Source organism: Hemicordylus capensis, chromosome 4 (genome assembly GCF_027244095.1).
Source record: "Hemicordylus capensis ecotype Gifberg chromosome 4, rHemCap1.1.pri, whole genome shotgun sequence".
Classification (NCBI taxonomy): domain Eukaryota; kingdom Metazoa; phylum Chordata; class Lepidosauria; order Squamata; family Cordylidae; genus Hemicordylus; species Hemicordylus capensis.
The window spans coordinates 8,973,177-9,093,627 of NC_069660.1; the positions used below are offsets into that span (position 1 = coordinate 8,973,177).

Genomic DNA, 120,451 nt, shown 5'->3' on the forward strand with positions numbered 1-120,451 from the left:
CAGATCTGGGCCCTGGAACATAGGAAGTTGCCTTCTACCGAGTCAGGCCCTTGGTCCATCTAGCTCACTGTTGTCTGCACTGACCAGCAGTGGCTCTCTTAAGGCTGCAGGCAGGAGTCTCTCCCAGCCCTATCTGGAGATGCTGCCAGGGAGGGAACCTGGGCCCTTCTGCATGCAAGCAGGCAGATGCTCTTCCTCTGAGCTATGGCCACATCCTCTAAGGGGAAGATCTTGCAGCGTTTACATGGTGCCTCCCATCCAAATGCAAATCAAGGCCGTCCTTGCTTAGCAAAGGGGACAATTCATGCTTGCTGTCACAAGGCCAGTTCTCTTCCCTGCTCTGGTCTCTGCCACTGAAACAGACCTGGTTGGCAGGATCTGATTGATTAACTGGTTGATTGATTAATAAATCAATAGTGCCCCCCCTGCCTTTTGGAATGCCCTCCCAAAGTGTTTGATCAGTCTCCCCCTTTGATTAGTTTTTAAAAGAATTTGAAAACCCGCCTTTTAAAGGAAGCTTTTCAAAGCTGAGTTTAAGTGAGTTTGAGTCCTATTTTATCTTGCTGTGGCTTTTGTTTTGTTACCATTTATTGTGCTTTCTTGTGCGCCACCCCAAGCAGCAGTGTGCTGGAAGCCCAGGATGGAATACTGTGTTCGTTTTTAGACTGTGGGCCCCTTGGGGGCAGGGAACCCTCTTCTCCGCCCTTTCCTCATTCCTCTACCTATGTACGCCACTCTGTGATTTCCTTGTTGAAAATGGCTTGTGCTTGCAAGGCTACTCCCAGGAGCACCAGGGCAAGTGTGGTGATGCACTGCTTCGTAGCCATGGGATCTCCCCAAACAGCACAGCGCAGAGGGGTTTGGAACGGCTTTGGAAGCCACGAGCACTTTCCAAGATCGGCAGCTTGTTGCACAGTATGGGGAGGACCACTGTTAATAATAGCAATTCAGTGACAGGGCTTTACCCTGAAGCAGCAGCAGCCGCTCATCCTAATGAGCCGGGGGGGCCCAAATGAGCCCCAGCTAGCTGCCTTTGCTTCCTGGAAACTCAATTGTGCCTGTTTCTCCCATCCCTCCTGCCTCACCCCCTCCCAGCATTAACAAGAGCTGCTCTGCCGGCAGGCTGGCCATTTGTCAGGAAGAGCTGTCTGGGCGCGCGGCCTGCATGCTGGCTATTCATCAGGTAGAGCTGTGAGGGCCTGCTTCCTCCTGTCAGCTGGCCATTCTGGTAGAGCTGTATGGGTGCACCGGTCATTCATCAGGGAGAGCTGTGCAGCCCACATAGCTTTTCCTGATGAATGGCCAACCTGCAGGCACCACAGCTCTCGCTAACATGGGGGTGGGCCGGAAAGGAGAAGCAGGTGCAATTGGGCTGCCAAGAGCTAGAGCCCGTTGCGTCTCATTTGGCGCCCCCCCCCCCCCCGCTGATTAAGACGACCCACTGCTGCCCTGAGGTATGTGAAGTCATCCAAAAGAGAGCCTCCCAGCCCACGCAGCATGCATTTCCTTCATCTCCCCTCCCAAGTAACGGGACTGCTTTCTTTGACCCATTCTCAGGAGCTTTCGAAGTGGCGCAGCAGGGAAATGCTTGACTAACAAGCAGAAGGTTGCCGGTTCAAATCCCCGCTGGTACTATATCAGGCAGCAGTGATAGAGGAAGAGGCTGAAAGGCAACCGTCTCAGACCGCACAGGAGGAGGCGGCCATGGGAAACACCAGGAGTTGAAATCAACTTGATGGCACACTTTCAGGGGCGTAGCTATAATTGAGCGAAAGGGTGCAAAGAACATGGGCCCCCAGCTCCTGAGGGCCCTCTAGCTTCACCCCTTCCTATTTTCTTCATTATCTCCCTCACTCTGGGGGGCTGCCACAGAGAGGGATGAACACGGGCCCCCTCTCTCCTAGCTACGCCCCTGCACACTTTACACTTCCAGAGCAGTACAGCCAGAAGGAAACCCAGCTCCACGGATGACACATGCAATAAATAGCACCCCCAGTTTGGATTTAGAGGGGCAAAGCCTGCCAGGTTCAGAGCGTTTTGCTTCCAAGCAGGCTTGTATCCCAGAACTTCTCATTTTGGAAATAAATGGCTATTTCAAGGACAGAGAAAGGAAGTCCAAATATTCTTATCGGCAAAAGTGTCCAGCAGGAAGCTGGCCACCTCCTCCACGTGGGGTCAGGGCTAAAAGTCGCACTGAGTTGAACGGTTGCTGGTTGCAATCTTATTCATTAGGAGGAAGCAGAGAAGGGGTCTCAGCCTTGGGTCGCCAGCTGCTGTTGGACTACAACTCCTGTCATCCCCAGCCACAGTAGGCAAAGGGATGATGGGAATTGTAGTCCAACAACATCTGGGGACTTAAAGTTGAGAACTGGAGCAGGATGGCCATATGGTAACTGGAAGAAAGAAGCTTATGTATATGGAGAACCTGTTGCAAATGTTTTCTTGATTAAATTGTGGGACAAGCCAGTTCTCACCTCAGGAAAATGTTTAATAATCAGGGCTGTCACCTGGTTAACAAAAGCTCAGTCAGCTTTTGCATGTATACCTGGCAGCAGGTGTCACCTTAGAAGAGGCATTCTCACCTGTGTGAGATGAAAGGGGGAATATCTCACCTTAGAAGAAGCATTCCCTGCTATGTGATACTAGAGGGAGAATGCTTCACCTTAGAAGAGGTATCCCCTCTTGTTTGAGACTAGATGGAGAATACCTCACCTTAGAAGAGGCATTCCCTTCTATGTGAGATGAAAGGGGGGATACCTCAACTTAGAAGGAACATTCCCTGCTGTGTGATACTAGATGGAGAACACCTCACCTTAGAAGAGGCATTCCCTCCTGTGTGAGATGAAAGGGGGGATACCTCACCTTAGAAGAAGCATACCCTCCTGTATGATACTAGAGGGAGAATGCATAATCTTAGAAGAGGCATCCCCTCCTGTCTGGGACTAAAGGAGAATGCCTCATGTTAGAAGAGGAATTGCCTCTTGTGTGGGATTAAAGGGAGAATACCTCACCTTAGAAGATGCATTCCCTCTGTGTGATACTAGAGGGAAAATGCCTCACCTTAGAAGAGGCATTACTGCCTGTGTGAGATAGTGGGATAATGCCTTTTCTAAGATGATATCTGTCATCTGCAATTTTTATTAAAGAATGTATAACATTATATTTGCAAAAGCAAATGTGTTAGATGTGTTTTCGTGGGAAAAATACAGTCACATACAAAAGAGGGTGTTGCAACAGCAGCATATTAAAAAATAGTTTTTAAAAAAGTGATGCCCAATGAATCAGGATGCCTTTTGTGTGTGTGTTAATAAAAAGAACTATTACAGTTGATTAAAGATTGCAGCCCTAATAATCACAAAAGGAATGAGAACATGCATATGAGCATGTGCAGAGTGCTTTCCTCTCTTCACCAGGTCATGTGGGAGCTATCACCTGTCCAGTGCTGTCTCAGCTACCGTGTTTCCTTGTGATCTGGGTTGTTTGCATGCTGTGATTCCTCTGAAGTGCAGGATAGACACAGAATTCAGTTTCCTGAGAATCTCCGCTTTCTCAAAAAACAGCAGTTCACTAATCCAGGGGTTCTTAAGCTTGGGTCCCCAGATGTTGTTGGCCTGCAACTCTCATGATCCCTAAAGTAAAGGAAAAGTGTGCCGTCGAGTTGGTGTCGACTCCTGGTGACCCCAGAGCCCTGTGGTTGTCTTTGGTAGAATACAGGAGGGGTTGACCATTGCCTCCTCCCCGCACAGTGTGAGATGATGCATTTCAGCATCTTCCGATATCGCTGCTGCCCGATATAGATGTTTACCAGCAGGCATTCTAACCAGCTACCTCTTGCTCGCTAGGCACGTTACTTCCCCGCTGCGCCATTAGGTGGCCATCATTGCTAGCCACAATTTTTAAAAATGCAGATGCCCCCTTCCCCCAGACCTGAAGCACTCCTCACATGCTGCTGCTATTATTATTATTATTATTATTATTATTATTATTATTATTATTATTATTATTATTATTATTTCTTGTTTACACAGTCAGACAGGTGTTATTGACTGGTTTGTTTTATCCAGACATCGAGTCCTTCCCAAGGACCTGGGATGCCAGAATTTTATTGTCAATTGTTATAGATATCGTCGCAGAATATAGGCTGTTCCTAGTAAAGCTGCTTTTTGTAATTGGCTGATGGTGATTTCTGTGGCCCCTATGGTGTTGAGGTGCTCTTCAAGGTCTTTTGGAACTGCACCTAGGGTGCCAATTACCACTGGGAATATTTTGGTCTTTTTCTGCTACAGCCTTTCAATTTCAATTTGTAGATATTTGTATTTTATGATTTTTTCTATTTATTTTTCTTCTATTCTGCTATCCCCTGGTATTGATATGTTGATTATTTTAACTTGTTTTTCTTTCTTCTCGACTACAGTTATATCTGGTGTATTGTGTGGCAGATGTTTGTCTGTTTGTAGTCGGAAGTCCCATAATATTTTTACATCTTCATTTTCTTCAACTTTTTCAATTTTATGGTACCACCAATTTTTGGCTACAGGTAGCTAGTAATTTTTGCAGATGTTCTAGTGTATCATCCCTGCTACTTTGTCATGCCTTTGTTTGTAGTCAGTCTGTGCGATCTTTTTACAACAGCTGATTAGGTGGTCCACGGTTTCATCTGCTTCTTTAGAAAGGCGGCACTTACTGTTTGTGGTTGATTTTTCTACTTTTGCTCTTATTGCATTTGTTCTTAGTGCCTGTTCTTGTGCAGCCAGTATTAAACCCTCTGTTTCTTTCTTCAAGTTGCCATTCTTAAGCCATTGCCAGGTCTTGGTGATGTCTGATTTTCCACTTATTTTGTGCAAATATTGACCATGCAGTGGCTTATTTTTCCATTTTTCTGCTCGGTTCTTGACTTGTTCTTTCTTGTAGGCCTGCTTTGTTTCATTGGTGTTGAATAGTTTCACATTATTGACCATTTGAAGTGCATCTTCTTCACTGTCCTTGATATATTCTTCAAGGCCTCTTTTCTCCTCCTCTACTGTTTGATGGACTTAGGAACATAGGACATAGGAAGCTGCCATATACTGAGTCAGACCATTGGTCTATCTAGCTCAGTATTGTCTTCACAGACTGGCAGCGGCTTCTCCAAGGTTGCAGGCAGGAATATCTCTCAGCCCTATCTTGGAGAAGCCAGAGAGGTAACTTGAAACCTTCTGCTCTTCCCAGAGCGGCTTCATCCCCTGAGGGGAATATCTTGCTGTGCTCACACATCAAGTCTTCCATTCATATGCAACCAGGGCAGACCCTGCTTAGCTATGGGGACAAGTCATGCTTGCTACCACAAGACCAGCTCTCATTCCTCTTCCACCTGAGCTGCGCGGGAGGTAGAGCCTATCTACATCACTGCAGGGGTGAAGAGCATGATTGATGGTCATGATTTTCCTGGTCTTACGATCTAGCGTCTCTAGCTCTGCCTGGGTCCAGTCTATTATTCCTGCAGTGTATCTGATAACAGGTATAGCCCAGGTGTTTATGGCTTGTATGGTGTTCCCGCCATTGAGTTTGGACTTGAGGATTTTTCTAACTCTCTTGATGTATTCGCTTCCAGTTTTTCTTTTAACTTTAGTGTGTGCGATGTTATCAGCCTGGAGAATGCCCAAGGATTTGTAATGTTCTTTCTCTTCCAGGTTCTTGATGTTGCTTCCATTGGGCAGTTCTATTCCTTCTGTTTTTGTCATTTTCCCTCTGTCCATTATTAATGCAGCACACTTGTCTAGTCCAAACTCCATTGCTATATTATTATTATTATTATTATTATTACATTTATATCCCGCTCTTCCTCCAAGGAGCCCAGAGCGGTGTACTACATACTTAAGTTTCTCGTTCACAACAACCCTGTGAAGTAGGCTAGGCTGAGAGAGAAGTTCCACCTCCCAGTCCCACCCCCGCATGCCTTCCCACATGAAGGGCTCTATTTCTCTTTAAGGGGGTTGTCTTTAAGATAAGCACTGGGGATAGTTGCCTCCAGAGAGTGCCAGGGGGATTATTTGGCTGGGGATATTCGTAGCCGAATATTTGCACAGTCTTAACCAAAGGGGTGGCTGTTGGCTTGGATGGCTTCATCTATCTATCTACCTACCTACCTACCTACCTACCTACCTACCTACCTACCTACCTACCTATCTATCTATCTATCTATCTACCTATCCATCTATCTATCATATTTTTATACCGCCTTTATACATGGCTTGCAGGTTTGGTTCCCCAAGGCAACTGGCAGGTCACAGTTCAAAACAGGATGCTGGACTAGACAGACGTTTGATCTAATCCAGCAGGGCTCCAAAGGCTGCATACTTCAGACTGCTTGCTCCGGGGATGCCGTTCAAATAAACAGACCGACTCAACAGAAGTAGTAGCATAAATGTATCCGCGGACTGTGAGAAGTTGCCTTCACAATCAAATACCGGCTTGCCCTGCAGTGTCTAAGGCAGTGGTGGTCTTCACTGTTTTCCAAGCGGGGGCCACTTTAGCAAAAAACCTTCCAGGTGAGAGTCCAGGACATTTCCCACTGTGCTGACCTTCGCACGCAGTACTATGCTTTTCTCAGTGTTGTATTGGGAGTGCCCTTTAAGAGAGATGGAGTCCTCTCAAGAGCTCTGGCAGGGAAGAGCTCTGGCTGGTACCCTTCCCAGCATTCCGTGCACACCTTCCAAGATGGTGCAGGGTCCCCAGAGGGCTCCGTTTCCCTTAAAGGGAGCCATCATTGCACAGTGGGAATGGCCATGCTTCCCAGCACGAAGCACAACAGTGCCAGGGGTCTGAGCAGAGTATTGAGCTCTGGCCGAAATGTCACACAGGGCTCCTCACATGGACGGGGATGATGGGTGCTGTAGTCCAACAACATCTGGGGACCCATGGTTGAAAACCTTTGATCTCAGGGGAACTTAAGGTCCATTCACGTTATGTTCAACACTCATACAATGAGTGTACAAGGTACACGGGTACAGCCATTCACATGTTAGGTTGAACACAGGTACAACAGTTGACTTCCTATCCGTGCCATGCATTTAAAGGGCCTGTATCCAGGTTAACTTTTAAAATGAACACAGGTACAGTCATTTACACAGACGTGTATGAGTGTACAGGCATCTGTACACTAGTGTCTGAATTGGTTTATTATGTTTGAGGAAACCTTTCAGGGTTGGGGATTTAGTGGTTCTTAGGAACATAGGAAGCTGCCATATACTGAGTCAGACCATTGGTCTATCTAGCTCAGTATTGTCTTCACAGACTGGCAGCAGCTTCTCCAAGGTTACAGGCAGGAATCTTTCTCAGCCCTATCTTGGAGATGCTGCCAGGGAGGGAGCTTGGAACCTTCTGCTCTTCCCAGAGCGACTCCATCCCCTGAGGGGAATATCTTGTAGTGCTCACACTTCTAGTCTCCCATTCATATCCAACCAGGGCAGACCCTGCTTAGCTAAGGGGACAAGTCATGCTTGCTACCACAGGACCAGCTCTCCTCTTGCTGTGGTGCATCTCTAGACTGACAAGGAGCTGGTTAAATTTGTATCGTCTTGGAGTTCCCCGGCTGAGAGCTCGCCAAGAGATGCAGTCCACAGACAAAGGTTCTCCACTTCCTTTCCCCTTCGATTCCTTCCAAGTCCCCTGATGTCTGCAAATGCACCCCAGACCCCAACATGAAATCTGAAACATTGCATTGGCTGGAATGGGGGCACAGGGTTGTGCAAGAGGCTGTCGGCAGGAGATTGCACGCTATGGTTTGGGTGTATGTGTGTGTCTCTTATATGTCTGGAACTGATTTGGAAAACACGATCTGTATTTAACCCTAAACAAAACAACAGTCCTCTCCCTCCAGTTTACTCTCCAGCCTCCAGACAAAAACAATTGAGGCTGCAAGCTGCATTTTCTTGCCAGTGAAGATATGCAAAAATCCCTCAAGTTTGGGATTTCCAAACACAACTTGCGGCACATAGCGCTACCATGCTCTCTTCCTCCAAATAATTCTTCAGCTGCCTCCCATTTCTCTGGGGAGGTCCTTGAGCTCAGAGGTAGCATTCACTGCAGTTACAGAAGGCTCTAGGTTCAATCCCTGACATGGCCAGTGATAAGGATCTCAGGCCATAGGGCTCAGCGGTGGCCCAAGACGACCTTGCAATGCTGCACCTCCCTTTTTTCAAGCAGTGGCAATAGCCGCTGCTTGATTTCATGGGCGCATTTGTGCATGTGCATGCAACTCATCTCTGCCAACCCCTCCGCCATATGCATGAAATTGCCTTCTTCTGTAGAGTGTCTCCAACACACTAATACCCTTTCCTCATTTCCTCTTCTACTGTACCCTTTTCATTATCAGGCCAGCAGCAAACAAGGGAGGAGACAGTGGCAGTACGTTAGAGCAGAAGGAAGTGGTGGTGAAGAGCTGTTCAGCTTGCAAGGGATACAGGGGGGTGGAGAAGTGGCAGTGGGTATCTTGCTGCCCTGTTGATGCCCCAATAATTCTCCACCTGAGGCAACCGCCTCGCCTCAGGGAAGGGCAGGAAACGACTCCTGCCACAGAGCTTGGAGAGCTGTGGCCAGCCAGAAGAGACTATAGACTGAGATGGGCAGAAGGGAGATCAGGATTTACTGATGGATCTCTGAGTGATCTGCAGGAGAATAAGCAAGGGGCTCTTATTTCCATTTGCTTAACTATAGCAACAACAAAAATGGTTTTGTTTTTCTAAATTAGGCTGCTGAAACCAAGAAAGCTTGGAGGAAAACCAGGAGTGGATTTCCTGTGTGAAAAGCCTGTGAGCTCAGGTCTGATATGGAAAACAAACTCCCAGGCTGAGCATCTGCTCAGTGGCACCCTGATCTTTACAGCTAAGTGTTTGCTGTCCCCTGAGGCACAGTTTTGCACCTGGCTCTGGTTGGTGGACCTTGAATTCTAGTGGAAAACACATTAGGTCATGCAAACCTGCTGATTCGGGGGGGCGGGGGGGAAGAAGTATTATAAACAAATTATTTAATAATTTATTTATATAATTTATAAATTTATAATAATTTATTATAAATTATTTATTATTTAAATAAATTATATGATTTATTTATTTATAAATTAAATAAATTTATTTGAAAATTTATTTAAAAAATAAAAAATAAAAAAATATTTATTATAAATAAATAATACTTTATAAGTATTATAAATAAATAAATAAATAAAGTTGCATTTCTTATGTTTGCAGGGCATATTTATTTATTTATCTATCTATCTATCTATCTATCTATCTATCTATCTATCTAACTTATATACTGCCCAAACTTTCGTCTCTTGGCAGTTAACAATGACATAAAAACAATTAAAACAAATATAAAAGGTTAAAACAGTTTAACAATTTAAAAACAGCATAAAATTAAAACCTACAAATTTAAAAAGCTGAAAAAGCTTGGATGAAGAGATGGGTCTTCAGAGTTTTTTTAAAATAGTCAGAGATGGGGACGATCGTATCTCAGCAGCAGCTCAGAGATGGAAGTTTGGGGCAGGCTACAAATGTGATAAATAAATAATACAAATAAATAAATGTTAATATTTCCAAAATAGACTTGCACAGAAAGAAACATGTGCTCATTTTTTATGGTCGGCTCTAGAGACCAAAACATCCTGTTACCTGAGTATAGCCTTCTGGGTCAGGAGGCGAAGGTTTCCAAATGGTAATAAAGGGCAGGATTGAAATGCTTTCATTCATGCATGTTCCAGCACAATCTTGCTCACCATACAAACACTGCTACAGGCTTCCACACTCCTTCCTAGCATGATGTCATTTTCTGTACACTTCTCCATGAAGGGACCTCATGCAATTTTCATAGCACCACCTGCTGGTCAGCTCTTGCATTCCAAGAAGAACCCTTCCCTTTTCATTAATACTTTTGTGGTGACTGAGGGAAAGGGTGAGTTCTTCTCACAATGCAAGAACTGGCCAGCAGGTGGTGCTGTGAAGATTGTGCAAGGTTGCTGCTCAGCGTGCATACAGAGGGTAAGATTGTGCTAGGAAGGAGCTCAGGCGCCTGCAGCGGGGTATATACAAGGAGTAAGGTCAGACTTGGAACTTGTGAGAAAGCTGTGCAGATTCCTGCACTTGCTTGCTATCTGGAAACTCTCCATATGTGGTGACGGAGCTAAGGAGCACAGCCCTGTAACCTTTTGTAAGCCTGGAGAGGGCTCTGTGATTGGGGGACGGGTGTGCCTGCAGCAAAACCTAGAACATTAACCTAAGATGTGTGTACTGCCACAAGAGCACCATGGGTTGATCAACCATGCAGTTTTTTAAAAATTGTGAAGGCAGAAAATGTGCCCCTTGCTTTATTTAGCAACAAGAACCCTGAGCCAGGCCATTGTTTCCTGTTCAGCTGGCAGCCCTCTGTTTATTAGCAGATTAATGTCCTATCTTTCCAGTTCCATGAAATGAGCCTTGTAAGATTGCCAGCCCCCTAGGCCTGGCTTGGAGTCTCCAGCAATCAGCATCCATCTCCAGGTGAATCCTGAAAGCAAGCCCCGTTCTAATGACTCGATCCTGTGAAAAATATTGGAAAACAAAAATGGCCAGGAATAGCTTCAGCCAGAATTGGCTACCCTAAAGTGCTGTGTGCTCGCTCCACATCTGGCCCTTCTGCATCCCCCTCACACAAGGCCTGTTTCCAATGTCCATCAGCTGTGTGCAAGCAGGAAACAAAACTCAGTGGTGCTTCCTGTTACTCTGCAGCCAGGTAGCTCCAAAGCTGATCTTACTTACCCGGGCATGGCTAGGAGAGAAGGGCACCATGGGTGGGGACAGGCTGGGGGTGACAGCTGCTTGGTCGTTGTACAGCACTGCTGACCTGTACATTTGGAGGATCAGTACAGTTCCCAGTTATGATTCTCTCTCTCTCTCCCCCCCCGCCCCCACCTACACTGAAATTATTCTTGTGCAAAATACTACTACTACTATGCATATTTATATACTGCTTTTAAAACAAAGTTTTCAGAGCAGGTTACATAAAAAAGAAAATAACAAATAAATACATGGATGCAAAAATGCTGGTGCCTGGCTATGACCTGGACTGCTTGTGGGATGCTGGGCAGTGTTCCCTGTAACAGGGATTCCTAGATGTTGTTGACTGCAATTCCCAGAATCCTTGGCCAAAGGCTGAGGATTCTGGGAGCTGTAGTCAACAGCATCTGGAAATCCCTGGTGCTGGGAGCACTTCACTCCCACTTTAACCAATGTACACTGACTGCCTCTTGGTTTGGTTTCTAGGGCCAACTGGAGATGCAGGTTCTTACCTTTAAAGCCCTAGATGGGTTGGGACCCAGGTACTTGAAGGCCCACCGACTCCCACATATACCTCCCTCTCCTATCCCAGGGCTGCACAACTTTGACCCTGCATGTAGTTGCACTAATAATCCCCAGCCACAGTGGCCAGTAGTCAGGGATGATGGGAGCTGTAGTCCAAGCACAGTAGGCAAGCAGTGTTCCCTGTAACAGGGATTTCCAGATGTTGCTGACTACAACTCCTAGAACCCCCAGCCGCAATGGCCTTTGGCTGGGGATTCTGGGAATTGTAGTCTATCACGTGTGGGAATCCCTGTTATAGGGAACACTGTTGGCAAGCCAAATTTGCGCAGCCCTGCAATACATTCTCCCGTCATCATCTGAGGATCTCTTCTGGGTGCTTTACTGAGTAAGCATCCAGCAAGGAGCAGGCCTTTTTGGGAGGGGGGGAAGCCCTCTGGAATGTCCTCCCTGTAAGAATCAGGTAAATCCTATCACTCTCCACCTGGGATTCCCAAACTTGGGTCTCCAGCTGCTGTTGGATTACAACTCCCATCATCCTCAGCCACCCTTGTGGTTTTGGGAACCCCTGCTCTATGCCATTAGGTGGACAAAAGAGAGCTTTGAAAGTGGGCTGAATTGACTTGGTGTAACTTGTCCTGTTTTAATGTGTATTTTTTTAAAAAAAAAATCCAGTGCCTTGCCGTTGCTTCATTATGATGTGTGCTGTTATTTTGCATTCAATTGTAGCTGTTTAAAGCTGTTTATGATGCAGCTGTTTGTAGCTGTTTGTGATGTTCTTAGGTGCCAGTTGGGGAGAAACGGCTCACAAGACTTCCCAATGAAAAAAACAGAGCAAAATGGGAAAAAAGAGAAGAAAATTATCCATATAGGGAAGTGGCCAGAATTCAGGCTTTGGCGTAAGACTGCTAAGAAACCATACCTGTTAGTGAGTTCTGGTGCCTCTAGGTGGCATTTGCTCCCTGAAGAGACAAATTACATCCCAATCTCTGATCAGTTCATTACTTCCTTTCTTTCCCTGCCATGGAAATGGTTTTTGCTGACCAAAGGACAAAGTGGTATAAATATAGAAAGATGTATATTTGAGAGAAAACCCTTGCTGTCGGAGAAAGAGGGTATGCAAAGGCAGATCCCTGGGAATGTTTCTATCTGCCCTACTCTGCTAGTTTAATCACAGCCAAAGGGCTATGCAGATAAAAGCAGGATGTCTCTTGCAAGTTTCAGGAATGGGAAAGGAAAAGAACCCTGTTACTCACCTTGGGGGCAGGGGGGTGTCACTCCTTGATCATTGCGAGGTTATGCAATTGTACTGCTTCAGTAAAGAATGCAAATGAGCAATTGTACATTTCCCAGTGGGCCTCTACAAGCAATTAAAAACGACAATCTGTGATGAGGCAGGCAGGAAAATTGCACATCAAAAAGAGGAGGAAACTGGAGCATGCTGAAATAGAAAATGCCAGCTTGACTGGATTTAGCCTAGCACTGGATAAACTTCGAGTTCTCTTCCAGATGGACAGCAGCCTGACAAGAATGAAAAAGCACAAATGCACACAGTTATTGTTGACAGCCAAAATTCACCTTGTGATGACTTCCCTTTGTCATTCTCCCATAGTTCAGTTTTACAGTGGAGTTGCAACCACTTGGTCAAGCTCTCAATTTTCGGTTGTGTGGAAGCAAGGTAGGAGGAAAACCTGGGTCGCTTTTCCTCCTACCTTGCTTCCACGCAACCGAAAATTGGGAGTACACACAGTTCCCAAACCTGGGTAGAATGGTTTTTGATTGTGTGAATGACCTCAGTAGCTGAGTCAGAACATGCATAGTAGAACAAAACATGACCTCAGGTCTGGATATAGTACAATTGCAGCAGAATAAAGAGCAGAATGCCGAAGTGGTAGCATGGAAGGTACCATTCCAAAATTCAGGCTGGGCATATGACTTTTAAATTCTGCTCCATGGAAAAACTCCATGTCAGAAGAAAGTTAGTATAGCAGAGAGAAAGGCTGCAGACCACCCCTTTATCTGCTTGCTCGTTTTCTGCTTGTAGGAATGGAGTGTTGGTTTTTTGTTTTTTTTACAGGGGGCAACATTCAGAAATATTACCCCCACCCCACCCCCTGCAGTTTGAAATGGTGTCTTGCTTTATTTGTTTGTTTATATGCCCTATTTTGGCTCCAGGAAAACGGACCACCTAAGGCAGCTCACAGGAAAACAAAACCCATTATTTATAATGACAATAAAAAGGGCAGCAGCAGATGAAACACAACTTGCAGTATCAGACAGGGGACAGACACAATCAAACTGTAGATCAAAGGTCTACCAAAATAAAAAGGTCTCTGCTGAGCAGAGGGAGGGAGCTAAGCAGATCTCCAGAACAGGGAGGTCCAGAGAGTGGGTGTCACAACTGAGAAGGCTCTTTCTTGTGCCCCAACCAGCAGCACCTGGGATGCGGGCAGGATATGCAAGAGGATTCTGTCACTTCCTCCCCATCTGATTCAGCTGCATAGTGTAGACCAGGCCCAAGAGCTTCTGAGACGAGTAATGTCAATGCATGAGAAGTTCTTCTAGAGACTGAGTCGGGGGACTAGAGACGGGACCTTTCACTTGGTGGTGGTGGTGGGGGACTAGGGATGAGACCTTTTTGGTTGTGGCCCCTCAACTTTGGAATGCTCTCTTGGAGCAGCTTTGCCACACTCCCTCTCTTAGTGTTTTTAAAAAGTATTCAAGACCTCACTCTTTAGAGAGCTTTTTAGTATTTTTACCCACTGTGTATATCCAGCAGGTTTTAAAACTTGTTTTTATTTTATTTTATTTTTTATTTATTGTTCGATTTAGATACCACATTCCATTAAAATCATCTCAAAGCAGATTGCAACATATGGTTAATAACAATACACAATTAAAATACAAAAAGTAGAGCTATTAATGTGAATATAAAAATAATCTCTATTAAAAAAAAATTTAAAACCTCGATATAAGGTTTATCAAGCTTGGCTGGTAGCCACACGGGAAGGGCCTTCTCGGTTGCTGCCCCAAGACTGTGGAACGCGCTCCCTACTGAAATACGATCCTCCTCATCTCTCACAATTTTTAAAAAGCAATTGAAAACCCACCTCTTCACCCAAGCCTTTTCAGTTTTTTAAATTTTTAGGTTTTAATCTTTGGTTAATTGTTAAATTGTTAAATTGTTTTAAGTTTTTGTATATGCTTTATCCAATAAATGCTGGGGAAAGTTGAAGGAAAGAAAAGAAGAGGATGACCAGCAGCAAGGTGGATGGACTCGATGATGCCAGCAACGAATGCACCACTGAGAGACCTTAAAGGCCAAGCTGAAGACAGATCATCCTGGAGAGAATCTATCTATGTGGTTGCTAAGAGTCAACACCGACTTGACGGCACTCACTCACTCACTCACTCACTCAATATTTTTTAACTTGTTTTATGCGATTGTTAACTGCCCAGAGACTAAAGTTTGGGGCGGTGTACAAATTTGATAAATAAAAATAAATAAAACAATAATACATAAAACACAGAGCAGCAGCAGTAAAAACTAAACTCATTTAAAAGGCTGGGTGAAGAGCCACATCTTTACTTGTTTCCTATGAACTGCAGTGGAAGTTGAAGAGCGGATGCCAGCCCAGAGAGCATTCCAAAGCCTGGGGGCAATGACTGAGAAGGCCCTGTCCTGCGTGCTCAACAGCCCAGCCTCTTTCACCGTCAGCATGTGGAGCAGAGTCCCCCCCACCCCCCGCCGATGATCTTGTCCAAAGAGCAGAAACCTTTGGGAGCAGGCGGACCTTCAGGTCTCCAGTTGGGTTCCAGTTTTAAGCTAGTCTTATAGCAACTCCAAGTTCATACTGCTTTGCTGCCTGCCTGCTTTTATTTCCAACTTGTTTTACTTCTTACTACTATTATTTAGATACCACTTCTCAATGAAAATGTTCTCAAAGTGATTTACATAGAAACAGAAGATTGTTATTCTTTATTATGATCTGTTATGTCTGTGAGCCACCCCGCTTGGCATTGTGTTGGAGGGGCAGACTATAAATATTTTAAACACACAGCCACATTAAATAAGGAATAGGAAGCGTGGGTACCCCCGAGGTCTTTGGGGCTGGTGGACAGCACAGAGACCAGCAAAGGCTTCTAAGACTACAGAGCATGGAGGCATAAGAAGCTGAATGTGAGTCATGTCCTACACACTGAAGGTCACAGAGATGTGTCAGACTCTACCAAAATGTTATCTGACATAATCTGAATCCTTTAGAGTAGGGGTGACCAACCTGACACTCTCCGGCTCTTGTTGGAATACAGCAGTGCAGCCAGGGATGATGGAAGTTGTAGTCTAACAACCATTGGAGATCCTCCAGTTGTTCACCCTTGCAAATCCTTCACCATGTGAAGATGGGCATTTGCCATTGATTGGGAATATGATGTGCAGAAATGCAGATCTAAAGATACTTGCCCTTGTTTACTTGCCCTTACTTTGATCATGTGGGGCCAAAAAACCCTCTATCTTGTGGAGGGATTCCGCTGAATCCTGCTCCAACAGGGCTTTGGGTCAGATTCCCAGCTTCCGGTTACAGCTGACCTATTTCCAGACCAGATCTTGGGTTTGCCCATTTTTGGTGGGTTCCCAGTCTGATCCAGGAAGTGTCTGCATGATGATGCCTTGGGATGCATGTACTGAGATTTCCAGCATGGTGCAGATTTGACTATGGTCTCTAGTAAACCTTGGAGTGTGCAAGCTCCAAGTCGGTCAGCAAGAAGAGGAGGGCCGATTATCTTATTGACTCCTTGATGGTTCAGACCATTGCCGTTTGCACAATCCACTCTAGAATTTCAAACAGACTGAGACTCTTTTCTTCCATGGCTGGTTGATACGCTTGTTTGTGACATCTTGGCAGATCAAAAGATCTGCTTGGGTGGGCACCAGAGTTCCCTCTAAGGTGTGCCCATAGGTGTGCGCTCACACATTTTTTTGAAAAAAAATCTGAAAGACAGCATCGGAAATGTGAACAGGACCTTGCTGACAGTGCAGGGACTGTGATGTCGAAATGCAGGCAGTACGGAAGAAAACTTAACAGACAATAGTGACACCGTTGTGAGCATGTAATGGGGGAAAGCACCCTGCAGCAATAGTGCTTCTCCCAGACAAAAGCAGCCACCCAGCTGAACCAAGTCACCCCTAGGTCAATAGGCCACAGGTTGTTTAGAAAAGCAGGGCTGGCTACATGGGTAGTGTTGTAACTACTCGGACCCTCACGCTTCTGCAAGGCTAGCTTCCATCCCAGAGCAGATGGAGCCGCTCTAGGAAGAGCAGAAGGTTCCAAGTTCCCTCCCTGGCAGCATCTCCAAGATAGGGCTGAGAGAGACGCCTGCCTGCAAGCTTGGAGAAGCCGCTGCCAGTCTGTGTAGACAATGCTGAGCTAGAGAGACCAATGGTCCGACTCAGTATATGGCAGCTTCCTATGTTCTATGTTCATCCCCAAGGAGGGAAAGTGGTCCAAGCTGAGCGGATAGCAAGCTTGGGGTGTGACATAAACATGCGGCCCGTGGCCCTGGCTGAACAATAACCTCCACAGCCAGTCTTTTGACTTTCACTGGGGATGCACAAAGGGCTCGAGGCCCTTTTGCCTCGAGCCCCCTCTCTGCATAGCCACACATGCGCCTCCCCGCCCCAGGTGGCCTCTGGGACAAAGAGAAGCAAATAAACAAATCGGGACAGGCAGGCAGGTGGGTGAGCAGGCGAAAATGCAGCCAGGCAGCCAACGGGTGGGGTGGGGGCGGGAGCCTGGAAATGTGGGGATGGGGACGGGGGGGACGGGCTGCCTCTGACCTCCAGCTTCTCGCCCTTTGTATTTGCCTCGTCGCCGCACAGAGGGAGGAAATGTTGGATATTCCTGGGCAGAGATAAGATCGTGGTAAAAGCCATCTGGGTGACCTCTCCCATCACCCTCCTCAGCAGAGCTGGCGTCTGGCAAGCTGGACCGAGGCCCAGCAGCCAGCCCGGCCCTCCCTGCCTGAGAGACACATGTTCGATTGAAGCCTCGGGTCCCCCCCGCACCCCCGCTTCGCTTCCCCCACTGCGCGCGCGCACACGCCCAGTTTCTCTTTATAGACTCCTGTGTCTCCAAGTGGCAGGACCACACCTAGCCGAGAGGAAGTGCGGCTGCCGAGGAGGGAGACCCGGCGGCTTAGCACTCTTTGAAACAGAACATGCTGCAGGGGGTGGGGTGAGGGTGGGGTGGGGGGACCCCCTCTTGCTTGCCCTCGCCTCGGCTCCTTCCTCCTCCTCCTGCTGCTCCCCTGAGCTCCTGATAGTTTCTCAAAGCTGCTGACTTGGAGGGTGAAGGGAGCCCCCCTGCCATAATAAATAACAATAACCTTTATTTGTTAGCCGCCCCATAACACATTGTTCTCTGGGCGGCTCACAACCGAGGATTAAAACGTGCGATAAAAACACATGCCACATTAAATCATCGAGTCGTTAAATTAAATTAATAGCAGCCACATCATGAAATCACTAGCAGCACATCGGCCTGTTGCCCCAAAGGGGTGTCAGCTGAACAGGCCTAGAGTTGAGGGAGTGCAGCAGAGAAGAGGCTCCCTGAGAGCTCAGAAGAGTCGGCACCGCTTGGGAAAGGCCCAGCGCGGACTGGGACTAGAACCAACCTTTTCTCCAAAGAGAAATTTGAAAAAAAGAATCCAGGGAGAAATCATGGGCATTCGAGGAGGAATTTCAGGATTCCTTCTAAATGCAAAGAGGATGTTCGTGCTCCTCCCATGGAGAAGCACCAATTTACTCCGATGGTCCTTTGGACAAGAAGTTATAAGTAATTCTGCAATTGTTGTCCTTGGAAAAACAATCACAGAGCGTGGAAAGCGAGAGCAGATTGTTCCTGGTTTTTGTTTTTAATGCAAAGCAGCCATGAGTGGCTTCAGGTGGAGTGGAGTGGCAAGGAAAGGGTTAACAGTCACAGCCACCACACACACACACACACACAGACACACACCCAGCAGCCTTCTGCTCAACCTCATAGATATCCATGGCATTTTGCATTCTTAAAAAATTGATCCAAACAGGGATGGAACTGGACATAACTCGTAGGTGTCCAGCCACTGTGGCTGGGCGTCATGGGAGTTGTAGTCCAACAACATCTGGGGACCCAAAGTTGGGAATTCCTGCATTATCAGTCAGACATAAAGTTCCCAAATCCATGTGCGCCTCTTGACACTATTGTGGCAAGGAGGGAGAACTCGGCTCTATTCAGACATTACGTTGTACAAGGAAATAAATGCCTGTACACTCATGCATGTTTTTGGGTGCATGACTGTACCTGTGCTCATTCCAAATGTGAGCCTGGGTGCAGGCCCCCTGAAACGCAGGACGCAGACAACAGGAGCGACTCTATTTGTTGACTGCCTCATAACAATGGTTCTCTGGGCAGCTCACGAAGATAGGAAATGTACTGCTGTGCTGATGTTCAGCTTAGCATGAACAACTGTGCCTGTGTACAGATCTGTACCTGTGTGCACTGCACACACTCACTGGCAGTGTTCCCTCTAACAGGGATTCCCAGATGTTGTTGACTACAACTCCCAGAATCCCCGGCTTCAGTGGCTTTTGCTCAGGGATTGTGGGAGTTGTAGTCAACACCATCTGGGAATCCCTGTTGGAGGGATCACTGCTCACTGGATGAGTGTTTCACAAAAAACGTCCAAATTGCACTCTTGTGGCTGGAGAAAGAGTGCCGAGCCATTGTTCTGCCCATGATTTCTCCCCCACAATCCCACCCCCAGGCTGATTCTCATCATTTCCCCCCAAGCCGAGCTCCATGTCCCGAAACAGGCAGGCTGGAGGAAGCCGGTTGCGGGGGAGAACCAGTGGATAGGGAAAGGGATGCCCTCTCCTCCCAACCGCTGATTCTCCCTACAACTGGGGTTCTCAAACCGTTGGAGTTTGTAATTCTTGTTCAAAGCGCCAGCAAAGGACGTGACCCACTCCAGTTACAGAGTAGAGGGCAGAACTCTGTTGCTGCAGCTATCTAAAGAACACGCATGGAGATGGTTGTACAATCCCAACTAAATAGGTGTATTGGCAAAGTACATTTTGGACAGGAAAAACCTAGCCCTGTCTAAAGGCTACATAATGGATAGGTGGAGAGAGAGAGAGATATGCTTCCATCTACTCTCTAAGAGGAAAGGAAGAGGACCGACTCCCTACAGGAAGCCCTTGAGGAGTCATTGAGTAGAGGCAAGCAGGGACAGGTAAGGAGACCCTCACTACTACCTCCACCCCCAGTGCCCCTAGTGGTCATTAGGATAGCTGGTGCAAAAGGCCAATGCACTGGAACTCCAACTCCAACACAAACTTGGGACCCCAGATGTTGTTGGGCTACAACTCCCCTCAGCCCCAGATGCAATGGCCTTTGCCCATGTTGCTGTAGCCCAGCAACGTCTGGGGCCCCAAGTCTGAGGACCCCCTGCCCTACAAAGAGCCCGGCTCCGACATTCACACTGCCTTGGCAAACCCAGGCTTGGGACAAGGACCGTGGATTGCTCCACTTCCTGTGCAGCTTGAGGGAATGGCCGGCATCCCACGTGCTGCCCATTGGCCCACACTGGCTCTCTGGCAAAACAAACACACAAACAAGAAACAAACAAACGAGTAATCATCGCAGTCTCCGTCAGGATGCCTGAAACCCAGCCAGATCCAGCCTCAGGATGTTTCAGAAACAGGCCTGACAGTGCAAACAAGCAAATATGTTTTCGATCTGCTCTTTGTATGTTTTGGGTTTTTTAAAAAAGCACATTGTTGTGACCCATTGGAGGGTGTGCATTTTTGGAATAAACCATTATGTATTTCACATTATACTAGCTGGCCCAGCGCAGGACACCTGCATGCTTTCTCCCTGCCTCCCAACACCACCCCCCCGCTCATTTGCATCCTTGCGCCACCTCCCCCTGCCCCAGCCACCCCGTGCCCTTCAGGATGGCAGCGGAGGCAACAAAATCTCCTCCCTCCCCACCCAGCCGATTCGGCCCCCCTCCTTAAGCCGCCCCATGGCAGCAGGGAGGACGGGCCACTATGGGGCGCTGGTGAACCCACGTTCGGCTTTCGACAGGGCGACGGAAGGCCCCCTCACTCGACTCACGCCCCCCACCGGTTCGGCCTTCCTTCCTTTGCTCTCCTCCTGCTTGCCCATTGTTTCCCTTCCCTGCTCAGCCCCCCATCCCACCTCCCCTCGCCTTAAGCCGCTGGCCCGCAGCTTCTCCTCAGCCTGTCGGTGGCCGCTTCTCCTCAGCCGGGCCGGGCCACCTGTCCCTGTCACTAACTCCCGCCAGAGCTGCCACGCATGGGATTAGCGAAGGGTAAATTTACTACCATGTTTCCCCGAAAATAAGACAGTGTCTTATATTAATTTTAGCCCCAAAAAATGCACTAGGGCAATTAGCGGTACATCAGAAATTACTGCTAGGTCTTACTTTTGGGGTAGGTCTTATTTTCGGGGAAACAGGGTATATAGATAGATAGATAGATAGATAGATAGATAGATAGATAGATAGATAGATATTTTTAAATGAACAAACAATAAATGGGATGGAGACGCCTTGTCATTTAATGGGCACAATCAGGGCAAAGTTCTCCTGCATAAGTCCCACTGAAATAAATGGTCTTCATTTTTTGTCCTTGAAACCTTCATTTGTTGAGTCCTTCCTTTGTTGAAATCACATCCGCTTCAACAGTCCATTCCTTTCTGTTATTCCCTTTTCTTTTCTTTTCTTTTCCCATTGCTTTCAACGGGAGGCCTGGCTACTATTTTGCTGCCCCTAATTTCTATATTTGCAATCCCATTGGCACAATATTTTCAGGTCTTCTACTGCACCTCGAAAATATCATATCTGCCAAATTTCCAGATAGACAAACACACGGTGGGTGAGAAAGGACTCGAGGGAGAGAGGGGAGGAAGGCTGCTTGCCCTTACCTCCCCGCAGATGACCCCTCTTGGCTCCTTGGATGGGTGGATCGCTCCTCCGCACAATTGCCAGCAGCCGCCGGCAGCATGGAGGGTTGAGGGGGGGGGCTGGGACTCTTTGTCCCAGCATGAGTGCACAGTGCATTATGGGGATTCCCCTGATGCCAGCCAGCCGGGAGCCCTGCAGTCTTCCAGGCTGGCAGAGGATCAAAAAAATGGGGCTGCTTACTCCCTTAATCTCATTTTAAAGGCAGGCTGCAAAGGCAGGATGATCAGCTGAGACTGGGCTTGGCTTTCTTAGCCTGGTTTTGACTTATCGTCAGGACAGTCTCACTGCCTATCTCCACAGGATCGTGACTGACTGGAACTGTTTTTGCAAAGAACAGACCAACACAGAAATGGTAGCCACCATTTCGGCCCTCCACAATCCTCTCTCTGACCACGGCTCAGTCACAATGCAGTATTTTTTCATGGGGGCTTCTGGGAAAACAATCGCAGCCCCTACTGGTGGGCTGGCCTAGCATTACTTGGAATGGGGATGGCGGGGGAGAAATGGCAGCCACCAGCCAGGGAGAGGAGGACCCCTCCCAAAACATGCTGGAGATGAACTTCCAGTTCATCGACCTTTTGCACCAACTGTCCTAATGACCACTAGGGGCATTGGGAGTAGAGACAGTGAGTCAGGGTCTCCCTCTCTATGACCCCTGAACTGACTCTGCAGCACTTCCTGTGCTGCGTCACAATCCTTCCTTTCCTCCTAGAGAGCAGATGGAAACATCTCTCTCTCTCCTTACCTATCCACTATGTAGTCCTTTAGATTAGAGATAGGTCTTTCCTATCTAAGTGTATTTAACCAATAAATATTTAGTGTTTAGTCATACAAGGATCTCCATGTGTTTTCTCTAAACAGCTGCAATATCCAAACCATCCTCTGCTACCTACTCTGTAACTGGAGTGTGTGCTAATTCCTTAGAGCTCTGCTGTTTTACCTATTGTGGGTAAAAATCAACAACCTCTAACAAAACACACCAGAGTCACTGCCACCGGTGTGTTTTGCAACCCTCAAAAAAACCCTACTGATGTGCTCTTTTTTGCTTGCCCCCCCATGCAACCAGTGATTATCCCCCTTCTACTTCATAAATGACTAAAAGCCACCCCCCTCATTTTGGTATCTGTGGATGGGGCAGTACAAATAGGGGACCTTTTAGCCCCATTCACATGTTATGTTCAACACTTGTATAATGAGTGTACAGTATAGCCAGGTACAGATCTGTACACAGACACAGTTATTCACACATCATGTTGAACCCAGATAAAACAGTACACTTCCTGTTTGTACCATGCATTTGAGGTGCCTGTACCCAGTTTCACTTTCAGCATGAACACAGGTACAGTCATTCACACAAACACATGTACGAGTGTACAGACATCTGTCCACTTGTACAGCATTGTGTCTGAATTGGGCTTTTGACTTGGCATTATGGCTTCTGCTGCTTGGGGTGATTCTTGGTTGCCGTTCCAGCTGTTTTTATGGTTTTCGGTGAAATTTGATTGCATTTTGATTAAAGTTTGCATTTAAAGTTTGAATTTAAAGTCTCCGCCCCGGAGGTCCTGAAGTGAATGTATTGACAACAGAAAGGAAAGAATGGAGAGCTCTGTATGTGGGAGGTACAAGAAGGAGATGGACTGTATCTCTCTGGTTTTTGATCGGCCCATTTTGCTGGTGTTTATTACAGTCCTCGGGATTTACTGCAGCGACAACACATCATTTCCAGAGGAGAGTGTTACACTCCCGCCAACTATTTCCAGATGCCCAGAAGCGACTTTTTTTTGCTGTTGTTGTTGTTGGTTTCAGCATTAAGGAATTACCTCAACGCAATGCGGCGTGCGTGCCAAAGTCACGGACAGAACTTGTAGACTGGCCACGGAGAGGAAAACTGTTGGCTGCCATTCAATGGCAACCATCAGTACACAATTTATTTTCTCGACTGCAGCTCCAGAGGAAGAGCATTTCCTACACCTAGACAGGCAGCATCTGCTGAAGCTCAAGAGACGGGGATGGGATGGGGAAGGGCAGGCAGGCTGTCTGGCTGGAAGCGCCGCAGAGCTGGCAGGCCAGTGTTTGGCCCCACACAGCTGGGGCAGCCGAAAGCACTGTGGCACTTGAGACTAGGTATTCATCCAAACACCTTAAAAACCAAAATATAAAGAGAGCCTTATAATCAACTTCATGATGCATGAATATAGGATTAGTGGATAAGGCAGGAGTTCTCAAACTTGGGTCCCCAGTAGTAATTGGACTACAGCTCCCATCATCCCCTGCTGCAATGGCCAAAGGCACAGGGGATGGTGGGAGTTGCAGTCCATCAACCTCTGGGGACCCAAGCTTGGGAACCCCTGGGCAAGGTGAAGTCTCTTTGAAAATTCCAAAATGTGGTCACATTCTTATTGGTCTCGTAGATCCTTCGGTCTCGTATGAGAGGCCAAACATATTTTGACCTTTGGTCTTCATCAGTGGCTTCCTAACTGTTCATTCATATATGAAAAGAAGGATCCATTTATCCCTCTTGAGGAGAAGGTTTCTTTTAATAGAGATTCTTACTGCTCAGCTTATTGGATGGGAACTTCTTACCAACACCTCCTCACTACTCAACACCTCCTTAGCATTGTTGCTTAGAAATACATCACCTGCCAGTCTGGCAGCAATTACCTGAGGCCAGGTGCCAAATGCTGTTGTGCCGCACACCCTTGGTGGGGGCCAGCCCCCTTTCCAAACCAACCCTTGCAAGCTTCAAAAGTGGCCGGGAGGCTGGGGAGGACGGCAGGTTGCTGGCCTCCTCCTCTCCTCTCCCCATGCTTCTTGCAAGCTTTGTTAGGAGCGTAAGGAGAGGCACTCCTTGCAAACCTAGCAAGGGTCAGAGCAGTCCCAAAGAGTTGTTTCCCCTTAACTCCTGCTAATTGAAGCAACAGCACTATTTGATCAACAAAAGCGTTTGTCCATCAATTGTTGAGGCAGCTTCATATGTTGGATTTGAAAACTACAGTCCCTATGATTCGTTATTTGGGGAAATATAGTAGAAAAAACAAGTTCCCTCCCTTTCAAGAGGCGAGGTGAGGAGGTGGCCTCAGGCGGCCTGAGTACTGAGACACCAGCAAGGTGGCAAAATGCTTGCTGCCACCACCGTCACCAAAGCAACAACAACGTCACAAAAGTGACAAAAACAAAGAGGCACCTTTGAAACGTGGTGATTCTCTTTTTTGAGCAGGGGGAGAGCAACTGGCCCTATCCACCCCCAGCACAGCATCCCTCCAGTGACTGTTGCTGGTGTCTATCTTATGTTTCTTTTTAGATTGTGAGCCTTTTGGGGACAGGGAGCGATCCATCTTATTTGTGTATCTGTTTATTATTTCTCTGTGTAAACCGCTTTGGAAACTTTTGTTGAAAAGTGGTATATAAATTGTTGTTGTTGCTTTGGTGACGGTGGTGGCAGCAAGCATTTTGCCACCTTGCTGGTGTCTCAATAATCAGGCCGTCTGAGGCCACCTCCTCACCTCGCCTCTTGAAAGGCAGGGAACTTGTTTTTTCTACTATGTTTCCCCAAATAACGAATCATGGGGACCGTAGTTTTCAAATCCAACATATGAAGCTGCTTCAACAATTGATGGACAAACGCTTTTGTTGATCAAATAGTGCTGTTGCTTCTTAGCTACTGCTATGCAGATGCAGACTGCCTCACTGGATTCAGTAATGTCCCAGGGAAGGTGCTCAACGCCATGTTGCTTCCTTCCCAGGTGCATTGTGGGGCAACTGCCATTGGGAAATGGCCACATTTTAAATTGCCCCTGCTGTGGCTGCCCAGAAGGCAGTCAATTAGAAAAAAGAAGGGAGCCCACTACTGTGTTTTCGGTGAGCTTCCCCACACTGATGCTTCAAATTGAGCTGGTGTATTGCCTCAATTTGATGCGTAAAACTCTATGCAACATCAACACGATGCAAATTAATTGGTACTGGATTGGAACTGATACCGATAATTTGCTCAGTGCACAACTTCTTCTTCTTCTTCTTCTTCTTCTTCTTCTTCTTCTTCTTCTTCTTCTTCTTCTTCTTCTTCTTCTTCTTCTTCTTCTCCTTCTTCTTCTTCTTCTTCTTCTTATTAATAAAAACCCAAACAACCTAAAATTTAATAACCAACCTTAATTCTCACCCTTTCTGATTTAGGATAGCATTCACAGATTCAAATTGCCCCTCCCAACAATTAATCAACAAATGCTTCTTAGCAACCAGTTTTCAGGTGCATACTGCCTCTGAACCTGGAGGTAGCTAGGGATGTGCTCAAAGCACTTTTAGAGACATGTAAAAGGGACCTTTAACAAAAAGGAGAGAAGGTGCTTACATGCTCTCTGCTGTCCCTTCCAGCTTCTTGCTGGGGCAATGCATGTGTCCAAAAGCCCGCCACGGCATCAGCATGTACATGGCACCCACACATGCATGGATGCCATGTGTGTGCTGACACCATGCGGAGCTTTTTGGGATGTACACCACACTAGCAGGGAACTGGAAGGAGCAGCAGAGAGCAGGTAAGCACCTCCTCTGCTTTTTGTTGTTGTTAAAGGTCCCTTTTGCATTTCCCTAAAAGTGTTCGAACTATGCTTTGAACCATGATTCGGGCACATCCCTAGAGGCAGCATATTACCACTATCATTATCATTAAGAATATTTATATACCTCTTTCCAACAAAAGGGTTCTCCAAGCACCATGGAACAGCCATCATGACAAGGTCCCAACAAGGTGGGGCTAGACTAGAGCAAACTGTCTCTTGCCCAAACAGAAAACCCCTGATGCAAGGGCCAGATGGTTGCAGACTAGACATGAAGGGACCACCAACAAAAGGCAAAAGCCGGTTCATGGGCAGTTTTTGGTGGCGTCAGCATAAGCTTTGTCCTCCCCCGAATCGGTCCCCTGAACAGCCCTGCTCTCTTCCTGTGAGCAGCAGAGGGTCTCTCATGGCTGGTATTGTCCGAGGGTCATTCAGGAAATGTACACAATGTCAGGACGTTTTAACACTGACCTCACTCTTTTATGACTCGGCAAGCTTCCTCCACCAGAACGCCCGTCCTTCGAGATGAAACCCTTCAGCACATATGTTGCCAGGCGGTCTGGGAGTGCTTGACCTTGAGCAGTTGTAGCTGTGAAGGACCTGGCTGCTTTTGTAGGCCACAAAATGGAAATATCCCACAATGCACTTTTAATGCCCTCAAGATGATAGAGTAAAAGCACATGGATCGTGCAACAGTTCTATCCAACTGTCTGTTAGCAAGGTGAGGCAGTGGCCTCAGGTGGCAGATTATTGGGATGCCAGTTCGGCAGCAAAATGCCCCCTCCCATCTCTGCCATCAGAGCAGCTCTTTGGGACTGCCTGACACAGCGAACCGCGCAGGGATCACCTCTTCTCATGTTCCTTGCAAAGCTCGCAAGAAGCACAGGGAGAGAAAAGAAAGCTGCTGGCCACTTGCCCTCCACTCTGCCTCCTACCCCACTTTCAAAGCTTGCAAGGGGTGGTTTTGAAAGGAGGTCTGCCTCCACCAGGGGCATGAGGCAAGGCAGGATTTGGTGCTTCAACGCAGGAGCCACAGTGCTTTGGGCCACTCCTTTTTGGAAGGTTGGAAATACCAAGGGTTGTAAGAATGTGACAAATAACCACAGACATCGTGAGGATAATGAGGTTAGTCCAGAGTATATGGCCATGGCAGAAGAGTGCCCCTTCTATTAGTAAACATCTCAGTTCAAACCAGAGCTGATAAGAACTTTCCTGGAAGGCCATTCTGCTAACCTTTCGAGTACAACACATTTCCTCAGTGGCGTACCGGGGGGAAACGGCGCCCAGGGCAAGCTATGGCCCTGAAATGGCGCCCCCCACCCCCACATACCTGGCCCCGCACGGCGGCCAGCGATTCGGCGGTGGCGGGGTGGCGGCGATTCGGCGGCGGCAGGTCCCAAGCGGCGGGTCGCCCACCGAGTGTGGCGGTGGCTGGTGTGGTGGCTGGCGGCATCCCATGGCCTGTGTTGTAGCGGCGGCGCGGAGTGCAGGCAGCGATGCCGAGCCAAGCGGCCCGGCATCTCTGCCTGCATTCCGTGCCACTGCTACAACACAGGCCATGGGATGCCGCCAGCCACCACACCAGCCACCGCCACACTCAGCGGGCGAACCGCCGCCGAATTGCCGCTGCACGCCCGCTGCCACACTTGGTGGGTGATCCGGGGGGTGGCGGGAGGAAAGCCACTTTTTGGCACCCCCCACGTGACCCGCCGGGGTGGCGCCTGGGGCACGTGCCCCCCAGCCTCCCCTATAGTTATGCCACTGCATTTCCTGGATATGAAATTTGTGTTTTGGAATCAGTAATTCCAGTAATGCAAAACCTGCTGTCCTGGTCAGGAGGACCATGATGGGGTCACCTGAGCAGCGAGAGCTTGTTTTGCAGGCCAAGGGATTCCACCATCGTCCAGTGCCTCCACCTGCACCTGGACTCTCCCTTAAGGCAGAAGCAGGGGCATAGCTAGGGGAGAGGGGGCCTGTGTTTGCCCCTCTCCCTGGTGGCCCCTTGGAATGAGGGAGATAATGAAGAAAATAGGGAAGGGTGGAGCTGGGGGGGCCCAATGGAGCTGGGGCCCCCAGATTCTTTGAAGCCATCCAGTCAATTGTAGCTACACCCCTGGAACATAGGAACACAGACACATAGAAAGCTGCCCTATACTGAGTCAGACCATTGGTCTATCTAGCTCAGTATTGTCTTCACAGACTGGCAGCGGGTTTTCCAAGGTTGCAGGCAGGAATCTCTCTCAGCCCTATCTTGAAGATGCTGCCAGGGAGGGGACTTGGAACCTTCTGCTCTTCCCAGAGTGGCTCCATCCCCTGAGGGAATATCTTACAGGGCTCACACATCACATCTCCCATTCATATGCAACCAGGGTGGACCCTGCTTAGCCAAGGGAACAAGTCGTGCTTACTACCACAAGACCAGCTCTCCTCTCCCAAGATATCTTGGCAGAAGGGTGTCCCCAGGGAATGTTCCTTGGCCAGTTTGTGCATTTTATGACATAGTTATGATTATAACTGCACATTATGAGCAATATGGGACTACCATAGAAAATGGCACCCGTGAGTGGAGTCCTCCTTATCTGTAACATGTAGGGACATTCATGTGATGTCATCAGAGTGTGCATTTCCCTGCCATTGCCATCCAATGATCTGTACAAGGAAATGCCACATGGTTATGTCACGATCTAGCATAATGTTACGACGTTGCTGGAGAAGAGTCTATGTCATGGTCATAGCATTTTTGCTGGCAATTCCATGTTGCATGTAATTTGCAGTCCCAAAATATGCCAAGGTCCATCTTTCCCAAGCCCAACCAGCACCCACAATATTTAAAAGAAAATTTGAGCCAGCAACCTTAGTGCTGGCTTGAAATTTCTTTTAAATATTGTGGCTGCTGGTTGGGCTTGGGGGGGATGGACCTTGGAACATTTTATGGAGGGATCCACAGCCTTTTTGATAAATACCAGAGCAGCAGCAGCAGCAGCAGCAGCAGCAGTGTGTGTGTGTGTGTGTGTGTGTGTGTGTGTGTTTGCATTGGCTTAACAGCAAATGCCCAGCATTTTCTGTCCAAAAGAGGAAGTGCTCTAGGAAATGCTTTGTGTTGAACCAGTTTGCCTTGAACTGGGGCCAGTTCAATCACAGAATTCCCCTTCACAAGTGTACCACCCGAACTGGTTCAGCGGCAGAATTCCCCTTCACAAGTATAGCCCCCCGAATTGGTTCAGTCCGGTTCGGTGGTTGAACTGGACAGGATCCAGTTTGGGAAGACATGGAGCCGGATCATGCCGGGTCGGTTAGGGTTAGGGTTAGGTACCCTAACCCTAACCCTAACTGGTTCCGTGCACACCCCTAAAGTGCTGCATCACTCCAGTAAGCCACATCACCACCCTGAAATTTTAGCAACAATTGTGGGGTTCCCCCAGAAAAACTGATAAAAAATCTCCCCATTTTTTTCCACCTGCAAAAGAAGAAGCAGAAATGTGTGTGGCAGTGTGTGTGGCTGGGGTTGGAGCAGCACGAGGTCCCCCAACAGATCAGGAACAAGGAGGCATGCACATTGAACAGAAGTGCAAAACATATGCAACAACAACAAAACCACTGTACCTTTGATTTGCATTAATGAATGTGGAATGTGAGTTTTTGGGGGTCAACACACAACACCAATGATCCTCTCCATACCTCACACTGAGCTGGAGAAGCCGAAAGGCTGCTCGCCTGCCTGCCAGGAGTGCTGAATGAATGGGGAGGGGGGAGAGGAATGGGAGCCTTCTCCCCACCACTCAGATGTGTGTGATCCAATAATCTGGGATGTCTCCATCTGGGAAAGGTTTGGTGTTCCTCCCAACTGCTTGGGGTCCTTGATGTGTTATAACTTATAACAGACCATTACCTCACTGGCGTATTGCAGATGGCTTCAGTCTGGAAGCACATTAAGGAGTTCCCTTGCTCTCCTACGGCTGGGTCTTATAGCCCTTTCATCGGGCTCCTTGGGGGGTTTGTTGCCTGTCATGCCTTCCTCTCATCTCCAAGCTTTTGCCTGACTCGTAAACTGGTCTGGGATGGGATGGAAATACAGATCCTTGAACCATCTCATACAATAATAATCTTGCTTCCCTCCTTCAGAGGCAGTGGACTCCAGTAATAAGAAATCATGCAGTAGATTCCTATTCTGTGGCATTACTGCTTCTCCCGTTGGCTAATTTTAGTCAGAATCCGTTCAAAAGTGAAACGTCCTCCACATTTAGGGGAGAAGCAGTCTGCCAAAGCTGGAAAAATGTTTCAGAAGATTAGCCAAAGTCAAGTCCTACACACAGAGAGATGCACACACTCAAGTATAAGGGGATGGGTGCATGGGCTGATCCAGAGAGGGGGGTGAGGGGAGGCAAGCCAAGCCCTCCTGGCCACCCTCCATAGCTAGACCCCTGCAGTTACTTGAAGGAAAGGGACTTTTCACATATATGGAGCCACATCCATGACTTCCAAGCAGGGGTATAGCTATAACTGAGCAGATGGGTTCAAAGAACTCGGGCCACCCAGCTCCTGCGGGCCACCCCAGCTCCACCTACCCCTAGATTCTTCATTATCTCCCTCACTCCGAGGGGCCACCAGGGAGAGGGGTGAACATGGGCCCCCTCTCCCCTAGCTATGCCCAAACGTCAGTGTTTCTGCCCTGAGGGTTAGTTGTGTCTGGAGCCTGGAGGTCAGCATTGTGAAGAAGAGCTGATGAACATATGGAAGATGGGGCTGGGTTTGCTGCTGTGACCCCACTCTCCCACTTCACTTGTGATGGGGCAAGCTCCCTTAGTCAGTCTTGGAACTGGGCTCAGAGAAAGCCAAATGACTGCTGGACTGGATGGGCCTTGGGCCTGATCCAGCAAGGCTGTTCTTATGTTTCTTATGTTCTTATGCACCCCCAGACTCAGAAAAATACACTAGATCCCCATGCAACTACAGGGAAATCACTAAGAGCCACAACTGGATGCTTCTCCCACCCCAGGGAACTCTCCCTTTTCCCTCTCACCCATCTGCTTCTCTGCCTGCCTCCCTCCTTGTGGTGGTAGCATGCATGAATTGTCCCCTTTGCTGAGCAGGGTCTATCCTGGTTTGCATTTGAATGAGAGACTAGATGTGAGCACGGGAAGATGTTTCCCTTGGGGGATGATGCACTCGGAAGAGCACGTGCAGGCTTGCATGCAGAAGGTTCCAAGTTCCCTCCCTGGCATCTCCAGATAGGACTGAGAGAGACTCCTGCCTGTAATCTTGGAGCAGCCGCTGCCAGTCTGGGGAGACCATACTGAACTAGCTGGACCGATGGTCTGACTCAGTATAAGGCAGCTCCGTATGTTCCTAATCCCCCACCACTCACTTTCCTTCCTTGTGCTGGTGGCAGCATTGAGGGAAAACCTCACGTCTCTCTCTTCCCCTCCCTCCTCTAATGCCTGGATGCCAGCTGTAGTTACATGCCAGGCATCATTGAGGGGAGATGTACAACTCCCTCCTGCTAGTAGGGGTGTGCAATTCGGGTTTTTGGTGATTCGGTTCAGGACATGAACCGAATCACCCCTGTTCTGTGCCCGAATATGGGCTACCCAAATCACCCCTGATTTGGTTCGGATTAGGATTAAATCTGAATCTGAATTGATTCGGGTAAAAAAATGGGTCCCAGGGGCAAAATAGTGGGGTGGAGTGGTAGTGCCTAATGGGTGAAGGTTACCACCCCAATTTCAGGGGGATTGGGCAAAGAGCTGATTTTTGGTGAATTTCTGAAGTTTACGCGTCTTTAAGGTTTTCCCCCATGAAGGGTGTATTGCTTCACCTTGGGGGGAAAGGTGTGTCCTAGTGCCGGGTAGGGTTGGTGGTAGTGCCGGGTAGGGGCAAGGAATCTACCTGAATTTTTTCAAAGGATTTGGGCAGAGGGCTGATTTTTGGCGAATTGTTGTTCACGTGTCTTTAAGGTTTTTCCTCATGTTATAATGGAGCTTTCAGCAGCCCCATAAGTGCACTTGGGGGGTGCTGGGGTGGTCCAGAGAGAGTGGTGGTGTAGTGCACATAGGGTGCCAACCACCCCCATGGGTTTCTAACCCATGGGGTACTTGGTTCTGTTGTTTCAAAGGTTTTCTGAGTGTGGATTCTATGATAGCAAATTACAGTGGATTCATGGTGTCTCATTGAAAATCTCATTTGCTATCATAGAATCCACCCTCAGAATACCTCAGATACAACAGAACCCTGTACCCCATGGGTTAGAAACCCATGGGGGTGGTTGGAACCCTATGTGCACTACACCACCACTCGCTCTGGGCCACCCCCCTAGATGATCCTGCAAAAGACCTTAAGGGCTCTGGGGCTGACTCTTTACGGAGCAAAGAGTTGACAGAGTCCTGTAACTTTAGAGAGTCTGCATAGGCAGCTGTCTACATTTATACAAGTTGATGGTGCGGCAGCTCTAGGAATATGGTATATCGTTCTGTTCACCTCTTCTCAAAATAGAAGCTGTAGAGTTGCGGGAAAGTGCAGAAAAGTGCAACCAGCATGATAATTATCAGAGGGTTGGAGCAACTTCCTCATGAGCAAAGGCTAAAGCATTAGGGACCTTTTTATTTAGAAAAAAGATGACTAATGGGGAAAGGGATGATGGCGGTGTGTACAATTATGCATGGTGTGCAGAAAGTAGATAGAGTAAAGAAGATCTCTCCCCCCGCTCCCGCCGCCCTTTCATCATACTGGAGCATAGGAAACGGATTGGTTGGAAATTCAGGTGAGAGAAGTAATCACTTTGCAGGCCAGTTTGCCTGTGCATTTCCCAGCAAGCTTCATGCAGTATGCCGGCTTAAAGAACACGAGCTGGCACCACCACCACCACCACAACAACAACTGGATGCCACAAGTGATGCAATAGACCAGGAGTGGCCAATCTGAGCCTCTCCAGCATTTAATGGACTACAACTCCCATCAGGTCTTGCCACAATAAATTGTAATGGGGTGATGGGAGTTGTAGTCCAGCAACAGCTGATCAGCCTCAGGTTGGCCAGCCTGCTGTAGTATCTGAAGAGCTGTAATCCTCTTGGTTGTTTCTATAAGCTGCTTGATCTCCTCTTTATCTTGCCCTACTGATGAGGAGCAGGGCAGCGCTCAGGGCTGTCTCCAGTTTTTGTGGGGCCCCCGGTGAAAAACCTTCGCTGGCCTCCCCCATGATGAATCCGTTCCAGCCCTGCTGGACCTAGAAGAGTGTTGCTGTGTGGCAGTGTGGGGTCCCTGTGGTTATAGGGCTTGGGACAACTGCCTCCCCAGTCCCCCAACCCACCTTCAGACTGCTCTGGCAGGTCTACAACAACAACAACAACAAATATTTATATAACTCTCTTCAACCAAAGTTCTCAAAGCGGTTTACATAGAAAAATAAATAATACATAACATAAGATGGCCCCCCTGACCCCAAAGTCACCTTAAGTGGTGCAGTGGGGAAATGCTGGATTAACAAGCAGAAGGTTGCCAGTTCGAATCCCCGCTGGTATGTTTCCCAGACTATGGGAAACGCCTGTATCGGGCAGCAGTGATATAGGAAGACGCTGGAAGGCATCATCTCATACTGTGAGGGAGACGGCAATGGGAAACCCTGCCTCTATTCTACCAAAGACAACCGCAGGGTTCTGTGGGTGCCAAGAGTCGAAATCGACTTGATGGCACACTTTACCACAATCTACAAAGAAACTTAAGGTAGACCCCAGCAACAGCCACTGGAGGGATGCTGTGCTGGGGTTGGATACGGCCAGTTGCTCTCACCCTGCTAAAGATAAGAGAATCACCACGTTCCAAAAGCAGCTGCTCTGTTTTGGAGCGGGGAAGCTTGGTGGTGAGTCTGAAAGATGCCTCCTTTGCCCTCTATTCCCATAAGCAGGGGAGAGGAGAGGCCATGGGGTGGAGAGGGAGCTCGAGGTGGGGAGGGCAGCAATGGGTAAGGGAGCCCCCTTGCCTGCAGCCTGCAACGGCCCTGCCTGAGAAGCTGAGATTAGTCAGCACAGCTGGAGGGTGGACTGAGAGACAGGGAGGTCCCCGGGCCGGCTCCATCGCCTCTTTATAAATAACACTCCTCTGAGGGGCAGGATGTGTGTCAAGGTCATTTTGATCGAGCGTTTCTTTCCTGCTTAAAGAGAAACAAGGCTTTTCCCCCCGCCAGCCGAGATTACTTTGAACGAAGCCTCCTTTCTTTTATTTTTGGATCTTGGCAGAAGCCACCTTTGGAGAAAGGTTCAAGCAGAGAAACACTTTTCCTTTCCACAGAAGCCATGGCCTGGGTGTGGGAGTTGGCCCAGACACACACACACACACACACACACACACACACACACCCCTATGAGATAAAAGCCGAGCCATTTTCAACCCTGAATTCCCGCAGGACACTTTCACATCCCAGGTCAGTTCACACATGCATAGACACATCGTTTGGCTCCGCAAAACTTGACAGCTGGCACCGCCACGGTTGTGAACAGGTTCCAATGCAACGGAATCTCTTCATGGAATCAGTTGGGGGAGGGGTATCCATTCATATGTGGAGGTCATCTCTTCATACAGTGGTGGATGTGCATGTGTGAACTAGTTCGAGGTTATGACTAAGACTCTGTATATATGCTTATAATCATATATTACGACGTATTATGTAGCACACAAAGTAATTCTTCTCACAAATTACAGTTGTTCTCATGACCAGAGATTCCTGGGTAGGAGAGGGTTAACCCAGGGATTTGTGCTCACTGGGGCATGGGCAGTCCTCCCAACCCAACAGATCCGAGCCTGAATAGCCCAGATCCAATACCCACGCGAAAAGTGAGGTAGGAGGAAAACAGAGTCCATCCTACCTCTTCCTCCAATCATGTTTGGGCTAGGAGAGACTGTTTTTGGACTAGAAAGGAGAGCTGGTCTGGTGGGAGCCAGCATGACTTGTCTCCTTAGCTAAGCAGGGTCCAGCCTGGTTGCATATGAAAGGGAGACTTGATGTGTGAGCACTGGAAGAGATTCCCCTCAGGGGGTGGAGCCGCTCTGGGAAGAGCATCTAGGTCCCAAGTGCCCTCCCTGGCAGCATCTCCAAGATAGGGCTGCGAGAGCTTCCTGCCTGCAGCCTTGAAGAAGCCACTGCCAATCTGTGTAGACAATACGGAGCTAGACTCAGTATATGGCAGCTTCCTATGTTGTTCCTACCTGTGCCACCGCTGCTGCTTTTAAAGTGCTCCCGGGCGGCCAGCAGCCATATTTACCATAAAGTTCTGGGGCTTGTAAGGCCAGGGAGAGGAGAACCTTTTCTGTACTGCGGGCTGCCTATCTGCTGCTCATGTGGTGCATTGTGGGATAGTGGATGACCCAGATTGGTTTCCCCCTCCTGATCTCAGCTAAGGAGATTGCTGTTTGTGTAGGCACACGGGTGGCAGAGCCATGAGCAGGCTCTGGTCATCTGGGAGCAGGAAGGTAGGATCCTGCCTTCCCTCCAGCACCCCCCCCCCCTTTAGTCACGTGAACAAGCCCATTAGCTCATTAATCCTTATCATAGCCTACAGGCCTGCTCAACTTTGGCCCTCCAGCTGTTTTTGGACTACAACTCCCATCATCCCCAATCACAGTGGCCAATAGCCAAGGATTATGGGACTTGTAGGCCAACATCTGCAGGAGAGCCAAAGTTGAGCAACCCTGGGAGGGACAGGCCAGGATTCTTCTCACCCTTATCTCTGAGACCGAAGGGTGCAGGGACTGAGGGTGACTAGAGAAGGTAACTTGACAGAGGCACCCAATGTGTTCCCAGACTCACTGACTGATGCATTACGATCACTGAAGGTGTGGTGGTGCTCCTCACACCTCCTGGAAGGTGGAGTCTCCTTTCTGACCTGTAAATCCCGTTGCCTGACACTTCACACGGAAAGAAGAACCTGATCACTCTGTTCTGCGCTGGTGGGACCACTCTTGGAGCACTTGGCCAGCAAGACGTGCAGCTCTCTGACGATAGTAGGGACCCGCCAGGGCTGCTCCACAACTTGAAAGGTAGCCCCTACAGTGTTGTGGTGGGACAGCTGTGGAATGCCTTCAAACCACTTACGGTCTGTTTCCAGTGGGAAAGAGCGTGGCACGGCTGCATGTTACGACTGCATCCCTCTGCATGTTACTGATGCAGATGAGCACGTTGTGAAGACACTGCAAAAAGGCAAGCTCGAAGCAGTGGTGCCGATGAGAGTTTGGGGTGTTTAACCAACAGGCACATGCGTTGTGCACGAGCACAAAAATAAACGTATCAACAGAACTGAAGATTGCAGCAATCAACGCACAGTGGTCAGCTCTGGGTTGCTGGCAGCCACTGGCAGATGTGTTGGACTGGGAGGGCCCAGTAAAGGACCGGGAATGAGGGAACGGAGCAGGAACTGGAGGCAGGAAGCAAGCCAGGAGTCAACACTGAAACAAAGGGGCAGAAACCAGGATCAGGAGACAAGTCATGAGTCAGGATTGAAGAAGCCAAGCAGGCAGGGAGAGCTAAAGCCAGAGACCAAGCCCAGCCGGAGCCAGGAGCAAGACATGCAACCCAACAGGACCAAGGACAAGGGCTGAGCCCAGGCAGGATGCCATTACGCTCTTCCTTTCCTGCAAGAAGCGAATGAGCTGCCTGGCTGGATGGGATCAGTCCAGGCCCCCCAAACTCCATGCCTGGCTAGGCTGCTGTAGTTCAGCTGGTGGCCACACGGGGCAGCAGTATGCAGGTTCTCCGATCCTGGTCTTCAGTACAGGCAGCTCGGTATAAAATCCAGAAATCGGGGTGGGGGTGGGGGGAGCGAAACAAAGAGAAGATTCTTAATGTACCAGTTCTGCTCTGGGAAAGAACACATAATGCAACCGCTGAGGAGAAACCTAGATGAGAATTCTAGAAGCACCCTTAATTCCAGAAACATTCCTATCTCAACGTTTGGTCTCCCATCCCTATGCTGCATTCACTCTCGCAAGCTCTCTTTATTATCTCTCATGGCTACTCCACATCAATCAAAGCCTCAGCTGAATCTCCATAAGGAAATATGGCCAGTTGCTGGAGGGGATCGTGCTACCCCTCTTGACTGGGCCAGAGACACAACTCTTTACAAGAGTTCCCTCTGTGCGTCGGGGGGGGGGGGCAGGGGTTGTGCCCACTGGCCCTACCTCTCCCATCAGTGTGCCCCACTGGCCCTTCTCCAACCTCCGCATTTTCCACAGAACATTCAAAAGGGGCATGTGTGCAGTTATACACATACAGGGGGTCCTCCATCCATGTGACTGCAAACCCTGCATGTTTGGGGAGGAGCCCCCTCACATCTGGCTGGATAAATGATGTAGGGGCAGCTTAGGGTCCTGGCAAGGCAAGGCTGGGCAAGGCAATCAGAGTTGCAGCACCCTGGAGAGCTCCCAGGAAGCAACTTGCTCCAATCAAGGCCAGAGGTGGGAAGCAGTCTTTAAATACCTCCAGGGCTCAGGCTTTCCCTCCCAGGCTCCACCTCCCTGCCAGGAGAGCAGAGAGCAGAGAAAGAGGTAACTACTGGCCTGTTGCTGGCACTGGTGTGCAGGCTCGGGGAGAGTGTGAGCTCCTTTATGTGGAAGAGGCCGGCTCATCAGGTTCTCGGACTCAGGTTCTGGTGTCTCCCAGCTGGCAGGCTTAGGATCCAGTCTGGTGCTGGGGTTTAGGGGGCGAGGACTGAGTCTGGGCTGGGCTCTTCTGGCCTGACTTCTGCCTCCTCTTCCAGGTCAGACTCTGTGCGACTGCTCAGGATGGGGGCCATTCTAACACATGTATATATAGGTTCCCCCTTCAGAGCAGAGAGTAAGCTCTGGTCCCCAACCAGCACACCCTGCTCTGCAGCACCTGTGGCTGCCTACAGAAAGCACTTCCCTTTGATGCTGTTGGTTGAGACTGATTCTATATGGCATGCAGGCCCAGTTCCCCAGGCACCCCCTCCATTTATTCAACTGTTGAATACCTTCTTTTTTAAAAAAATCACAGCCATTGCCCTTTTAAGAACTTTGATGCACCATCTATACGCATGGTCGATTTCTGTCCTACAGTGGCACATTTGTATCCATCTATCAATGTTTTATTTATTCATGCCACGGAGAAGCAAACGAAAATTTATTTATTTATTTATTTATTTATTTATTTATTTATTTATTTATTTATTTATTTAACATATACCACCCAAACTTTTGTCTCTGGGTGGTTAACAGTGCTATAAAAACAATGAGAACAAATATAAAAGGTTAAAACAGTTTAACGATTGGGAAAACAGCATTAAAATTAAAACCTACAAATTTAAAAAGCTGAAAGCTGAATCTGTTTCCTCTGATCTTAAAGGACATGTAACATTTTAAACCTTTAAATGGTGAAATGGCTGGGTCACCGACCCCTAAAACCAGACCTGATGATTGGAGTTCATATTTCAACTGGTTTTATTTTCTTATGTCTGCAAAATTGTCACTTTTACTTCGTTCAGCTGCTTTTATCCTGCCAGCCATTTAAACTGTTGATCACTTGGGGACAGAAATATTTACATTTGAAGAATGAGATCACGGATAGATACCAAGTCAGTCTATTTTATTTATTTTTTTAAACATATTTTTATACCACCCAAAACGTATGTCTCTGGGTGGTTTACAACAAAATAAAAACTGAAAGTCAAACATTAGTTAAAAACACAAGACATTTAAAACACAACAATTTAATTTTTTTAAACACTGTTCTAAAACAACATTAAACAATTAAAACAATATTAATTAAAAGCTACCCACAGTCTCGTGGGGAGGAATATTACAAACCATCATGGGATGGACCATAGCTCAGGGGTAGAGCATCTGCCTTGAATGCAGAAGGTCCCAGTTTCAGTCCCTGGTGGTGTCTCCAGGTACGGCTGCAAGAGACTCCTGCCTGGAACCTTGGAGAGCTGCTGCTAGTCAGTGTTGACCGTACTAAGCTAGATGGACCAAGGCTCTGACTCAGTATAAAGCTGCTTTCTATGTTGCTAAACCAAAATCTTTGCTTTCCTCCATCAATGGGACCTTGTGGAAGGCAAGACGAGTCTTCTTGTCCTGATGCCAATTCTATGGTGTGACTGAATCAGACTCAAAACTCCCTAGCTTAGGTTAACCTCATAAAAAGACCAAGGGTCCATCACATCCAGCATCCAGCTTCCCTACAGTGGCCAAGCAGAAATTATTATTTAAAATATCTGCAGGCAAGGCAAAGCAAACAGAGTTTGTACGTAGTCCGGAAACTACAGTTGGTTCAGAATGCGGCAGCCAGGTTGGTCTCTGGATTGTCTAGGAGAGACCCCTGCTAACTTGTCTAAGAGGCACCTTTTAACGTGGTGATTCTCTTTATTTAGCAGGGGGAGAGTAACTAGCCCTATCCACCCCCCAGCACAGTACCTCCAGTGACTGTTGCTGGTGTCTGTCTTATGTTCCTTTTTAGATTGTGAGCCCTTTGGGGACAGGAAGCCATTTTATTTATTTGTTTGTTTATTCATTCATTCTCTGTGTAAACCGCCCTGAGCCATTTTTGGAAAGGCAATATAGAAATCTATCTATCTATCTATCTATCTATCTATCTATCTATCTATCTATCTATCTATCTATCAAACAAATAAATAAATATTACTCCTGTGTTGAAAGAACTACACTGGCTGCTGATATGTTTCCGGGCAAAATACAAGGTGCTGGTTATTACCCACAAAGCTATAAACAGCTTGGGCCCTGGGTAATTCAGAGAATATCTTATTCACCATGAGCCACACTGCCCTGTTAAGATCATCTGGAGAGGTTTGTCTGCGGTTGCTGCCAACTGATTTGGTGGCTACTCGGGGACGGGCCTTCTCTGTTGCTGCCCCTGGACTTTGGAATGTGCTCCCTGTTGAAATAAGAGCCTCCCCATCCGGGGCAACTTTTAAAAAGGGCTGAAGACACATTTATTCACCCAGGCTTTTAATTAGAGCGATGTTTTTAAATTCTAATCTTGGTTTTAAATGACTTTAATGTTTAAATGATTTTAATTGTTGAAATTTAGTTTTGATTTTAATTGTTTTGTTTTTGCTTTGCTGTAAACCACCCTGAGCCGTTTTGTTTATAAAGATAGATGGATAGATAGATAGATAGATAGATAGATAGATAGATTGATTGATTGATATCCTGCTTTCCAACAAAACAGATCTCAAAGATGCCTCTGGGAAGCCCACATTCAGTGCATGAGTAGCTTTTCCATTCAGTTGCTGCCCAGCAACTGGTATTCAGAAGTATACTGCCTCTTAACATGGAGGCTCCATTTAGCCATTCGCTGCATCTCAGGACAGCCAACACTGCAGAATCTGTAGTGCTGGCTAAAAGAGGAATGGAAGATGCAACAGAATCCACTCAGGCTCCCCCTGTCCTCTGACCTTGTGGCATGTTAGAGGTGAGGGAACCGAGTCCCGGGCGCTTATCTGATGGAGCGTGAACCTTGCCAAAGCTTCGTGCTATCAGCTGGAGACACATGTGCAATTGGCAAGGCTTCTGGGAAGGAACAATACAAACAGTCTTCATTGTGGAGTCAACAATGATGGGAGAAGGAGCCCGTGTGCCGTCGGCGGTCTGAGGGGCTCGCTGCAGGCAATCCCAAGCCAGGAAGATGCTGTCAGAGTCCAAAGCCAGGGGGAGGGCAGATTTCTGGAGCGTGGCTTTTCAAAAACAAACAGAAGAAAGCCTTCTTGGTTTGTTCCCAAAAGAAAATTCGTACTTGGGGAAGGATTTGGAGCCAACAATATAAAAGCAACAGGCTTTGTCGACATAGAAGAGTTATGGCTGCAGTCATCTGTGAGCTTAAAATAAGCAGCTGTTGCCAGCCAGCTGAGGCCAGGAGTTGGCTTTCCCAAGGTGCTAGTTCTCAGCCTGGCTGATGCCAGACTCATGGGGAGGGTCTGCTTCCCAAGAAGGGAGGAAAGAGTTTTTGCATGGCTCAGGAGTTACAGGTGAACTAGAATGGATGGAAAGCCACTGAATGTTCAGAGTATGTGTTCATCATCTCAGTGTTCAAACTGATCTTTGCAAAGTGCCCAAAGTGGTGCCCAAAATAAAAATGCAATGGCTGATCTCCAGGCTAATGCTGCATTAGGTGCAATGCACAAACATGCACACGTGCAAGATGTGTGTGTTGCTAGGCAGATGCCCAAAGGCTGCACAATCTCTTGTGGTCTCAGTCTGCTTGTGCAAGTGTCATGCTTGTGCAACAAGCATAGCAGATAAGCTTGCATCATTCTCTGCAACATACATGGCCTGAGGATGGAAGAGGTTTCACAGCAGGAGGTGTGCCACAGTTTGCACAAGCACACCTTGTTGCACCAGAGCAACACTAGTCTGGAACACAAGCTCCCATTTTAGCAGAACTAGCTAGCACAATGTCCTTGCACTAGTGCATGTTTGTACTAGTGCCACATTAGTCTCGCTATCAGCTAATGAAAACAAAACTGATTACAACAATGCACATACAGATCCATAGAGAGGAGACCAGACTAAAATCCCACAACTTCAAATGACTGGCAGAACAAGTATGTCTTCAGGAATCACCAGAACAATGGGAAGGATGGGGCAGTATGTACTGTAGCTCCTGAGGGAAGAAGCTTCAGAGTCTGGGTGCCGCCACTGAAAAGGCCCTGTCCCACATGCTCAACAGCTGAACCTCTGCAGGCAATGCATCTTTGAATCCTGATTCTTAAACAGGAAGGATCAACGTATGTGAGTGTCAGAAGTGATATCTGGAAGCAGAAGTTCAGGTCTTCCCAAATACACATGCAGAATTCAACACATGCTGAGATCTAGCCCAGAAAATGGAAATTCACTCCGAACGCTAATATTAAATATCAGCATGACACGTAGATGCCTATGAGTTTGCTGCAGCAGAGTTAGAGCTGATATATAGCAATAAGGTACAGGCTGCCCTATTGGGACCTCAGAGAGGAGGGGAACTGGATCAGCGGAGAACTGGATCTTTACATGTTGCACCTTGTAAACCAGAACCCTGGGCACCTAGTACTTCCTTGGACTGCCACGCTGTGATAGATTTCTAAAAACAGGGAGTATCTTTTTAGTGGAGGAGCATAGAAACCTGCAGTTCCTCCCCAACTTGCTAACTGAAGAAATGCAGTCTAAACAGAACTTCACCATGTACTTATTTTGAATGTACAGTATAGATTAGCTGTCTGCCGGGTAAAGCTGGAGCTCCTCCTAGTTAGCAAAAGAATGACACACTGTACTCTATCAGCACCCTTTTGGGCTGTATTATTGGATGCAAGAGAACAGCAGCACACAACAAACCTCTTCTAATAACGCAACTCTTTTTTTGCTAGCAACTCACTGGGAAAGCTCTGGTGCATAAACTTAGATTGTCAAAAAAGAGCAGCTACAGGACACACCACTTAGCTGCAGACTATCTCTAGCTTCTACTCCATCAGGCCCTACAACTGATTTGCATGTAACACAGAACCGTGGGTCCAATGGATTCCCTCTCCTCCTGCTCTCCCGTCCAAATCCAGACAGTCAGTGAGACTGCAGAGAGGTGGGGGAGTAGGCTGTGTGGGCATCCTTCTTGAGTGAAGGACAGCCCGCACAGCCAATCATGCCGGAGTTGAGGGAGGAGCTTCCTCCCTCAAATCTGGTTCCAGGGCCACCAACCAACCTGTGGTTCTGAATTTGGATGTACCACAAGAGGCCTTGAACCTCCAGTTGTAGCGATGAAACTCACTACAACCCAAGGGTTCCGACTGGAGTACACCGCATTCGGAAGTAGCATCCGCAGAACCACGGGCCTATTCAACTGCAGTTCTGCGTTACGTACGAATGCGGCCATAACATCTCTCATTCCGAGCCCTTCTGAGCTTGCCACTTAAAGAGGCAGGACACCACAAATATGAACCAAATATGAACCAAAACCAGACAAAGAAGCTGTTTTGAGATTGTGAGCCCATGGAGGAAATATTGAAATTGCTCTAAGCCCATAAGATAGAGCAGGATGTACGTCTGGGAGATAGCTAAAAAGCAGAAAAGAGTTTCCCCCCCATATAGGCAAATTACTAACAGAGGAATGTGCAACTTGGGAAGCATTCTTGTAGACCAGTAACTTGTATAGTCTTAATGCTGCTATATATTTTAGGGGGAAAGGGGAGATGCTAGTACTATGGAGGAATCTAAAGCAGTACAGAACTTTAACACATTCTTTACATTTGCTATCACCAGAACCCTCTGAAGTAGTAATTAATGTTCCCATCTTCCAGATGAGAAACTGGGGTCAGAGACGGCACCTTGCCCAAAGACACTGAAATGATTTATGTTGTCCACAGGGACATAAACCTCAATTTCCCAGAATCAAGGCAGACTTGCTAGCGCCTAGATCAATGTCCAAAGAAATGTAGTCAATTATAGGATATGAGTCAGAAGAAGTCAGAGGAGGTGGGTCTTCTGAGAAGAAGCGAATGAGAGGCTTTCTAATAGCAGGTGATTGACAGAACTATGGTTGGTAGTGACCCACCAAAAAGCTTATATATGGCTCCTAGCTGGTTGGAAAGATGGGCTGGCAACTGGCAACACATTCGATATGCAAGAGCCAATGTGGTGCAGAGGTGGGCTAGGATTTGGGGAGAACTGGAATCACATCCCTGTTCACTGGGATAGCATGAAATGCCACTGGCTGGCTTTGGGTCAATCACTTATTTCTCACCTGTTCTACCTGTTCACCTGTTGAAAATATAAACAGAATCATGTACCCTGCCCTGAGCTCCTTGGAGGAAGAACAGGATATGAGTGTAAAATATAAACAAACATCATTGTCGTCGTCATCATTGCTGGTCTTGTGGTAGCAAGCATGACTTGTCCCCATAACTAAGCAGGGTCTGCCCTGGTTGCATCTGAATGGGAGACTTGATGTGTGAGCACTGCAAGATATTCCCCTCGGGATGAAGCCGCTCTGGGAAGATCAGAAGGTTTCAAGTTCCCTCCCTGGCTTCTCCAAGATAGGGCTGAGAGAGATTCCTGCCTGCAACCCTGGAGAAGCCGCTGCCAGTCTGTGAACTGTGTACTGAGCAAGATAGACCAGTGGTCTGACTCAGTATATGGCAGTTTCCAATGTTCCTATATTCTTATGTTGTCGTCATCATCATCATCATCATCATCATCATCATGTGAGGCTGCCTTCTACTGAGTCAGATCATTGGTCCATCTAGGTCAGTATTGTCTTCTCTGATTGGTAGCAGCTCTTCAGGATCTCAGGCAAAGCCTCCTTCTTGGTCCTCTCTGAAGGGGTTGCCACCAGGGATTGAACTTGGGACCTTCTGAATGCAAAACAGGTGCTCAACCACTGAGCTGGCTTCAATCAGGATTTGAGAGAAAAGAAAAGAAAAACTAGGGAAGACATCTTCCCGCATGTTGGGCCTCCTGAGAAGTCTGAGACCGCTGCTTTTGCAGTTGGTTACAGGCCTCTGGACCCCTGAAGTCAGTCCCATTTCATCCGCCTCCCCACATGGTGCAACACTCCCCCTCCTTGTGGTAGCATGAACGATGAGGGTTAGGTGGGTGGGGCATGCTTCAGAAGGGAGCGCCAACAAGCCCCAAGAAAGTCCTGGACCTGAGCTCTTAAAGACATCAGGTGGGGGTGGGGGGTGAGGGGATGGGCACTCCTGTTCCACGGTACTCTGCTGTACCACTACTCCGCTCTAGCCAAAGACTGGACCCTACCTCGGAAGAGGAACATTTTCCCCAAACTCTAATGTTAAATGTCAAGGAGATGTGGACGGTTAGGTGCATTCCCTGCGTTAGAGCTGACATTCCAGATAATCATGTGGTGTGGCCCTGTTAGCACTGCAGGTGGGAAACTGCATCTTTCTCTGCTGCTCCTTGTAAAAACAACAACAACAACAACAAAGCAAAGCTGTACTTAGCACTTCCCCTGCATTTGCTGGCCTCCTTCTAGTGCGTCGACTTCCAGCAGACGGGGCAGACAGACAGCCTAGAAGGGCACTAGTGCAGTGACCAAGAAGGCCACATCGCTCAGTGGCTGCTCAAAGCTGCACAATCTTTTGCGGTCCCTCCTGGTCTGCTTGCGGAAGCGTCGCACCTGTGCAACGAGAACCGTGGACAGCTTTGCATCGTTCCCTGCAACACAAATGGTCTGCGGAAGATGTTTCACGGCAGGAGGCTGGCCGTAGCTTGTGCAAGCGCACCTTGTTGCACGGCTGAGTCCGGAACACAAGCAGCGGAATTAGCAGAACAAGCTAGTGCAACATCCTTGCACTAGTACAGGTGTTTGTTTGCACTAGTGCAGTGTGAGCCTGGATGTCAACCTGGGCGCCTTTATCTTAGTGGGAATGAAGGGGGAGCAAGCTGCCAGGTTCTCCAGAAAGCCTCCTAACAGCAATAGCCCCAGGCAGGTCATATGACACTTCTGGTCCCTATGGAAAACTGGGGTCAGGAAAGCCCTGCATCTGGCAACTCCTGGTTACAGCTGCTTGGGCCTCTCCTTTGCTTCGGTTTGGTGCACTCCCAAATGCCATTTTGGTCTGGCAGTTTCAGATATTAGGGGCATCTTATACCAGGGTTTCCCAAACGTGGGTGACCAGATGTTGTTGTTGGACTACAACCTCCATCATCCCCAGCCACAATGGCCAAGGGCAGTTTCCAGACACCCATGTTGCCAGAGACTACCCAGCTGTAGTCTCTCATCTGGAGACTACAACTCAGTGGCCAAAGGCAACTTCTGGAGACCCGTGTTTGAGAACCCCTGTCTAAACTTTGGTCATTGTGACTGGGGATGATGGGAGTTGTAGTCCAACAACATCTGGGGATCCAGGTTTGAGAACCCCTGGGATGGGTCTTTCTTACCCCCATTTTACAGATGGACATGCCTGTCACAGGTTCAATGCACAGGGGGCCACAAGCTTCACGTTCTCCAAACACACGCCTCTCTCCAGCCTCAACCGGCATTTGACTTCTGACTGTGAGAAATCCCAGAGGTGACCCCCTCCCAGGACCGTTGCAGGCTTCCTTTACCAGTAGCTGGAAGGGAGTATTCTTTTGCATTGGTGCCGACAGGCCGGCTGGCTGGCATGTGCCTCCCGAGGGAAGTGTTAGCAGGAGGCTGTGCGTTTCTGGGAATTGTGTGGGTCAAGGAAGGAGGCTGACATTGTTCAAGCAACAAGCTTGCACCAGCCTTCTAAGATCAATGCTTGGTTAGGAGCAGCCGCAGAGATGTATGGGTGAATGCTAGGCCAGCGATCACAGCAGCATCTTCTCCTGCAGCAGGAGTCCCACTTCACACTTGCCTTGCACACTTTGTGAGTCAAATCCTAGTTTACCCACCAATTTCCCCCGCACACCAGCTTCAGGTGCTTTTGCTTTTTTTTTTTTAAAACAGCACAGGTCAATTATCTGTTTGCATATTCAGTCTTTGCCTTAAAAAAAAAAAATGACTGCAAACTCTTAGAAAGTTTTGAAACTGCTCTGGCAGTTGCAGGAGAGGTGCATTGGCGGCATTCCAGCCACTAGCCAGCCCGCATTGCCCACAGCTAGCTTTTCTGCCTTCAGATGAAATCATTCTGAAAAGCTGTGCCATGATTCTTTAGAGCTCTGTCCCAAAGAGAAAGCAGGACATTTCGACACAGTGTGGGCACTTCCAGACCCTCCCGGAATCCCGATGCTTTATAAATGTTAAATTCGTGAAATATAACAATGTATTTTTAAAAGGCCCTTAAGATACACCTGTTTGCTGAGACTTTTTAAACTGTTTTTGCCCCGTGAAATCATTTTGTTTCCCTCTCTGAATTGTTTTTAATTGTTTTTATTCTGTCTTTTAATTATTTGTGTTTATTTGTATATTGTAATTTGGATTGTGTACACTACAATAGAGATGTATATATCAGGCTGTAGATAGATAGATAGATAGATAGATAGATAGATAGATAGATAGATAGATAGATAGATAGATAGAATGTGAGGAAATAAGGTTAGGTACAGTGACGAAACTGGGGGTTCAGATGTGGAAGTCCAATCTGAACCCTTGGGTTGTAGTGAGTTTTGTCACCACAACCAAAGGTTGGACACAAATATTCTCTGTTTACACCATCTCTTGATGTTTCCATTTTGGCTTTAAAAAAAAAAAAAAAGACTCCCAAGATTTTTAGCCCACAGATACTATTTCAGCAGAGGATCCAACATTTTCCTTGTACAAACATCTCCAGTAATGTTTGTTTGTTTTTAGGAGCTCATTTATGCTTGCTTGGGTCCCATCTCCAAGGCCGTTCATATGAACATATGAAGCTACCATGTACAAAGTCAGACCGGTGGCAGAAGTGGGCCAGTATTGTCTACTCTGATAGGTAGCAGCAATCCAAGGTTTCAGGCTATGGGGACCTTCTCAGCCCAGCCTGAAGATGCTGCCAGGGATTGAACCGAGGACCTTCTGCATGCAAGGCAGGTGCCCCTCGTCCGAGCTCTCCAGCATCCAAGAATCTTCTCCATTTGTATGTCATGTGGAGAGAGAGAGAAAGCACCACTGAGGGAAATAGGAGGTCAAATACAGCCCCACCCCCTGCCTGGTAGTTTGTAGTTTTTTCACATTTATATTTTATTTTAGAATATGTATGCATTCTTTGCAATGCACCCAGAAAATCTTAGAGTGTAAACCAAAAATAAAACAACAACAAATATACTTAAACAATCCATTGCTAAAATAGCTAGATTAAAAACTGCAAGCACAAGAATGCAACTTTCAACCTTACAGATATTTATAATACTACGCCACCCAGGCAGAGCTTGTGGCAGTTTCTTTCTAAGCAGTGGGTGTTTCAGACTTTGAACTGGTTCCTTTACAGCAGGAGTTCTTCTCAAACTTGGATCCTCAGATGCTGCTGGACTACAACTCCCACCATTCCTCTTGTCAGGAGTGTTTTGGTCCCCAGGACACCTGATGTTATGGCTTCAAGTACTAAGGTGATATTTTGCTTTAGCCCTTTGTTTAGTTTAATAGTTCGAGATGCTTCTTTAAGCATCTTGGCATGGATGCTTTTTAGTCATCCATGCTTGGGCAATGCTTCCATGCTTCCGCACAGCTCTACCTGGTGAACAGCCAGCCTGCAGGCAGTGCGGCTCTCGTTAAAATGATGAGGAACGGGTGGGATGAAAGAAACAGGCACAGTCGGGCTGCCAGGAACCAGAGGCAACTGCCCCTCATTTGCCCCCCCCCCGCCCGCTCATTAGGACAAGCCGCTGCTGCCTGAAGGGGGATAAGTCTACTGCTGGCTATTAGGGATGATGCCTATATCAAGGTTTTTTAACCTTGGGCCCACAGATGTTGTTGGACTACAACTCCCATCATACCAAGACATGACCTTTGTGGCTGAGGATGATGGGAGTTGTAGTCCAACAACATCTGGGGGCCTAAGGTTAAGAAACCCTGTTCTGTATTATTAATAATAATTTACTACAAACAAAGGCATGACAAGGTAGCAGGGATGATACACTGGAACATCTGCAAATAATACAAGCTACCTGTAGTCAAAAATTGGTGGGACCATAAAATTGAAAAAGTTGAAGAAAATGAAGATGTAAAAATATTATGGGACTTCCGACTACAAACAGACAAACATCTGCCACACAATACACCAGATATAACTGTAGTCGAGAAGAAAGAAAAACAAGTCAAAATAATCGACATAGGAATACCAGGGGATAGCAGAATAGAAGAAAAAGAAATAGAAAAAATCACAAAATACAAAGATCTACAGATTGAAATTGAAAGGCTGTAGCAGAAAAAGACCAAAATAATCCCAGTGGTAATTGGTGCCCTGGGTGCAGTTCCAAAAGACCTTGAAGAGCACCTCAACACCATAGGGGCCACAGAAATCACCATCAGCCAATTACAAAAAGCAGCTTTACTGGGATATTCTGCGACAATATCTACAACAGCAGCAACAACATTGACAATAAAATTCAGCCATCTCAGGTCCTTGGGAAGGACTTGATGTCTGGATAAAACAAACTAGTCAATAACACCTGTCTGACTGTGTAAACACGAAATAATAATTTGATTTCTATACCGCCCTTCCAAAAATGGCTCGGGACGGTTTACACAGAGAAATAATACATAAATAAAATGGCTCCCTGTCCCCAAAGGGCTCACAATCTAAAAACAAACATGAGATAGACACCAGCAACAGTCACTGGAGGTACTGTGCTGGGGGTGGATAGGGCCAGTTACTCTCCCCCTGCTCAATAAAGAGAATCACCACATTAGAAGGTGCCTCTTTGCCAAGTTAGCAGGGGTATATGAAACCTCCATGTTTAGAGGCAGTATACCTCTGAATACTAGTCGATGGGAGGCCAACAGAAACATTGAGTTAGCCACTGTGGGATACAGAATGCCAGAAGTGCATTCTGGTCTGATCCAGCAGGGCTCTGCACGTGGCGTTATGAACAGGTCCCTGCCTGCAAGCAGCTCACAATCTAAAAAATGTGAAAGCCTGGGAAGGGCCCCTCAAGGAATCTGAAGCGATACTGAGTGTGTGTCTTCCCATCACGCTGCTGCCACTTTCCTGATGACTCAGGGAAGTGTGCGCGTGCGCGATGGTTCTAGGAAGCGCTCGATGGGAAAGCCTTTTGTGAGAGTGCAGGAGCCCATGCCTTCCCACAGGCAGCGCTTCAGTGGCGCCGTGGAGAGGAGGGTTTTGCAGAAGCCAAAAGGGAAGTCGATGAAGCCGGACCTCTCCCGGTGAAGGACATCAAGTGGGCAGAGAGGAGAAAGGCTTCGGGGAGGGGAGGGGCACAGCTGGCCTGGAGCACAGAGCAACAGCATGTCTTGAGCTGCTCTGCAAAAGGAAGACGCCGGCTGTGTCTAAAATAGGGGGCCAATGCAAAAATTGACCTAGGAGTGCAATTATTTATTATTATTTTTTACATTTTATATCCCACTCTTCCTCCAAGGAGCCCAGAGCAGTGTACTACATACTTAAGTTTCTCCTCACAACAACCCTGTGAGTTAGGTCAGGCTGAGAGAGAAGTGACTGGCCCAGAGTCCCCCAGCAAGTCTCATGGCTGAATGGGGATTTGAACTCGGGTCTCCCCGGTCTTAGTGCAGCACTCTAACCACTACACCATGCTGACAATGAAGGAGGCACAGCAGCATGCCTTCATTCACACACACAACCCAGAAACACAAGAGGTCAGTCAGTTTCCTTTCACACAGAAACCCTGTTCAGACATTATGCTGGAATTGAAGCATAATGGAGAGGAGAGCTGGTCTGGTGGTAGCAAGCATGACTTGTCCCCATAGCTAAGCAGGGTCTGCCCTGGTTGCATATGAATGGGAGACTTGATGTGTGAGCACTGCAAGAGATTCCCCTCAGGGGATGGAGCCGCTCTGGGAAGAGCAGAAGGTTCCAAGTTCCCTCCCTGGTAGCATCTCCAAGATAGGGCTGAGAGAGACTCCTGCCTGCAACCTTGGAGAAGCCGCTGCCAGTCTGTGAGGACAATACTGAGCTAGATAGACCAATGGTCTGACTCAGTATATGGCAGTTTCCTATGTTCCTAACTGTGTTCACCATAATGTATGCTGTATGACTGGTATGTGTGTATATTTTTGTGTATGATTTTAAATGTGAGCTTGGGTGCAGGCCCCTGAAATGCAGGATACAGACAAGAAGTGCACTGCTGTGTTCAACATAATGTGTGAATCATGGTACCTGCGTGCACTGAGTATACCATACATTCGTTGTACAAGGGTTGAACGTAATGTGTGAACAGGTCTAGAGAGAAATGCAGTTTCAAAAATAAACAGGCTCCAAGGGTGGACAGAAAGATGACACACTTCCCCACACAGGATTCTTCACACAACATATTCCTAGATGAACACTGCTTGGCCAGACAAAGGGTGCACCTTCCTCAGTGCTCTATCTAACCCCATGTTTTGTAGCTGCTTCCCTCACAAACATAAAGTAATCTTATGGAGATTTAACGAAGAGTTTATTCAGAAACAGCTCCATTTTCTCCTTGGCGCTTTCCAGATTAAACTCTACAACAGGGGTAAAATGCTTCAGCTTGGCAAGATCATATTGAAAATGATCCCCAGAATCTCAAACTCCTACAATGGGAAAATACAGCTACTTTTTTTGCCATGCACAGGCAACGTTGTATAGCACTATATAGCAAAGATAAAGTCCGACTATGGACTACGGTGTCACGACACAGCAAGTACGGAAGCACGCATAGCAGATACGTAGTGACACTGTTGTTAGTGATGTGTTCGACGTCAAACCAGTTTGGTCAGACTGTTTGGGGTCGAATCACATGACCACCACCACCCCTGGGCGTTTGGGGGGGGTGTCGTGATTTTTTTTTAAAAAAAATCATCATCATCATCATCATCATCATTATTTATTGTTTACACAGTCAGACAGGTGTTATTGACTGGTTTGTTTTATCCAGACATCGAGTCCTTCCCAAGGACCTGGGATGCCAGAATTTTATTGTCAATGTTGTTGCTGCTGTTATAGATATTGTCGCAGAATATCCCAGTAAAGCTGCTTTTTGTAATTGGCTGATGGTGATTTCTGTGGCCCCTATGGTGTTGAGGTGCTCTTCAAGTTGTTTTGGAATTGCACCTAGGGTGCCAATTACTACTGGGATTATTTTGGTCTTTTTCTGCCACAGCCTTTCAATTTCAATTTGTAGATATTTGTATTTGGTGATTTTTTTCCCCATTTCTTTTTCTTCTATTCTGCTATCCCCTGGTATTGCTATGTCGATTATTTTCACTTGTTTTTCTTTCTTCTCGACTACAGTTATATCTGGTGTATTGTGTGGCAGATATTAGATGATGATGATGATGATGATGATGATGATGATGATGAAATTACCCCTTCTGGGGATCTTGCTCAAGGTGGTGCCAAAGAGCCAGCCGAATGGGCCGGTTTGGAAGGCGAGGAGGCCAGCAGTGGGGGGGGGGGACCCCCATCGCCACCTAGAGCAGGATGCTGAATCCATTCTAAAAGACACATGCGAGTGGCCACTGTGTGAAACAGGATGCTGGACTAGATGGGCCTCCCCGGGTCTGATCCAGCAGGGCTGTCCTCATGTTCCTTTGCCACCATCACAGCATCCTGAGCCAATGAATTCCATAAGTTAATTGTGGGTGGTAGGAAGAAACGCTTCATTTTCTTCACCCTGAATCTACCAGCCATCAATACAATCTGGTCTTGGAGTGTTCTCCAGTTGACAGTGGTCAGCTCTTTTCTTATTTTAGATTTGCTTTGTACTGTGTAACTCTGTGCTCTGCTTTGAGGATAATGATATATTATATAATTAGCTTAAGGGAAGAATGATGTGCTACAAGGAACAGGGGGCTGTCAGTAGTGGCTTTCCTTAACGAGCCGGCGGTCGGGGTGGGGGGAGGCACCAAATGAGGCGCAGCGCAGCTGCCTCTGGTTCCTGGGGGCTCCTGTCGCCCCTCTCTCCCCCATCCTGTGCTGCCCCGGCATTCACGAGAGCAGCACTGCCTGCAGGCCGGTCATTCATTAGGTAGAGCCCGCACCGTTCTACCTGATGAATGGCCAGCCTGCAGACAGCGCAGCTCTTGTTAAGGCTGGGGTGGGTGGGATGGGATAAACAGGCACAGTCAGGCTGCCAGGGACCAGAGGCAGCTGTGGCTTGTTTGGCGCCCCCTGGCTTGTTAAAGCAAGCGGCTAGTGGGGGCTGCTATGGAAAAAATGGCACTCGCGTCAAGCTCTCTTGCTGAGCTACATTGAGTGCTTCAGGGGTGGCCCCAGGTAGTTCGGTGCCTGGGCAAGGCAGCAAATGCCAGTGCCTTGCTCCCTGCAAGCTTTGGAAGTGGCAAAGGGGCAGGGAGGGAGGAGGGAGGGAGAGGGAGGGCTGCCAGTAGCCTTGGCTTCGCTGTTCCTTGCAAGCTTTGCAAGGGGTGTGAAGAGAGGCGCACCTTGCATAGCTTCGGATGGGCCCCAGAGGGCTGCTGCGATGGTGGCAACGGGAGGCATCTTGCCGCCCTGCTGACATCTCAGGAATCGGCAACATGAGGTGGCCGCCTCGGCTCACCTCAGGAAAAGAGTGCCTCTAGCTCGGATGGCTTTGCCAGGAGATTCGACAAATCCTTGGAAGAAGAGAGGTCTGTCCGTAGCTATTGGTCTGGCAGCTTTACGGAACCTCCATGTTCAGGGGCAGTCTACCCCTGGACACTAGTTGCTGGTGAGCAAGCAGTGGGAGGGGGCCTTTTGCCTGTATGCCTTGCATGTGGGATTCCTGGAGACATCTAGTAACTGTGGAAAGCCGGACGCTGGACTAGCATATTATTCTGACCCAGCAGTTCCTATGGTCAAATCCAGAAATGCAATTTTCACACACACACACACACACACACACACACACACACACACACACACACACAGAGCGCCTGCTGGCTTGGCGAGAAGGGAAAGGTCATGAATGGCCCTTCCTGTCAAATGAGCGGGAACCTCTCTCATTCTCTTCTCTCTGGGAATTCCTGCCACTGCCACAGGTCGGCTCCTAAAAAAGGTGGAGTTTCCTCCAGCTTTCCCTCCACCCAGAATTGCTGGCATGGGCTGCCGGTATTCAGGGGGTGGGGCAGGACGACGGGACCACGGCTACTTCGGCACTGAGGCCATCCGCATTCTGCCAAACGCTCCCCAGACAGTCCTAGATTAAGCTCTCTTTGGGGTGGGGCATATTTCTGTAAAGAACTGGACGACAGGACAAGCTCTTAAGGCCTGGACGACAGGGGCAGTCCTTCCACCCTTCATGGGTGTAGTGGCGTGCTGAAGAGCATGAGCTGTGGGCCAGGAATCCCTAGACCAGATCACACTTGAGCCCAGAAAGCACTTGGTTGGACTAGGACTGGGGAGACCCGAGTTCAAATCCCCGCCCAGCCATGAAACTCATTGGGCGACTCGGGGCCAGTCACTAATCTCTCCACCTAGCCTAGCCCACAGGGTTGTTGTGAGGATAAACATAACCATGTACACCGCTCCAGGCTCCTTGGAGGAGGAGCAGGATAGAAATATAGTAAGTAAGCGACGACTTCCCAACCCTCCATTTGTAATCTAGGGATAAGGCGACTGACCTGCCTTAATGGAGTTGTTGCAAAGATTAGTGGGAGAATACTTGGAGGCTTGTTCTCTGTTGCTCCTGGGGGCTGAAATTGCAAGGAACCCGGTTCAGGCTAGACACTAGGAAGAATTTCTTAATGGTGAGAGCTGTTGGACAGTGGAAGAGTCTGCCTCATGAAGTGGCAGGCTCCCCTTCGCTGGAGCTTCCAAACAGAGGGGGGATGGCCATCTGTTAGGGATGCTGACTGAGGCAGGGGTTGGACGAGAAGACCTCCAAGGCCCCTTCCACCTCTAAAATGCGATGATTCCACGAGAAATGCTTTGAAGACTAAAAAGAAAGAGCCAAGTATCAGTATCTGAGGTGGCTCTCAGTTCAGATTTTAGTTTTCAGAGCCAGAGTCCAGACCTCAAAGGCATGGCAAACTTGTCAAAAATGCAAGAACTTTGGCCTGCCACCCGCGAGCCACGTGATCTTAAACGAAGAGAATGGAACGGGGGCAGCGATCACTCCAGTTTTATCCTTTCCTGCTCCCCGTCCTCTGGTGTGGCACTACGTGTGTGTGTGTGTGTGTGTGTGTGTGTGTGTGTGTCAGGGCGGTTTACAAAGAGAAATAACAAATAAGATGGCTCCCTGTCCCCAAAGGGCTCACATTCTAAAAAGAAACAGAAGATAGACACCAGCAACAGTCACTGGAGATACTGTGCAGGGGATGGATAAGGCCAGTTACTCTCCCCCTGCTAAATAAAGAGAATCGCCATGTTCAAAAAGGTGCCTCTTTGCCAAGTTAGCATTGCCTGGATTGGCACGCTGATCTGAATTTGGGGCCAGCCCTTGGGAAACTGGCAGTTCCTGATGGAAGGAAACCACTCCCTCCTCATGGTGGAAAATGAGAAACAGGGTCTGGCCTGAACCAAGTAGCCTGCCTGGGCAGGTCATAGCTAGCATCAGGGATGCTCTCGAGAAACAGCAAGAAGCCATGAATAAATGGAAAGAGCCCCTGGTGGCGCAGTGGTAAAACTGCCGCCCTGTAACCAGAAGGTTACAAGTTCGATCCTGACCAGGGGCTCAAGGTTGACTCAGCCTTCCATCCTTCCGAGGTCGGTAAAATGAGTACCCAGAATGTTGGGGGCAATATGCTAAAATCATTGTAAACCGCTTAGAGAGCTCCGGCTATAAAGCGGTATATAAATGTAAGTGCTATTGCTATTGCTGAGAGTCTAAGCCATGGAATTAAGGGAGCTGCTGTCTGGGCGAAGTGCTGGCTCACAAATGAAGTCAAGTGGATGAAAGCGAATGTGGCTGAGGATCACTGTTCCCTCTCACAGGCTTCCCAGATGTTGTTCACTTCAGCTCCCAGCATCCCCAGCTGCAGTGGCCTTTGGCTAGGAATTATGGGAGTTGTAGTCAACAGCATCTGGGAATCCCTGTTAGAGGGAACACTGTAGAGAATGATGGGAGTTGCAGTCTCAACAACCTTCTGGAGCAGGGATTCTCAATGTTGAGTCCCCAAATGTTATTGGACTTCAACTCCCATAATGCCCCAACCCCAGTGTCCTTTGGTTGGGGATTATGGGATTATAAATCCAATAACATCTGGGGACCCAACGTTGAGAATCCCTGTTCTGGAGGGCTAAAAATCTTTGGCCCTGGAGATTGTACTGCTTAAAGGGAAGCAAGGTACTAGGAAGAAGCATGCCACAAAATTACGATGGACTCATGTTCCTGTACAAAGCTGAAGAAATGAAGCATTCCATCACCAAGCAGATAAGGGTGCCTGGAGACAGACGTGGAGCTTAGGAGGAGTGCCCAGACTGCTGACCTGCAACACAAGCAGCTGGACACACATACAGGAGACCATGCAAAAAGGATCACCACCATCCCTGGAACCATGTGCACCGTCTCTAACGTAGAAGCTGGAAAACTGTTCTAAACGGTCTGGAAAAACTGAAAACTAGCAAATTGAGTTCCACAAAGATCTTAAATGTGAAATTGCCGTCCTACTTGCTAAAATATAACTTATACCTGCAATAAGGCTCTGTACCGGAGGACTGGAAAGTAGAAAATGTAACACCGATTTTCAAAAAGGAATCCGGGGGCGATCTGGGAAATTACAGGCCGGTTAGGTTAACGTAGGTTCCAGGCAAATTGATGGAAAGCATCCTCAAGGATCAAATTGTAAAGCACATAGAAGAACAGGCCCTGCTGGGAGAGAACCAGCATGGCTTCTGCAAAGGGAAATCTTGACGCACAAACCTTTGGGAGTTGTTTGAGAGAGTCAACACGTGTGTGGATCAAGGTGATCTAGCTGACATAGTATACCTGGACTTCCAAAAAGCTTTCTATAAAGTTCCTCATCAAAGACTCCTGAGGAAACCTAGCAGTCATGGGATAAGGGAACAAGTACATGTGTGGATTGGTAGCTGGTTGAAGGACAGGAAACAGAGGGTAGGTATAAATAGAGAGTTTTCACAATGGAGGGAAGTAAAAAGTGGGATGTCCCAGGGATGTGTACTGGGTAAGCAAGAAGGTGTCCAAATTTGCAGATGATACCAAAATCTTTCGGGTAGTGAAATCCAAAACAGACTGTGAGCAGCTCCAAAAGGATCTCTCCAAACTGGGGGAGTGGGCGACAAAATGGCAAATGTGGTTCAATGTTGGCAAGTGTAAAGTGATGCACATTGGGACAAAATATCCCAACTTCAAGTATATGCTGATGGGATCTGAGCTGTCGGTGACTGACCAGGAGAGGGATCTTGGGGTTGTGGTGGACAGCTCATTGAAAGTGTCGACTCAATGTGCGGCAGCTGTGAAAAAGGCCAATTCCATGCTAGGGATCATTCGGAAGGGGATTTAAAACAAAACTGCTAATATTATAATGCCATTATAATATTATAATGATCGAGGTCTATAAAATCCTGCATGGAGTGGAGAAAGTGGATAGAGAGAAATTCTTCTCCCTCTCACATAACACTAGAACCAGGGGTCATCCCATGAAATTGTTTGCCAGGAAATCTCGGACCAACAAACGGAAGTACTTTTTCACACAGCGCATAATCAACTTGTGGAATTCTCTGCCACAAGAGATGGTGACAGCCAACAACCTGGATGGCTTTAAGAAGGGTTTGGATAACTTAATGAAGGAGAGGTCTATCTTTGGCTCCTAGTTGGAGGGCTATAGGCCACCTCCAGCCTCCAAGGCAGGATGCCTCTAAGTACCAGTTGCAGGGAAGTAACAGCAGGAAAGAGGGCATGCCCTCAACTGCTGCCTGTAGGCTTCCAGCGGCATTTGGTGGGCCATTGTGTTAAACAGGATGCTGGACTAGATGAGCCTTAGGCCTGATCCAGCAGGGCTGTTCTTATGTTCTTATGAAAACTGCCTTTGGCAGAGCAAAGCTGCTTGTGCAGACATCCATCAGGTGCTCCACAAAGAGCAGAAAGTTGTGGCCAAGTTGCAGATGGAACACAAGAGTTAGCTCATCCAGACAGGATACAGAAGAACACAAGAACAGCCCTGCTGGGTCAGGCCAAAAGTCCACCCAGTTCAGCATTCTGCCTCACACAGTGGCTAACCAGGTCCCTCTGCAAAGTCCACAGCAACAAGAGAAGAATCAGGAGCTGACCGAACTGAAGGACATCTCTGAGAATAGCAAAGAGCTCCATGAAGAGCTTCAAGTTGCCCAAAGAAAACTTGAGGATTCTTCAAGTTGCCAATGACCAGAAGAGCTGCTAAGTTCAGCCAGCATTTGCAGACCCATCCACCCCTTTAAGAACCCCTTTAAGAACAGCCCTGCTGGATCAGGCCCAAGGCCCATCAAGTCCAGCATCCTGCTTCACACAGTGGCCCACCAGATGCCCCTGGGGAGCTCACAGGCAAGAGCTGAGGGCATGCCTTCTCCCCTACTGTTACTCCTCTGCAACTGGTATTTAGAGGCAGCTTTCCTCTGAGGCTGGCCTATAGCCCTCAGACTAGAAGCCATTGTCCTCCCTGAATTTATCCAAACCCCTCTTAAAGCCATCCAGGCTGTTGGCTGTTACCACAGAGAATTGTGGTAACAAGAATTGTGGCAGAGAATTGCATAGATTGATTATACGCTGTGTGAGAAAGTAGTTCCTTTTAGTCCTAAATTTCTAGGCAATCAGTTTCATGGGATGACCTCTGGTTCTAGTGTTATGCGTGAGAGAGAGAAAATTCTCTCTATCAACTTTCTCCACACCACACATGGTTTTATAGACCTCTATTATGTCTCTCCTCAGTCATCTTTTTTCAGAACTAAATAGCCCCAGGTGTTGTAGCCTTGCCTCATAAGAAAGGTGCTCTAGGCCCCTGATCATCTTGGTTGCCTCAACCCTTTGGGGCTTAAAAACAAACAAACACCACCACCAAATGTTAATATGATAATATAAGTGCTTACACCTAAATAGATTCTCTCCAAGATGATCTGTCTTCAAGTTGGCCTTTAAGGTCTCTCAGTGGTGCATTCATTGCTGTCGTAATCACGTCCATCCACCTTACTGCTGGTTGTCCTCTTTTTCTCTTTTCTTCAACTTTCCCCAGAATTATGGACTATGCATGTGCACGGTCCAGACTGTTCCAGACCGGCACCGAGGGGGGGTGTCCCTTTAAGGGCGGGGGGGTAGAACTTACCCTTCCCGCCGCTCTTCCCCCTCTGGCGCTGTCGTATTTAGTGAAGATTTTGGGGTGGCAGTGTTCTTCGCTGCTGCCCCTGCCCCCGTCGTCGCCTTCAAGTCCTTCTAAGTGCTGCACGCATGCGCGTGCGGCAGCGCGCGCACCTGCCGCCTACATCACATGCACGCTGCGTGTGACGTAGGCGGCAGGCGCGTGTGCACCGCCGCACGCACGTGTGTGCAGCACTTAGAAGGACTTGAAGGCGACGACGGAGGCAGGGGCGGCAGTGAAGAACGCTGCCGCCCCAAAATCTTCACTAAATACGACAGCGCCGGAGGGGGAAGAGCGGCGGGAGGGGTAGGTTCTACCCCCCCCCGCCCTTAAAGGGACACACACCCCCGGTGCCGGACTGCTGGACCGGTTCGGTCCAGTCCTGCTCGGAACCAGTCCGGAGGCCTCCAACATGGCCTCCGGACCGGTTCAGGACACATAGGGTCCAAAAACAAATTCAGTGCCGGAGGGAGAAAAGCAGCGGGAGGGGTAAGTTCTACCCCCCCGCCCCTGAAGGGAGACCCCCCCTCGGTGCCGGTCCAGACCGTGCACATCCCTATGATGGACCCTGTTACTGGTCTATTATTCTTTATCTGCAACATAACTAAACTAAGAAGCACTAGCCTTTGCCCATCCAGCCAGTGCGTTGTAAAAGACTGTAAGTTTTAATTGTGCTTTTGTATTTTCCTACATACCTGTTCCTTGCAACTGGGTAACCACGATTTTTAAAATGTGCCGCCCCAACTTCATCTGGGGTGCTTTTTGAAGGTTTTTTGTGTAACCTACTGAGTATTTTTACCTGTAACTAAGAGCTGGGAAAGCCTCAGATGGAAGCAGTCTGTGGCATTTGAATAAAACTGTTTTTCCTTTTGTTCTTTTCTTTTACAAGGCTCATCCGAGTGGATTTTTAACTCGGGAGAAAGGTGCAGGGGCTGAAAGGGTGCTTTTTTCTGGTGCAAAACATGCCTCAGGAGCACAGGAGCTATTAGGTTTGCACATGGAGGATTTTTGTGTACTTTCCCAATAGTGAAATAAAGAGAGTTTTCCCTGGGTTTTCCACCCAAGCCTGGGGTGGGTGGGGCGGGGTCAAGCTCTGTCAATAAGCGGGTGGTGGCAGCAGACTTTAGAACCAGCCAGAAATAAAGAAGAGTTTTAGGAGTAGCCTTTGCCAGAAAACTCTGTAGGGACAAGTCAGCATTTCTTTCTCTCATGTGAGCTTTCACTGAGACAAAGGCTATACATCCACTACAGGTGTGGATCCTGAAGAAGAAGGCACTCTCTTAAATACCCCTGATGACCCTTCTCACTAGATTCTGGAATAAACAACTGAGCAACAAGTCTTGGTTCTTAAGCAGCAAGCTCAGATTTCACTCCAGGTAACTTGGAGACTGGCAAGAATCTGCGGCAGGTCATCAAGAAGTGGAGGGTGTGAGTTTTGCACAATACAAGTGGTTACAGCTCTGGCTGCACCCCTATTAAAAAGGACTTTGTGGGGGGCAGGCAAGAACATTAATTGGATGATTAAATCCTGTAGGCATGCAAACCTAGCCTACAAATTATCTTGATTTGATCATGTACAGATGTTTTGAATAAAGGCATCTAGCATTAAAATAAAATAAAATAAAATAAAATAAAATAAAATAAAATAAAATAAAGAATGCACCTTTGAAGATAAATCAAGCAGGGGCACCCTAAGTATTGCAGTGCCTTAGGCCCCCTTGTCCACGTTGCTAAGCAGGGTCCATCATGATTTGCATTTGAATGGGAGACTATATGTGAGTACTGTAAACCATTCCCCTTGGAGGATGGGGCCACTCTGGGAAGAGCACCTGAATGCTTGCATGCAGACAGTTCCAAGTTCCCTCCTTGGAATCTCCAAGATAGAGCTGAGAGAGACTCCTGTCTGTAATCTTGGAGAAGCTGCTGCCAGTCTGGGTAGACAATACTGAGCCAGATAGACCAAGAGTCTGACTTGGTATAAGGCAACTTCCCATGTTCTTAACCTTGCAAAAGCCAGGTTGTTCCCAAAGAGTTGCTCCAATAGCAGAGGGTGGTGGTGGATCTTGCTACTTTGCTGGCACCCCCTTCAGGAAAGGACCACCTCTGGAACTAAGTTCCAAACCCTCATTGAGTAACCACCTCCAAAGCCTGGGGTTGCAGCGGTCTATGCTCAGACTGCAACCACAAAACAGATGTTTGAGAAAGACATCCAGAAGTGGTGCATTCCAAACTACAGTGCCTTTTTTTATGATCTTGAGGGGAAGATGCTTTTTTCAGTATTAGCTCTTTTTTAATGTGCTTATGCCACTTTTTCACTTCATGCAAACTGCCCAAGGCAGCACACAATATTAAAAGCACAAAATGGACCGGGTCCCACAATCAGTGAGACCCGGTTCCTAGCGGTGAGCAGGAAGAGCGAGCCCGCTCTCCCCGCTCACGAGCGGGCAGGGAGCCCTGGGTGGCCGGATCGGCCACCCACACGATGGCCAGCTCTGAGACGGAGCCGGCGGGGGCTGGGGAGCTCGGGGGCCGCACGGCGCAGGGCATACTGGGGAGACCCCCAAGCCGGGAGGCTGCTTTTAAGGCTCCCGGCTGGGGGTCTACTCACAAGTAGCCGCGGCATGGCGCAGCGCGGCGGCGCGGCTACTCATAAGCAGATATCTTGGGTTTGCGGAGCACTCGCTCCACAAAACCGGGCTAAGGGGCGGGCTACAGGAGCGGGTTAACCACTCCAGAACCACCGGGCTCGGCTGCGAGCCCGGTGGTTCTGACGATCACAAAAATCGGGCTAGGATTTTCCTAGCCCAATTTTTGTGATCGTAAGAATAGCCCCATGTTTTATAACAAGTTGTTCTAGTAAGAACTAATCTGCCTACTTTCCTTTCACTATCCCTACAACTGGACTAAATTTGGTCCAAATTGGTTCCTACATGCTCCTCAAACATTCATGTGTCCACCATCTTGAATCAGGACGGATGACATCATTACAAACGACACCCTTGAGCCGCCTTTATGTGTCCCTACATCTGTAGCAAATATGGTTCAAATCGGTTAGGCAATTCACAAGTTAGATCAATTGTGCCTTATACGTACACGTCCACCTTCTTGAATTGGGGTGGATGACATCATCACAAACTATGCCATTGAGGTGTTCCTGTGTGTCCCTCACTACAGCCTTACCAAATTAGGTTCAAATCGTCAGTCCACAAGTTAGCCCACTTGTGCCTCAAACATTCACATGTCCGCCATCTTGAACTGGGGTGGATGAAATCATCACAAACTATGCTGTTGAGGTGTCCCTATGTGTCCCTACAACTGTACCCAGTTTGGTTCATATTGGTCCAGGTATTGAGAAGTTGATTGGGGCGCGCGCGCGCACACACACACGGGATGCCGGGATGCACGGGATGCTGGGTGCTCATAAGCCTACGGGACAGTAGGCTAAAAATTCTAAACACACAACAATCAAGTCATAAAGTAATTAACGTGGCTCAGAGCAAGCAAGCAGAGGGAAGCCGCAGCAGTAGACCCATGCCCCAGAATAGCCAAACGCTGGCAAGAATTAGTTGCAGAAGCCTAGATTTTAAGGAGCAGGATGTATTTGGGGGCCTTGACTCTCTGTCTGTAAAATGGGGATAAGAATGCCCCACCCCAGGTGTTCACAGACTTGGTTCCCCAGATGTTGTTGGACTACAACCCCCATCATCCCCAGCCACAATGGCCAAAATTATTGGCTGAGGTAGGGGTTCTCAAACCTGGGTCTCCAGATGTTGCCTTTGGCCATTGTGGCTGGGGATGATGGGAGTTGTAGTCCAACACCACCTGGGAACCCAGTTAGAGAACCCCTGACGTACCCTAATGGGGAGGGAACATAAGCCTGCAGTCCCCATCACTCTTGAAAGTGTTCTAAGCACTTCATAGACCTCTGTGACCCTAACCATACAGTGTTAGTGTCCATATATTGAAGATGGGGAGTATATGCGCTCAGTCAATCAATCAGCTTGTCCAAGATCACATCAGCAGCAGCTCGTCCTAACAAGCTGGGGAGGGGGCACTGCTTTTCTCATCCCTCGCCCATCCCTGCATTAACAAAAACTGTGCTGCCTGCAGGCTGAGTATTCATCAGGCTTAGCCTGCACAGCTGTACCTGATGAATGGCCGGCCAGCAGGACGTGGCTCTTGTTAATATGAGTGTGGTGTGGTGTGGTGTGGGAGAAACGGGTGCAACCGGGCTGCCTCTCTGCACCTCGTTTGGTGCCCCCCTGATGCTGCTGTGTCAGATAGTGAATTTGTGGCAGAGACGAGATTTGAAGTGGCAACGTACTAGTAGTTCACACTCACATTATGCGTGTTTACTCAGAAAGAAGTCCTGCTTCCCAGTTAAGTGTGCATAGGATTGCAGCTGTCAGCCTAGTCTAGATGTGGCCTTTCATACACATGAACATAGGAAGCTGCCATATACTGAGCCAGACCATTGGTCTATCTAGCTCAGTATTGTCTTCACAGACTGGCAGCAGCTTCTCCAAGGTTGCAGGCAGGAATCTCTCTCAGCCCTGTCTTGGAGATGCTGCCAGGAAGGGAACTTGGAACCTTCTGCTCTTCCCAGAGTGGATCCATCTCCTAAGGGGAATATCTTCCAGCAGAGGCATAACTAGGGAAAACGGCGCCCGGGGCAAGCATTGAAATGGCGCCCCCCCGCGCCCCCAACATACTGCATTATACTTAGGTTTTTCCTCACAAGCGCCTGCCGCCGCCGCCGCCAAGCCAGGCCACTGACTGGCCGCCAGGCACCAGCAAAGCAATGGGGGGGGCGCGGGCGGCGCGGAAGGGACCGCTCATGGGGGAGGGGGCGCCGACACGCTCCCTTGACTGCTGCAGCGCTGCTGCACTGAGCAGGAAACATTTGTATTAACAAAACATTTTTTAAAAAATTAAAAAAAAAATTTGTCATGGCGGCGCCCCCCATGTGACCAAAAAAGATGGCGCCCGGGGCACATGCCCCCCTGCCCCCCCTATAGTTACGCCTCTGTCTTCCAGTGCTCACACATCAAGTCTCCCACTCATATGCAACCAGGGTAGACCCTGCTTAGCTAAGGGGACCAGTCATGCTTGCTACCACAAGACCAGCTCTCTTGTGTGTTCTGAAGACATGTCTCTTCTGGACTTCTTCTGTGTACCTTAGAAGTGTCTCAGGAGGCTGCGAGTTCCAGCGGAGAAGGGGAGGAGGAGAAAGGGTCATCTATCTGCTAAAAATCCCACCCTTGCCACTGTTATATCTTAATCCAGTTATCATCTGCAGTTTGTTTGTTTAGACGTTTGTCGCAAGGGGGTCCTGTAGACAGAGAGTATGCGGGGAGGAGTCAGAGAGGAAAAGGAGGAGGAGGAAATGGAGTTGTTGCTGAAACTACCTTTGGTTAAATCCTCATAGGATTTCCTTGTGTGTATGAGGGAAGCAGCTATAAAAGAGCCAGCTCACTGATTTTCCACCCACAGAGGGAAAGATATGCAGCAATTCTGCTTTTTAATGACGACAAGTCCTTATTTCTAAAAGATGGAGTGAGAAGTGAGGGAGTTTCTCTTTCTAAAAGAGGGAGGGGGAGAGTGGGGAGGGGGAGACTTTCCCTTCCCTCCTCTGTCCACCCCATCTTGGAGTGACTGAGCACCCTGGAATCTGGGAAGCATCACGTGCCATTTCTGTGGTCGCATACCACATTGGAGTTGGGATGATCCAAACCACATTGACAAGGCCTGCAGCCGGACCCAGGCACGCTCTGTGCTGGTGAACGCTGCAGGGGGGTCGGGACGAGGTCTTGAACCCAGCCGCCCTGTCCGTGCCATTGACCTGCTCTTGCTTCAAGCAAGACCTTGAGGCCCTTGCTGACGATCATCCTTCAGGTTTTGAAGCCTGGCCTTCCATTGCCTAGATTTTGCCATGTGATGGACGGTTTCCAGGCACTGTACTGTTTCCAGATTCTGGTTTGGAAAGTTGCCTAATCCCTACTACACTGAGGCTCATTGTTCCGAGACCCCTGGAAGCATCTCCCCCACAACTCCCCGTAATGAGAATGCATGCAACGAAGGTTTCAATTTTTCAGCATTTTTTTTTTTTTTGTAATGGATGTATCTGGAAATCCACATGCTACGTGGTCTGAATTGCCAATAAAGCTGTTTCAGTTTTGCTATCCCATCTCATGGCTCTGGCTGTCACAGGGAAACATACACCCATGTGTACACCCAGCTACCATTTCCCCTTCCATGTCCAGGACTGGTGCTAGAGAGAGCATATTTGCTCTGAGAAGCCAGCAAGGGCTAGCCCCATCCTGCTGGGGGCAGCCAGTGCTTGGCTCTCCTATTGCTATATATCCCCCATATATATCCTATGGATGTACGTCCTGACATCCAGAGTGTTCCGAATCCTCAGCCAGTTGGACTGAGGAGGAGCAGAGTTTTACCCGGACTGGCTTCCAAGCTGAGCTCCCTGATTGGCCAAAGGCCCTATGCAAACTTCCTGTCTTGGAAAGGTCTGCAGTCCTGAACATCCCACCGGTGGCCTCCTGGCAGTGGCTGGGCATGTTTGTACTCTGCATCTCAGTACCTGCTCCCACCTGTCCTGCTCTTCTTGCCTGCCTCCTGCTTGGCTCCCATGGAGGGCTGCCTTGAGTGCAGAGCTGGCTCAGCTTTCATGGACCTTTAGGCCTGCCACGTTCCCTGCCAATGCAGCAAGCAGTGGGAGGCAGGGGTGGTCGTTCCATGAGGGGGAGGATAGGCAGTCGCCTCAGGCAGCAGGCTATTGGGATGCCAGGAGGGTGGCAAGATGCCCCCCTCACCCCACCCAGCAGAGCAGCTCTTTGGGACCAATCTGACCTTTGCAAGTGTTCTGTTGCATTTCTCCACACAATCCTTGCAAACTTTGCAGGAAGCACAAGAAGAGAAGAGGAGGCTACTGGTAACCTTAACTTAGGGACCTAGGAAGCTGCCTTCAACCGAGTCAGACCCTTGGTCCATCTAGCTCAGTATTGTCTACACTGACAGGCAGCAACTTCTCCAAGGTTGCACAGGCAGGAGTCTCTCTCAGTCCTATCTGGAGATGCTGCCAGGGAGGGAACTTGGAACCTTCTGTATGCAAACATCCAGATGCTCTTCCCAGAGTGGCCCTGTCCCCTGAAAGGAATATCTTACACTGCTCACACATATAGTCCCCCATTCAAATGCAAACCAGGCTGGACCCTGCTTATCAAAGGGGACAATTCATGCTTGCTACCACAAGGCAAGCTCTCCTCCTCATAGGAACATAAGAAGCTGCCTTCTACCGAGTCAGACCCTTGGTCCATCTAGCTCAGTATTGTCTACACTGACAGGCAGCAACTTCTCCAAGGTTGCACAGGCAGGAATCTCTCTCAGCCCTATCTTGGAGGTGCTGCCAGGGAGGGAATTTGGAACCTTTTGCATGCAAGCATGCAGGTGCTTTTCCCAGAGCAGCCCCACCCCTTAAGGGGAATATCTTACAGTGATCATACATGTAGTCTCCCATTCAAATGCAAACCAGGCTGGACCCTGCTTAGCAAAGGGGACAATTCATCCTTGCTGCTACAAGACCAGCAATCCTCCACTCCGCCCTCCTCTCTGCCGCGTCTACCATGGAAGGAGGCAATCCTATTCTCGGTGCGTAAGTGCTGTGCTTGTGCAAGCGGATCAAGGCTGCAAGAGACAGATTGGCTTTGAGCTGATCTCGCCGATTGATGACCTTCTTGCATGGGTGCCTCTCTGCTCACTCTCCTCTCCTCTCTGCTCACTGCACTAGCGCAGTGTTAGTCTGGATATCAGCCAGTGTGGCTCTCTGGAGTTTTGGAGGAGGCCTTTCCTAGCTTATACTGAAAATACCCAGGATTAAACCTGAGACCTTCTGCATGCCAAGTCAGCGTTCTAGCAGAACACAAAATGCTTGGTCCATCTGCCCCTATACCATCTACACCGATTGGGAATGGCGCTCTAGTATTACAAATGGAAGTCTTTCTCAGCCCTAGATACTTCGAATCTTCTGCACACAGGGGGACAAGCACCCACTCCGAAAAGTAGTTGCCTGCTCAGCTGCCCCCAATTTCTCTTCCAGAAAACTAACATGTGGGACACAGCTCGCCCGCCCAGAAATGCACTTTCCCCCTTTTGTACCCTCATTTTTTCTTCTGTGGTTGCCAACGAAAGCATGCCTTCTACTACTGAGCTACCGCCATTCACCTCATAGGAAACGTAGGAAACATAGGAAACTGCCATATACTGAGTCAGACCATTGGCCTATGTAGCTCAGTATTGTCTTCACAGACTGGCAGCAGCTTCTCCAAGGCTGCAGGCAGGAATCTCTCTCAGCCCTATCTTGGAGATGCTGCCAGGGAGGGAACCTGGAACCTTCTGCTCTTCCCAGAGTGGCTCCATCCTCTGAGGGGAATATCTTACAGTGCTCACACTTCTAGTCTCCCATTCATATGCAACCAGGGCAGACCCTGCTTAGCTAAGGGGACAAGTCATGCTGGCTACCATAAGACCAGCTCTCCTCAAATGGAGGTAGATTCAGGACAGAATGTGTTCCGACTTGGCTGACATTCTGAGACAGGAGGCATGTTGTGGCTACACACTGTTATACACGTGCAAGCATGTTTACGGCAGTGCAACACTAGTCTGGAACACAAGCTTCAAACTTTGTGCAAGTAGCTAGTGCAACAGCTTTGTTCTAGCGCAACCTCCTTCCATAGTTAGACCGGATGTCAGCCACTGCTTCTTCATACAATGCACAATTAGCCTATGGAATTCACTGCCACAAGATGTGGCGACAGCTGTTGGCTTAGATAGCTTTAAAATTGGACCCCTCAGAATTAGGCAAATATAGGCCTGTCTCCAACCTCCCATGGTTGGGCAAAGTGATTGAGAGGGTGGTGGTGTCTCAGTTCCAGGCACTCTGGGAAGGAGATTATCTGGACCCATTTCAAACTGGTTTTCGGATGGGCTATGGGGTGGAGACAGCCTTGGTTGGCCAGTTGTATGATCTCCAATTAGGAATCGATAGTAGGAGTGTGACACTGTTGATACTTTTGATACCATTAGCAATAGCAATAGCAATAGCACTTACATTTATATACCGCTCTATAGCCGAAGCTCTCTAAGCGGTTTACAATGATTTTAGCATATTGCCCCCAACTTTCTGGGTACTCATTTTACCGACCTCGGAAGGATGGAAGGCTGAGTCAACCTTGAGCCCCTGGTCAGGATCGAACTTGTAACCTTCTGGTTACAGGGCGGCAGTTTTACCACTGCGCCACCAGGGGCTCTTCGACCATAGTATCCTCCTGGAGTGACCATAGTATCCTGGATTGACCATAGTATCCTCCTGGAGTGCCTGAAGGGGTTGGGAGTGGGAGGTAGTGCTTTGCAGTGGTTCTGCTCCTATCTCTTGAGTATATTCCAGATGGTGTTGCTTGGCGAATGTTGCTCTGAAGAGTGAGAGCTATTGTATGGGGTCCTGCAGGGCTCCATTTCATCTCTAGTTCTTTTTAACATCTACATGGAATCACTAGGAGAGAACATCAGGGGATTTGGTGCAGGGTGTTACCAATATGCTGATGACACCCAAATCTATTTCTCCACTCCATGTCAACTTCCTCAGGAAATGGTCTAACTTCCCTAAATGCCTGCCTGGAGGTGGTAATGGGCTGGATGAGGGAGAACAAATTGAGGCTGAATCCAAGCAAGATGGAGGTACTCAGTGTGGGAGGTCAGAACTTAGGAAGTGAGTTGTCAGAACTTAGGTCTCCCTGTTTTGGATGGGGTAACAGTCTCCTGAAAGAACAGGTACGTTGTCTGGGAGTAGCTCGGGTCCTAAACCTCTCCCTGGTTTCTCAGGTTGAGGCAGTGGCTAGGAGGGCTTTCCATCACCTTCAGTTGATATGCCAGTGGTGTCAATTTATGGAGATAAACAGCCAGTGGTGCAAATGATGGTAACATACAGACTTGACTACTGCAATCCACGCTACGTTGGCCTGCCTTTGTATGTAGTCCAGAAACTGCAGCTGATACAGAATGCAGCAGCCACGTTGGTCTCCAGGGTTACCTGCAGAGATCATATTACAACCATTTTAAAATTAACTACACTCGCTGCCAATAAGTTTCTGGGCAAAATATAAAGTGCTGGCTATTACCTATAAAGCTCTGAATGGCTTGGTTCCAGGGTATTTAAGAGACTGCCTTCTTCTTCATGAACCGCGCCACTTATTAGGATCATCTGGGGAAGTCCAGTTGCAGTTGCTGGTGGCTCAGTTGGTGGCGACTTGAAAGCGGGCCTTTTCTAGGATTGCCCTGGGACTTCAGAAAACACTTCCTAACGAAATGAGAACTTCTCCTTCTCTGGGCCTTTTTAAGAAGAACTTGAAAACATACCTGTTTAGTCAGGCTTTTAGTTTATAGTTTTGAAGTTGTAAGAGCATGACCTGTCCCCTTAGCTAAGCAGGGTCCACCCTGGTTGCACATGAATGGGAGACTAGAAGTGTGAGCACTATAAGATACTCCCCTCAGGGGATGGAGCCGCTCTGGGAAGAGCAGAAGTTTTCACGTTCCCTCTCTGGCAGCATCCCAAGATAGGGCTGAGAGATTCCTGCCTGCAGCCTTGGAGAAGCCGCTGCCAGTCTGTGAAGACAATACTGAGCTAGATAGACCAATGGTCTGACTCAGTGTATGGCAGCTGCCTATGTTCCTATGTTTTAATAGTTGTTAGTATCTTTAGATTGTGAACCACCTAGGGACTTGTGTATGGGACAGTATTTTTTTAAAGTGCCAAATAAATAAATAAAAATAGAGGGGTGAATCAAACTCATGGAGGAGGAGAGGGCTACTGATGGCTATTGGCCGGGAGACCTCCAATCTTCAGAAGCAGTAGGCCATGGAGAGCAGTGGCTTGTCCGAATGGGCCAACAGGCACAAAACAAGGTCCAGCTGCCTCTGTTTCCAGCAGCCCGATCATACCTGTTTCTCCCATGCCACCCTGCCCTGGTGTTAACAAGCTCTCATTAATGCTGGGGCGTGGCAGGCAGCATGGCACAATTGGTCTGCCTCTCTGAGCCTCATTTCCCCCCACCCCCCCAACCCCGACTCGTTAGGAGGAGCTGCTGTCAGTCATGGAATAAATATTTCTGTGGGTTGCAGGAAGGGGTTGCTGATTATGGCTTTCCCAAGGCAATCTGGTTAGCAACTGGTGAAAACAGGATAGTGAATGAGGTCCGGGGTTCCCATCATTGGGTCCCCAGACATTGCTGGATAACACTTCAAGTGGCCCACTTTCTATTTCCAGTAAGAGCTGGGATACATATATAGCCAGAAGTTGTTATAAGAAAGGCAAACAGCTGAATGACTCACACTCCCAACCCTGCCAGGGCCAGGAGGCCATAGCTCTGGGTTCATCGGAAAGGGGTTTGTGGGAACTTTGCACAAAGGCTAAACTGCATTTGGAGGCACTTTGGTTGTGCAGAAATGTAATAAGCCTTCTTCTCTGGGACCAACGTGGTGACCCCACCTGCCGACTATACTCAGAGGAGTCTCACGTGGCTCAACAGTGCCATCCTCAGGCATCTTTCAATATTGATGTCCTCATAAAGTAAAAGTAAAATATGCTATCAAGCCGATGTCGACTCCTGGCACCCACAGAACCCTGGGGTTTTCTTTGGTAGAATACAGGAGGCGTTTCCCACTGCCTCCTCCTGTGCAGTCTGAGATAATGCCTTTCAGCATCTTCCTATATCGCTGCTGCCTGGTATACTACCAGTGGGGATTCGAACTGGCAACCTTCTGCTTGTTAGTCAAGCATTTCCCCAATGCGCCACTCAGGGTATGAGCTGGGAGCGGTGGGGGACATCACCATATGATCAGAAAAATGGATCCCAGGGATAGTGTGAGCCACAGGTAGGATTTACAGGCCCAACTGTGAATGGACAATTTAGGATGGGTCTGCAGATTGCAGAGAGAAGAACTATTACAAGAATAGGAAATAGTGCCCAGAAGGAATGGGTATTTCTACACCTCTGGCTATAAATACAAATCAGACAGTCAGAAACACGTCTGGCTGTAAGTACTAGTCAGATGGTCAGAAACAGGAGGAGGTTTTTAAAAAGGGGGCAACTGAAAGAGCTAAACTACATTAAAATGGGGGGACTAAATCTTCCAGTTTGCAGAACAGACTAGCCTTCCTGCAGTCCAGCTCACGCAGTACATAAGCTAGGGAAATAACAAAAACATGATGAAAATAATGTCAACACAGGGAGTACATCCCTGGCAATTAATGATGGCCCATTAGAATAAAAACAGCTAGATGTCAACTGGCTGATACTATTATCACCATAGGACTAACAACCAGAAAGTTACAAATAGATAGCTTTCAAATCCCACTCTTCTTTTGTCTAAATTAAACAAAAAAAGCAACAAAAGTGGGGTACATGGGAGCTAGGGCATAGAGAAGCCCCCGTAGACTGTCATTTAGAAACGTAAAATAATACTCTCAGAAATAAAAGTCCCCCCTGCCGCCATAACTCCTGACTCAGTCCTGAGATAGTGAGAGGGAGGAAGGCATATGAAAGGTTTGTACTGGACCAAAGATATGATGCTTGGACCCTTCACAAGCTATGCTTGTGTTATGAAAGTCTGCTCAGTCTTAATGCACACCACCTACTGTGCAGGAATTAGTTATATGACATGTTGATTTTTGCTTTTGTGAATAATCTGCAGGTTTCTAATCTCTTCCCTATTATATACAGGTGTAAAAACAACAACAGGTTGTTGCCTGCCTATAAACATCTATAGCTATTATCGGTGTATAAATGTCTACTAACTCCTAACAGTCACATATTACTTGGTAAAATCCTGCAGCACCTTGAAGATTAACAGATTTACTGCGGCATAAATTTCTTGGGCTAGAGCCCACTTTGCCAGATGCATTTCATTTCCATTCTTTATTATTCTTATTATTGCTGCCTCCTCTTCATACATTTAACCTCCCTAGCTCTCTTTGATGCTCATTTTACAGTATGTCCGTCCCTTCTCCAATCTAGAATTTCATGGTTATTCACTCATAAGAGCCCTGCTGGATCTGATCAAAGGTGCAACAGCCCTCAGCCAGACACCTTTGGATTTGGAGTCCAAGCGGTCCTCTCCAGTTCTACATCCCCAGCATTTGGTCCTGAGAGAGAACACAGAAATCCTGCTGGATTAGACCAGAGGGATGTCTGATTATCACAGTGGCCACCAAATGCTTCTGGGGAAGCCACAAGACATCTTTTTGGAAACTTTTGTTTAGCAAGACTTTGGCCCGACCTCTCCATGACTGTCTTTTCTCCTTCTGGCGCTTAAGTTAATTATTACATTCCTGTGTTTTTGTTAGCTGTGTTTGAAATCATTTATTGCAACTGTGTGGTTTTATTTTATGATGTAAGCTGCCTTGAGCACACCATTTTGGAGCAAAAGCCTCAGTAGAAATCTTAAGCAGCAGGGCTTGAATGCAGCAGCCCTCCCTCACTGTTACAGACATCTGGTATTCAGTGATAGACTGCCTCTTAACATGGAGGTTCCAATGAACTATTAGGGCTAAGGTATTGCTGGCCAAATTTATTGAGGAGCAGCTTAATCTACCTCCTATCCTACTAACTGGGCAGAGGCACCTTTTAAAAAGGCGTAGTAAGTGTAGAGCAAATTTATTTATTTATTTGATTTCTATACCGCTTTTCCAAAAATGGCTCAGGGCGGTTTACACAGAGAAATAATAAATAAATAAGATGGCTCCCTGTCCCCAAAGGGCTCACAATAAAAAAAAAGAAACATAAGATAGACACCAGCAACAGTCACTGGAGGTACTGTGCTGGGGGTGGATAGGGCCAGTTACTCCCCTGCTGCTAAATAAAGAGAATCATCACATTAAAAGGTGCCTCTTTGCCCAATTAGCAGGATAGGAGGTAGATTAAGCTGCTCAATAAATTTGGCCAGCAAATGTTCCTCATTCAACCCAAGCACTGAATCCCTCAGAGTCTCTGCCACATTTATTTTTAGACTGGTTTCCTGCCCTTGAGGGGCTCACTTTTTCTCATTCAGGTTTGATAACTTGTATTCTGAAAAGCAGTATATAAATATATTAAATAGTCAACCTCTTTTAAAGCTCTCAGAGGAACATAGGAAGCTGCCTTCTACCGAGTCATGGCATTGGTCCATCTAGCTCAGTATTGTCTACACGGACTGGCAGCAGCTCTCCAAGGTTTCAGGCAGGGGTCTTTCCCAGCCCTACCTGGAGATGCTGTCAGGAACTGAACCCAGGACCTCCTGCATGCATGCAAAGCAGACGCTTCACCACTGAGTTAGGACGAATCCTGTTATTCCTTTTCCCATTCTTGCCGACCCCACCCCCCCGCTTGCTCACTTGCTCGCTCGCTCCGCTTTCCAACTTGTGCCAACGGGTCTTGTAGTCCGCCCCCCGCAACAAAGCTCGGGAGCACCCCTGCGTCAAACTACACCTCCCAGCATGCCTTGCGGAAACGAACATTCCCGCGCGCCGCCCTCTGGGAACGAGAGTCCAGCCCTGTTGGGACGAGCCGAACCGCCCAAGGAGCTGAGGGGGCGCGACAGGACTACAACCCCCACCGTGCTCCGCGCTGGCGCATGCGCAGAGTAGCTGGCGCTGGGAGCTCGTCTGCTGCTTTTGCCGCGGCGGGCCGGACTGCGGCACGGCGTTCTCCGCCTGTATTGTCCCCCTGCCCACGCCCTCGCAGCGGGGCGAGCCGAGGAGCCAGCGCCATGGGCGGGGAGGAGGAGATCGTGCGCATAGCCAAGCGGCTTGACAAGATGGTGGCCAAGAAAACCGCAGTGAGTGACTCCTCCGCGAGCCTGACGGACAAAAAGGCTCCCTTCGCCTGGCTGCCCACCCCGCGGCTGACAGCCCCCTTCCCCGCCCGAAAGCCTCGCTGCTTCCTCCTAAGCGAGGGGTTTATCCCCACCGCGGAGGGAGCAGCTGCGGCGCTTCGCCTCAGCCTCCTAGCCCCGCCCACAGCCCCCCCGCGCGAATTTCAAACTGCCAACCCCGCCCACAACCGCCCTTCATGGTCAGCCCCGCCCCTACCCCTTGGCAGCGGTGTCTCCTCTTCAGAGAGACTCTCAGCCCCGCCCACCTGCCCTCGCCCCCTTTCGCAATTCGCTGCCATTAGCCCCGCCCCTGCTTTCTTAGGAAAGTAGCCCCGCCCACTTTACTCCTCACAACCTCCAGCAGTGAGCCTCATATAACATATTTTGCTTCCAGCCCTGCTAGGGATGTGCACATATTTGCATTCGGTCCCGAGCTTAGAACACAAATTCCCGGAACTTTCTGTTGAGCCAGTTGTTCTGGAATGTTCCAGGCGTCATTTTGGATAGCAAAATGGCACTTGGGGCTCTGTGGATGCACAGCAGGCTTTTCCATGATGGTGACCATGCAAATGGCTGATGCGCATGCACAGAGACCAGAAGAGTGCCATTTTGGGGTAAAAAATGGTGCTTGGAACATTGCTGCTTGAACCGGGGTTCTGTTCAGAGTTTGGAACAGGCACTTCGTTTGAAGGGCGTTCTGTGCCGAGCTTGGAACACTCGAAGAGGCCTGTTTTGGGTTGGAACATTCTGAGCTTGGAATGTTCTGCACATCCCTAAGTTACGCCCTCCCCACTCCCCTGCCTTTTGCTGCTCGTTTACAGGTCTTATGTTTTCTAATTATTCCTCTTGAAATTTGCAGGCTGGCATTCTATCCACAGGGTACACACGGTGGTTCAAAACAAAACAATTTTTAAAGAAAAAGATGTAAAATATAAATATTTTACAAACTAACCAGGCAGCAAATTTTTATATATTTTACATTTTTTTGTATTTTATATTTTTGTAAAATATTTATATTTTACATTGAATTAATGATATGTGTGTGCGCCCAACCCCCATAAGAACAGCCCTGCTGGATCAGGCTCAAGACCTATCAGTCCTGCATCCTGTTTCACACACTAAGCCCACCAGATGCTGCTGGGAAGCCCACAAGCAAGAGATGAGTGCATGCCCTTTCTCCTGCTGTTACTCCACTGCAACTGTTATTTAGAGGCATCTTTCTTCTGAGTCTGGAGGTGACTAGTAGCCATTGATAGACCTCAGACTAGTAGCCATTGATAGACCTGTTTTCCATGAATTTATCTAAACCCCCCTTAAAGCCATCCAGGTTGATGGCTGTCACCACATTTTGTGGCAGAGAATTCCACAAGTTGATTATACGTTGTGTGAAAAAGTACTTCCTTTTGCAGGTCCTAAATTTCTGAGCTGAGTTTCATGGGATGACCCCTGGTTCTAGTGTTATATGAGAGGAAGAAAAATTTCTCTCTATCCACTTTCTCCACTCCATGCGTGATTTTACAGAACTCTATCGTGTGTCCCCTCAGTCATCTTTTTACTAAGCTAAAAAGTCCCAGGTGTTGTAGCCTTGCCTCATAAAGAAGATGCTCTAGGCCCCTGATCGTCTTGGTTGCCCTCTTCTGCATCTTTCTAGTTGTATAATGTCCTTTCTGAGGTATGGTGAGGGAAGACAACCCTGCGAGGGAAGTCAGGCAGAGAGTGGCCTAGATCTCATTCTTAGCGACCACATAGATAGATTCTCTCCAGGATGATCTGTCTTCAACTTGGCCTTTAAGATCTCTCAGTGGTGCATTCACTGCTGTCATAATCGAGTCCATCCCCCTTTCTGCTGCTGGTCATCCTCTTCTCTTCTCTTCCCTTCAACTTTTCCCATCATTATGGACTTCTTAAAGGTGCTGGGTCTTTTGTGCCTCGAGTGAAATTCTGGATTGATTTGTTCTGTGATCCATTTGTTTGTTTTCCTGGCTGTCCATGGTATCCTCAAAAGTCTTCTCCAGCACCAAAGTTCAAAAGTGTCAATGCTTTTTCTATCTTGCTTCTTCACAGTCCAGCTTTCACATCCATAGAGTGTCATGGGGAAACCCATTGTCCAAACGATTCTAATCTTGGTAGGTGTAGACACGTCACGGCATCTAAATATCCTTTCCAAGGCCTTCATTGCAACCCTACCAAGTTCTAGTCTGCAGCATATCTCTTCACTGCTAGATCATTTACTGTTGACAGTCAATCCTAAAAGGAATAAACTATCCACCACTTCAGTGTCTTCATTGTCACTTCTGGTTGCTGTACCCGTTGTCATTAGTTTAGATTTCTTTATATTGGTCGTAGTCCCATTTTTTCACTGTTCTCCTTGACTTTAATTACTAGAGTTTGCAGATCATCCACATTCCTAGCTATCAGATGAGCAGAAATAGATGGGATACAGAAACCAATACCATCTTACGTTCTCAATCTAAACCATTATGCATAAACATTGTAAAAAAAGACCCACCCTATTAAACTACAATGCAAAACTGTAATACTAAACCAATATTAAACCAACAAGTTATCACTGATTAGTTTATGGCAACAGGTATAAGTAGCAGTGCAGAACTTAGCAACTTGTCTGTACGCTCTTGAATGGTGGGAGAAGGAGGTTCACATATAGAAAGCTGCTCTTTACTGAGTCAAGTCCTTAGTTCATCTCGCTCAGCTCTGGAGCTATTCTCACGACCAGCAGGAACTGGGCTAAGGAAGCCCAGCCTGGTTTCTGCTAGTCATGAGAACTGCTGGGAGCCACTCAGCAGCAAGCCCGCTTATGGAGCCACCACTTCGTTTTTTTGGTTGTGTGTCTGCCACGGCTGCTTGTGGGAAAGTGAACGGGCAGGCTAATGGCCGGCCAAGAAAGCGGGAAGGCGGGAAAGCGGCGGCTGTGAACAGGGAAGAGCTGAGGGGAAGGGCCGAGAATGAGGGAGTGGGGCTGAGAAGGGGGGGGGGAGCCAAGAGGGATGGGGGAGGGCCAAGATTGAGGGAGGAGGGGAGAGAACTAGAGGCGCAGATGCTCCGCTCCCGGGCCAGCTAGTATGTTTTAAATTTTGTGCACCACATAGAGATGTATATATCAGGTGGTATAAAAATATGATTGATTGATAAATAAATAAAGTGACTACTAAGATATCCTGGGTAAAGGCAATTGCTTTGGACATGCCATGTTTCAAAGAGGCCATGGAAATCTTTTCAGCAAAAGTAGGAATCTACCCACTCTAGGTTTTGTGTGGGACCTGACTTGAATGGACATACGGAGGTTATTCACATAATCGAAAACTGTATTCAATTTTCGGCTGTATGGAAGCAAGGTAGGAGGAAAACCTGAGTAGAAGTGCTTGTGTGGAAGCAAGGTAGGAAGAAAACCTGGGTAGCTTTTCTTCCTACCTTGTTTCCACACAATCACTTCTACCCAGGTTTTCCTCCTACCTTGCTTCCACACAACCGAAAATTGGGAGCACACACAGCTCCCAAACCCGGGTTGAACAGAGTTTTCGATTGTGTGAATGACTTCATAGTTTCTGACTTTTTACAAAGATGAAAAGGACTGAGCTTTCCTAAATGGCAAATCGGGCATTCTGGATATTGCTGTAACTCCTGGACCTTCTCACTTTGCCCAGAATGAACTTTCTACAGCCTCTGATTTTGCACTGCTGACTGAATTGCATTCAGAGATGAATCAGAAACAGAACCTCTTTACAGAGATCAAAAAACCAAACCTTCTGGCACTTTAGGCCTCTTCCTGCCTCTGCGGTTAGGCACCTGTAGGCTTATGTTCTGCAAAAGCCCAGAGTATTTACTGTTTGGATTGAGCTAGAAAGCTCCATCTGACGGGACGGGCTGCCAAAACTCCTTGACATTCCAGACTGACATGTGTCTGGTTAGCTCTGCAGAAAATTAGCCTCTGCACATTTCTTCTGTGTACATGTCAAGTTGGACAAAAGAGAAGAAACATCCACAAACGGGAAGAAACAAAAGGGAAGAAGGGAAAAGGGAAGAAACATCCACAGATGCCAGAGGAAACTCTGATTTAACTTATAAACCAATATCTTAAGATCTACAGACCTATTAAATAAATCTTTGGATTTTTAAGGATTTTTTTAAAAAGTTCATTCAATCTGCTTTATCTGGCACCCATGAACTGCGCTCTCTCTCTCTCTCTCTCTCTTTTTGGTGGGTGTAGACCTTCATTTCTGTATGCAAATAGCTATAAGTTGAATTTTCTGCACAACCAGACTTTGATGCAGAAAAACTTTGGTTTGGAAACTCCAGCTTGTTGTTGTTGCTTTTGGTGGGGTGGGGTGGGGGGTGCAGAGAGGGGGAGGGAATGTCCTCTGACTTAATTAGGTGTAGGTATCATGGTCAAAATAGTAAATGCCTATTTTTGGCACAATTTTCTCCTGTTATCCAAAGGCTGTGATGGCTGTCATTTGTGCTGTCATAGATCACAGGAACATGGCCATAGACCTGATATATGTCGAATTCTGAGCATTAGCAAGAGGCTGTGGTTATTTTGTTTTGCTCTTCCCTGGGTTGCCTCTTCACAATATACTGAAAAGATATGTCTGTGATAAGGCTGTGAAATAAGAGTTTCCAGGCATGATATGGTAGGGTACCAATGTGGATGATCAACCTCATTAACAGTGCAAGAAACCTGTACATGTTTACTCTGAAGTAAGTCCCACTGAGTTCAGTGGGACTTACTTCAGATATGTTTGTTTGCTACCAGGCAAAAACCACCTCTCTGGAAAAATGAAATACTGGCTTGAATTTGAGAACCATGACACAGTTTATAGCAATTGTCACTCAGAGCAAGAATTTCTGTTTTGACTGGTGGTGTTTTCTGTTCCAGAAACAATTTTGTGCCTCCGGGAATTTAGTTAGTATTTTGCTAGGCTTCATTTCAGATGATCTTTTAGAAGCCTTTCAGATTCATTTTAATTATAAGTATTTGTAGCTCATAGTATTCTTTTTCTTTTCAGGAAGGGGCAATGGATTTGTTGAAGGAGCTGAAAAGTATGCCAATAACCCTGAACTTGCTGCAGGTAAATCACGCTGCTGGATACCCCCTGTCTTCTACCCTGCTGCCAGCCCCTGAACTCTCCCTCTACACCTGCTGATCTGTCTAAAGTAGGTTGCAAGGCCACTTGGGAGGTCTGTGCAGAATCCTGCATACTCATAGTGTTACATATTATTACCAGTAGTGGCTAAAAGTATTGGAATAAGTGATGGCTGTGCACTGTGCCCCAAGTACTCCCAAGTTATGTCGCAAAGAAACCCCAAATGTATATGTCATAATTTAAAGTTAATTTGTATTGCCTGTACAACATATTGTGGTTTTAGCAGTTTTCACAAGATTTGGGATATTTTCGAAAGGATCAAGGTAGAGGGCAAGGTTGGCATGGACTTGGCGTCACGGGGATCTGTGGGAACCTGTACTTCTGTGCCTCACTGCTAGGGATGTGCAGGGAACCGGTTTGGCTGGTTCTGTATCCGCTTGAGTTGGGCTGAACCACTTTAGGGGATACACTTACAGGTGAAACTCGGAAAATTAGAATATCGTGCAAAAGTCCATTAATTTCAGTAATGCAAATTAAAAGGTGAAACTGATATATGAGACAGACGCATTACATGCAAAGCAAGATAAGTCAAGCCTTAATTTGTTATAATGGTGATGATCATGGCGTACAGCTCATGAAAACCCCAAATCCACAATCCCAGAAAATTAGAATATTACATGGAACCAAGAAGACAAGGATTGTAGAATAGAACAATATCGGACCTCTGAAAAGTATAAGCATGCATATGTATTCAGTACTTGGTTTGGGCCACTTTTGCAGCAATTACTGCCTCAATGAGGCGTGGCATGGATGCTATCAGCCTGTGGCACTGATGAGGTATTATGGAAGACCAGGATGCTTCATTAGCGGCCTTCAGCAAATCTGCATTGTTTGGTCTCATGTCTCTCATCCTTCTCTTGGCAATGCCCCGTAGATTCTCTATGGGGTCAGGTCGGGCGAGTTTGCTGGCCAATCAAGCACAGTACACTGTATACTTTTCAGAGGTCCGATATTGTTCTATTCTACAATCCTTGTCCTCTTGGTTCCATGTAATATTCTAATTTTCTGGGATTGTGGATTTGGGGTTTTCATGAGCTGTACGCCATGATCATCACCATTATAACAAATTAAGGCTTGACTTATCTCGCTTTGCATGTAATGCGTCTGTCTCATATATCAGTTTCACCTTTTAATTTGCATTACTGAAATTAATGGACTTTTGCACGATATTCTAATTTTCCGAGTTTCACCTGTATAAAGGGGAATCCTCACCGGAGTCCCCTTTACAAGTACAGTGGGTGACTAAATGGCCCCCACTTGCATGGAGACCAGAACTGAGCTGCTGCCAAGCTGGCGGCGTGGTAAAAGACGGGGGAGTGTGCTGCTTGGGACCACTGGGAGGGTGAGTAGTGGCGGCCGCCGCCATGGTGGCCAGGTCAGCAGCTTGCTTACTCACTTGCTGCCTTGCCTGGCCCCCTTATCATGCTGAACCAGTTCACCTGAACCAGGCCTGGTTTGCTTTGATCATGGACCGAACTGACAAACCGGCCCTGGTTTGGCACCAACCATTTGTGCTCACTCCTACTCCCTGCAAACGCCTTCCACAGCCCTGCTTTGTTTCTGAGCCTTCAACAGACAGGCTGACACCCTAATGTTGTGCACAGGCAGCTAGAAAATGGCAGATGCACAGTGCTTGCACACCACTTCATAAGCATAGGGGACCACTCACTAGGGTGGTCTTCACGGATCCCTCCTTTCCCTAGAAGTGTTCCATGAAATCCAGAAGTAGGTCTCTGATGGTCATGCAGCCCTCAGGGGCCTTCTTCTGGTGGAAGTGGGGGATCAAATACTTATGGCTTGGGCTCAGGGTATTTAAGAGAGCACCTTCTTCTTCAGGAACCCCACTGCCCATTAAGATCATTGGGGGAGGTCCGGTTGTGATTGCCACTGGCTCACTTGGTGGCAACCCAAAACAGGGCCTTCTCTAGGGTTGCCCCTGAGCTCTGGAACACTCCCAAATGAAATCGGAATCTCAACATTTTTGGTTGTTTTTAAATGGTATTTGAAAGGACACCTGTTTTATCAGGCTTTTAGTTTATGATGTTTTAAAATTTTAAAGTTTTTTAAGGGGTAATTTAAATCTACTTTATATGATTTTTAGGTTTTAGTTGCTGTTTGGTTAGATTGTAAACTGCCCTGACATTCTATACAGAGCGGTATATAAATATGACAAATAAATAAATCTGTGAACATCAGCCCCTGCACATGAGCAAACCCGGCTGATTTTTTCCTCAGCCTCTTGGACAGCGATCTTTCTAGCGGCCATTACAAAGTCCTGTGGCCATAAATTCCTCACTGAATTTATAAGTTGCATGAAGAAGTGCTTATTTTGTTCTTGCTGACCCTGCTGCCGATCAGTTTCATTGCAAGACTCCCTGTGTTTGGCGAGTCCCATGCAACGCAACATCCTATCTCTAGTTGTGAAAGACCTTGGATGTCCCAGAGGAGGAGAAAGGGCAAAACCAAGCCAAGCCAAGGTCTAGGCAGTACCCGGGAATATATTCTTGCTGGGCTCAATGAGGTAATGGCTCTAAAGCATCCACAACATTAGGACTGCTGCTGAATGTGATAGTGCCAGTGGAAACTGTCAAGTAACCTGAGGCCTGCTGACACTTTTGGCACTGTTAATTGTGCTGTGAGGACCTTTGTCTCGCTGGCCATGTGATGAACTAACTGGCTTCTTGCTTCGCAGTCGACCCGCATTGGAATGTCTGTGAATGCCCTCCGGAAGCAGAGCACAGATGAAGAAGTGATCACACTTGCCAAATCGCTTATCAAGGCCTGGAAAAAACTCCTAGGTGAGGGACTGAACATGTTTGGAGAGATTCATCCGAAGAGCCCAGCTGCTAGATCAGACCAAGGGTCCAGCTACTTCTTTTCCAGCAGTGGCTAACCAGATGTCAGGGAGAACTCGCATGCAGGGCACTGAAGGCAACGGCCTTCCCCTGTTCTTTGTTCCTTCTTATCTGGCATTCAGAGGTGCTGCCTCTGAACATGGAGGCTCTACTTAGAACATGAGAACAAAAAGCCCTACTGGATCAGGCCAAAGGCCCATCCAGTCCAGCCTTCTTCCTCCTGCAGTGACCAACCAGGTGTTATCTGGGAAGCCTGCAAGCAGGAAGCAGAGTGCAAGCGCCCCTCCCGATAGTGTTATCTGGTACCTGGTGTTCCGGGGCATGTGGCTTTTCTTTATTGTACCATCTGTCAAAGCCTGCATTCATAATAATAATAATAATAATAATAATAATAATAATAATAATAATAATAATTATTATTATTATTATTATTATTATTTTATTAATTCAATTTCTATTTAGCACAAATCACAACTGTTTAATTTGAAAAACTGACTGGCCTCTAAACCTGTGACACAGACTGTGCTCATAACCAGGGAGCATTACAGTCTTTTCGGTACCATGGGCAAATATTCCTGCATGAGGAGTGCCTGTAGGCAGTGCCTAGGGAAATGTCGCCTGTATTCTCTCTAACAGGGATTCCTAGATACTGGGGACTACATCTCCCATAATTCCCAGCCAAAGGCCATTGCAGCTGGAGATGCTGGGAGCTGTAGTGAATAACATCTGGAAATCCCTGTTAGAGGGAACAGTGCACCTGACCCTTTTCTGGGCAAACAGGCCTGAGCCTTTATTGCCAGAAAAGCTGCCCTGCCCGCCCCCGCCTGCACCGGCAACAGCTGCTCCCTAGCCAGAGGCTCATAGGATGCAGAATCCTGCCCCGCCCTCTGCTTGAGAAGTGTCATTTCCGTTGGGTCCACAGCAAGAGCCGAGAGACAGCTCTTCAAGAACTCTGATGCGAAGTGTGCCTTCCTTGAGAGTAGAGCCAGCAGTTCTGACAGCTGCTACGGTCAGCAGGGCCATGTGTCAGGGTTATCTGCTTTGAAGCAATGCAGCTGCCATAATGGGTTAGATCATTGGTCTGTCTAGCCCAGTATTGCCTGCTTTGCCTGGCAGCAGCTCTTCAGCACCCCAGGCAGACGTCTTTACCCACACCTGCTACCTGATCCTTTAACTGGGGATTGAACTCTGCCACTGAGTGATGGTCTCTTACATTGAACAGAGTAGCATTATTTTTCTTTTCTTATTTTGTGAACTTGTATACCACCCACTACCTCTTGTGAGCTGCTGCTTTGACGCTGCAGCTTACCGGGTCATTTAAGGACATTCAAGCGGCTGAACATCCTAAGTCATCTTAGGCTAGGATGGCAGAGAAAGGGTTGCAGTTTAGGCTTCCTGCTCACTCTCTTCGCCTCTTCTTTGCCATATTCAGATGCCTCAGAGGATAAGAGTGAAGAGAAGAAGAAGAATTCTTCCTTGCCAACTTCCTCTTCAAAGGAGAGCAGCGATTCAAGAGACCAAAGGTAATGCTTCCCTTAAGCCAGAGATGGAGTTCTGGTAACTGGTAGTGCCCTGCCCTGCCCTCAGTTCAGTAGCAGCTTGTCCTAATGAGCCAGAGGATGCCAAACGAGGCGCAGCTGCCTCGGGTTCCCGGCAGCCCGATCGCACCTGTCTCTCCCATCCCGCGTTGCCTGCAGGCTGGCCATTCATCAGGTAGAGCTGTGTGAAGCCCTCACAGCTCTGCCTGATGAATGGCCAGCCTGCAGGCACTATGACTCTTGTTAACACGAGGGCAGGGTGGGAAAAACAGGCGTGAGTGGCCTGCCGGGAACTAGAGGCAGCTGGGCCTAGTTTGTCCTGGCTCATAAAGTGAGGTGTTTTCCTTCCTGTGCTCGCATGTTTTCCTTCCTTTGTTGGAATGGGGAAGTTTCACCTCATATGGACACAATACATTTAAGGCTGCACAAAGGCAACGTTGAGGAATAGGAGGGGGGTGGCTATAAGCAGACCCATCAGGGTGGTCCCCCTCTCCCTTTTTTAAAGCTACGGTTGTAAATGGAACAATAAACGACTACAAAACACGGTGGCTTTTGTGAGTTTATTTTGATTACCCTTGTTTAGTATTTGCTTCATCTTCATTCTCTCTTAATTCTCTCCCACACTGGGCTTTTCTTTATTAATAAAAACATCAATTCTGGTTTTGTTGATTTACTTTGTGTTTCATTTTTTTCCTTTGTCATTAACCTGTTCTCTCCCTTCCCCTTGTAATCGAGGCAAACACACGTGCATACACACACACACACACCCCACACACTCTTTCCCCCCAAGGCAACCTAAAGCTTTGTCATCACAGGGTTTTAGTGCTTCACTTCAGCTGAAACAGGGGAGTGAGAGAGAGGGCAATGAGACCAGTGTACCAGTGTGCCCTGCCTCAGTCCTGTGACTTCTCAGCTCTGAGTTGTGGGGACACGACTTTTATCCCCAAACAGCAGTACAGACTGTTGCACACAAACGCCGGGGATAGTGCAGATCCCAGAAGTCTGTTATGCATCAGCCTTGTACAGATCTACACAGCCCAAACTGCCGCATGAGGTCCCAATTCTAGGAGGCCAGAATATTGACACTGATTTAGCCTCTGGCATTTTTGCCTTGATGTCTTAAAGGGATGCCTTAGGTGGACAGCGTGGCCACCTAATTGCATGGTGGTTCCTTTAAAACTGATCCAGTGGTGTGTCTAGCTGCACAGAGAGCTAGTTGGTTGCATCTTCAGCCATGCAGTGAATGGAACCTTTTTGCAAGTGCTCAGAAACATGAGGAAGCGGTTGCCATATTATTGCCTAGTTTGTTGTGTGGCCAGAAATTATAGTGACAAGGTGACCATTCGAACAACTGGAAACTGGGTAGGACAAGTGTCCTACCCAGGTTTGGGAGCTGTGTGCACGCCCGGTTTGTGGTTGTGTGGGAGCAAACAGCTAGGTAGGTGGAAGGAGAAGTGATTGTGTGGGAGGCAGGAGCTGGGTAGGACAGAGCCATCCTACCCAGCTTTCATTCCCAGCATTTGACCAAGGTAGGAGGACAAGCTGTCCTCCCCAGCTCCTGCCTCCCACACAATCACTTCTCCCTCCACCTATCCAGTTGTTTGTTCCCACACAATCAAAAATTGCTAGTGTGCACATCACCCATCACACTTGTCCTACCCAGTTTTTGGTTGTATGAATAGCCTCAAGGTTTCCCTGTGTGTAGAACCATCACAAGGTCTATTCTGAAGTGTCTTCCATGAAAGAAGCAGCTTTGTGTATTCACTCTGGGTCATGAGACCTGAAGACTGTGAACAAGGGATTGTGCTGTAGCCCAGGACCGCAAGAGCACATCCTCTGTATGCAGGAGGTCCCTGTGTCAATCCCTGGTGGCATTTCCGGGCAGGACTGGAGAACTCCTTCCCTGAAGCCCTAGAAAGCTGCTGCAAGTCAATGTGGAAAATACTGAGCTAGACTGAGCACTGGTCTGACTTGGTATATGGCATATACAAGACAGGGATCAGGCTTCCATTACATTCCTCTGGTTAATGTGGCTTCAGAATTTAGCATTTCTCCACAACCTAAAGGGTTAATGATTTTATTTCATGAAGAGCTGAGATTTCTGCTTCTTAGTTTATAAAGTTGGGAAGTGTAAATCCAACAGTCTATACAATGAAGCTTGGACGATGTGTGTAAAAAGGTATGAGGATAAAAGGTAGGCCAAGTTCACATGTGTAGGTAACATTTGAATGCACATAGGGCACTTCCTTATACTGAGTCAGACAATTGGTTCATCTAGCTCAGTATTGTCTACACAGACCGGTAGCCACTTAAGAACATAAGAACAGCCCTGCTGGATCAGGCCCAAGAAGGCCCATCTAGTCCAGCATCCTGTTTCACACAGTGGCCTACCAGATGCCGCTGGAAGGCACAGGCAGGAGTTGAGGGCATGCCCTCTCTCCTGCTGTTACTCCCCTGCAACTGGTACTCGGAGGCATCCTGCCTTTGAGGCTGGAGGTGGCCTTTAGCCCTCCAACACTTCTTCAAGGAGTCTCTCCCAGCCCTATCTTGGAGTTGCCAGGCAGGGAACTAGGAACCTTCTGTATGCAGGTGCTCTTTCCAGAGCAGCCCCATCCCCTAGGGAATATCCTACAGTGCTCACACATGTAGAGGGCATTCACACAACCAAAAAGTGTGTTCTACCCGGGTTTAGGAATTGTTTGTGCTCCCAATTTTCAGTTGTGTGGAAGCAAGGTAGGAGGGAAACCCTGGGAAGCTTTTCCTCTTACCTTGCTTCCACACAGTGAGGCTCTCCACACGAGCAGTGTGGTGAGCTGGATGGGGTTAGACGGGGAGAGCGGGCCAAGCCTGCTCTCCCTGCACACGAGCACCCGCAGAACCTTCACGGAGCCGGTAGGGCCTGTGGGAATCAGGGGCTACCTGGCTCCCGGAAGTCCCAGGGAAACCCCCTGAGACTGGGAGGCTCGCTTTAGTCTCCTGGTGCGGGTCTCGCAAATCGGTACAGAGCTGCTCCATGGCGACTTCCAATTGCCAAAATGGGGTTAGAGCGCTCACTCCGCTAACCTCATTTAAAGCAGGGGGAACTTAAGTGGGCTTTCTGCCGGGAGACGCATGGCTCCTTGTGGTTCCCACTACCGCAGGAAAGTGGGCTGGGCTCCCTTATTTCCCGCGGTTGTGAGAATAGCCTCAATCACTTCTACCCTGGTTTTCCTTTAACCTTGCATTCACACAATGGAAAATTGGGAGCACACACAGCTCTCAAACCTGGGTAGACACGGTTTTTGATTGTGTGAATGACCTTGTAGTCTCCCATGCAAATGCAAACCAGGGCAGACCCCCTTTAGCAAAGGGGACCATTCATGCTTGCTGCTACAAGACCAGTTCTCCTCTTTTCAGACTGAAGCTTTCCTCACATGGCTCCAGTGAGCTCAATACATCAGTGCAACCCCTCTATTTTTGGAGGGGGGGGAGTGGTTTGTGTTGGTGAGCTTGACGTTGCCAGACCGGACAGAGAGCCGCTCCACACAGCTTGCTGGCACCGTGCAGCTGCCTCTGTGCAGTTGTGCTTTGAGTAGCAGCAGCCCCACCGTTTCCTTGTCTCAGCTGAGTCTTCGCTTGATGAGAATAGTGAGGGATGTGCACGAACCTGTTCGGAGGCCCTTTTACGGGCCTCCAAACGGGTTTGAACACCAGGTGGTTCAAAAGGTTGGAAGGGGGAGGGTGCACTTACCCACCCACCCCATTCGTTTCCCCCACCGGCGCTCACTTGAAACTGGTCTGGTGGGCCAGCAGCGTACCTCCTGCCCACTCATCAGACCGGAAGTAGCCCGTGCACACGTCAGTGTGTGCGCATCTTGCGCACGTGCCTGACATGTGCACGTACAGAGGCTACTTCCGGTCCCTTCCGGTCCGAGGAGCAGACGGGGGCGCGCGCGCGCAGGGAGGTATGCTATTGGGGGGGGGGTAAATGCACCCTCCCCTGCCCTTAAAGTTATCCCCCCCCCGCCTTCGAACCAGCCCCCACCGGTTCCATGCACATCCCTCCAAGCTGTAAGGCTTCCTTCAGCCTGCTGCAGCTCCATGTGGGACAGTTCCCCCTTCCCAATGAGGTTCCTTAAAAGCAGCACCTACTCTGCGTCCCAGTGCACAGTGCCACCTTCTGGTGCTTTGAACTCCTGTTAGATGTTTGGGTAAACCAAGACAAATCTCCTTCAGCTGGCTGTGGTAGAGCCATCAGGTTGGAAGGTCGACCTGCTGCCTTTTGCAGGACCAGCCACCCATTACTCGGCTCTCGATTAGCCCTATGAGAGTAGGCCCTATGGCCCAAGGAGGAGCGAAGTGAGGACTTGTAGCTGTGTGTTCTCCCAATTTTTGATTGTGTGGAAGCAAGGTAGAAGGCAGGCCTGGGTAGAAGTGATTGTATTGAAGCCAGGTAGGAGGAAAAGCGACCCAGGTTTCCTTCCAACCTTGCTTCCACAAAACTGAAAATTGGAAGCACATACAGCCCCCAACCCCAGGTAGAACACAGTTTTTGCTTGTGTGAATGACCTCTGTGAGTATGAAGTCAACCCCATTGACTGCAAGGGCATTCACATGAGCAGCCTCACCCAGGCTAGGGCAGCCCAGCTTGGGTTGGGCTGCTCATTGGGAGCACCAGGATTGCTCCCAACCCCAGTGCTGCAGCCCCCACTAACCCAATTTTTTAACCTGCCGTTTAGCCAAAGTTAAACAGACCTGTGGTTCATTTAACCTTGGCAGGCGATTGTGAACGGCTGCAATGCAGGCAGATAAATGTTGCATCCTAGCCATCTCTGTCTCTCTCTGTTAAGAGACAGAGCTCTACCAACTGACTCTCTGTAGAGCTTCCCCAAACCACCTCCGATTTTCAGTACAGCAACTTCCTTTTGTCCTGTCCTCCCCCAGTTGGGTTGGACCTCCAGCTTAATCTGCTGCCTTTGGTATCAGAGTGGCAGGATGCTGCTTTCTCCCCGAGAGCTGGAATGTAGGTCCCACACTGATCTCTGTGACAACCTGACCCCCAAATTTTATGGGAACCATTCTCACTCAGCTTCCTTGAGCATGCCATTCTATGGACACTTAACAGCAGTACTGACTGGGTTGTCAGAAGATGATGTGACACTGTAATAAGCATTTATAATCTCAGCCAAAGCAGTGAGATTAATCCAGGGTAAGTAATGTGAATACTGCTGCTTGTGTAGCCATGATCAGGGCCTCTTTCTGCAACTGCATGGCAATCTTCTTTTGAAGCCTCTCATTGTGGTTTAGACACAACAGAAATTTCTCCACAAACATTGACGAATATTCTGATTAATGATGCGTTGCTGTTCCTGCTGGATTCGACTCACACTGCTGGCACTCCTGCATGGGCAGTGGCAATTTTGATATCCCCGCATCCCCCCAAGAGCACTTTGTGACACCCCAAAATATGTCCCCAAGGGCTGCCTGACTGCCAGGAACATGTTTTGGCGTTGGCACAGAGGGCTTCCTGGAGAAAATCAGCATTTGTTCCCCATGCCTGAGTGCCAGTGCTGCGTTAGTCAGATCCATCAGCTGCATCAACGCTTCTCACACAGTAAAGGCACTTTGTTAGTCGGGATGTTATCCATTATTATTGTTATTATTATTTACAGAGCAGCATCAGTGGGCACAAGAGGATAGATTTCTGTCTCAAAGATCCCTTCCCCAAAGGCTCTAAAATTCAACATGGGAGCCGGCAGAGGAAGTGAAGGAAAATGGAGACGGGTAAATAGAAAGAATATGCGTTCATTTCGGCTACACCAAAATACTAGGGTGGTTCACCTGATGATTGCTAGGGCTGGAGACCCTAGTTTGGGAGCTGTGCATAATATTTGATTGCCTGTGAGCGGGGCTCATTCCACACGTGTGATAAGCAGCAGCTGGGTCAGAGGACTCTCTCCTGCCCAACAGCTGTACCCAGCTGCTGAATGAGGTGGTGTGCACGGAACCGCACCTCTGCGGTCCAGAACTGGGGAGGGGGGCTCTTTAAGGGTGGGGGAGGGTGTACTCGCCCCTCCCGCCGCTTTTCCTCCTCCAGCGCTCCCATTTTTTAACGCATTTGGGGCGGCAGGGTACCTCCCTGTCTCCCCTTCCCCCCGTTCCTTTACAAAAGGCATCAAAAGCTGGACTGCACGTTGCGTGCGTCACGTCCGTGTGTGCGCATGTGCACACGTCTGACGTGCGCACATACACGATGCACGGACATGACGCACGTGCGCGTTGTATGCACGGGCAGTCAGGCCTTTGAAGCCTTTTGCCGAGGAACGGGGGAAGGAGCGGCAGGGAGGTACCCTGCTGCCCCAAATGCGTTAAAAATGGGAGTGCTGGAGGAGGAAAAGCGGCAGGAGGGGTAAGTACACCCCCCCTTCCCTTAAAGGTCCCCCCCCCCCCCGCTGCCAGCGTCAAACCGCTGAACTGGCCCCAGGTCCGGACCGGTCTGGAGGCCCTTAGAATAGGCTCTGGACTGGTCTGTGCACATCCCTAGAATGGATTAGGAGGGAAAGCCCTCTGGCCAGGGGCGTAGGGAGCTGGGCCACGGCCGGAGAACTAGAAACACTGGCTGGCTGGGCTCCCCACCCAAGCACAGTCAATGTTTCAGCAAAACCCTGGCTGGGGAGAAGAGAGGGGCCTTCGTGCTCCCAGTCAGCTAGTACCTTGGCTGAGAGTGAGGGGGAGCTTTGGCAGACCCTCCAGACCCTGGTGTCTGGGGGATGGTATCCCCCCCTTGCTCCATGTTCCCTATGCCCCTGCCTCTGACCCAGTTGCTGCTTACTTCATGACCGTGAAAGGAGCCCCTGTTTTCCCCTCCCAGATGATCAAATATTGGCAGCACGTGCAGCTCCTGAACTAGGGTGGGAAGCATCTCCTACCCCAAGAATCACAGAGGTCACTCAGACAATCTGTCTTTGATTGTGAGAATGACCTCCTTGCGTAACTGCCCTAATGTCCACAGTAAACAAGCCTTAAGTATGTGTGGCTGAAATAAAGCTTTGGGGGCTCAGGTTTGGACGCTTCCTATCCCCACGTGAGCCCATGGGTGCTCTTTTAAAGGCAGTGAAGCTCTTCCCACGATCAAGTGGGAAGGGCTACCTTCTTGCGCGGGGAGGAAGCCCGAAAGTGCTGACTTCCCTGCAGATGATCCTCCTTTGCGCTCGAGGCAAGTGGATCGCCTGCCCAGACAAGCGGTGGCTTGTCTCCGGCGCTTCCGGGCCTGGCCACAGCTCACCCGGCAGCTCCGGCGGTCGGGCGTAGGGAAGCGCGACCGTGTGGCACCCCGCCCCTCCAGAGCCCCAGTAATGCACCTCGTGAGTGTGCGTTGCACTTCCGGGATCCCCTTCCCCACACATGATCAATTGAATGAGATTAAAGGAGCACTTGCTCTGTTCAGATCGTTTAAGGGGGTGGCTACGTAGGCAGGCTTGGAGCCAACGGGCTCACCCTTGAGCCCGCTGGTTCTCATGAGCGAGCAAAACTGGGCTGGGCTCCCTTCGCCTGGTTTTGCTGGCTTGTGAGAAGAGCTTCAGTGTTAGAACTCACGGTGGGGTGTAGGGGACGGGGTTGTCTTCTAGGCCCCAGGCATTATAGGTCTGTCGGTAGACCTTGCCGAGGGCTCCTTGTGCCATGCCATCTCCAAATTATCTGGGCACCCTCTGTCCTCAGCGTCCCCTGGCGAGTGGCTGCCAAAGGGGATGGTGACCCTTCCGAAGTGGTGCCATTTCAAGGAGCTGAGTGAGAATGGTGGCGGAAGAACATAGTTTGCCTGGGAAAGATGCCACCACTTTGTGCCTGCATAGAAGTGCCGAGCAGGCTGTGCCCACTGATGGCATCTGTTAATGATGGCAGTGCAGGTTAGTACAGGCCTCTGTAGAGAGGCACAGCTTCGTAGGAAGCACTGGGTTGCCCAGCCTACCACCCTCCTCTGATGCTCCCATCATGGTAGTGGCTAGTAAGGGCAGGGACCTTGCCCTTGTCCTGGGCTGCTGCTCTGACATACCACATTTACCCAGAGGATGACTGAATTTAAGACGACCCCCTGAAAGCATGCAGGTTAAATACAGATTGTGTCTGCATTTACCCAAGAACACTGAAATTTAAGGTGACTCCACGATTTCTAACATCAAAGAACTTGGAGGGGAGCCGTGTCTTAGATTCAAGTAAATGCGGTTCATGCACTGCCCTAGAGACTGTTGTTGATCACGGGTGTGCTTTGTAGGTGTGCCGTGCTGTTTTAGGGTGAGAGAGGCAGGCTGTAAGTGAGCAAACAAATAGAATTAAAGACAGCTGACATGATGACACCCATCATTCTAGTCAGAATACTGTGCCCTGGGGCTGCAGACAACGTTTCCGTGGGTTTCCTCACTCTGGAAACTAGTAGGAATGCTGCTTCTGCACCCGCTGCTTCTAAACAGCCTCACAGCTTGCTTAGAAGTCTCTCGCAGCCCCAGGGCATTATGGCTCCCTTACACTGTGCATCATGTCAACCACTGATTCCTTATTATCTTGGCCATACAAGGAAATTTGAGAATCCTGATGTTAAGGCCTGCTGCTATCTCCCTGGGGAATGTGAAAGTGGGATGGATCCATAGTATTTTTTTGATAAGGGTGTGCATATACAAATAGGTTGTGCATATGTGAGATGTCAGTGTGGAGATGTCCACGCCACTGCTTTCCATGGGAACAAAACTACAAGAGTCACTGCATATCCAGAGTGGGTGAGGGAATCTCAGAGCACATCCGTACTGCAAAACTATATTGGTTTTGTAGCCGTTCAGTTGTCATGCCTTTCATCAAAGAACCCAGGGAGTTGGTTTGATGAGGGCACTGAGAACTCAGAAGTCTCATCCAATCTTTCTCCCAGAGGAGAAGGAATGATTATAAAACCAATTACAGATATAGAGAGAGTTGGAGGGACGAGATCTCTAGGAGGTTGCCATTTTAGCAGGATTCTATAAAGCTGAACACTCTTAATATGATCCTTAATATTCTCCTAAAAACCCTCCTGAGAATGATATTTCAAAATGTCTCTGGGAAACTTGTTCTGTGACTGCATACAGGCAAATGTGAACAAGCTTTTCCTCATTTTCGCCTAAATCTGCTCCCTGTGGAGTAGGAACCAATTCTCTGAGCTGCTGTTCAGAGGGCTATGAACACTAGGGAGCTTGTTCCCTTGAGAAGATGCCAGGACCCCTCACTCAAGTATGGCAGTGGTTGTCAGGGCTGTTGTGCCACTCTTGTTGTCTTTCCTCTGCATGGCACAGAGCAGGAGGTCAGCATAGAAGTGTGTCGTGGGCTCTCAACTGGCAAACTGGGGGCCTGGGAACCAAGATCAGCAAAGCTTCAACTCCATTTAGTTTCTGAATACACTCTTAGTGGTATCAGGCCCAACTGATCTCAGTTGCTCACCTTCTTCCCAGGTCTTCTAGTCAAATACCTGCTGGTCCCCTTATGTTTGCCGTGTGCATTTAGAGATGGGTAAATTCTCCAAAGCTTAGCTCAGATTACTTCAGAACAAATCTGATTTCTTTAAAACAAACAATAAAAAGGAAGACATCAGATCATTTCTCTGAGCCTTTTCAACAGGATGGAGTATAGGGAATCTTCCATACTAATGAGGCTTGCACAAGAGAACTTTCCAGCCAGTTTTGCCTGTGTGAAGTAAATGTTAATTGCTATATTTGACTATCTTCTGAAAATGCCATACTCTTTAATCTGAACAGAATTTGCTTTTATACCAAGGGGTCTGATAAAAGGGTATGAGCTACTTTCTTTGTTTATATCATTTGTATACTGCCCATCCAAAAGTGGCTCAGGACAGTTCACAATAATTTTTTTTAACAAATTTAAAAATATTAACATAAATAAAACTATTTAAAATTAACATATAACTCATTCAAAAGCCACTAAAACCACATAAATATTATTAAAAGCAGGCTGAAGAGGTGGGTCACAATGTCTATATGTAGACAATGAGGCGGGTCTCGTGATCAGTGAGACCTGCTTTGGGTTTGCAGAGAGAGCGGGCTAAGCCCGCTCTCCCCGCAGACTATCTGTGAGCCCTCCCTGGGCGGCTGCAGCGGCTGCCCACATGACTGCCAGCTCCGTGTGGCCCCTGGAAGCTCCAGTATGCCCTGCATGAACTGGCAGGGCATACTGGAGAGACCCCCGAGCCGGGAGTCTGCTTTTAAGCCTCCCGGCTGGGGGTCTACTCATGAGTAGCGCTGCGGCTACTCACGATTTTAAAAACCAGGTTTGTGGAGCAAAATACTTGAGCAGGTTACCCGCTCAGGAACCACCGGGCTCGCAGCCAAGCCCGGTGGTTCACACGGTTGTAGGGAATCGGGCTAGCGGAGGCTAGCCCGATTTTCTACAATCGTGTGAATAGCCTCAGTGTATTACAGAGACTTGGTTGGGAGAGGCTGGTGGCTCTGTCTGATCCCAGCTTTTCCATCCAAGGTACTCTGTTGAGGAGAAGGGGAGGGGACATGGGTGGGGAGGTGGAGTGGCTGTGGTCTATAAGAACAATATCTCCCTTGCCAGGATCCCTGTCAAAGTGTTTTACCATATTGAATGTACGTACTTAAGTTTGGGGACCAGGAATAGACTGGGACTTCTGTTGGTGTACCTGTCGCCCCACTGCCCAATGGAGTCCCTAACTGAGCTGATGGACTTGGTCTCGGGCTTGGCGTTGGAGTCTCCCAGGCTTGTGGTGCTGAGCGACTTCAATGCTCACTTTGTGACCAATTTGTCTGGAGCAGCTCAGGAGTTCATAGCGGCCATAACAACTATGGGCCTATCCCAAGTAGTCTCGGGACCAACACATATTGCTGGTCACACGCTTGATCTGGTCTTTCACTCTGATCAGAGTGGTGTTCCGTGGGTGGGAACTCCTGTGATTTCCCCATTGTCATGGATGGATCACCATCTGGTTAAGGTTGGACTCACGTTCCACCTCCGCAAGGGCAGGGGGCCCATTAGGATGGTCCACCCGAGAAGGTTATTGGATCCAATAGGATTCCGAGAAGCCTTGGAGGGATTTAGTGCTGGCTCTGCTGGTGATCCTGTCGATACTTTGGTGGAGAATTGAAATAATCAACTTAGCAGGGCAGTGGACACGATTGCTCCTAAGCGTCCTCTCCGACCTGCTTCGAAACTGACCCTTTGGTATATGGAAGAACTTCTGCGGCTGAAGTGGTGAGGTAGGCAACAAGAGCACAAGCAGAGAAAGACTCACTCAAATCCAACAGATTACTACATAGAGTGCATTTGAAGACTTATGCTCAGGCGATACATGCGGCAAAGAAGCAATTCTTTTCCTCCTGTATCGCATCCACAAGTTCATGTCCAGCGGAGTTGTTCAGGGGTTTGAAGGGGCTAATATGCAACCCTTCCCCCTTGAATCGGTACTTGGAACCAACAATTACTCACTCTGATGTTTTTAATGAGTTTTTTGTGGACAAAATCTCTCGTATTCAGGCTGACTTAGATACAAACTCCACAATTGTTGCAGAATCTGATGCCGAGGTGTCCAGTAGCTCCTCTTATGTGATGACCCTGGATCAATTTCAGTTTGTGACTCCTGAGGATGTGGACAAGTTGCTTGGAATGGTGCGGACCATCACCTGTCCTCTTTATCCTTGCCCGACGTGGCTTATATTATCTGGCAGGGAGGCTGTTGTAGAGGGCTTGGTAGAGTTAATAAATGAATCCCTGAAGGAGGGCAGGATGCCCCCTTGACTGAAGAAGACAATAATTAGACTGCTTCTGAAGAGGCCTGCCTTGGATCCCTTAGAGTTAAGCAACTACAGGCCTGTTTCAACCTTCCATCGCTGGGCAAGGTGATTGAGAAGGTGGTGGCCTCCCAGCTCTAGGCGGTCTTGGAGGAAACTGATGATCTAGATCCATTTCAAACTGGCTTTCGGGCGGGCTGTGAGGTGGAGACTGCCTTGGTCGGCCTGATGGATGATCTCCAATGGGGAATTGACAGAGGGAGTGTGACTCTGTTGGTCCTTTTGGATCTCTCAGCGGCTTTCAATACTATTGACCATAGTATTCTCCTGGAACGTCTGAGGGGATTTTGGGTGGGAGGAACTGCTTTGCAGTGGTTCCACTCCTACCTCACTGGCAGATTCTAGATGGTGTCTCTTGGAGACTGTTGCTCTTCCAAATCTGAACTTTCCTATGGTGTCCCTCAGGGCTTCATATTGTCTCTGATATTGTTTAACATCTACATGAAACCATAGGGAGAGACCATCAGGAGCTTTGGTGCAGGGTGTTATCAATATGCTGATGACACCCACATCTACTTCTCCATGTCAACCTCATTGGGAGGAGGCATAACCTCCCTAAATTAAGTGGCGCAGCAGGGAAATGCTTGACTAACAAGCAGAAGGCTGCCGGTTCAAATCTGGTACTATATTGGGCAGCAGTGATACAGGAAGATGATGAGGCAATGGTAAACCCCTCCTGTATTCTACCAAAGAAAACCACAGGGCTCTGTGGGCGCCAGGAGTCGAAATCAACTCTCAGCGGCACACTTTACCTTTAGAGGAGAGCTGGTTTTGTGGTAGCAAGCATGACTTGTCCCCTTAGCTAAGCAGGGTCTGCCCTGGTTGCATATGAATGGGAGACTTGATGTGTGAGCACTGGAAGATATTCCCCTTAGGAGATGGATCCACTCTGGGAAGAGCAGAAGATTCCAAGTTCCCTCCCTGGCAGCTTCTCCAAGATAGGACAAGATTTCTTTAAGGGAGGAGAGCTGGTCTTGTGGTAGCAAGCATGACTTGTCCTCTTAGCTAAGCAGGGTCCACCCTGGTTACATATGAATGGGAGACTTTATGTGTGAGCACTATAAGATATTCCCCTTCGGGGATGGAGCTGCTCTGGGAAGAGCATCTAGGCTCCAGGTTCCCTCCCTGGCATTTCCAAGATAGGGCTGAGAGAGATTCCTGCCTGCAATCCCAGCCAGCGCCAAAGTACTTTCAGGCACATCCCTAGTTCCTATGAAAGTTGCCTGCCAAGCTCTGGATTTCACACAGCTTATTTGAACTGATTACCTTGACCGGAGTTCCCCTGGTTCCATTCCCAAATTCCCATCAGGCCTCCTAACATGACTTCTTGCATATGCACAGAGACATTCTGACTAGCTTCGTGTTTTTTTTAGCCTTGCCAAAAGGCAGGACCCTCCGAAGACCCCCACCACCCCCAAAATCACCACCTTCCCACCGGTGCCTGTCACGTGTGACACTGTTCGCAACAAGTGCCGTGAAATGTTGACTTCTGCTCTACAGACAGACAGTAAGTAGCCGGGGAAGGGGCGAGGGTGGGCACTTCCTCAAGGGCTACTTTTCGTCTTGCAGCCCTGAGTCTCAAGCATGGCAAGAGAACTGCCGTTGGGAGCTGTTCATAATATTGGCTGCCAAACCCTGCAACTTGACATTTCCCCGCCACACCCCAAAAATGTGTGTTGAAAAGTGTTAGCGGGTGTACTGTGTTGTAATATGGGAATGGTCGGAGGGGTGGCTCTGCACGTTTGGTTTGATTTGGTCCCTTTCGTTCTGCCTACTTCTCTCAATTAAGTGGCAGCCTTAAATGGGACAGCCCTCTGGCTTGCAAGCTGGCAATCCTCCCGCACTCCAGCGGGTCCTGCCTCATCTGTCATCCAGCGCTGACGTGCAGATACCAGGAAGGGTAATGTTGGGTAGGGAGCAGGCCCCTTCAGGGACTTGGGTTCCAAGGGTGTTCTTAGGGGGGACTTAGGCTCTATGGGTGCTGTCTTGAGGGGCTCCATGCCTGGAGCTCTGTCAGGCTCTGGCCCGGGGTCAGGGCCTGGGGCTGGGGCTTTGCCTGGTGCCGGTCCTGCCTCTTACTCGGAGTCACCATTCAGGATTAGGATCATGACGTCAGCTTGAGGAGAGGCCGTGGAATATACTAGGCCAAGTGTAGTGCGTAGACATCAGCAATTCCTGCCTGTTCTCGCTGGCACCAGGGCAGCAGTACAGCGGCTGATACAAGTTGGGGTTGAGCTCCCAGTGGAGGGGGTCAGAGGAACCGGTTGGTGGCCCGCAGGGATCTATGCCCCCTGCCTCCATCATAGCTGCTGCCAACTTCCACCAACTTGTCGGGCGGCTACTCAGAAACAGGCCTTCTCCGTTGCTGCCCCTGGACTTTGGAATGCACTCCCTGTTGAAATAAGAGCCCCCCCATCTCTGGCAATTTTTAAAATGGCACTGAAGACACATTTATTCACCCAGGCTTTTAATTAGGTTTATAGTTTTAAATGATTTTCATTGTAAACCGCCCAGAAATGCAAGTTTTGGGCAGTATAGAAATATCTTAAATAAAAAAAATAAAAAGAGCTATGCCTCTGTTTGGCAGGTCATCAGTCCCTCTTGTCTCTCAGGGTTAATTGTGGACTGAAAAGAAATACTGAGCTCCTTTGGAGGGCGGGGAGCAAATGTAACAAATGAATAATGGACTTTAGCAAATTTGTGCCAACCGGTCTGGCATGAGGTGTACTCTGCATTGTGACTTTTGGCTAATTTATATGTCCTTTGATAAGTTCGGTGGGACACAACACTGAAGTGTGAAGGCGTTTGCATGTGGTTGTTCATTTGAAAGTTTAAAAGCGATGAGAAAGACCAGATCATTAAAAGTTGGAAATTGTATGCAGCCTTCTTTTATTGATGTACGTTAATGTGCCCAACATGTTTCAGCTATAAGCTTTCTTCAGGGGCATTTATCCAATAATCTTGTAAGAGATCTCTATTTAAAAAGAGGACTGCTTTAATGTATTATCAGTTATCAATATTGATTTACAATGTAATTTATGTCAATAAAGAAGCTCGCATACCATTTACATCATCTTAAGACTTGGTCTTTCTTGTTGCTTTTGCATTGGATGCTTTTTGGGGGTTTTGCTGTTTTCATTTGAAAGTTCAGCCATGATCCTGAGCAACTTGGGTATTGCTGTTTGCTTTAGTTTGGTGTTTTGTTTTTTTGTTTGTTTCTTGACAGATGACCATGTTGCCATTGGTGCTGACTGTGAACAGCTTGCTGCCCAGATTGAAGAATATATCCTTGCTTTCTATATGGCAACTGAAAGGGGTCTTTGGAGGTTTATGAGTAGCCACTGTTGCAGAATACAAGCTCCTAGCTGCTATATTCCAGGCTATCTCTACTTTGCTTCACAGTCACAGCAATTTAACTACCATAGCTTCTTTTGCAGAAACCTAGGAGAGGTAGTTTTGAGAGGGCATTGAAAATTCCTGGGTGGAGATCCCTACCCTTTTAACAGAAAGTTAGCTATAAATGTTAGCTATAAAGTACCACGGGAAGTTGAAGGTCAGCACCATGGTCAGCACACAAAGCCAAAGGCTGGCTTAACCAGCAGGACATCAGTCAGGAAGCCTGTCACTTGCTATGTTTCCCAAGGACTGGTCCTGCAGGGAGGTATGTGGCCCCCACCCCTTTCAGGGAGATCTGCTCTCAACCAAAGGGATACATTTGGTTATATAAAAACATAAGAACAGTCGCTCTGGATCAGGCCCAAGACCTGTCTAGTCCATCATCCTATTTCACACATTGGACCCACCAGATGCCTCTGGGAAGCCCACTGGCAAGAGCTGAGGGCATGCCCTCTCTCCTGCTGTTGCTCCCCTACAACTGGTATTTAGAGGTGGCCTATAGCTCTCAGACTAGTAGCCACTGATAGACTTGTCCTCTGTGACTGTATCAAAGCCCTTCTTAAAGCCATCCAGGCTGGCGACTGTCCCACATTTTGTGGCAGAGAATTCCATAGGTTTGTTTGTTTGTTTAACTAACATATTTTTATACCACCCAAAACTTATGTCTCTGAGAAGTTTGTGTGTTATGTGTAAATGTACTTTTGTTGGTCCTAAATTTCTAGGCAATCAGCTTCATGGGATGATCCCTGGTTCTAGTGTTATGTGAGAGGGAGAAAAATTTCTCTCTCTCCACACCATGTATAATTTTATAGACTCTCTCCTATCTCCCCTAAGTCATCTTTTTTATAAACTGAAAAGCCCCAGGTGTTGTAGCCATGCCTTGTAAGGAAAGTGCTCTAGGCCCCTGATCATCTTGGTTGTCCTCTTCTGCACCTTCTCCAGTTCTTTAATGTTCTTTCTGTTCCATGTCCTTTCTGAGGTATGGTGACCAGAACTGTACAAAGTACTCCAAATGTGGCTGCACCATAGATGTGTATAAGGACATTAAGATATTAGCAGTTTTATTTTCAGTCCCCTTCCTAATGATTACCAGCATGGAATTGGCCTTTTTCACAGGTGCCACACATTGTGTCAACACTTTTCAGTCTCTCTCCTGATCAGTCACTGACAGCTGAGACCCCATCAGTGTATATGTGAAGTTGTGGTTTTCTGCCCCAATATGCATCATTTTACACTTGCTAACATTGAACTGCATCTGCCATTTTGTCACTCACTTCCCCAGTTTGAAGAGATCTTTCTGGAGCTCCTCACAATCTGTTTTGGATTTCACTAGTTTGGTGCCATCTGCAAATTTGGCAACTTCGTTGCTTACAACAACTTCTAGATCATTTACGAATTAATTAAAAAGCACTGGTCCCAGTACAGATCCCTGGGGGATCCCACTTCTTACTTCCCTCCATTGTAAAAACTCTCCATTTATACCTACCCTCTGTTTCTTATCCTTCAACCAGTTACCAATCCATGCATGTACTTGTCCCATGACTGCTAAGTTTTCTCTCTCTCTCTTTTTAAATATTTATTTTATTGTTTTAAAAAAGATATAAACAAAGATAAATAAGAAACAGAAAAGAAAGAAGAAACAAGAAACAGAATAATCAAACTCAGCAATTACAAAGATTCTGAATATAGTCTTATGTACGTTGACCTAAATTCCTTCAGCCACCATATCTCTCCCCCTGCACCCTACACATTATTGAGTACAGAACTAAGTTTTCTCAAGAGTCTTTGCTGAGGAACTTTGTTGAAAGCTTTTTGAAAGTCCAAGTATACTATGTCATCACCTTGATCCACACACTTGTTGACACTCTCAAAGAACTCCAAAAGGTTGGTGAGGCAAGATTTACCTTTGCAGAAGCCATGCTGGCTCACTCCCAGCAGGGCCTGTTCTTCTAGGTGCTTTACAATTTTATCCTTGAGGATGCTTTCCATCAATTTGCCCGGAACGGACGTTAGGCTAACCGGCCTGTAATTTCCCGGATTGCCCCTGGGTCCCTTTTTGAAAATCAGTGTTACATTTGCTACTCTCCAGTCCTCTGGTACAGAGCCCAATTTCAGCAATAAGTTGTATATTTTAGCAAGGAGGTCGGCAATTTCACATTTGAGTTCCTTGAGGACTCTTGGATGGATGCCATCTGGCCCTGGTTATTTGTTAGTTTTAAGATTTTCCAGACAGTTTAGAACACCATCTCTTGTCACTGCTATCTGACTCGGTTCTTTAGCCTCCCTCCCTGAGCAGCTCGGTTCAGGCATAGGTATACACTCAGTATCCTCTTCTATGAAGACAGATGCAAAGAACCCATTTAGCTTCTCTGCAATCTCCATATTCTCCTTAATAATCCCTTTCACTCCATCATCATCTAACAGACCAACTGCCTCCCTGGCAGGTTTCCTGCATCTGATGTATTTAAAGAAGTTTTTGTTATTCCCCTTGATGCTTTTAGCTAAATGTTCCTCAAACTCTCTTTTCACCTCCCTTATTGTCACCTTGCATTTCTTCTGCCAGAGTCTGTGTTTGTAACAATTAAAGGGATGGGTGGGAATACAAAATCCCTCCCTAGCTGTGAGGAGTCTCGGGTAGGCTGCCACCATCCACTTTTTAATATAAGCAGATTCACCCTTCAAAGGGAATATTCTGGGAGACTAAAGTGGAAAACCCCTCCTTACAAGAAAGGCTTGAGCAGTCTTAAGCCTTTCAGGAGCATGCGACTAGGGCATGACCCAATAAGGAGTGACACTCTATAACAGGCATCCCCAAACGGCGGCCCTCCAGATGTTGCTGAACTACAACTTCCAGAATACCCAGCCACAAAAAATTGTGTCTAGGGATTCTGGGAGTTGTAGTTCAGCAACATCTGGAGGGCCGCAGTTTGGGGATGCCTGCTCTATAACAACAACAAGGATTTATTAATAATTGGATGATCTGGAAAACTATAGAGGCATCAGCAATCACTGCTTCCATTCAAATCAAACCCTTTCCAGGAACTATAAGAACCATGCTGTCAAAACCAATCACTTAAACAAAAACAAATTCCTGAAGTGTCTAGCTAAACTGGTCCCTATCTTTCCTGCTTACCTTCAGGTAAGGAGCTCCTGTTGATTCCCAGCCCAAGGCTGTTAGTTTCCCCTTTCCCTACAGTAGTTGCTGTTCAGACTCAGAGGCCTCCAGGGAAGAAATGAACTCTAGCACACCCCTCCCCTACTTGTCTATAGGCTGTTGTCCAGTAAATCCTGCCCCACTTTCTGGATTGGGCCACAGGGAGTTGATTCTCCCAGGCTTTCTTCCCTATTTGGAGAAACTCACATTCCAAGTATATCTATGTGGTCACTAAGAATCGACACTGACTTGACGGCACTTGAATCAATCACAATCAATTGAAGTCACCCATTATTACAGCTCTGTCTCTCTTTGATGCCTCCCTGATTTCCTTCTTCAACTCCCAATCACTGTCAGCGTTTTGATCAGGAGGGTGATAACATGTGCCTAGTAGCACATTTCCTTTCAGGCCTTGTATTGGCACCCACAGAGTTTCTGTGGAGGACTCTGGGCTTCCCTTGTTTTCTAGCTTGTTAGCTTCTATCCCTTCTTTCACATACAGTCCTACTCCACTCCAATTCGCCCCTTGCTGTCCTTTTATAGCGTTTATATCCAAGGATAACCATGTCCCACTGGTTCTCACTGTTCCACCATGTTTCTGTTATGTCCATTATATCTATTTCTGCGTTAGCAACCAAGCACTCCAGCTCACCCATCTTGGCTCGGAGGCTTCTGGCATTGGCATATAAGCACCTGTACGCTGAATCTCTTACCTGGTGTGTGCCATCTTTCTTTTGGCCATTTGATCTCGTTGACAGGCTAGTACATCGTTCTGTCTGCTCTTTATCTGGTTCTACTCCGTCCCCTTCTGGTTTATCTGAAGCATTTACACCCTCACACCATAAGGGACGACATTTGCCGAACCGGATACTGCCCAGCTCCTGTTGGCTATCCCCCAGGTGTCATTTTAAAAGCTGCTCTGCAACCTTTTTCATTTTAAGCACCAGCAGTCTCGTTCCATCTTGGCTCAAGTGGAGCCTGTGCCTTTTGTACAGGCTCGTCTTGTTCCAAAATGTATCCCAGTGCCTAACAAATCTAAACCCCTTCTCCTGGCACTACTGGCTCATCTATGCATTGAGACACCTGTGCTTCACCTGTCTCGCTGGCCCTGCTCGTGGAACAGGTGGCATTTCTGAGAATGCTACCTTGGGGATCCTGGACTTCAGTATGCTACCCAGCAGCCTAGACTTGGCTTCCAGGACCTCCTGACTGCATTTCCCAACATTGTTGCTGCTGACGTTCCTGAACTGTGTGCTCCAGTGGGCGGTGCTGTGTCCTGCTGTTGTAAGGGTTTCTGAAGGTGGGATTGCTAGAGCCGAGGTTGTTCCTTGGGAGGATGCATTTGGTGTTTCAGAAGATGGGCAAGGAAGGCCCCCTGGGCACAGGGGTTAAGAGCATTGTGGTTCCTTGGGATTCTTCCTTTTCCTCATCTGTGGAGATCTCTGTCTTGGTGACCACTTCCCAAGATTGTCAGGATCCCAGGACTCCTCTGCTAATGTACAAGGGTCTCAGTCCAGGTATGACACCCAGATGATCTTTGGACTCACGTGTCATTACGTTGGGGGCTGGAGCTAAGGGGGGCAAAAATGCCTTGCAGTGCTCCTTAATGACTTCTGAACTTATATACCAAGATGTCAAGAACACAGACTTAAAGTACAAAAACCGCGTCCGGAGCCGCATCTCCAATCTGAAAGACTCCAAGAATCCTGATCTCCGAAAGAATGTCCTGTGTGGAGTGATCACTGCAGAGCAAATTGCAGTGATGACCTCAGAGGTGAGATGGAGGGTTGAACAATCTGAAAACTCAATGGAATTAGTACCGGTTTACTAGTTAGCCTGATCTCAGAACCTCAAGAAATGGAGTCCTGCTCCCAAGATTCTCAGCACCTCCTAGTGCTAGGGAAGAATATCCTATGAAACAATGCAAAAGGCTGGTTCACGTGATCTTTCATTGGGTAGGAGAAGCCTCCTTCCCAAGTCGGGGAGCTGTGCACACTCTCGTTTCCTGATAATCTGCGAGTAAAAAGCACAGGTGTTGGGGGCGGAGGAAGTGATCATGCGCAAAGCAGCAGCTGGGTTGGAGGGCTCTCTCCTCCCCAGTAGCTGTATCCAGATCTTTATCTAGGTAGGGCGAAAAGCCCTCCGATGCAGCTGCTGCTTTGCAGAGAATCACTTCTTCCCTCTCTGACCTTGCATTTTATTCGCAGATTATCAGAAAACAGTAGCGTGCCCAGCTCCCGAATTTGGGTAGGAGGACTGTCCTACCCAGTTAAAGATGGTGTGAACACCCCTAAAGCGTAACAGAGACCGTCTTTCAGAAGGAAAAGGGTATTTCAGGAAGATGACATGGCTCAGATGAGAACACCAGATTTGACATGCAACATCATGGTTTGGAGGGTACTTAAGGTGTTGGACTGACAGTATAGATTATGTGTTATTCTTCTTGGGTATTGTGCCTGTTTTGTAGACAGTGGCTGACATTTTAACTAAATTTGCTAGAGGAAGTCCTGTTATTTTATTTATTTATTTATTTATCATATTTTTATACCGCCTGATATGTAAATCTCTAGATGGCATTGGAATTTGACTGTCCTTTAGAGTCACTCCTGAGTAGTACTATTGAGCAGCTTAGTCTGGATGTCAGCCAGTGTGAATATATCTAATCGCCATTGCTGTGGCTCCCTTGTTTTAGAGTTTAGGAATACATTTAGGAGTAAATGGGGAGTGTACATGCTGTAGGCATAGCTGCTGCCTCTACACCACAGAGGAAGGGAGGGCTTGCTCCTTGGTGGAAGCCGTGGACACCAGATTCATTCATTCATTCATTCATTCATTCATTCATTCATTCATTCATTCGATTTCTATACTGCCCTTCCAAAAATGGCTCAGGGCGGTTTACACAAAGAGATCATCTGGCTAGGCCTAGCATGGGGAAGAGGTCAAGGGCAGACTGCAGGCCTTCCTAGCCAGGAACTGAAGGTGGACACTGGCAACTGTATTGGGTAAAAGGAACCTCTTTCTGCTGACTGCAGGATCCTGTGGCTTAGATTAGACTGGAGATCTGGCCATTATGGCTGTGGTTAGTGGGAGCTGTAGTCCAACGACATTTGAGGAACAAAGGTTGTGAAATTCTGCCATAGCGGAAGTGCTTCTGGGTCTGCTCACATCTTGCTCATGTGCTCTGCCATTGCTTTATTTGGAGTGAGACAGTTGGCTGCACTATCTAATTTGGTGACATTGTGGGGCATTTAAGTCACTTTCATCAGCCATGTGGCTAACATTCTTATAATCATCTAAGCCTATAAAACAAACAGGTGATGCCTCTGGCTTCTTTGCCCAAAAGGAAATGGCCAGCAATGAGCTGAAAGAGATCCGGAAAGCTATGACCAAGGAATCCATCCGAGAGCATCAGATGGCGAAAACGGGAGGGACCCAGACTGACCTCTTCACCTGTGGGAAGTGCAAGAGAAAGAACTGCACCTATACCCAGGTGAGGCTCTGGACTTTGACTGTGCTGCCTGAGAGACCTGACAGTTTGCTCATCAGGACCCTGAGCATCCTCTCCTTCCATGGAATCCACTGAGAGGTGAGGGTGCTCGGCTTCTCCATGAAGGTGCTGACAGGATCTGGCCTTTTGGCTTCATGTTCATACCCAGATTTGCAGTGCATCAGTTGAGGGGAAGGACCATACAGTACAGTTAGTCAATCATTTATAACCCTGGAAGGCCAGGCCAGATAGGTTTTAAGGGCTCTCCTGAAGGGAGGCCAGTATTTTATTTGAAACAATGGGAGTAATGATTAGAGATGTTGCAAATCCCTAAGCAAGGCCTTACCAGTGATGGCCACAGTGAGGTTGTACCATGACCACAATTGTATGCATTTGTTCATGGAACAAGTGGAATCTGGGACCAACATAGGCCATTCATCCCAGTTCCATCTGTTCTGAAAGTGAAAAGGCCAGGGGAAGAAATGGGACAGATGGGCCCAAATTGGGGTATGTGGCTTTTAAAAAAAATTCTGGCGCTCCTGAAATGGAAACTGGGAGGAGAGCTGGTCTTGTGGTAGCAAGCATGACTTGTCCCCATAGCTAAGCAGGGTCTGCCCTGGTTGCATCTGAATGGGAGACTTGATGTGTGAGCACTGCAAGATATTCCCCTCAGGGGATGGAGCCGCTCTGGGAAGAGCAGAAGGTTCCAAGTTCCTTCCCTGGCAGCATCTCCAAGACAGGGCTGAGAGAGATTCCTGCCTGCAACCTTGGAGAAGCCACTGCCAGTCTGTGAAGACAATTCTGGGCTAGATAGACCAATGGTCTGACTCAGTATATGGCAGTTTCCTATGTTCCTATGAACCTGAAATGGATGGCTCTGGCCCTGAATGGGCCCAGGGACGAATCCTAAAAATGAAGAGGGCTCCCAAAGAGAAAATACTTTCTATGTACTCCCCTTAATGGAAACTAATTTCATTTTGGCAAGGTTTTCACCAGGGGTCAATAAGAAAATATTTGGGATGAGGAAATGTCACCAGAAGCTGTGATTTGTTAATCATTCCTCCACGATTCAGATTCTTCAGAAACTGGCCATGTGATAAAGACCTAATAACACCCTTAAAAAAAGAAACATCTTATCGCTTCTTGTCCAGACATGATCAATCCCCCCACATGGGGGCAGATTAATCAGAAATCTTAATCATGGAAGAATCACAGGGAGATGCCAATGTTTTAAGAATTAAATGGGCCCTTGGGTGGAGAAATCAGTACTAATTGGTGTGGTCTCATTTGGAGTACTGTGCACAGTTCTGGTTCTAATGTAGGAGGTAGTGATGACCAACTGCTTAGATGGCTTTAAAAATGTAGTCATCAAATTAAACAAGGGCAGGACTAGTGGCTAGAAGCCATGAAAGTCATATAGAACCTCTGTATTTAGAGGCAGTCTATCTCTGAGTAGCAGATGTTGGGGACAGATCAGAGGGGAGGGCCTTTGACTTCATGCCCTGCTTTGGGCTTCCAGAGCTGGCTACAGTTGGAAAGGGTGCTGGACCAGTAAGGGCTTTCGGTCCGATCGAGCAGGGTCCCCTTTCCCCTTTAGTGCAGGGATTTATCAAGCTTGGGTGTTATTGGACTACAACTCCCAGTGCCTTTGGCCGTTATGGCCGGGGATGATGGAGTTGGAGTCTAACATCTGGGGACCCAAGCCTGAGAAGCCCCGCCTCAGTGAGTCGTTTTCAAATCACATTTGAAATACTACCACATGAGAACAGTGACCTGATCTGGACGAAGGTCCTTCCATTTTGAAGCAGTCCATGTTTGCACCAAGTCAGGAAGTGTGGTAGGGATGTGCATGGATTGAGGTTCATGCAGTGTTTTGGCGCTGTGAGGTGGCAAGCAGTGAGCGGGGTCTTTTGAAAAAGAGAGCAGGTCCTTACCTGCTCTCCGCTGCCGCAAAACCAGTGCACGGACCCTTGGTTTGTGCTCATCGCTACAGTGTGGAAGGCTTGAGATCCAGCAATCCGGGGGATCAGTGACCTTTCTGCACTCATTCTCAGCATCCATGGCTTGTTTCATTCACCCAGGTGCAAACCCGCAGCTCAGACGAACCAATGACGACCTTTGTTGTGTGTAATGAATGTGGGAACCGCTGGAAGGTAAGCATGATAAACCACACAGTTCTTTGAGTCTTCTTTTCCCCATGAGTGGCACCGAGATTGTGCTGAGGATTGATGGCGGATGTGGGTTGATGGGGGGCGGGCTGCTACTTAATCCTTGGGCTGCTCAGAATTGTTTCCCCACCCTCCTATGACAAAACAGAAATGAAAGGACAGAAAAGCAGTTTGGCGAGGGCAATTTTGAGCAGGCAAAGGATGGAAGAACAAATCAGCCCCTCCACCTCATCCTTCCTCTGCTCAAACTTCCTCTGCCCACAGCTGCTTTTTACTTTGCATGTATGGAAAAATAATGAGAGAACTGCACATAACATGTGGTTATTTGAAACTCTGCATATTTGCAGAGAACAGTGTGCTGCCACATTTGCTAAAAGGCTTCACCTGTACACTCCGTGGCTGACATCCTGATTGATGATGGCTGCGTGCATGTTAAAAAAGTGTGTGTGTGTGTGGCTGTAGTCTCACTTGGAGGATGGGGCGCAAGGGAGGATGACTTTTGCCAATCTCCCCTTCCCCCAGAATTATTATTATTGTTGTTGTTACATTTTATATCCCGCTCTTCCTCCAAGGAGCCCAGAGCAGTGTACTACATACTTAAGTTTCTCCTCACAACAACCCTGTGAAGTAGGTTAGGCTGAGAGAGAAGTGACTGGCCCAGAGTCACCCAGCAAGTCTCATGGCTGAATGGGGATTTGAACTCGGGTCTCCCCGGTCCTAGTCCAGCACTCTAACCACTACACCATACTGGCTCCAGAAGCACTGTGTGCCACCCGAAATTACGTCACTGAGGGCTGCCTGACTTTCAGGGACATCATTTTGGCTGGCACGGAGCGCTTCCAGGGGAAGGAGAGGCCTTCAAAAAGCTCTCCTCCCACTCCAGTGATCATCCGCACTGCTGAAGTGGGCCTAGAGCTGCTGCACAACTCCTGCTCTTGCTTGTAGGCCTGCAACCTTCATCAGGATGTTGGCCACAGAGATTACAAACACACATTTGTTTTATATGAACCGTATTCTTATAGTGCCCAGCGAAGGATCCGGGGAACTGCAGCTGATGAGGGTGCTGGAAATGATCCTGCAGACCCCTCACGCATCTCACACTCCCCAGACGTGAATGACAGAGGAGGCCCCAACCCGTTACCTTTTGCAATGGCCAAGGAACACCGTGTGGCTAAAACTGGGGAGGGGAATCAGGGCTGTGGACTCTGTTAAAGGCTCCTCTGCCTTCCCCCCACCCCATAATCTGCGTGCTGCACCACGGCCACAAAGAAAAGTGGGGATTCCAGTCGCCAGGGTTGTGCCTTTCTTATGTTCACATGACTGCCTGCCCCTTCTCCCTGCCTTGCCAGACCTATTCCTCTTCTCTTTCATGAATTCCATCTCTTCCTAGTCAAAAACTGAACACAGACTCTAACGTTCTGCAAAGGAAACCCTCTCCACCGCTTCCGTGGGTCCTCAGCTCCCTGACCCACACGGGTAGAAGAGGCTTTGGGGGGATCGGTGGGCCTCTTCCTTGGCGTTCTAAATCCAAGTCTCTCCCCACCAACCTCTTGCAGTTCTGCTGAGATGTCTCAGGCGAGACCAGCGACAGCCAATCCTGGGCCGGCTCTCCGCCAAGCATTCCCCGGCACCGCCAGCAACTTTTGTACTGTTTTTGTCGCCCAGTTTGCTTTGTGCTCTGTGCATCACCCAGGTGAGGAAGGCCCCTCCATCTGCCCTCCCTCCCTCCGAAAATAGCAGCGGCTGGGAAGGGCGGCTGGGAGGGCACCAGCTGGCGTCTTCGCAAGTGGACCGGCCGCCTTTGGAGTTTCTCATCCGAAGCAGTCTTGTCAGGGTTTGGAGCAGTATTAAACTTGTGTGTGTTTTTTAATTTGGCCAGGCGTCTCGTCTTGAATCCCGCTGCGCCCTTCCCGAGCTGAAACCAGGGCGCCTCGAGTTCCGCAGGGCAAAAGCAGAGGCTGCCCCCAGGGGTGCGGCGGGCCAGTTGCAGGGCTGCTCTTGCCATGTCCCTGCCACGAAAGCTTCCGCTTCGCACCCCAGCCTGAACTGCATCTCAGACTTGCCTGGGAGTTCTTGGCCAAAAAGAGTTCCCGGACTTCTTGGCACTTTCACCAAGCTACCACTCGTAGGCTTCTCTTGGGGGAAGTTGGGACAGTGGAACTGGGATCAAACCAGTTTGAATGTGTGGTGTGCGTGTTCCTCTAGTAAGTCGCTATGGCTCATCTTAATGAGCTGGGGGAGATGTCAAATGAGTTCTCTGGTTCCCTGCAGTCCAACTGCACCTGTTTCTCCCATCCTGCCGTGCCCTGCCCCTGTGTTAGCAAGAGCTGTGCTGCCTGCAGGCTGGTCATTCATCAGATCGAGCTGTGCAGATGTGCTGCCTGCAGGCTGGCTAAGCCCGCACAGCTCGACCTGATGGGCAGCCTGCAGGCAGCACACTGGCCCAGCTCGACCTGATGAATGGCCAGCTTGCAGACAGCATGCCCTCAGCTTTACCTGATGAATGGTCCTCCTGCAGGCAGTGCAGCTGTCATTAATGCAGAGGCGGGGGTGGGCGGGATGGGAGCAAGAGGCACAACCAGGCTGCTGGGATCCAGAGGCAGCTGTGCCTCATTTGGAGGCCCTGCTGCTGCTGCTCCTGCTCCAGGGAGGAAAACACTTCAGGGAATGAGTTTGCTTTTGCTATTGGCTGAGGAGCTGGTCGTTCAAGGAGGAAGAGACTCCCCTCTGTTCCAAAGAAGAACGTCCCCGGGACTGACCTTGTTCCTAGGCACATCTGGGGCAACACTTTGCAGTTGGTGGCAGAGAGACCTTCTCAAGGGTCCGCTTCCTGCTTTCGCCCCCTCCTCCAGCTTCCTGGTCGAAACTGCTCCCTGAACCCTTGAGGGCTTATTATCTGCACTCTGTATTTATAGAAGCCTGCACCCGTTTAACTGCCCTGGCTTCTTCCTCCCCACCCCAAAGAATCCTGGGACCTCTAGTTTGGTGAGGGTGCCGACTGCTGAGAGAATTCATCTCTCTTGCCGCTCTCGGAGGAGGCCAGCATTCCTAGTGTCTAATGGTGCATCTCTGTGACAGACGCCTTCAACTCAACTTTCCTTTGGTTCAGCAAAGAGCTGTAACCTCTGCAGGCAGAGGTTCTCAAGGCATTGTGGGACTAGAACTTCCATCATTCCCAGCCGCGACGGCTGAAGGATGATGGAGGTTGCAGGCCAACCTCTGGAGACAGAAGCTCTGTTGTAGGAACTAGAGAGCTGCTATTCCTCCTCTGTCGTCCTTACAGGTTCCTCCTTGAGATGAAGCAAATGTGAACGAATCAGTAGGCTGGGCCTCACAGCCCTAACATAAGGAGGAGGAGGTGGCTCTGGCAAAGATTTGGGAACTGTGTGTGCTCCGGATACTGGATCGTGCAGACAGTCCTGGCTGGACAACATGGGCAGCCGACATTGGTAGTCTGGGATTTGATGTAAGGTGCAGAAGGTCTGCTGCCCAGCCAGGAGTGCGTGCAGCTGACAATGATTTCCCGGTCCTCTATCTCATGGCTAACCGAACCCTAGCTGGAGCCTCAAGCTCCTCACTTTAGGATTGTGAGAACTAGACCTGGGTAACTGGAGGAGAGCTGGTCTGGTGGTAGCAGGCATGAATGGTCCCCTTTGCTAGTTTGCATTTGAATGGGAGTGTGAGCACTGGAAGATATTCCCCTGAGGGGATGGGGCCATAGCACAGTCGAAGAGATCTGCCTGCTTGCATGCAAAAGATCCCAAGTTCCCTCCCTGGCAGCACCTCCAGATAGGGCTGAGAGAGTCTCCTGCCTGGAACCCTGGAGAAGCCGCTGCCAGTCTGTGTAGACAGTACTGGGCTAGATGGACCCATGGTCTGACTTGGTAGAAGGCTTCCTGTGTTCTCAACTCTAGTATAAATAAATACAGCCTTAAGCACTAGGCATGGTCCTTATCCTCTGGTATGTATTCACTCAACAACTTGCACAGGTTTCCATTGGGCCCACTGGAGAAGTGAAAGCAAGAAGGGCCATCCCAGCCTAAGACGGACAGAGTGAGTTGGCCAGCATGTGGATGAGGCATCCAGTGCTTTGGGGAGCCTGAGCTCTCTGGGTCTGAGAGAGATCGGGAAGCCTGAGATGTATAGGGAGAGCCAGAGTGGCCCCCTGAGCAGAGGAGTTGGGCAGTATGCTTACATATCTCAAGGTGGCAGCAGTCCACTCTACAGAGCCAACGGGTGCCAAGTATGCCACCCTGAGCCATTTTTGGAAGGGCGGTATAGAAATCAAATAGACCAAGAAGTGAGGCACAGCTGCCTCTGGTTCCTGGCAACCCGAAAGCACCTGCATCTTGCCCCACTCCTGGGTTAACAAGAGCTGCACTGCCTGCAGGCTGACTGTTCATCAGGTAGGGTTGTGTGGGCTAAGCAGCCTGCAGGCAATGCGGCTCTCATTAACAAAGGGGCAGAGAGAGAACGGTTTGGTTTTCAAGGAGCTACCTCTTGCAAGCTGTGCCTATTCTTTTTTCTATCCCATGTACATTGTGAATGAACAAAACAATAAAATTCCCAAATGAACGACGGCGATGGGTGATTCATATGATACACCTACATATAATTCTGAAATCTCACTATCTCCTCTGAAAAATAAATTGGGTGTATAGGTACATTTTGGCACCTGTTTGCACAGCTGTAGTCTGAACTTGATCATTGGGGTTTGGCAGAATTCCCTTCCCAGTTTCAAAGAGTGGCTGGAAGTATGCAAGTGAATCACGGTGGGTTAGATTGCTAAGAACTAGAAGCTTGCTTCACCAAACGTCGCCCCTTCAGCCAAAAGAGAAATAAAGCCATGTGCATAGCCTGACATGAGGGCGGGTCACACAGTCTTCCTCATCTAGAGTTAATGTGGGTTACCAACGGTAGTGTGATTGTGTGAAACCATGCCAAGGTTGGACACTTGGGCCCTAAAACACCTTGGCATAGGTTCACACGATCACTCCAGTGTTGGTAACCCACCTCGATTCAAATGACTGAGCCCTTTCTCAAGATGAAGACTTGAAGGGCCGGGGCAGGAAGCCTCAAAGAGCTCGCCTCCCCCGCAGACGAGGTCTGTGGCTTTGCTGGGTGGGCTCATTGCCGCAGATGATCAGAGAGGCCTCCCTGGGCAGCTGGATCAGCCGCCCAGATGATTACCGGCCTCCCAGGCTCCAGAGGCCCCATAAGGCACCGCACAAATGTGCAGGGCTTCTTGGGGACCCGCCCAACGCCAGGCAGCTTGTAGCCTCCCAGCCAGTGCGGCGCTGAGCCTGCGCCGCACTGACAGACGCTTGTTTAACCTGCTTTTTGGGTGCCCCTGCACCTGAAACACAGCGGGCCACTTAAGAGGGCTCGCTGCCGGGAGCCACGTGACTCCCAAAGGGTCTCACAACCAGCCCAAACTGGGCTGGGTTCCTTTAGCCTGGCTCCAGCTGGTCGTGAAAATAGTTTTAGTGTGTCCAGGCCTCCTTCCCTCCCGCTGTCCCTCTCTCCAAACCCAGGTGAGACAAAGAAAGAGAGTGCCTTCTAGGTCAGAGGTTCTCAAACTTGGGTCCTCAGATGTCGCAAGACTCTTAAGTCCCATCATTCCCAGCCATAATGGCCTTCTGGGACCCAAGTTTGTGAACCCCTGTTCTAGGCTGTTACCAAATCAACTGTAGGCTTGTCTTGTCTGGGTGCCATCCCATCTTAAAGGGACAGAAGTCCTAAAACGAGACAGAATTGCACACACCCAGCCTGACACGCCATTGTGCTCTTCGAAATCCTGAAGATGCTGGAGATATAGGATCGATTTCATAGCGTCTCTCAAGCCTGGTTGCAAAATAGAAACAGCCCGAACCAATTATCTGCTAGGCTTGGGCCGCAATTAACTGTAACTAACCACTTCCTCATGCAGTGGGACTAGCAAACACGGGACTTCTTTTTTTAAACTGTTTCTTAAATACTTTTATTAACCCCTCCCCCTTACCCAATATTCTTCATTTGGGTAGGAGATATTTTTTTAAATTAGGGGGTTTTGCTGGAGGGTTGGTAGGTCAGATAGACAGAGATGGAAGGATCTGACCTCATGATCTGAAAATACAAAGCGCACCCTGTTTTGGGTTCTACACCATGTGTGCTTGGAATGGGATTCCACAGCTATTTTGTACCTGTGCCAGTTTGAGAGCAGACAAAATATGGAAAATACAACAGGCCATCCTTCTCCCCACTCCCCAAGCCAGCCTTCTATGCTTTGCAGAAATAAGCACATTTATCCCCTTCCCCACTCAGTGCACCGTCCTTGCTGCAGCCACTCAACAGGGGAAGGGATTGTGGATTGAGCTAATCAGCTGCTGCGGTAACCATGGCATTCCTGCACACACACACACACACGGCTGACACCTTTTTGAAGTGGGCCCTCCAAATTTTATTTATTTATTGCATTTATATACCGCCTTTTGTTAAAAGGGAACCCCAAGGCGGTAATGGGTAACCCCGAATGGCAGTAAGGATCACAGCCCAAGATCCACTGCAGAAAAACAGTCCCTGATCATTTTTACTCTGAAGGACTAGCAAGACCTTAAGAATAACAGCTGACATACTGTACAGCTCCCTGAGCAGTGTTTAGTACAATGCAGGCACTACTGCATCATCCTAATGGATCTTGTGAAAGGTCCCATTTGCACAAAGGATGAGATTGTGTGAGGGAATGGCATGATTGCACAACCACTATTTCCGGTGGCTGTACGATTGTGCAACTTCCGCATGCAATTTTGTTTGTGCAAGTATGCGCCTTCACAGCAACCACAAGGAAGATGCAGCAGCACCTGTGTTATGCTAAACGTGTGCAGAAGGCTGCACGCCCTGTTCATAAGTGATAATTGTAAAAGCCTTGAGAGATGCTGTAGGGGATTAAAGCCTTTGTCTCAGAGCTAGCTCACGTGAGGGAAAGAAAATGCTGAGTTATCCCTGCTGAGCTGCCTGGGTGGGCTTCTCATAAAACTACTCTGTATTTCCGGTAGATTCAGAATGCTGGCACCACCCCCTCCTTATTGATGGAACCTCCATGGGCTTGGGGTGGGACATCCCAGAGAAAACTCTCTTTAAGTTTGCTATTGGACAAGTTAAAAAATACCTTCCACATGTATGCCTACCCAGGATGAGAAAACTGATAGCTGCTGAGTGCTTGAGGATGTTTTTGCAGCAGAGAAATCTCCTTTTCTCCCCGCCCCCCTGCACTTTTTCTTGAGTTAAAAACCAACTCTGACAGGCTTGTACAAAGAACAGAACAAAAATTACTACAGACTGCTCCAGTCTGAGGCTTTTGGCTTTAGATACACTCAAAAATACTTAGTCGGGTACAAAAATAGGTTGTCGTAGGCTTCAGTTTTAGATTGCATTTGATTGATTGATTGATTGATTAAGTGCCGTCAAGTTGGTGTCGACTCTTAGCGACCACATAGATAGATCCTCTCCAGGATGATTTGTCTTCAACTTGGCCTTTAAGGTCTCTCAGTGGTGCATTCATTGCTGTCGTAATCGAGTCATCCACTTTGCTGCTGGTTGTCCTCTTCTTCTCTTTCCTTCAAGTTTCCCCAGCATCATAGACTTCTCAAGGGTGCTGGGTCTTCGCATAATGTGTCCGAAGTATGATAGTTTGAGCCTGGTCATTTGTGCCTCGAGTGATTGCATTTAGGCATACTTAAATGTTTACGGAGTCTTCTGCAATGCCCTAGGTGGGTTGAGCATAGGCTAGTGTTTCTTATTCTAATTACCTTGCAGGTAAACAATAATACAACAGTATCAGGGATATACATAGCACACAAACAAAGAAATATAAGTTCCTAACTCACAATCTGGCTAAATAAACTGTTCCCTATTCTGGATTCCCTTTTCCTTGAAAACACACCAAAACTCCTGATGAGAAATCAATCTTCCTGCAGATCTCACCCAGAGAGATTATCCTGAAGCCTCCATCCATGAGGTATCCGATCCCATGCTAGTCCGCACTCTCTGCACAGACTTCCTTTCTCGTTCCCAGAATTCCTAGCAACAGCTCTCTTGGTCCCACCCACCTGGTGTACTGATTGGTTGCGCCCTGGAGTACACCTGCCTGTCAGTCAAGACAAGGGTTCACTTCCTGTTAACTCTTTAGAGGGAGGGGAGGCTGGTCACTACAAATGCATATTTTTGGAAAACTGTGTTATGACAGTCAGCTCAAGCCTCAAACAAAGAGATAAAATGCAGCCACAAAGAACAATATACCTGGATCAGTCTAAAGAACCTTCTGCAGCAACAGGATTCCACCACACAGAAACTCCTGCTGCTGACTATAAGTTCCACAAGAGAACATAAAGAGTCCTGAGTGTTTTCCACACTGGCCGCTGCAACATGGCAGAAACATTTTTGTGGATTGCTCATCCAGATTGCCCTCAGTCTCGCCACGTTGTAATATGGGTCCAGACAGAGGTACTGATGGTGAAGGGCACCTAATGGCGCAGTGGGGAAATGCTTGACTAACAAGCAGAAGGTTGCCAGTTTGAATCCCCGCTGGTACTATATCGAGCAGCAGCGATATAGGAAGATGCTGAAAGGCATCATCTCATACTGCGTGGGAGGAGGTAACGGTAAACCCCTCTTGTATTCTACCAAAAAGAAAACCACAGGACTCTGTGGGCGCCAGGAATCAAAATTTACTTTTCTTGCTTCTTCCTCCCTCATCAAGTGTTCAGCGCTTATGACAGGGGAAGGAGAGTCGGCAGGTGCTGCACACTGTGGGGAAAGCGATAGTCTCCCTTCCCTTCCACCCCTGCTGCAGGGTGAGGTGGTGATCACTTCTTAGGCAGTGAGGGAGATTAGTTTCCCTCCCACCTCCGGGTTTCTCCGCTCTCCGCCCTCATCTAAACCTCTCCGGCCACTCCTTCTTCTTCTTCTTTTTTTTAAAAAATGATCATGCAAGGGTTTTTGTGCAAAGATGCAATTGCTGATACTTTGAGCGGCTGATCCTGAAAGCATCTGCTGTCATTTTCCAGTCATGTTAACCCTGTTTCGTGGTGAGCAGCTGGGTTAGTTGGGATCTGCAGTGGAGCTTATCAATGCAGACAGCTTTTTTCCTTCCCATGGAGAGCACTCCTGGCAGATTTGCGCAAGTGCACCGAGAAATTGTTTAAACAACAACAACAAAAGTTCTGTCACGCCAACGACCCCCCCTCTCCCTCCGAAACCCCAGTGGCCCGAGATAGAGGAGGAGGAAGGGCCAGTGGATGCGTTCTAGAGGTGGAGTATGGAAGCTCCCAGCCTGGAAATCCCGCTGCAGTAATCAGTCAGAATACTGCCTAAGAATCACTGTGCTCCCGTTTTCAAACTACTGCTTCACTCCATCACACTTTGCAACACTTTAAGCATTGCCAATCTCATAGTGTGGAAAACGCCCTGCTGGATCTGTCGAGATCAAGGGTAGCCAACCTGAGGCTCTCCAGCTGTTGGACTACAATTCTCATCATCCCCAGCCACCATAAATTGCAGCAAGGGGCAGAGCCACTATTGGGCCAACTGGTTCAAAGATCCTGGGCCGCCAATGGAAAAGGCCGCCGACGCACAGTGGCTTGGGCTCCAGAGGATGTCACATACAAAGGGCGTGTGGCCTGGGCTGCCGAGAGCTGGAACGAGCTCTCAGCTTGTCATTTCAGGCAGCATTGGCAGCCAGCCACATGACTGCAGGCTCCTCGTGAATCATTGGCAGGCTTGTGCAAGAGCCCAAGGACACAAATACTGAAACCAGCCAGCCTGCCTGCACTTTAACATAAGAACATAAGAACAACCCTGCAGGAACAAGCCCAAGGCCCATCTAGTCCAGTATCCTGTTTCATACAGTGGTCCACCAGATGCCACTGGAAACCTACAAGCAGGAGCTGAGGGCATTATTATTTCCCAAAAAATAATTAAAAAATGGCCACCAACAAAATGGCCACCGCGCATGAGCAAATGGTCTCTGCAAGGTCCTGGGCCAATGCAGGCCTCGCAAAAGCCATTTGCACATGCACGGTGGCCACCATTTTGGCCACCGCGCCACTTTAGTAAGGCCCAAATGGGGGGGAAAATGGGCCTAAAAGGCCCCAAAGGGGCATTTCAAAGGCCGGCAGTGGGGGAGGGGGAACCTTCATGGATGCCCCCACCACCCCAAGGAACTCCCCCAGAGGGAATAGAAGGTAAAATACTACTACTACTACTACTACTACTACTACGAAGAAGTGAATACATCAGGAGAGTTAGAAAAATCCTCAAGTCCAAACTCAATGGCGGGAACACCATACAAGCCATAAACACCTGGGCTATACCTGTTATCAGATACACTGCAGGAATAATAGACTGGACCCAGGCAGAGCTAGAGACGCTAGATCGTAAGACCAGGAAAATAATGACCATCAATCATACTCTGCACCCCCACAGTGATGTAGATAGGCTCTACCTCCCTCGCAGCTCAGGTGGAAGAGGAATGCTGCAAGTCCATCAAACAATAGAGGAGGAGAAAAGAGGCCTTGCAGAATATATCAAGGACAGTGAAGAAGATGCACTTCAAATGGTCTATAACCAGAAAGTATTCAACACCAATGAAAAAAAGCAGGCCTACAAGAAAGAACAAGTCAAGAACTGAACAGAAAAATGGAGAAATAAGCCACTGCATGGTCAATATTTGCACAATATAAGTGGAAAATCAGACATCACCAAGAACTGGCAATGGCTTAAGAATGGCAACTTGAAGAAAGCAACAGAGGGTTTAATACTGGCTGCACAAGAACAAATGCAATAAGAGCAAAAGTAGAAAAGTCAACAACAAACAGCAAGTGCCGCCTTTGTAAAGAAGCAGATGAAACCGTGGACCACCTAATCAGCTGTTGTAAAAAGATCGCACAGACTGACTACAAACAAAGGCATGACAAGGTAGCAGGGATGATACACTGGAACATCTGCAAAAAATACAAGCTACCTATAGCCAAGAATTGGTGGGACCATAAAATTGAAAAAGTTGAAGAAAATGAAGATGCAAAAATATTATGGGACTTCCGACTACAAACAGACAAACATCTGCCACACAATACACCAGATATAACTGTAGTCGAAAAGAAAGAAAAACAAGTCAAAATAATCGCCATAGCAATACCGGGGATAGCAGAATAGAAGAAAAAGAAATAGAAAAAATCACCAAATACAAAGATCTACAAATTGAAATTGAAAGGCTGTGGCAGAAGAAGACCAAAATAATCCCAGTGGTAATTGGCACCCTAGGTGCAGTTCCAAAAGACCTTGAAGAGCACCTCAACACCATAGGGGCCACAGAAATCACCACCAGCCAATTACAAAAAGCAACTTTACTGGGAACAGCCTATATTCTGCGACGATATCTATAACAATTGACAATAAAATTCTGGCATCCCAGGTCCTTGGGAAGGACTCGATGTCTGGATGAAACAAACCAGTCAATAACACCTGTCTGACTGTGTAAATAAATAAATAAATAAATAATAAAAATTTGTGACCCCCCCCCCCACCGACAGAACCGAACCGGGGCAGGGGCGGTGTCAAGGACTGCTGGACTGAACTGGTCTGGTCAGGTTCGAGTCCAGTCCGTACTCAAACCGAGTTCGGACTCGAACCGAACCAGGCCAGCTGGTTCCGTGCACACCCCTAATGCCTCCTTGTCGTAAGGAAGCTATCATTATACCATATTTGAAACAACCTACATTGAACCCCTCAGAGCTGGGCGACTATCGGCCTGTCTCTAATCTCGCATGGTTGGGCAAGGTGACTGACAGGGTGATGGCCACTCAGCTCCAGACAGTCCTGAAGGAAACTGATTATCTAGACCAGTGTTTCTCAACGTTTTTGGAGTCATGGACTGGTACATTATTCATGCGCAGGTTCCTGGACCAGCAGTTAGTAAGGGGGTTGCCCCCTTCGCCCTACCCCAGGCACACCCCCCCCAATAATTTAGGGCAGCTCTCCAGAGCTCATTTCCAGGCAGCCCTCGCTGTTGGATAATGTTTATTTCGAGGAAGTGAAATGAACGTTATCCATCAGCGAGGGCTGCCTGGGAGTGAGCTCCGGAGAGCTTCTGGTGGCCCCTGCTGGTCCAAAATTGTGTGTTTTTTTTGGGGGGGGTTATTAATGATGCCTCACGGACTGGTACCCAATATCTCATGGACCGGCACCAGTCCACAGACGGGTGGTTGAGAAACACTGGTCTAGACCCATTTCAAGCTGACTTTTGGGTGGGCTATGAGGTTGAGACTGCCTTGGTTGGCCTGATGGATGATCTCCAATTAGGTATTGATGGAGTGTGACTGTGCTGATCCTTTTGGATCTCTTGGAGGCTTCCAGTGCCATTGACCCCAGTATCCTTCTGGGTTGCCTGAGGGAGGTGGGATGAGGTGGCACTGTTTTACAGTGATTCAGTTCTTACCTTTCTGGTAGATTCAAGATGGTTTCACTTGGAGACTGCTGTTCTGCAAAGCAAGAACTAAAGTATGGAGTTCCACAAGGTTCCATATTGTCTCCAATGCTCTTTAACATCTACATGAAACCTCTTGAAGAGATCATCAGGAGGTTTGGCGCAGGGATTTTTCAATATCCGGATGACACCCAAGTCTATTTCTCCCAATCAATTTCATCAGGAAATGGCATAACTTCCCTAAATGCCGGCCTGGAGGCAGAAATGAGCTGGATGAGGGATAATAAAATGAAGTTGAATCCAAATAAGACAGAGGTACTGATTGTTGGGGGTGGGGTGGGGGGCTCAAAACCCAAGAGATGATTTTGATCTGCCCATTCTGGATGGGCTTACACTCCCCAATCCAGGTACACAACTTGGGAGTGCTCCTGGATACAAAACTTCCTCTGGTTTTTCAGGTTGAGGCAGTGGCCAGGAATGCTTTTTATCATCATTTAGCAGGGGGAGAGTAACTGGCCCTATCCACCCCCCAGCACAGTACCTCCAGTGACTGTTGCTGGTGTCTATCTTGTGTTTCTTTTTAGATTGTGAGCCCTTTGGGGACAGGGAGCCATCTTATCTCTGTGTAAATCACCTTGAGCCATTTTTGGAAGGGCGGTATAGAAATCGAATGAATGAATGAATGAATTTGTGGCTGATACATCAGCTATGCCCATTTCTGGAGGTAAATGACATTAAAAATGGTACATAGGCTGGTGATCTCCAGGCTTGACTACTGTAATGCACTCTACATGGG

The 120,451-nt window shown here is 48.2% G+C and overlaps 1 protein-coding gene across 4 annotated transcripts; it reads left to right on the plus strand.

Annotated features, from left to right (window-relative positions):
* Positions 1–73,294: 73,294 nt before the first annotated feature.
* On the plus strand, positions 73,295–109,069 carry TCEA2 (transcription elongation factor A2). 4 transcript variants are annotated; one of them, XM_053249007.1, is made up of 10 exons: positions 73,303–73,574; positions 78,635–78,697; positions 81,465–81,570; positions 83,060–83,150; positions 96,364–96,497; positions 98,202–98,273; positions 103,160–103,314; positions 104,884–105,030; positions 107,109–107,180; positions 108,586–109,069. In XM_053249007.1, exons 1-10 carry the CDS (start codon positions 73,371–73,373, stop codon positions 108,607–108,609), a joined length of 1,068 nt encoding a protein of 355 aa, XP_053104982.1. In that variant the 5' UTR covers positions 73,303–73,370; the 3' UTR covers positions 108,610–109,069. The 4 variants fall into 4 exon arrangements, with proteins under 4 accessions (XP_053104985.1, XP_053104982.1, XP_053104984.1 ...); XM_053249009.1 differs by having other exon boundaries at positions 73,306–73,574; positions 108,752–109,069; XM_053249008.1 differs by having other exon boundaries at positions 73,308–73,574; positions 98,217–98,273.
* The last annotated feature ends 11,382 nt before the right edge of the window (positions 109,070–120,451 follow it).

What these genes read in the sequence shown, in the direction of transcription:
- TCEA2 (XM_053249007.1), top strand. Translation starts at nt 73,371, where the DNA reads ATGCGCAGAGTAGCTGGCGCTGGGAGCTCGTCTGCTGCTTTTGCCGCG. An exon ending in TGGTGGCCAAGAAAACCGCA is followed by an intron (nt 73,575 to 78,634) that starts GTGAGTGACTCC and finishes TTTTCTTTTCAG; the next exon opens with GAAGGGGCAATGGATTTGTT. An exon ending in GGCCTGGAAAAAACTCCTAG is followed by an intron (nt 81,571 to 83,059) that starts GTGAGGGACTGA and finishes TGCCATATTCAG; the next exon opens with ATGCCTCAGAGGATAAGAGT.